Source organism: Molothrus ater, chromosome Z, assembly GCF_012460135.2.
Source record: "Molothrus ater isolate BHLD 08-10-18 breed brown headed cowbird chromosome Z, BPBGC_Mater_1.1, whole genome shotgun sequence".
In the NCBI taxonomy this organism is placed as follows: domain Eukaryota; kingdom Metazoa; phylum Chordata; class Aves; order Passeriformes; family Icteridae; genus Molothrus; species Molothrus ater.
The window spans coordinates 65,367,323-65,510,583 of NC_050511.2; the positions used below are offsets into that span (position 1 = coordinate 65,367,323).

Here is a 143,261-nt window from a genome sequence, read left to right on the forward strand (position 1 = left end):
AGAGCTTTAAAACTGCAAATTTTGAAAGTGGTGTCTTTCAAAGAGAAATTTTTTTTTAATTTTCAAAAGTTTCAAGTTTTTTTTTTTTCAAATTTTGAAAGTGATGTTTTTCAAAGAGAGCAGCACCACCTTGTCAAGCCTTCCATTTTTACTTCAGCTCAGATTTTCATCTCTGGCCCGGTGTGGACACCACCACCTCCACAAACCCTCCTCCAAAACGGGTTTAATTGGGAATGAAATGGAGCACACACCTAAAATAACAGGAGGAAAATCCACCAGGCTGCTGCCTGAGCAGTGGAAGCTCTAAAAGCACAGAGGAATCTGAGGGAGTTAACACCATGGGGATGACAGTCACGGTGCTACTATTGGTCAACCCTGCAAACTATTTGGCCAAAATAGAACAGGCAATTCCTTCGTTTCTGTGGGACAATCCTCACTGTACTGAGCTTGGATTGAGGGGCCTGAAGCTTGCCAAAACTTTGGCTTTATCAAATGCTCTGCAGCAGCTCAGCCAAAATCAACTCGCTTTGCACTGGCTGAAGAAGCTTTCTGTTCTTTTCTGCTTGGGGTTGGTGCTGTGAGCATCACCTGGGTCTCCGAGCATTTCCAGAGGGGCTGAGCAAGCCAGCTGAGCTCTGTGGTGCTCCTGTGGCTCTCTTGCCCTTTTCCAGAAGGTTGTTTGGGCTCACAGGTGTCCTGCTCACATAGTTCTGTGTGTTTTATGCATTCAGCCTCCACATACACATATTGCTTGTGTGTTTGCACAAGCCAGGGCAATTTCAAAGGAGCCCATTTTCCTTTTCAAATAGTGGTGCAGTTTGCAATTGTCTGTACACAGCTATTTTTTAGCGTGGCCCTAAGCCCTGACAAGATGCTCTGTTCTGTTCACAAAGTGTGCAGGGTTGGAGGATCCACTGTACTCTCCAGCCATGAAGGACACTTGTTACCTTGGGAAACAAAGGCAAAGCTGATTGGGGCCCCATGGGATATTGTTCCCCTCCTTAAAATCCTTTCTGAGCTGAAGGATTGACCGATCCTTCCATAAAAGAACAAAGTGCAAGTACACCTAGATGGAAAAACTATTTTTTTTTCTCTATTTGTTTAGATGTGTGGCAGGAAGGGGCTAATCTCTTGAAAAGGACCATCTGAAGATGGAAAAAAAAAAAAAAAAGCCTGGCAAATGAGTGCAACAGGCTGCTTCTTGTGCCACAGCATGGCCTCGCTAGGTGAGACCAGAAGCAGAGTTTTGGAGGAGGAGCAAGGGGAAGCATCCTTCCCCTGCCTGTAAAGTGGAGGCCACACTGAAAACCAAGGATGCACGGGCGCTCCTCCTTCTCCACTCTGCTCCTGTGCTTGCAGAGAGAAAAAAGCCTGAGTGCCTGAGCTGAGGAAGAGGTGGCAGAAGGATGAGGATGCTGGGAATACATCCAGAGGGAAACTCCACTCGGAGCAAGGAAGACGAGATGCCCTCAAGCCCTGTTGTGGGTTGGTGGGGAGGTTTGCATTAATTTGAGTGGAGAACATTAATGAGTGGTGGCACACCTTGTTTGTATGGCAGCGAGCAGTGCAGCTCCCCAGCTGCAGGAGTGAATCAGAAAGGTGCAAAGCTCATCACGCATATGAAATCATTTTTAGATACCGATCACGCTACAGGAAGTCTTTGATCTTCAAGGAAAACCTCACTTTGCCTTCAGCAACGAGGAATACACACACAGTGAGGCAGAAATGTCCTCCTCGAGCAATATTTGCCGTTGTTTCACCTCCCCAGTGAAACGGGGGTGAGAAAGTGACAGGGCCGAAAAAACTCTGAGTAGGAAACAGGACCAGGCTGCAGTTCAGGACACTTGGCCATTTAGGAAACGTGGCTTCCAGGCTGATCAAACCTGACTAGCAGTCATTTTCCCACAAGTTGTTTCCTATTATTTGGCAATCCCATTTCCAGCACGCCGCCTGTGCCCAGCCCCGCCAGTTGCTGAAGGGCAGGAGCTGGGTGTGAGGCACTCGTGCAGAAATCAGTGCAGTGTGGTTTGTGCCCCTCTTTGCCACAGGAGGTGCCTGTGGATGCCAGGGTTAGAATAATTCCTGGTTATTCCTTTCCTTCTTTGCTCAGCCAAACCCCCCTGTGCCTTAAACTGAGCATGGGGACTGGTTTTTTCCCCTGTAAACTGGATATTTTCTGCAGGCAACGCTGGCATTGAAAGCCCTTGTGTGTTGCTCCACCTTTGTTACAGATCTACCATGGTCTTTCAAAATATGGTTTGTTCACCCTCTTCTCAATGTTTTGAATGCACTGGTAATATATTGGTGCTGTTTTGATAACACTTGCCCGAAAAACTTTAGTTCAGCATTAGTCTTTATTGTCTGCCATTCCTACCCAACATTTTTAAAGATGCTTGCTCCACTTTTATGCTGAACACTGTTTATAAGACTGGAATGCAAACACGAATTCTACAAAATTTGCCAAGATGAATGGATTACAACTTCCACTTAAATTTTTCTGCAAATCTCAATGACTGCGGTTATAATTTTCCCAAATTCTTAGACTATGGAATGGATCTGTTCAGTCTAGGATGCAAATAACTTCTAAAGTGTGGTGATAAAAGTGTTGTGAAAATATGAAATTCCTGTTTTAAAAGTCTTCAAATTACTTTCACTGTATTCACAAAAAAAAAATTATAAAATATTAATATATTTCAGTACAACTGCTCTTTCATTCAAGCCTCTGTAAGAGAAGACTATTTTTTTAAACCTTTCCAGCTATCAATAAGTTATTGGGAAACCATTTATATATTGCCAATTAATTATTTTAAAAATTGGCTCAATTGGAATTCATTTAGCACTTACTGCTAGAAAAATGCATGGAAGCACAAAAGAATTTTTAAGATTTACTTTTGAGATACCAATTTTCTGTATACAGTTATACAGAAAGTTATACACAAAGTTATAACTTTACAACTGGAGTTATACAGTTTTGCCAAAATGCTACTGTTATGCCTTTGGTAATTTTTAATCAGAAAATGAGTCATTAAATTAAAATACAGTGAAATAGTCATGAGAGTTTTTTACTTCCTCTTCTGAATAGAACAAAAAGAAAATTCAAAATATCGAACCTCTCTTGAATTTAAAAGTTTGTTTTCTTGACAACTTTACTTCATGGCCATTAAAAATTACACACTGATTAACAAAAAGAAACCTGAAATAAGAAGTGCCTGGATTAATTGGTGGCCTTCTGTGGTGTGTTTTTTAATTTTTCAGAATAAGTTTAATTGTGTTCCGTTGCGTGGCTGAGGTGACCCAATACACCCATGCTTCTTAGGAAGATCAATTAAAAGCCATTGCATCTTCTTCTCTTATGTTCCAGAGAAAAGGAGAGAATAGGAAATGATTAATGCTCCCAAGACTTCAGGGAAAAGCATCACTAGTGGCAGGGAATGGGATTAATTTGATTTTTGTCCTCACTTGCAAGAGCATTTCTTAATGAACCGAAGAACAAGATCAACAGCATTCACATTTCAAAATCTGAGCTCTTTTTTCACCTTTCACAAACACTTTTTTTTTTTTGAGACAGGAAAAAGTTAGATGGCCCTCCAGACCCACATTCCCTCATCTGCACAGCATTTGGTTCCAACACTTTGTTCCAGGTCACATCTTTGGTCTCCAAGGCCCTTCCCAGCCCTGATTTCAACCTCGAGTGCCCAGTGCAAGAGAAATGTGCTGGTGGAGCAGGATGAAAGGAGTGGCTGGATGTAGGGAGACATCTCAGTGGAGATAAATGTGTCCCTCTGGTATTGCAGATATTTTTGGTTTTTGAATATATTTTATTTTAAATATTATAGATTTTTTTTTTTATGATGCAGAGGAATGATGAGGAGGATTTTATTTTATTTTATTAGAAGGTAAATTATTATATTATATTATATTTAATATTTAATATACACAATATAAACGATATATATTATATTATATTATATTATATTATATTATATTATATTATATTATATTATATTATATTATATTATATTATATTATATTATATTATATTATATTATATTATATTATATTATATTATATTATATTATATTATATTATATTATATTTATTATATTTATTATATTTGAATTTGTTAAGTATTTAATTGTACTTTACTGTATAGTCCTTTGTGACTGTCAGTTGACAGTCTTGATATACATATATGGATTTAATTGATTAGTGAATTAAAATATTTATATTAGAATTTAATTATTAATCTTAGGTAAATAATTTTTATCATGTATTAAAAATCATATTATAGTTAATATATTATATACAACTATAGATAATAATATAATAATATAATATATAATAATATAATAATATATAATAATATAATAAAACAATACCTATAATATATAATTAATATATAATATATTAATATAATTAAATATTTGAAATTTTTATTTGTGAATAAATATAGGTGCAGTAAATTAGATAAGAATTGGGGGGTTTTTTGGGCTTTTTTTGAGGTTTAGAGAATACAAATTTTAGAAATTTCTCGGGAAGTTGTGCTTTGCTTTTCTCTGTGAAGAGAAACGTGGTGACTCTCTGGGGCCCTGGGGACAGCCAGCCCCGCTGGAGAGCAGATCCTTGGGAAGGACAGGGGAATGCTGCTCCTCAGCCTGGTCCCCAAGGGACGGGACAAATGAGGGAGGACAGACCTGGCTGACAGGCACTGGGGATATTTTAGATTTTAGAGGATTTTAGGTGAGCAGAAGGCCCTGACAAAACTTGGCAGAAGCGAGGTCGAAATTGTGAGGAAAACAGCCAGGACTGTGATCTTTATTATTTTTTTTTCCCCTCCAGAAAAGGGATGAGCAGGAGTTACTGCACTTCCTACCTGAGAGCATTCAAGCAGTGGGATTCTTCTGTACTGTTGAATTTTACACAGCAAGAAGAAGAATTACTGCTATACAGTGAAACTTTTGTGTCTGCTGCAATCTTCTTTTTATGGTGCATTTCCCAGTGCTAAAAACTCCATATAAACTTGTTTTTGCTGGTCTGGCTTGGAATCTAATTAAAAAAAAAAAAAAAAAAAAAGAATATTAGGAATAGTGTGTGAGACTTATTAAAACTGAAAACTACAAAATGCAAATAAACCTATTCAGCCTGTGGTGTGTACTTACACTTAAGTGTCTTCATAGGATACATCTATCTGTATCACTGCAAATCTCTCAGGTGTTCTGGTGTTTTGGGGTTTTTTCATATAATTTAATAATATGTAAAATAACTTAAAGCAAGAATAATGGGATATAGAAAACCATGAAACAAAGACTGCAGAAGAAAAAAACGTCATCTTTGCCTGCTATTCCCACAGAGGTAAGCTGATGAAAAAAAAAAACAGTGTTTGATGGTTAAACTATGAAAAGGATTGAATAGGAAAAATGGAATTTCTTGATTTTGCAAGGCAACATTGGAGACAGTGGAGGATATTGATGCATTTAGACCACAGAACTCTCCAGGAGCAGTTGCCTCTGTATCCATTCGTGAAAATTAACAATGAGGAAAAATCATAAACCTCCAAACCTTTTTTCTGGCCTCAAAATCTCCACTGCTCAAGTCGTTAGTGTCTGAACAAGGTTAGATATCCATGGGCAGAAGAACTGAGGAGGATTTTGAGCTTGGCACAGTGGGAGCATCCTGGTGGCAGGATGTGTGTGGCTTGGCTGGAACTCCTTGGCTGGTGGGCAAAAGATCTGGAATCAGATGGGCTCCAATGCTGACATGGCAGGAAGCCTCGAACAAAATGAAAAGGTCTGGCAGGCTTCATAATCTAGGAGTGAAATGAGAACTCCCAAAACGTGTTCCAAGGCTTCTGCAACTGGGGTTGTGTGTCAGGCAAGGAGATTAGTCCTAAGGGCTTGTCTACCCAGGAAATGGGCTGGTTACACTGAAATGATGAGACCTCAAGAGCGTGGCTGGTCCATTTCCTGATGCAGATGAGACCTTAGCAAGGCAAAGAAACCCTTGGGAGAGAGGGAAAGAACAAAGCTGGCTGGGCTCACCCATCAGGCTAAAAACTGTGGCTATCCCAGAGCTTGGTCTGAGGGTGGATTTCAGTCCTGCTTGCTGGGGAGGACGAAGGTAAAACAGCTCATGGCAGATGAAGAGGTCAGCTGGGAAACTGGGCTCCTTCTGGTGCTGAACACTGAGGCAGGAGCTGCACACTGCCCAGGAATGCCAAGTGTCCACCTCCCCTGATTCACACCTCCTCTGCTGTCCTTCCATCCCAAGGGGCAAAGAGCAATTGCTTTAAATAAACTCGTGGAGCACCAAACTGCTGTGATTTGATCAGCACATCAGGTTTGGTGGAACAAAACTGGTGAACACCAGCCCTCCAACCCCAGGAGTGCAAGATGAAGAGCGAAAAGACCTTTTGAGCTCCTCACCAGCAAACCACCCCTGAGCTGGTGTGCCAAGGGGTTCTTGTTGCTGTGAAATCACATGGCAGCTTGATTTTACACTGAGGACATTGAAACCCGTGAGTAACTGGCTATGAAGGCAATTAATCACTCAGTACATTAATCCCAGGGACAATTAAGTAGGTAGGGAAACCAATTAATTTGTTGGAGTCCGATGTTTTTTTTTTTTTTCTAGTATGCCATGGGTTCTTGTACTGGAAATTCCCATTTGCAGCTTGAAAGTTGTCAAGAGGGAAAACAGATATCACTGTAGCTCTGGATTTTCTCACCTGGAAGGCACAAGAAACACTTTGAAATTAGGGAATAAAAAAAAAACTTCAGAGGGCTTCTATGAAATGATCAAAAGGGAAACAGTTAAACATGTGAGCCCAGCTCTAAAGCTGATGTTTAAGTTAGAAGAATGTGAAGAATGACAACTTAAGAACATACTGAGATGAATGAGAAGGTCCAAACCTCTTGGAGCTGTTGCTCCAGGCTCTCTGCAGACTCAGAAGTACCTGCATCAGCTGTGTTTGAGGCACATTTATCAGAATTTAATTTGCACTCACAATGACTGGAAACACGTTGTGCAACATGCACACTTGGACCTTGGAGAATGACCAGGCACCAGGGAGAAGCTTCCACAAGCAGCAGCACCTGCAGTAAAAAACAAACAAACAAACAAAAAAACCAAACAAACAAACAAAAAAAAAAACCAAAAAACCCAAAACAATAAAAAATTACTGAGAACAGAGCAGGCAAGCAGCAACAGGTCTGATAATCCAGTCTAGAGACAGGGAGCAATTTTCAGTGCACATTCAATGGAACTGGAGCTAACTGGCTGCAGAATAAACCTGACTATATCCCCAGCATATGTAATTGACCTAGTTTTCCTTCTGAAGAGCTGCAAACTTGATATTGTTCTCACCTTTTCTATCCAAAATGTGAACCCTAAGTGTTTCCATGAAGCTACTAATTTCTTTGTGGCTGTTCTGAAAAAACTTGGCCTTTGCTGGTGCATTTCCTAATACCCACTATGTCCCTTTCAATCTGTCCCAGATACCACCACTGAGCATCAGCAGATGATTCCAGCTACACTCAGCCTTCCCCTGAATCCCTTTCTCTGGTTACTACTGCAATCAAGTCAAATTCGAACCTTTCTTTTTCTTTTCCCTTTTTTGACCCTTCCCTGTTCTTCCCTTCCCCATTCTTCCCTTCCCTGTTCTTCCTTGTTCTTCTTCCCTTCCCTTCCCTTCCCTTCCCTTCCCTTCCCTTCCCTTCCCTTCCCTTCCCTTCCCTGACCCAGAGCAGAAATCACTCTCACAATAACATAACTAATAACATATCTGCTAAATCTCTGCTCAATTATATCACTTCTCATTACATTCCATGTCAAGTTTTGATGCTCGGCATGTTTTACTATTAGAATAATAAGTACCAGCTTGATTGCAGCTATATCTTTTGAAAGACTACACCAAAAGGAGTACCACCCACTTGCAGTTGTCAGATTTTCAGATAAATTAGTTCATTACTGAGGAAATGATGGCTTTTTTTTTTCTGCCATCTTCTTTTGAAATTAATTCAAATATTAATATATTGATTGGACAGGTGGCATTTACATAGAGACTGATATGTATAAATAATTGTTACCTTTCTGAAGACAGAATGGGATGCTGAAATATTTTTGCAGTTGTAGGTGAGGATTTTTTTTTCCAACTGTGCTGCTACTATTTATGGACTTTCTTTTGTGTTCTTTTCTGCATCTTTCTTTTGTCCTACCTTCTCCCTGTTAATGGGATCCACCCAGTCACCTCAAAAGCCTGGGCTTCCATAAAAGATCTGGAAAATCCTCATATTTTTTGTGCTGGAAAAAAGGAAACAAAATGTTCCCAGCTGTTTCCACATGTTAGTGTAAAAAACATTACTATGTGCAGTCACAAGACAGGTAAGGATGTCCATAAATTATGAAATACACTTGAATTTTTGGGGCTTTTTAGTTGGTTGGGTTTTTTTTGTTTTGTTTGTTGTTGTTGTTGTTGTTGTTGTTTTTATTTTTTTTTTAATATGCATTATAGCACCAGTCTCCTTAAAGATGAGGTTACATTTCATGACAACAGGATTGGCTATCCCTGACTAGATCAGTCTGCAATGCTATCACTGGAAATATGAACTCACATCACAAATGGTGCATCTTCAGTTATTCTAGAGAACAGAACAGCTGTGAAGATAAAAACTGGGAAAAAATGCCTTCTACATAATTGTCACAACACAAGTATAGGTGATATGTTGCAGAAGAAGGGCTCCTTTGAAATACAGCATATTAAATTAAATTAATGCACAGAGAAACTCAGCAAAAAGTGTGGTTTAAAATAAAGGAGGTCAGGGTGGGCATTAGGAGACAATAACTCTGGAGAGATCAGAAAGGGGAGCAGAAAAGAAATGTAATTTTTAAAACAGACTAAGACTTTAAGAGGTATCACTGAATCATAGATAAAACACCAATGGAGAGAAGCACATAATTGCAATACATAACACCTACAAGAAAAAAAGAGAAATCTCTAAATTACTGAAAGGAATTGGTAAAGATTATTAACCCAATTAGATGCAAGAATGAGCCAAGCAGAAGGGTTAAATTAGCAGTTTATCCATTGGAGTCAATGAAGCCAGCCAAATTGCATCAGCTGAGGATTTGGCTGATCATTTGGAGATGTGGAATAGGGAAAAAAAAAATTAAAAGTGCCATAAATACATGGGATTAGAGAAAATTCAATGTTTTAACAGAGATGAATGGCCAGCAAATGGATGAGGAAGACCTTGGTTTTCTGCTGGCCATAGATTCAAAATCCTGAGCAAAATCTGCAGAGGGATTTTGTCAAAACCCCTCCAGAGCAGCAGCAGCAGCAGTGACAAGCTCAGAGAGAGGAAAGGTGTGCCCAAAACAAATGACATTATTAGAAGAATAGAGCTTTGGCAGGCACTTCAGCAATGTTCCACTTTCTGCAGTGTGCATCCCTCTGCTCCCAGGGAAAATGAACTGGAATTGACCCACGGGCACCACTGGGACTTCAGCAAAAGCTGACGAAGAAACAACTTCATTAGGAAATAAACTATAAACTGGAGTATTTCAAAAAGCAGAAGATAAAATACATTGTTTCCTTTTTATATCTTCAAAGGCATGCAAGATGGGAAATCAACTACGCCTGAAATCCTTCCACAGGCAACGAAAATACCTGCTGGAGTTGCTTCAAAAGAAGAAACTTGGGCTAACTTTGTAATGTATCAATAAAAATGTCATCAAACTGCATATACCAGACAGATTATTCTGTGGTAGCAGGTACTTCCCTACAAAGCCAGAGATGGCCTTGATCAATTTTATGGTGTGTCTAGAAAAATTAGGTATCAGAAAAACCGGCTAGGAAGGGGAGCTCAAGCCTTTTGGAGGCTGTATATTATACAGGTTGGTTAGGACACACAGAATAAAAATTATTGGCTGGTATTTGAGGGCTTAAGTTTTAAAAATACTGAGGTGTTAGCGAGACGTATCAAGAGATGTAAGGGTTCTATTTAGGTCTTGGGGAAAAAAAAAAAAAAAGAAATGCTTTTCTCAAGGTGTACAAGCACAAGCAAAAATAGATTTGTATTGAATTGCATACATCTAGTAAAATACACGAGGAGGGGGGAGCACACTCTGAAAAATGACCAGTAAATATAGCCAGAAACCATTTGTATCTAACCCATAAATTCAAAATCATTTCACAAATCACTCAATACCTCTCTCCTCTGAAGACAAAATCAAAATGTTTCTCTCCTGAAGTCTTCTTAGCAGTGAGCATAATGCAATATTGGGATACCTTATCCCAACCAGCAAACTGTTGTCATCGTCCAGAGGTCAGATGATGTAAAATGACTGCAGTTTCAATCTCATTGACTCCATCTAAAGCCATGCTGAAGGTAAATGAAATCCAGCTGTGTCTTTTGAAGGACTGAATTTCATAAAACTTAATTTGCACCTACAGCAAAGAATATTTTGCTTCTAAAGATTTCAAAAGTGAAAAAAAAAAGTGAATTTGATTAAGCTTCGTGGTCACTGCTTTTTAGCAGTAAGTGAAGTCAGGATGTGCCTTTAGCTGCTTAGAAATCCTTGTTATGGTAATTGCAGATTTTTTTGCAAAGTCGGCTTGTTGCTTGTATTCTAGTGCTGGATAAAACTTCCTTTCGACTAGACGGCATTCTATTATTTTATTAAATCAAAACTTATCACTGAAGAGTGGATGCACGCCGACAAATTACTTAATGAAGATCTAGGGCCATTTGTGGTTCACGTTTTAGCGACCAACGGATGTGTTTAGTTTGGTTCCAACCCAGTTAATTTTAACACTGGAGGAATTCTTTTTCATTAACTCCACTGCAAGTTTCACTGGTCTCTCCAAATACAAGTTTTTTTTTGTTTTTTGTTTTTTTCCTGCTGCCTTCACTTCCAGGCATGTTCTGAGGCTGGGGAAGTGTGACCTGTGGTACCCACCAAACCCACCTTGCGGTCTACCACAGCCTGCCAGCACCACACACATCCATTATTCCTGTCTCACGCCTCAGTTAAAAGGTTTTGGAGAAGGACTGGTTGTCTGGTTCTCTTTGCAAAGTGATTTCTTGAGTCCTGGTCCTAGTGAAGAGTTTTTGAGGAACGCTGGGGGCAAGTATAAAAACCCAACTGTGAGTTTACTCAAGCATTTCGACTGTTAAAGATTCAGCTTCCTCAAGGGAGCAAAACCTCTATTTCTAATAATTGCCACTTGTGCATCTGTCAGAGAAGGAAGTTACTTCCAACATCCAGCATGGTCCTCACCAGTGCACTTCTCTTGAGCATTCTCAGCAACATAAAAATACATCTTTCTGTGGGTTTTTAACATTCTAGGGCGCGCCTGCAGACAAAAGTGATCTCACCGTGAAGAGCTTGCTCTTGGAGATCCCAGTCTGAGCTCTGCCAGGTTGAAAGAAAAGCATTTCAAATTTTGTTAGCAGGTTAAAAGTTTTGTGTTTTAATGGGAGAATTTTCTGAAGAGTTCTTAAGAGCCTAGATCTGCACTATTTACAGGTAAACCTTCTTGAATACACTGCCGTCTATAAGAGTACTTGCGTAAAGGAAATTTTCTTGATGAGATTATGTCCCTTGTCTTTCATAGATCAGCACTTCCAGACAACCAGCTTCTCCTCAAAGTCCTCTCCCAAAAAGGAAACTCGTAGAGGTTAAAAAAATATAAGACCTACCAGGGTAAAAGTCAGATCAACACATTACTAATCTTTTTTAGACAGGAAAGTGAAATTCTCTCAAAAGCTGGAGAACATAATATTCTACAGACAGACTGGTATTTAGTTGTTCAGGGAGCTGACACAATACTTACTTGCCCCTTGCATAAGAACTCTGAAGCCTAGCTCCAGTAGGACAAAACAGCTGTGAAGAAGAGGAGAATAAATACAAGTTCATACAAACTTGTTGTAGGAAAATGAAGAATTTCTTCCAAATCTGGGGGGGGGGGGGGAAAGAGAAGCCACCTCCAGTTCTGTGAGGGGACATTAACAACAGTGCTTCATTGCTGACTGTGTACACAGATTTTGCTTTCAGCATCTTTATTTTCCACGTTGCTTTCCTGATGTCTCGTGCTCACTATGGCTGTGTTCACTTTCCATGTTAAACGCACCAATTTGCCATCCTGAGAAGATAATTAGACGCCGTGGAGAAACAGGTTTGGCTGGGGGGGAATGGGCTAGGAGGAAAGGAAATTCAGGACAGCATCATCTTGATCTTTCCACACCATCTTCTGTCCCCTCTGCCTGTGGTCTTGCTACCCTGGGGCTCACAGGAACAGGACACAGGTGTCAGCCACGGCCACGCAAACCTGACTCACTGCACCACAGCCAAGCCCAAACTGAGGGATTTTGAGGGATTTTCCATTTGCAAATTGAGGGATGAAATGCTTGGGATCAGGCTCAGGCTGGTCACATTCTCCGGGTGAGGAAAGATACAGTCAGTCCCAGAGGCTGGAAAGATGCTTGTGTTTGGTTCTTCTTTTTCTACTGTTGGTTGAAAAACCAACAGTTGTTTGGTTGGTTTTGGGGTTTTTTTTGTGGTTTTTTTCGCCTCACCCATGTTTTTTTCTTCCCGTGGCTACATGGTGGAACATCAACCAGATAAACGAGCAAAGGCTTAATTTCTTAAATTTAAAACCAAAGATCTTCTGCTGTGGCTTCCAACCACCACGGCGGTGGGACACCACCTTTGCTGGGAAGACAGGAAGGAGCTGAAATCCCCCTGAAATCCCCCTGAAATCCCGGAGCGGGGCTGCCGAGTGCTCCGGAGCCCCGGGACATCCCCCGGCACCCCGAGAGGAGCCAACCATCCCCATCTCCCTTAATGGGACACTTAACCCGCCGAGCTAATTAACACCAGGGGGCTGTCAGCGAGATTAACCCCTTTATTGCCGGGGCTCTCCAGGAGGGTCCCCCCGCTCTCCCACCAGCCTCGCAGGGTCCTGCGCCCCCCGGGCTCGCCCCTCTCCTCTCGTTAGCCACAGATCCCCCTTCCTGAGCGAAACCAGCGCTCCGAGGGGCTCGGGGGGTCTCCGGGGTGGCTCCCGCTTTGCTTTTCCCCCGCTTCTTGAGAGCCCAGCGTGCCCACCTCGCTCGGAGCGCCCTGGGGACGGCAGCAAGCCCGCGGGAGGAAGTTATGGACCACCGGAGCCCTGGGGAGCATCTCCCCGCCCCGAGCCCCCCGCGCTGCCCCGCGGAGCCCCCGGTTCCTCCGGGGGTCCCCCCGGGGCTCGGGGGGCTCCTCCGGGACCGGCGAGCGAGGGATTCCCCCCTCCCCCGCCTCCCAAAGAGCGGGGGGATAGGGCGGGAAAACACTTCCAGAGTATCTCCATGAAGATCCAGTTTCTTTCTTTCTGGTCAGAGGCAACGTGTTTTGTGGTTGTGGGTTGGTCTTTGTCGCTCGCTTTTAATTTATTTTAATTTTTTTTTTTTTATTTGTTTAGGTTTGTTTTTGGTGGGGCGTTTTTTTTTCTCTTTTTTTTCCCGTTTGTTTCTGTTTGTTTGTTTGTTTGCCTGGGTTTTAAATTTAAAACGCTGAGAGACAAAGAGGTGAATTATCTGTCTCGGCGTTGATGGTACGTCAAGGATTGCAAAGCCCAGGCGCTCTGTTCCTGCGATGAGGATGATTTATAGAAAATTGCAGGCAGAACACATGCACATTCTGGCAGCCGTAAAGACAGTCCCTCCCTTTTCCTTAATGTTCTTTTATCAGCTTCTTAGGAGGTGTCCGCTCCGTTTGTCTGCATGAAACCAGGAGTCTTAGTAGGAATCCTCAGTTTTGGTGGTTTTTTTCCCTTTTTCCTTAAGAAGAATTCTCTAAATCCAACAGTGCTCCTTCTGCCCAGATATTATCCTTCCTCCCATTCCTCACAGCACTTGTTTGGGGTGGAGGGGGGGGGAGCGGAAAGAGGGGAGAGGAGGAGGAGGAGGAGGGAGAAGATCTTTCTCCTGTTTAGTCATTAACTTGCACGGCTCAAAGAAAAGGAAGATTTAATGGGAGAGATCCTGCATGTGTGCTTTGTCCTCACGGCATTCTTGCGGATGGGAAGATCGGAGGATGCATGGGTTTAATATTTGACCACCACCTGGGCGACCGATTTTCGTTTATTTTTATTTTATTTCATTGCTGTGCTCAGTGCTCCTGCGTTTGGTCTTCAGCTGAGCTGAGAGAGACACAATGAAGTTCTAACACGCCTGACTTCTCAACAGAGTCAGTAAAACCTAAAAAATTTCCAGGAGATCACCTCAGGTTCACCACTCACGTTGTTAACTTTCCTCGGGAGCAGGGGAGCATCTCCCCCCTCCATCCGAACCGGAGCTCCGTGGTTCTAGTCCCTCTCCCAGCCATGCAAAGCTGCAGAGCTGGAGAAACCCCACTGATGTTCCAACACCCAGCCATGCCCTTGCGCTCAAATTGATTTTGCCTCACTCCCCGCGTATTGATTTACTGAGTCTGCACGTAAAACCCTAATTCCTCCCGCCCCTCCACCCCCATCCCCCTTTCCCTCGCTAGACATAACCCCAGAAAGAATCTGACCTGGTGCTGTGGGAGGGGAGGGGGGGGCTTGGTTTTGAGCTGAGGTGGGGGTGCCGAGCAAAAAAAGAAGTAGCTCAGGACAATGCTTAATAGAAACGAGACTAAATAAAAATGCAGGCTACAGCCGCTTTGTCTTTGTCTGCTTGCCTTCATCACCCAGATACCTTTCTTTGTGAGCCTTGATCGTTAGTTTCCACGGTTTTAAATAATCAGTCACAAAAGAGGCAGACAACTAGGTGTTGGGAGGCATAAAAGTTGTTTTAAGTGGAATTATTTATTTTATTTTGCGGGCGGAAAAAAAAAACAAACAAAAACAAGGTTTCACCAACGTAGAAGTGTTTTTGGTGATAGTAGTGCAAGCTCTCTTTTCTCCCAAACGCTTGTGAGAAATAAAAAACCTGGAGATGACTGTCTTTATTTCCAGGAGTAGACTTCAAAATACGTGCCAGAAATGGACAATTCGAGTGTCCTTTCTCCACATCAAATGCGAGCTGGAAGGGGGATTAAAAACCAACCACGTGGTAGATCTGGTTTTATACTTTGCAACCTCCAGCTCCATTTATGTTCTTTACCCTGCTCAGGGAAGATTAGCCTCTAGATGGATGTGTCTGAGGGATCACCTCGGGGGCAGATCTGCATGCAGAAACCGGTTTTTGTCATGGCTGGAAGAGAGCTATGACCCAGCAGAGCGCTCCATCCCAGCGGCTCCCCCAGCATCGCAGGAGCTGCTGAGCGCTCCTGCACAGCAAGCTTTGTGAAGGCAACAGCTTGGGAAGGGGAAGATCTTCAGATCTTTCCCCCTTCTTCTCCTCCTCCCTGGCCTGTGAGTGATTCAGTGTCCCAAACCTTAACTTTTTGTTACCACCTTCCTCCTCTTAATCTCCTTCATCTTCAACACCTCCTCCTCTATCACTACCATCTTCTCCTCCATCTGTCTGCCTGCTGGATCTCTCTCGCTTGCTTGCTTTCCCCCCTCCTCTTCCACCTCCCTCCTCTTTCTTCTTGCCTTTTCCTCCTCTCTTTTCTTCTCTCTTCTTTCTCTTTTTCCTCCTCTTCCCCTACACGTTGTTGTTGTTGTTAGAAAGGATTCTTGCACCCCCTGGTGCTCTTGCGTTTTGTGTGGTAGGAGAGGAGATTGTCTTCTTTCTCTCTCTCCCTCTGGTTGCTCATTATTCAGAGAGAGACACAGAGGGTGAGAGAGAGAGAGAGAGAGAGACGGATATCTCAGGTCATCTGCAGCTGCAGCAAACCAGTGAAGGAGAGAGAGAGAGAGGGAGAGGGAGAGGGAGAGAGGGGGGGAAAAGCAGGGAAAGATGGCGATCCTCCATTGCTGAGACCTGGCAAGGAGCACATGAGACTCACAAAACAACTTCCACAACAATAACAAGAAGAGCTAGGCAGAGAGGAAGAGGAGAGGAGAGGAGGCAGCAGCAAGAGCAGCAGTGCCGGGACGCTCCTGTAAGTTCTTGCAATTAAAACCCATCTCTGGTTTGGCATTGGAGAGATCATCTCTCGTTTGTGTTGTGTGCGTGTGTGTGTGGTGTGTGTGTGTGTGTGTGTCTCTCTCTGTTGTGTGTGCGTGTGTTATTTTGTTTGGTCTTTTACGTCTGTCTTTCTTTCCACCACCTTCCTCTGAAATCCATTCATTCGGTCAACGGAGGAAGGAGGAAGAAAGAAAGGAAGGGAAAAAAAAAAAAAAGAGAGAGAGAAGAGAGGGGAGCGAGAGCGGGGTGTTTTGTTTGAGAGAGAAGTCTCTTGCATGGAGGAGGAGAAGAGGAGGAGGTGCTGGTGGTGGTGGTGGTGGTGGTGGGAGGAGGAGGAAGGCGGTTAATTAATTTTTTGTTGTTGCATTACGGGGGGGGTGGTGGGGGGGGAGAGGTGGGGGGAAATATGGGGAGATAAGTGAGATACCAGCCGAGCTTTCGGGGTGGGGGGTGCCTGAGAGGATATGTGTGTGTGTGCGAGGTCTGGATGGTGCTGTGCGTGTGGACTTGGATCAGAGACGGGAGACACACGGAGGAGAGAAAAGCTCCGTGCTGGCACGACCCAGGCAATCGGGTGACCTCTTTCTTCCTTCCTTCCTTTCTTCCTTTCTTTCTCTCTCTCTCTTTCCTTCTTGCTTTCTTTCCTTCTTTCTTTCTTCCTTTCTCCCAGCCACTCTTCCCCCTCCTCCTCTTTCCTCCTGGTCCCCTCTTCTCGCTGCCCTCCTCACCCCGGCGGTGGTGCCCCCTCCGCGGCTCTCCTGGAGTTGGGATGCGGGGGTCCCCGGCGGCTGGAGCCGGGGCTGGGGGGCTGCTGGTGCCCGCAGGAGGTGGCTTGGAGGAGAGGACAGCGTTCAGCTGGAGAGCAGGAGCCATTACACACGCTTGTGCTCTCCTTTGAGAGAAAGGAGAGCGAGAAGGAAAGAAAGGAAGGGGAAGGAGCCCACTTCTACTCGCTCAGTTCCCCGATGTCCCTACCTTTAAACCAGGCAAGGGAGAAGGCGCTTTCTCCCCTTTGCCCCTTTCTCAACCCACCCGGAGCAGGTTTCTCTCTATCTCTCCCCCTCTTTCCCTTTCTTTATCTCCCTGTCCTCCATTTGCAAGCTGTCTGCTTTGGTTCCAGTCCAGGCTCCACAACACAAAGCTTCTCCTCGCTCTCGCACACACGCACACACACAGTCCATAGGCTCTTTATGTCTTCTGGAGAAACCTTCTCCTTCCTTCTCCCCCCTCTCCGTGCCCCCCGGCTCCCCTCAGCACTGTGGTTTCTATTCTCCTCACAGAGAGAATCCTCCTGGAGCTTCATGTGGTTGTGATCTGATAGGATTCCTCCCCTCCCTTTCCCCTTCACCTCCCTCTCTTTTTTTTTTTTTTTTTTTTGGGGGGGGGGGGGAGAAAAAGGCAAAAAGTTTCATTTGTTTCTCTGGTGTTTGGAATGGGAGAGACCTCCCAAGTTTTTTGAGTGCTTTCTTGCTCCTGCTTTGTGTGTGCGTCTGTGGGGGTCTGTTTGTCTCATGAAGGCTGCTTGCATGTCTAAGAGGAAGTGACTAGTTTGGCAGAGAGCTGTGATCTGAGTCAGGTAAGCCATGTCATGTTCTCTAGCTCCACCAGAAAATGGAGGAGAGAGAGAGAGAGAGAGAGAGTAGACAAAGCTGAGATGGGAAGTGCTCCTAACATTGTGGATGTCTCTCCATGTTTCGAGGCTTTGCTGGGCAGAGGAGCTGGCTTAATCATGATTTTTTCCCCCTAAGGTTTTCCCCTTCAGATTTTTTCAATGCACAACATTGTGATGGGTCTTCTCTCGCTGTCTTCATGCTATCAGGAAATGAGGATTGGAGGAAATTGCTCAGATTCTCCTTCACACAGAGAAACACATCCTCAGGCTTTTTTTCTCTGATGCTTTCATGCGGAGGTCACCTTTCTAGATATTTTTCCTTGGTTAAAGACCACAGGATTTTGGAGGTTGATCAGTTGGCCAAGTAAATAGTGTATATAAGCATATATTTTTAGATTTCTGAAAGCATTTGGAGGTAAGTGCGTGCAGCTTGAGGCTGCTCAGGTTCTTCCAGAGGGTATCATGAAATGTCTCTTTTTTTCCTAGGTGATGATGCCTAATTTTTGGGATTTTTAACATCTCATTTTCAAGAGCATTCCATCTTTTGGATGCGTTTTAAATTAAGATGGAATATTTCTCCCCACTCAGTAGGTTGCATTAAAGTGATACTGGCAAGCTTTTAGTAGGTTCCTCAGAGCATCATAACATACATAATTTCTCTTGGAAAAAGCAAAACAGTTTTCACAGCTGTCCTTTTGGTGTCATAAAATACTGTTTTTTCCTGAAAACTTACAGCAACATTCTTGCTGTGATTTTAATGTCATTATGGAAACCTGAGATCTTTAAAGTGAGATAGCAGTTGAGCAGGAATCCGTGTGCTTTGTTTTTAACCCACCTTTTAATCTGAAGCAATTTTGAGTAGACCCAAAGCAGGCCTCGGATCTTTTCCCACCCACTGAAATATGCACAGTAAATGCAATTCCTCAAAAAGTTCAAAATCCATCCTGAAATGCAGGAGAGGGACACTGGGGTGGGGTGCTGCTGAGCTTGAAGGCACAGCTCCATGGAAAGGTGTCGGTGATGTCCATACATTGATTATTCTAAGGTGTTTAAGGACAAATATGGGAAGATGTTAAGTGGTAGGATGGGCGACCAGTGAATTTGAATCAGAACACCCTCCCAGATGTGCAAAAAACCAGAAGGATTTGAGGATTGCAGTGACGGGGTGTTGGAACTCGAGATCCGTCTTAGAGGTTAAAAATCAATGCCCTTGTTTTATTTTTGCTGTGGAAGAAATGTTTTAATGTGCAATCTAATATACCTCGGAAGGATATTGCTTTATCAACTGTGCATTTCTTAAGTTCTGGTTGCTGATGTGTCACCCAAATTATTGAGGTTCTCTGGTTGTCTCCATCTTTCAGAAGAAGGCCATGGAACATACCATTTCAGAGGTATGTTTAATCTTATATTTTGACAAAAATAGAGGCTAACTGCTTTTGGTTTTGGGGTTTCGTTTGTTTGTTTGTTTGTTTGTTTTTGCTGCTGTTGTGGTGTTTTGGGTTTCTTTCCACCCCCCCCCCCCTCCCCGAGGTGATCTTTTTTGATGGATTTTTTCAGACCTCTGCACAGGTCTAAGTCAGCCATTGAAGAAAAATTGAAAAGATTTCCCACTGAACCTTTGCTTATTTGGGTCGGATCCCAAATATCCATCCCCTACATGGACTGTATGCAGAGTGCTCATGGTTCAGAGCTGTGAATTCTCCTCTGACTTCTGGGGAGGTCAGCCCAGTGCTGGCAGTGCCCTGCAGACACACTGCCCTTGAGCGTGGCATGTGCAATCCAAGAACGGCTCTGAGATTTAAGATCAGGATCTTTTTGGGAGGGCCTCTTAACGCCCTAGAAAACCAAACAACCTTGCAGTAGTCGTAATGGGGTTTTTTTGGTTGGTTTTTTTTTTGGGGGTTTTTTTTTTTTCCTGGGTTTCCTCACTATGAGATTGAAACCTCTTCAGAGAATTGTACTCTTGTTAATGGTGCTTCTTGCTGTGGTTCCAGGCAGACTGAAGTTCACCTTGCTGTTAAAATTCTAGCTGAAAAACTTTGATTAAAAAAAAAAAAATCCCAAAACAACACAAAACAGTTCTACCCAGTAAAAAAAAAAAAAAAAAAAAAATCCCAAACAAACAAAATCCCCAAAACCCATTGGTTTTTTAAAGAAGCTCCAGAAAGATGATCTTAATTCATGCCATGGTGGTGACATGAATGTTTCTCCTAATCGGGCGTAAATTTCTTCATTCAGACACTGGCTTTCAATTGCTTTTGGTTTGGAGCACACAGAATCTTTTATTGGTCCAATCTCTAATAGAAAGAGTAAGCATTGGTAGCTTATTCTCCAGTATTTAAATATGCTTTCCTTAATCACTTTTCTCACACCTACTAGACATAGCCTATGAACCACTGCTTTAAAAATATTTAAAGGATTATTTGATTTCCTTTTACATTTTCACTATCTTCACACCAGGTTATGTTGTTGAGGAACTTGATATGTCATGTTTAGAATTTCCTTTCATAATTAAAAATATTATTTTTTTGCAAGAAGAAAACTAAAAATACAATAATGTGTATGCTTGGAGTGTGAAGAATATGAGTACATAATGGGGTGCTGGAAAGGGAAAGCAGGGCAACTGCAAGTGGAAATGGAAAATAATGTGATCATCCAGTGACCTTTATAAGAAAATTCATTAGCATTGTGCACTTTGACTTAAAAGAGGAATTGACTTTTATGAAGACCGATAAAAGGATGATTAAAAAGAGAGTTGACAAGTAGATGACTATTGTTCAACATAGATGTCTGGACATCTGGCAGATGTTCCTCTGGGCCCCAAGGAATGGGCAAGTTTAATTTTAGCCTTAAAAAGGAAATGGGAAGAACTTAAGTCTTATAATAGTACAACTTGCAGTTTGAGGAAGATTACTTCAGAAGAGCTCAAAAGATGTCTCTTGAAATCTGGAACTCCCAGAAACCCAGTGTGAATTAGCATTTCCTATTGGGTTTTCCCATTATTCCAAACAACATGTGTGGAGTTACAATATAAATTGAGATTACTTCAGTTTACTGAAACACTTTCTCTGCGTGGTGTTGTGGATAATTTCCTTAAACGGGCAGAACAACACTGCTTTGAAGTAAGAAACTCCATAAAAAGGACCTGAAAGTGTAAAACTGGTGAATAGCTGTGTACTACTCATTAACTAATATTGTCCCATGATGAAGCTTCACCAGGCAAACTTAGGGACAAATGCAGAAGTCCCCAGTGAAACAGGGATTGGAAGAAGCTGCTGATGGAGGAATGGGGTCCTGTTTTCCACAGATCAGGAAAGGTCTACAAAGGCCAAGATGTCTGTATTATTTTGTTTCCTTACATTTTGCTACACTTCCAATCTATTGTGGAAGAAAAATAACGGAAATACTCCTTTAGCATTGTGTATTTCTCTTATTTTGACTCTTAACAGATACTTTTCTACCTTGAAGTAGAAGATTATATATTTTATGGACTTGTTCTGGATGAACATGGTCTGCTACCAGTGCCACAACTGTGTGATTGGCTTAACTTGCATGCTTGATCCAAGCTGTGTTCAAGTATGAACTTCCAATTGCTGGCTTCAGCAGAGATGTTGAACTTCATCAGCCCAAATGCCTGCTTGCTTTTCCATCAGTTGGGTATTAAACAATCAAGAAATCTCTGGGCCCACAGGAGGTGAGCAGGAGGTCTGCTGAGAATTAATTGAGGAGAGAATGAGAAATTCCATCTCCACTCTTCAGAGAGTGAGAATAATTTTTGAGGGGGGGGGGGAAAGAAAAGGAGCATGATGAGAGTGAAGGTTGCTTAAACATCAGCTAAGTTCTCAGAGAGAGGAACTCAAAAATTGTTTAATCAAGAGGTGCTTGGAGGAGAAGGTGGTGTGATGCAAGTCCTCAGCTGCTGGCAGAGACACAGTTAACACTGTACACGGTTGAACTTCAGCATGGCACTTCTCCAAATGAGTTGACTGTTGAAAATAAAATGTTCCAGAAGAACTGGGAGAACAGGAAAGAAGTTAAAATAGCATGGTTTGTATGCCAGTGCTGAAAGAAGAAAAGGGGGGAGGAAGGGAGATAGATCGACTTATGATAATTATCTTGTTGGTTGTAGCAAAAATGAAAGGAAAAAAAAAAAGTCTTTAGTAGAAGTTTCCAAACTTAATGGACCAGGTTTAATAGATGTGGTCTTTATTTGCATCCTGAGTTTTGGAAGTGTTCTTCTGCTTTCAGCTTGTGTTTGGGAAGTTCAACACATAGGTAAATAGAAAGTTGTGTGAGTTCTCTTGTTTTTGGGTTCTGTTCCGTTTTGTTCTTTCAACGTTAAAAACAATACCAAAGATCTAAAAAGTCTGCCCCTCATCTCTTGAGCTTTATTAAGCTGTGCCAGAGGTTGCAGCACAAACATGTCTCTGAAGGGATTTGAGGAAGAGGAGAGAGTTTAAGGTAGGGAAAGGGGAGCCGTTGTGTTTGGTGTCTAACAGTTGAACACAATCTTAAATACAATGTAATTTTTTTTTTTTTCCCTCTGGGCTCTTTTCACCTGTCTGGTAGTTGAAGTCTTGGTGCAGTTGCTTTGGTCAGCTTGAGGCAACAAATGTTACTGCAGTAACTCAAAATCTCCCTGCCTAATCACAACTTGAAGGAACATTTCCTTGAGCAGCGTTTGGCAAAGAGCTTTCCCACATCATTGGTTTTGACTGCTTTGTAGCCATTTTTGAGATACACTTGCTATCAGAAGATAACTCCCAGACCTAGCAGCAGTGCTATACATTGTACTTTAGCTTGATCAAAAGTCTCATCGTTTTCGGCTGGTTTTTGTGGTCTGTAATTATAATTATGGACCTCCACAGCTGCTGTCTAGGGGGAATACAGTGGGGTTTTGGCTTGGGCTAAAAGCACCTTCTTAGGTAGAAGATGTTAAGATCCATCAGGAGAGGCAATTAATTAAGTTGAGTTTAGCAAGTAATTGAAAGAAGATGGAAATAGGAGACCTCAGGATGTTCAGGAGTTGTTCTTGAGTGGAGTCAAAGGCAGTCTCTTAAAGAATACTTGTTTAATAGTGTCAGCATAGAGAGCTGTAGGCGCAGCATCAATGTCATGAGTGATTAGAAAGGACTTATTTAGAGCTTATTAGGGTAGCAATCATTGCAAGGCCAGTGTGTGTTGAGGACAAATAATTCTGGGAAAGCACTTGTATCACTGTGTTACTTCTGTTAGTTTTGAACCAGTTAAATTAAGGATTCAGTTCTTGACGTGTGTCACTTGTTACTTCCTGGTGGAAAATAAGACCTTCTAATTGGGATTATGTGTGAAGAAGCTAAGTGCTTGCATTATGTGACAGTGTTTTTCCTTCTCCTTCCAGTTCCAGGAATATGCAATTAATAACTTGAAGTCATTTAGATAATGGGTGCTCAGCAGCCCGGGATGTTGTATTTGCAGCACTTGTTACAGATGCAGGCTTTGTGCTGACCTGAAGATTAGGAAGTGGGATGTTCATCAGAATGGCATTACAGTTGCTATTAAAATGGTCTGGAAAGGGGCCTGAGAACCCCAGCTGCTGTCATGGTGTGGAGGAAGTCAGGCCTTCAAAGGATACAAGGATTAGAGTGTCAGGAAAAGTAAATGGTAGCATCAGCACAAGTAGAAAATAGGCAGAGCTGTTCAGCAAACAGAAAAAAAGTAGGCTAAGGCATGCCATAATTATGTGCAGTGGAAACTTGCTGCTAATGGAGCAGTGGCATGGGGTAGAGAGGCAGGAGAACGATTTTTCAAGACAAAACAAAGCAGACATTGCAGAGAATGATATAGGAGGACTGAGGATTCAGTGTGCTCGTGATAATGTGAAAGAGAAGACTTTGTTTTGAAAGATGCTAAAAATGGAATCTTCTGATGCACATGTGGTCAGTGTTTCCGTGGCCTCGTAGGACAATGGGGGCTTCTTTTGCATTGCTGGGATGAGCAAACCCTTCCTTTCCGCCTGCAGCCCTTGGGTTCAAGCAGTGGCTTGAGATGGTATCTCGGTGGCTGTGGAAAGAAGGCATCACAGGATATTCCTTTTGGGAAGAAGATGGGTCATCCTGGGCTGGACTGTTGTCATGCAAATGCTTCAAAACACAATGGCCACTTCTCACAGGGGCCAGGCAGGCACATTCCTCCCACACGCTGTCCCCAGACCCCTCCAAAGAAAAGGGCAGAATGGGAGGGAATGTAACACTTGGAACCTGTGCTCCAGCAAGCACACAACATTTTCTTGAATTTCTCTTAATTTTTCTCTTTAATTTCTTAAATTTTCTCCCCCTGCTTGTCAAATAAACAGCAAAGATAAGGGAAAGACTACTTGTGCTGGAAGATTTTGGTCCATCATGATGGTGATGTGGAGGGTGGTGCATTTACCTTCTAATGACTGAGTTGCTGGAGAATTTGATTGAGTGTGTAGCTGGGAGAGGGATCATTAATAAAGGCCTTGCTGCGGTCCAAAAGTCAGAATTCAGCTGGCTGATGATGCTTTAAAATGGTTGGGGTTTTCTTTGTTGTTTTTGTTTGTTTGTTTGTTTGTTTTTGTGGTTTTTTTTTGTGTGGGGGGGGGTTTTTTGGTGGTGGTGGGTTCTTTTTGTTTGTGTTTTTTTGTTTTGTTTTGGTTTTTTTGGTAGGTTTTTTTTCTTTCTTAGGGGTTTGTTTTTGGGTTTTTTTTTTCATTTCTGCCTCCCTCTTATTGCTAGTAAATGGACAGCTAAAATAGATCCTAGGTCAGAAATTCAGAGGGATTGGTGAAGGTGGTTTATGTCAGTGGTGATTGTTTAACAACTTCTTTGTCATTTCCTTTTTTTCCTGTTCTAATTTTTGATTTTCACGGTTTTATTAAACAAAGTGAAAACTACTGTCTGGGCTAAACTTGGAATAGCTTGAGGAGTGCTGGTCTTGAGGGGGATGCAGTGAGTCAAGGATGAGTACTCAGCTCTAGTTGAGCAAACTGCTGCTGAAGAGAACTTAAGAGGCCCATGGATATTTATTTATTTTAACTCAGGCTTGGATTCTTCAGTCATAGTCAGACCCAGCTAGATTTGTGGGCATGTGGCTCTTTGTTAAGGGTATTTGGGTCTCTCTGACCAAAAAGAAAGGAGACTGAAGAATGCTGTCCAGTCCTTGAAATATTGCTCTTTTCTTTTTTCTTAATTCTTTCAACCGTCTATCCCTCTACCCAGTAAAATAGGCATAATTAGGATTTAACATGGATGTTGGAAATTACCACCCTGGTGCTGGATTCTGCTGCTGTGTGTGTTAAAATAAACCAAGATAAGGAAAGAAAGAGCCTCCTTTTGTGAGTGGTTCTGGTGTGTGAGACTGGAGCAGAGCTGGCCTTCTCTGGGCGAGCACTTGAGAGATGAGATGTGGTTACCTGCCACCTTGCTTTTGTGTCCCTGCTGTCATTCTGACTGAGCCTGTCTTCCCAAGTGTGTTGTTGCTTGCGGTGAGTATGGATGAATATATTTATACATGCACAGAACCTACTTAGTTGGTGATGCAGCAGAGTTTGGAAGGCAGTGGCCAACGGAGTCGTCTTCTTGTTTTCCTCTGTCTTGTGAGACAAGTGGCGCCCTGAAGACAAATAAATAAATAAATAAAACGTCAATGTGAACGAATTTGGAATTATTTCTCTCTGTACTTGATTGGAAGCTCTGATTTTGCATTCCAGTTTTGTCTACAGCTGGGTGGCTCGGGCTGCAGGATGTGGGACCTCCGAAGCCTTGCTTCCATCGTGCTCAGCTAAATAGCTTGACAAGTGTAAAAAAATGTAACAAATGGCTGATGGAAAATCGAGAGCAGCCAGACAGCTCTCAGCCTGGTTAATTAGCTCCTTGACTGCTGAATTGTTCCTGCCCCGTCATATGGCTGTGGCTTGCAGCCCTGCGAGAAAGGGTTTGGCTTCCTGGCCAGGAGCGTGCATCCCAAAAGTTGAATTAATGTAACCTGAAGTCAGTGTGGACAGGTTCCTTTTGGTCTAAATGACCTTTTATCTTTGCTGGGGGTGGGCAGTGGGGAGAAAGCATATCGGCTTTCAGCTGTGTCAGGTCATGCAGAGGCCAAGTTCTCTTGTCTGTGATCAAGCATATGGTGTGAAACAGCCCAGTGTGCAACAGCACCGGGGCAGAGGAGCACTCCAGCAGCCCTTCTGTAGGTAAATGTGACCCAGGCCCATGTCCTGCCATGCAGGATGGGCGTGTTTAACCCTTCAGTGGCTCCTGGTGTGTTTCCATCCTGGTAGGTCGGGAAGGAAGGTGTTGTCGCTCAAGCGCGCGCGGGTTTCTCCTGCCAGAGCACCCGTGCTTGTGTGAGACCTGACATCTCTGGCTCCAAGGGCTTCACTGTATTACTCACTGGGGCTGCTGAGAGAGTGACTCAGTGTGTTTGGGTCTTTGTGTGAAAAAATGTGTAAACCTGAATTATTTTAAAAGTGATCAGATTGCAGAGGTGATAAGAAACATACAGTGAACTTTCCATTCCACCTCCTCTACCAGTGTTCTGCTCTCCTTCCACCGTGGGTCAGGGGGGAAGACAGAGATTTTCAGTGTGTTGTTCTCTCAAGGAGCCACATGAAAAAACCCTGCTGAGGCTGTAGTGTAGTCAGAAAATGTCTTTCAGACAGTCAGAAGTTGCTTGGCAAGATGTCAGGCAGGTTGACCAAAGGTTGCACGAGTTGTGCTCCTGCAAAATGAACATGGAATGCTTGTTGCCCTCCATGGTTCTCCGGTGCTTCCACAGGTTCTCCAGTTGGTGTACAGGAATATAGTTTGCTTGCTGGTATTCTGGTCTTATCTCTGAAGATATTTATTTTAAGAATTCATGTCTACATAGGTTTGTTAATACTGTACTGTAATATCAGATGGGCTGCTGAGACCTCAAGGGGGTGAGGAATCTATTTTTAGTGTGTTTGAAGGGTAGATGATGTTTCAGGTTGTGGAATGACTTTCTAGGGGGCCTGTCACCATATACTGAAGTTTTGTATGTCATGGCAGTGGAGGCCAGTCATATGATGATGAGTTAGTAACTTAAATGGGACATTAAAAAAAAAATCCTGCTCTTTGGGGAAATTTTAAAGATAGATGGAGCTAAAATGTCACACCGCCTGTTCTCATGCTTTTTTCCTTGATGTGCTGAAGACATCTAATCCTCTTTACAGGTGAATTAAGCAGTCTGCTTATGAGCTGAAGGCAATACCTGCTGATCTGTTGACATCCAGATTGGAGGGTTATTCATGTCTCAGTAAGACTTTTAGTAATGGATGACCACAAGAACATTTTAGCTGCCCGGGTGGTGTGAAGAAGACGGTCTGTGATCTCCTTCCACATCAGAAGTCAGTCACATGTAGGAAGTTGGATAGTAGCAGTGCCATCCTCTTTGAGCGTGTTTGACACCCCAGCCTGCAGAGGTTTGGAGCTTTAGGTTGAAAAGATCCAGCCTCAGACAAATGCATGTGTGCAGCAATCTGAGCAGTGAACCCAGTTGCGCCTTTGAAGCACTGCACTGTGGTGGCAGCCACGGAGAACAGATTTTAATCATTTATCGTAGTTAGATTTTATGTGGCTTTGCTTCCTATTTCCTTTGGAAGACAGCAAAACTGCAACTTTTTACAGGATTCCTCTTACATTCCTGGGATTTTGTTTAGTGTGCAGGCATGTGCGCTTTATTTATTTATTTTGTAACTGCTCACTGCCACTGCTAGGAATGTTAACAAAGGCTTTTTAGTAGGTCAGACCTCACCACTGTTGCATTTTCATAGTTTCCATAGTGCATTTGGTAGATAATAGATGGTGGGGAGGTAAAGCCCTTTATGCTCTGAGAGCTCATTCATGTGAACAGTCGCTGTGCCCTGATTCTGAATTTTCATTGCAGCTACTTGTGTGAGTAAACATTGAAGATCAGAACCTTAGCTGCATGGAGTAATTCTTGTGGAGCTTTTCAGGGAGGCGTTTTGAAAATTACATCCTGAATTGAGGATGCCCTTAACTTTCAACAGCTTCCACCTACATACATGAGATGCTCATTTGTGGTTGCATGTGAGGGCATGGCTGTAGCAGATTTGCAGGATTCAGCGGAAGCATATGCATTAGATAATTCTTTCACTTTCGTTCGTGTGCTCCTTCTTTCGTTCTCACTCTTTGTATTTTGACAGCAGGAGCATGTATGTTATAAATACTCAACTTTGACTTCAATTAGTGCTGGCATGTCCCTGAAGTACTGTTTCATGTGACTTTGCAGATGTTCTGGTGAGAACATCCCTGTTGCTGTGTTGTCTGTGGATGATGCTCACGTGTTCTGGAGCCCCATCACTAACTGTGGTGGTTTTGGAAGCTGTTTCTCCCCCTCAATTTTCCTCTTAATTAAGGGATTGGCTTGAATAGATACTAGTATGGTAATGGCTTGTTGAAGACAAATGTTTTGGATCAGGAAAAATGCAACCTGGGTCCTTTTACAATGGCAGAAGTGTGTACCTTTGTGTGTGTGTACATAATACAAGTTCCTATCCATGTGGTTCATGCTGCTGTGGTGCTTCATCTGGCAGATCATTTAAATATTTACTCCAAAAGAGCTTGTTCTCTGTTGGTGTGAAGCAGCATTTCCAGTTATTTTTAGGTCATTTTCATTTTAGCAACCCTGTTGGAGATAAACCAGATACGAGGGCTCCAGACCGTCCCTGCGTTTTGGTAGAGATTAATAAAATAAAACTTAATGGTTTGATCCCAAGGGGAGAGAACAGGCCATCTGGTTAACAGAAGGTTAGGCAAAGCAGTGCAGCACTGAGAGTGCCATAAACCAACCCAGAATATCTGGTAGTGTGTCCAGTGGCTGTGTGTGTGAAGCTGAAATGGTGCTCTGGGATCTGCAGAGCCAGCAGTTCTGTTACCACTGCTGTGACGCAGGAGATAATTCTGTTGGGCAAGCATCAGCATGGGGGTGGATCTACAGCACAGGATGTGTAATGTCAACATGAAGCATGGGAGCTGGCAGTAAGAAGGAAAGCAGCCATTTCATGCCAGTGCAGGAAGCCCAGATAGATTTTTTTTTTCCTTCCCCCCCTCTGCATCTTGTCCTTTTGTGCTGCTTTCATACTTCGTATTAAACAATTACCTTCTCTGCTTTGTCACCTGGAAACTTCAGCCCAATAGGGTTTCATTTCTTCCTCTCATCCTGAACCTGTGGGATTTTTTTTTCTTGTTTTTATTTTGTTTTGTTTTGGATGCATATTTCTTTCTAAAAAACCCACACGAAGCAAATAGCAATGAAGTGCGCTCCAAAAGCACGTCTGATGGATTATAAAAGGGGCTGGGGGGAAGCTGAAGGGCTGCGCAGATCTGGAGAAAGAGAAGAGCTCAGTCATGTGCAAGTCCTGAGCTTCAGATGAAGCTCCACTGTAGATCCTGTTGGCTTTGCTGCAGACACAGTTCGTTCAAAAGCTGTAACCATTTGAGAACATTGAACTGCAGCTGGGAAATGCAGAAGGTATGAAATGCTGGGATACTGTGTAGACCTTGAAACTCTGAAATTGCTAAGAAGCTGTAGAAAGCTACTCTTCCTGCTTTCTTTTTACCAGAAATGCACTTTTAGAACACCTTTGTCCTATGTGGCTAATGCGTGACACCCTTCTGGGTTGTTTTTTGTTTTTTTTTTTTTTTTTTTCAAGAGCCAAATATTGTTACTACTCTCTCTAAATCTGGAGAACAAAGATTTCTAAATAAGTTTTCTAGGCATTCAGTGGACTTTAAAAATTTGGTGGTATGGCTTCTGTCAGCTCAGTCACACACTTGGCCAACTGGTTTTGGGTTTTTTCCCCACCCATAACATTTGGAGATATCTTCCTGCAGCTTCAGGGAAACTCTGGGATACCAAAGCTTGCTCCTTGATGAGCACAGCAGAGCTGAACTTCATAATCAGAGCTCTCATGGTTTCCATTGCCTGTTCAGCAGGACCTTCAGACAATGTATTACAGATCCCCTTGAATGAATCCTTGTCTTGGATGCCGTTCTGTGGCAGCCCTGCAAAAGCATGACTTTCTTCATGTGTTCCTAAGAGCTGGAGTGGGAGTAGTCAACCCACAGGTATGTTTTCCCAGTTGCAGTTTGGTGATGGGAGGAGGGGATGCATATAAAACATGGCTTGTGTGTGAAGACTGTTTGTTCTGTTCTGCAGTAACTCCATCCTTAAAACTGCTCCACTGGCCCCGTTCGGGTTTTTTGATTGGAGCTGTGGGACTCTGGCACTTCTGCATAGGGCACATGCAAATAAATGGCACCGAGGAGTTACATGGGACTGGAACATCATCTCTCAGGGCAGAGCTCCTTCTTGGTCCCATAGATATGCCATGGTGTGGCTGTTTCCATCATCAGAAGTATTAAGGATGCAGGCGAATCAAAATATTTTTTTTAAAAGTAAAGTATGGGCACCTTGTTCTGTCCACCGATGTAATTTCCACTGCAGGTTGTATTTTGTAGTGGCTGGTAATTTTGTGCTTTTCCTGGTGGTGTTGGAACAGTTTTCAGAGCACGCTGGAGGAATGTTCATCAGAAGTGAACAAATGAACAATGCCACCAGAGATTGCCTGCACGTTTTCTTGTAGACCATCTCTGCACTGCGAAGAAAATGCATTGTCCTTGACTTTTTTCCTACTGAAAAAGGTGCTACTTGCTGAAGATAGTTTATTATAAATAACTACTAAGATGATAATCTCACCACAGCATGCTTGGCAGTCTTCCACTGAGTTAGCCTGTTTCAGCAAGGAGCTGTCGCTTAAGATACAAAGCAATCTGCAGGGACATATGATCACACACACTGACTGTTTTCTCAGTCATCATGGATGCCTTATCGTTTCCTGTGCCTGTAATTAGGAGCTGGAATTATTATCTGGTGAACCAGCAGGATCCACCTCCAGAAAGATGGACCTGAGTTCCCACCTCACAAACATTTTGGTTGCAGAGAAGCTCTCAGTTGTGGAGGCTCTAGCAGATGAATGTCTGTTAGACATGGGCTTTTTTTGCCTTTTATTTTTGTCACAAGGATGGATGTGAACCACTGGGGAAACTCTTGATATATACATATATATATGTGTGTATATATGCTTACAGCAGTCAATCCTATTAGAAATTATGGAGAAATGCAAGCCTACCCTTGGCAGTGGTGTAGAGAGGTTTTTTTCCTTTTTATTGTTAGCTTTGTTTAGGTAAATAATGACTTCAGGATCTCTGAATGTTTTGTTTTGTCGGGATGCTGTCCAGAAGAAAGATTAGGATATAGAGATAAGAGACGATATCCACTTTTTATGAGAGTATCAGAAAACTAATATTAGTATCTGTATACACCTAGTGTCAAGATTTGGCTGTAGTCACATAGCTGGATGGTGGCTTTTTTTTGAATTTGAAAAGTTTACACTGCTTTGTGGTACATGACTGTTGAGTTATCATGTTATTGCAACAGTTATGTGATGGATATCAGTGGCAAACTTCCTTTCAATTAGAGTGCTGGCAAGTGTTTGCCTTTTATTTGTTTGAAAACAACTTGATCAGGCCATCTTTACTGCTTTGTTGACGGTATAATATGAATCAGAACTTTTTCTAACTTCCATGTTACTCATGGATTTTGTTCTGTGGTGCTTGATGCTTCTCAGTCATAAAAACTTCTCTTTAAAGCTTGGGCATCTGTGGTTGCTTTGAAGAGTGGAGTGTGATATTTAGTGGAAGAAATTGGTGGGATTGAGGTGGAACAAATGAAGATACCAGCAATGATGATGGACTTTTTTTTCTACTGGATTTGGCAGATGATGTTAAATCCATGTATCTCAACAAGATCAATGAGAAAGCAGGAGACGTGAAGAATTTAGGCAGACACTGACTTGCAAGGCTTAACAACAGCCCTTTTTTTTTCTCCCCAAACATTGCAAAAGCATGTAATTGACTCATCCAGACAGAGAGATTCCAAATCTTTATCTAGTGATGGGATCCTTCCCTAGAAACTCTACAAAGGCTGTGGTCTTTTCCTGTGAGGTTGTGGGAGCAGATCAATGGTGGAATGGGCTCTGCTCACATCTAAGATGAGGAAATTCTTGGAGCAGGTTCCTGGTATTCAGCGTCTCACGTGTGACTGTGGATTGCTCTTCGTCTCAACAACTGACCCAGATGCTTTTGCACTCTGGGATGGCTCTTCAGAGTCTGTCATGTCCATAAATCACCTGCCTTGGATGTCCTTGTGTCTTTAAGGAAAATCCTGTGGAACTGTCAGCTCCAACCTTACTGAAGGACACACTCTGAAGAGCCAGCTCATTAAGCGAGCTTTGAAGGGTGTGCTCTGCAGAGCAGCTTCCTGTTATTTGGTTAATGGTTGACCTAGTTCTACTGCCATATGCCTCCTGGAACGCATTCTAATATAAAATATGTGCTAAAGCAAGACTGGGATAATAGATGGAACATCAGAGCCTCTGTGGAGCAGAAATCATATAATGCTGTTGCGTTCTGGAGGGTTATCATAGTTACTAAAAATGGCAATATCTTCATGGAACTGTGCTGATTCTGATGGCAAGCTCAGGAATGTTAAGCACAGCCATCCATGTTGGGTTTTTTTTTTCAGGCTGGCCTTGTACAAAAGGTTTGTATCAGTAATTCCCCCGTGCTCGGTGTGTGAAGCTAAAGTTAGGTAGTGAAGCATTCAGAGTGATATTACAGCTGTGAGAAAAGATTAGATTAGATTTGGCTAAAGGCAGGAGGATTTTTTCCCTGTGGTAGGTGTTTTTTCCATTGCAACCATGGATTAGCAATTTTTTTTTTTTTCCTTTTTAAATGCTGGCTAGAAGCCAGAAATTGGTATTTGAGCTTTTTACCTGATAGCAGAGACTGCATATTTATGTACATACTTACACTTAGGCACAAATATGAGAAATTTGGAGGTGCTGGGTAAAGTTCAACGTCCAGCCTGGATGTGTGTGCTGAAGTTCTGAAGAACTTGACCGTCTATGGTTTCTGGTTGATTTGGTTTTATGCCCTAGGAAGAGGAAGGATGTATGATAACAACTGTTTTCATAAGCAAGTGTATATTACGGCAGAACAAGGGGAAGGGAAAATTAAAGCCATGTTTTGTAACCTCTCAAGAGCTCGGGCCTCTCTATCAGTAGAGGCTGGCGATTTATTTTTCTTCTGGCAGTGTGGGAAACTGATCTGCTCAGCAGACAGCACCACGGTTGTGTGTTCACACAACCTGGCAGTGGCCAGCCTTTGTCTCTTGGGCTGCAGATGGCTTGCAAGCAGCCCAGGTGTGAATTCTGGGCAGAGGTATGTCACCACAGCGGTGGGGGTGGCTGGGGCCAGCCCAATTTGTCTGTGTGGGAAGCAGAAAGCTGTCAGGACACGCAGAGGCAGCTGCTGCTGATGAGCATGAGGAGTGCCCAACCTTCAGAGAAGTGGTGGGAAGTCTTGGGAGTCACAGTAATCTTGTGTCTCTCTAACTCCTTCAAGCCTGTTCAGGTGCTTCTGGTGGCTCTGTGACCTTTCGTGTGAGGCTGGGAGTATTTTGGCACATTTGTGTGGGACACATGCAGCAACAGCCTTGTGCAGTTTCCACTTCTGCCTTAGCATTTAAGGCTGAACTGAGCTTTTTTGTAGGAGAGCTGCCTGGTGGAAAACAAAACTGCAACATTTTTAGCAGGACACGGTGCGTTGTGTGAGCCGTAAATCATATTGGTCATGAAAAAAAAAAAGAAAAAAGAAAAAAAAAGAAAGAAAAATCTCTGCGACTGACACAAGCACACAAGCACAGCTATTTGTGCAACCTGATCAGAGCAAAGGATAATGCTTCTGCTGCAAGATCAGACAGATCTGACGTTTCAGCAGGCTGGGCAAATGAATGGCGGAAGTGGTCCGCCTCCTCTTATCCATTGTCTCAAAGATGCAGGCTCATAGAGAAGAAAGGGAGTTTGAATAGGCTTTCTGAAGGAATATGCTGCTTTGTGTTCTGTGGGAAGAGAGCAAGGAGGAGTTCTAGAAGTTCTCTGCATTGGCAGGCTGACAAGCTCGCAATGGGAAAATGTGGCAGTGGACTACTGGTGTTGGAGGAGCACTTTCCCTTCTGCAGCCTGCCTAGAAAATCTGATCTGTAATTAGGGAAGTGGTGAAATGTTCCAGGCCTGGAATATGGGACCAAGCCTATCCTGAAGGAAGGTCAGTGGGTCTTTAAATCCAGTGAACTCTGACCTCCTGCTTGAGACTTCTTCTATACTTCTTTTTTTTTTTTTCTTTTCTTTCTTCCTGTGTCCCCTGAATAGTATGTGTGTTCTGGGATACCTCTCAGTTGTGTTCCTGATGGGATTTTTGCATAGGAAGGGCTGGACTGATCAAATTACTGGGACAGCCAGGACCTTCTACTTGGGAGATTCTTGTGGTTTTTGGTGTTCCAGCTGTCAAATTAACCCAACTGGGATTTTAGTAGCAATCTCCCTTTTTAAAAGCATAATGAAGCCAAAGAAATGTGAGAAGGGAGAGAGCAGGACAGGGATTTTTGATAAGCTGGATAGAATTGTTGGTTACTTCACATTTCAGAACTACAATATATGACTTCCAGCCTCAAGGGGTATTAAATCTGAGAAATGAATCCTTTGGAGGGTGGGGTGTAGAATTTATATCAGTGACCTGGCTGGTTAGATTTCTGTATATTACCTTTTTGCATGGTCACTGGGACTAGAAGATGCTGGCAGTTATAGGTGCACCATGATCAGAAAGCTTTCATATGGAACCAGTTTTCTGTAAAATCGAGCATTCCTTGGCTCGGGGATCAACAGTTGTATTTTTTTTAGCAAACACGCTATTTTTCTTTAAGTTAATGGAGAATAGATTTGTTTCTGTGATAACAGAACCAGTCTTGGTCGTCCATGAGATCCCTTCTGCCCTTTGTTTTCCCACGTACAGCCTAGACGATGCTGTCAATCCAAAAGGGACATAAATTAATTCCACAGGATGATGACAGTCCATCATCAGCATGCACTGGGAACAAAGCTTGCTGCTTTACAATCCCACTTTAAAAAAGCACATCCGAAAGTCATCAGACTCTCCTGATTGGAAGCTTCTGTTGAAAATTTTAAATGTGTGATGCTTGGGCTGCCATGATTGGCATGTTCAATGTCCCAAAGCAATTGTGAAAATTCACAGAATCACAGCAAGGGTCAGCTTGGGAAGTGACCATTTGAGGTTTTTTTGGTCCAACCTCCTCTTGTCTCTTTTCAAGAGGCAGCCCCAGCTCCCCCAGCCTTTCCTGGTGAGGGAGATGCCCCAGGCCCTTCCTCACCCCCACAGTCTTGGCTGGCCCCTCTCTAGGAGCTCTGTGTCCCTCCTGTCCTGAGGATCCAGAGCTGGACACAGCCCTCCAGAGGTGCCTCCAGGGCTGGGCAGAGGGGCAGGATCCCTCCCTGACCTGCTGGCAATGCCCTCCAAGGGCACTCCAGGATGCCCTTGGCCTCCTTGTCCCCAGGACACTCTGCTGGCTCAGGGACAGCTCTTTGTCCCCCAGGACCTGCAGAGCTGTTTGTGCTGGTGCTTGGGGTTATTTCTGCCCAGCTGGACCCTGCATTTTTGCATTTCAAAAGATTCTGCTGTGCCCATACCCTTGAGAAGGGCAGCAGAGCACTCCCAGTTTTGTATCATCAGTGAACTTGCTCAGGGGACATCCTCTCCCAAGCCACTAAACAATACTGGACCCAGTACCAAACCTTGGGGACACCACAAATTAGAGGACTCTGTGCCACTGGTGACATCCTCTGAGACCTGCCCTTCAGCCAGTTCTCAGTCCACCTCACTGTTCCCTCTGTTTATTCTCAGCAGGGGCTAAAAAGCCATCCCAGAGGATGTGCCATGCTGGATTTGACCCAAAAACCACCAGCATGTGTTTCCAGCTTCTTTGACCTAAGGGGAATAATATTGGGGCTGGGAAATAATACCACTAGTGTTGCTCCTTTATTCAACCATGGCTGCAAACTGTGTCTAAACTAAGTCAGTGTTATTTGGATAGAGTGATCAAAAATGTTTATATTCCAAAAATGTCTAGTGGAAGGAGTTCACTGAGCTTTCAATCCATGCCTGAGTTTGAGGACAAGGAGAAAAATCTCATGGTTGAACATAAATCTCTCAAAAAAAAAAAAAAAAAGAGAGAAAAGGAGTATGAGTGTTCTCTAAAGTTATAAAGTTTTGGGTCTAAAAGTGAAAGAACAGTATCAGCCTGGCACAGAGATTGAAAGGTCAACTGTGTATCAGTAAAGGGTGCAAAATGATTTCTTACAATCCTCTACTCACCTCTTCAGGAAATAGGAGGGACAGCAGAAGATCCTGGCTAGGTTCGGAGATCTTGAGAAAAGTATCCTTTGAAGCTGTTAAATTCGCAAATTTATATTAGGCAGATCTTATCTTTGTGGGATATTTTTATTATTTTCTTAGTAATATGACTCCTAGATATATAAGGCAGCTGGACCAATCCCTGCATTCTGAAAATTCAGAGCACTGTGCCAGTCATAAAGCTGATCATTTTTCTTGCCAAAAAAAAAAAAAAAGAAAAAAAAAAGAGAAAAAAATGCTATATTGTGGCCTGAATCAAAGAGGAAGCAGGAGAAGCATGGAGGATTGGCTTGCATGAAACTTTGAATGACAGCAGTGTGCTTGGCATCTATTAGGTCAAGCAAAGTGGATGTCTGAAGTTCCTGTGGACAAAACCTGAATTTTGGAATTTATCAATTACACTTAAAAGACTCCAACAGAATTTTGGGCTGCCATTGGATGTTCTCAGTGGAGCTGAGCTGAAGGAGACAAATGACCAAAACATGTATTTGTACCATCTTTAGATCTACGTCTGACATATTTTGTGGTTTGGTTTTGGTTGGTTTTTGGTCTTTTTTCCCCTCCACCAAATAAAAGGGATTGAGAATGGGTCAGTGCCTCAGGGATCATCCAGATGGAGGCACCTGTTTTTTGCAGCTCTAGGAGAAAGGGACCATGCAGAAAGTGCTGGAGAGTCATAGATCTCCTTGGCCATTGGCTTTTCTGGTGTATCAGAAGACTTTTGGATCTTTCCAAGACTGAAATAAGTAATGACCTTGCTTTGATGTATCAAACAAATAACAGCAGTGTTGTGCCTTTGAGAGCCCTGATCCCAAAGAGATAAGCAAGGGTTTTCCTTTGTATCTTGGACCCATTCCATTCAAAACAAAAGCATCCCACAGGTCAGGCAAGAAGGGTATCTGACAGGATTTAAAGAGACTTTTCCTTTTTTTCTGTCTGTTTTCTATGCCAGTAATTTATATTTTTTTTAATGTGTCGGGTCTAAAAGCTCGTCATTCAGTCTCTATGTGTAAAAGACAGAAAATGTGGAACAGAAAATGGTCTATGACTCACTCAAGCCACTGTGTTGGCTTTGCAGCCTGTATGGACTTGAAGGAAGACTCCTGTCTTCCTTTTAATTAAAAAAAAATATTAAAGAAAAAGTGATCCTGCAAAGTAGTAGATATTTGAAATTGTTAGAATAGCTAAGTGGACTAGGCTGGAAATGCTTGTGCTGGTAAAGGTTTGAAGCCTGGAAAGTTGTGCTTCACCATGAGAGCTCTCAGGTAGTCCATTCTTCCCTTTCAGAGGTTTTCAGGAGTGACATTAGGAGGACTAAAAGCAGCCAATTTGCCTGCCTGTGTACAGTACTACAGGAATCTGGAGTCTGTATGAAGCTCTAAAAAGATGCAGTGGCTGGAACCTGAGACTAGAAAGATGCCCATTATGTAAGCAATTCCTAATTTCCAACTGAATTGCAGAAAAAAAAATTAGGAGCTATTGGAATTTCTGATGGACTGTCAAAAGTTGTAAGGGGTCAAGTGTAGATTCTCTTCAGATGCTGTGGTGGGTAAAAGGCTTGATTGATTTGTTTGTGGACAAATTGTGCAGCTGTAAAAGCTGAACCTTCAGCAGGAGGACTCTCCCAGTGCTGCTATCTCAATTTAGGGATTAAAGCCCCTCTGATGAGAATCCTGCCATGTGGAGCTGCAGGGAGTCCAGGGAGGTGGTTGGGTTCTACCAGAATGTGCAAGATTCTTCCTCGCCTGGCAAAGGAATGGGAAGCAAATAAACCAAATTAGGTGAGGTGATGAGGCTGACTGTGGGTTTGTAGTTATCAGTTAAGGCTTGATTATCTGTGCTGGGCATTCCTCCATATCTCCATTTTAGGCTTAAAACTATGGACAAGTGATATGCATTAGGGTTCTCCAAGTGTGATCTGTGCAGGAGGTTGGTGGAAGCTGCTTTCCTCTTCACATTTTTCTGTTGTCTCTACCACAGAGGGGAAAAAAAGGAAATAGACTTTTTTTTTTTTTCCGAGTCCTGACAGCGCTACTGTAGATTTTCACACAGTAATTTCTAAAGGATAAATAAATCCCCCAGAAGGAACATCTCTGATTTCCTCTGGAATTTAGCAGCACTTTAGTCACCCCGAACTTTAGTCCTGGTTTTACAGATGGGAACCAGAGGCTTTTGTCCTGTAGTTACCGTGGAGGAGGTTGTTGCACAAAAACCCAATCATAATTTGTCAACATGTCAGTTTCCTGGGGTGACCTAACGTTCTACTATAGATAGCCCAACCAAGCCATCTGAAATTATTATGAGCAGTAGAATTATCATTGTAAACGCTGTTCAGTAGATTTGAGGGTCTCGGCAATTTCAGTAGTAATTTGGTTTCATTTTTTTGTTAGTCATCTCTCAAAATCTCAGGCTTTGGTCTGTCAAGGGTGATAAATCTAGGAAACCTAGAGATTAGGCCATTTTGTCTTCTGTGCTTATAAAAGACTTCAACAGTTAGCACTGTCATTAGATCCTCTTTTTTGATAACTGATGCAAAAACAAGTCAGTTTCAGGGGAAAAATAGTTCATTAGCTTGGTTTTGAAGGTCAGCAGTAGAGGCCTCACTGTAAATGCATTTTTTTTCCCTCTCTAAACCAATTACTACAGCAGGATGAAGGAGAATTTTGATTCCCTAATTGACAGGTTTTTTCAATTCTTAATTTATAGTTTCAGTTTTGGAAGGGTTCTTTTAAAATTCAGAACTCTGTATGGCAGCAGTCTGACTGAGAGAGATAGAAGCCAATGGGAGAAGGAAGGAGATCAGGAATAAAGAAGGAGAAAGATGTTGAAGCTGTTCCCCTTGTTTTTGGGATGAGTGACTCTTTTAACCTGTAAATAACACTCTTAATTAGTGGTGTTCCATCATGAAATGAAAGTAAAGATAAGATATAAAAAGATTGCTTCCTCTTGACAAACCACTTTTTCTCCATTTCTCTCCCATGTTCTGTGTCAGATCTTTTCTCCCAGGCATGGGTTGCAAATCCTTTTGTCTTCAGCTTGAACATTTCCTTTCTTCTAGCAATCAAGCCTACAGATATAGGCCCTGTGTGCTCAGCTGAAAAGGAAACAATTTTATTTTCCTTTTTTGACAGTGAACCTTCACTGCTGAAATGATCCTGTAGTGCAGGTGGCTTAGAGGTACATGATATCAGTTATTTTGTCAGCTTTTGCAACACATCTGAAGGCTCTCCAGGAAGGGTGAACAATAGCACCAGTCCCTGATTAGCATGTCTGGGTTCTGCCTCCTTCAGCTTCTGAGACCTGGGAGATCCATTTGCAGGTTCTGCTTTCAGGTGAGCAGAAACTCACTCCTGTTTCAACCCTCCACTTCATCATAAAAGGCTGTGGTGAGCACTGATCCACACAAAGGTCTGGTTCTCAGCTGGGGAAAACTGGCAGAGCTCCAGCAAATTTCTAGAAATAAAAAACCTAGAGAAGTCTCTAAAACCACAGCAGTTGCTGGGGCTTGCACAATATTCTACAGCTTGCAGCAATACAGCAGCATGAAGCTGGGATGACAGTGATGGCTTAATATTTTTTTGTGATCTCCTGGGGTGTTTTTCTTTTTTTGTGAGAATGAAAATCCTAAGGCGAGAACTTTGCTCCTGTTCTCTTGGTGGCACTGGCTTGCGTGGCTTTGTTTTTCTTTGAAAACTGATAGCAGAAGACTATCCAACCTTCAGGAGTGGAGCCATTATATGTGGGGCTGTGCAACAGGAGCCAGAGTTTAAAAATAAAATACCAGGCTGCCTTCCTGAGGATCCAGACATAGCAAACACACACGCACACACATACGCAGGACCTCGGCTGGCCACGGTTGTATCAGTTACAGAGCCCAGGGCAGCAGACAATGAGAACCAAAAAGGGAGCCTTGTTCCTCAAAAAGAAAGAGGAAGAAATACAAGGCTTTTGTAGCCTCAGATGCCAGTTTCTGGTGTGCACAGGAGGCCTCTCAGCAGCAGAAGGCTGAGGGACGGACAAGTGCCAAGTCATTCCTGGTGATGTTTGCTGTAGGTCCTTCCCTGCCTTCTCTCTCCCACATTTTCTCTGCCCTGCTGAGTAAGGGGGTCTGAGCTGAGCAGTCCTGTTTCGAGAATGTGCTCCTTTCTTAAGAGAGAAAAGCAGTGGCTTTTATGTCATACTGTGGGCTGAGTGACCGGGATGGCAAACACCTTCAGAAGAAAGGAAGGACCAACTATTTTGGCTTCAGAGCCGTGCTGCTCACGTGTTTATCTATTGGATTGCAGAAATAGCAGATGCTCAGATCATCTTTCTAGAAGATCTGGAGGCATACAAGGGAGATAGTGGATAGACCACGAAGAATAAATTGTGGCAGGAAAGCAGAAAGGTATGGCTTAGTGCCAGAAATACAGCCTGGAAAGCGAGGCAAGTTATGTTAGAAAGGAATGGTCTTTTGAAAGAAAAGGTGACTCGACTCAGACAAACAAGTCTAGGAACCTAGGAAGATGCAATTCTTCATTAATTATGAATGTGGGGAGGGATGAAGAAGGTGAAAGATTTAACCCTTTTTTGGCTGCTTCGAAGTGCTGATGTGATCTCACACCAACTCCTGGCCAGGGTGGGAAGCCAGGGTTCCTCCGGGGTCTGGGTGTGGAGCAGCTGGGATTGTTCTTCTCTCTGGTGACCCTGACAGAAACTGTGTGCAGGAGGCAGCTGTGTACTGCCTTAGCTGTAGCCTGTGTGCCACCCCAGGTGTGCTGAAAAATTGGAGCCCATGCTTGACTGCGTGGTGTGCCCAGATGCACCTCGTAGTAATTGCAAGCTGAGTTTTCAGCCAGGTGTCTTCCAACCGCACCAAGAATGTTTGTGTATCTCAGCTGACAGCTACGGGCAGGAAAAGAAAAAGAAAACACCCAAAGGAGAGGTGTTTTTCCTCATCTCTGCCCAGGCAAAGTCGCAGTCACAGCTGCCCATGACACACTTGGCTTTCAGCAGAGCTCAGGCTGGTTCTGCTCTGCAGACATAGGATGAAGCATGCTCAGTGTGCTTCCTTTCAGCAGGAATGCCAGCAGTATCTTGGATTACTACAGAGGCTGCTCTGTGTCTGTAAGCTCCTTTCGCAGAGTTTGGGTTCACATGAAATGGGATCAGGAGTCCTTGGTAGGCTGTGCATGGCTCTGAGCACAGAGCCTTTTGGAAAGATGTGTTTTCTCAGACATCCAGACTCTCAGTAGGGAACACTTATTTTATTGAAAAACCTTATTTTCAGAAAAACCATAGTAGCTTCACATACTGGTTGAACATAGGCTGAAGGTGATGTGTAGCCTAAAGGTTCTGTAGGACGTGATTCTCCTACAATCTAAACATTAAAAAAAAAAATCTATAAAATACCTTTGTCTTGCTTGTGGTGATATACAAACAATGAAGGATAGGTGCAACTGTCAGCATGTGAAAACTAATTGCTTGGTTTGCTGCTGTCATAAATTTTGTCAGCCAGAGTGGAGTGGAAGTGTGCACATGCTTTTGTGGCTCCAGCCAGCATGTGTGAAAAAGAGGTCTGATTAAATCAAACTTCCTCTTCTATGGCCTTGAATATCTCCTGCTTAAAAAAAAAAGACACTAAGGAAGACCCAGAGAGTTCCTCTTGCAGGTATCTTTATGAAGGTGTTCTAAAGGAGACTCTCTTTGATGACTGCTAGTGAGTGTTGATGGGGTTTGGTCCAGATTCTTTGATAAAACAGAATTATTATTATGTTTCTGATTATTTAGAAGAGTTTGGGAATAAAGACTCAGCAGTCTGGACAAGGTCCTCTTTAAGAGAAAAGCCTCTCAGATCATCCAAGAATTTCAGTTTTTCTAGCTGCCAGCCCTGCAAAACAAATATTCTTCCTCACCCTGATAAAAAGCTTCTCTAAAAAACCAGGTTTTTTTACCATGTGCATCCTCCACTGCCATGTCAAGTAATATGAGGGTTAGACCATGTTCACCAACCCCAAACCCCATCTCTCCACTGGTATTCTTCTCTGCAGCTCTGCAGACATTTTGCCGAGTTGACCTAAATTCTTCAGCAAAAGGCCTGGATTCTGTGCAGAAGGGTGGAAATGGCAACTCCAGCTAGAAAATAAATACAGAGATAAATAAAGAGCATCAGTTGCATCCTTGTGTGTGGTGTTTTGATTTACCCTTCCTTCTGGAATTACAACTTCTGCCGTGCTGGAGAGCATTTTTTAATTTCTTCTTCTGGTGGAAAGTTAGTACTGGGATTCCAGGGGCACAGGAAGGTAGCGTGGCACCACAGGGAATGGCTGGGGTCTGGAAAGCCACTTTGTGCTGCTGGCTGTGCCACAGACCAGCTGTGTGACCTGGAGCCAGGCTGCTTCACTTCTTTGTGGTTCTCCACTGCCAGGGAAAGGAGGAAGGCTTTTTTTTTTGTGGTGCAGACCCACCCGACTTGCTTTTCACACAGACAGAGCCCACCAACAAGTGTGGCCTGAACTTAGTGAGCCAAATGAACAGGTTGTGATTGGATGGAGTAGACTGTCAGTATTGCTGCCGTCTGATTTGTTTGTTTCTTATCTGCAACTTGAAATCGCGAGCCTTCAGATTTCATTTTGAATTTGCAGCCATTTGAAAACCAGGGAGATACTTCAGCCTCTGCTGTCTCTGAGAGCACAAGTCACTTCCGCTGGCCTTAATGACTTGTCTGTGATAAATGAATGGAAACCTGAAACATATGATCCTGTCTTTTGTCATGCTCCAGTGTTCCATAAACAGCAGAAGGGAAAATGAAATTGGCGCAGAACTGATTGTACACTTCTCCCATAGACACTTTGTCAATGAGGTCATAAATTAATGTGGAACTTTGACTCTGCCTGCATTCCTGCAAACAAGAACCCACGCCTGAATGAATGCTTGTTGCTTGAAGTGAATTAAAAAAAAAGCGCAAATGCCTCTTATTCAAATGACTTTTAAAAGGGAAAAAAGTCTAAAGTGGACTGCAAACCGCATTATGTTCTTCTATTTTTTTTTTTTTTCCCTTCCATACCGTTCAAGGACGTTGCCTAAAAACAAATCAAATGTCTCAGAACACTCTTTGTATGAATTCTGGTGTCATGTATGCCTCTTTTCGGATGAAAGAAACAGGGAGGACATCCACCTGGCTGGCAAGTGGTGTTGCTGAATGCTGTGTCTGAAGAGCTGTTCACTTAGCTGGACTCTCCATGCAAGGAGAATATGTTGTTTATATATGTGATTGTTCTTGTCTCCTCTCCATTTGTAAATGAAAAGATGCACCCTGTCCTTTTCAACCACCATAAATCTATTTTTTTTTTTTAACAGTTGAGTCTAACATAGGTCTTCGCACTTTAGGTTTTGCTTTCTGATTTTCTTTGCTTGTTTGTTTCCTTTTTTTCCTTTTGCTTGTTTCCATCTTTATTCCTTTAGTAGGAACGAGATAGAATTCTTTACGTGGTTCTGCTTTGAACTTAATCCTGCTTTATTTTAAAATTTGCTTGAGCTGGAGGATTCAAAGACACTTGATCTACTGAAAGTACTTAGATGTACATCTTGGAAAGCAGCAGGTTGGGAAGGTTTTAAGTGCCTTCCCTTTCAGTCAAACTTGGTTTGTTTTTTGGGTTTTTTTAATGGTTATACAATAATCAGTAAAGATAATAGGAATTATGTACCCATTTGCTTTGGAACTGTGGAATGCAGCACAAGTGCCTTTGTCATTATCATAGGTGAATTTACTTTGTTGAAATCACTGAGAGCCAGAAAACCCTTCCTTTGCTTTCAGAACATTACTTCTGAACTTCCCCAGATTAAAAGGCAAGCTAAATTCCATAATTCTGTTTGTATCTCATCAGGCTGAAGGTTCTGTTTGGTTTATAGATGGATTTTAAACCACCACGGGGCTTCACTCTTCTGGGTTTCTTTTGCATCTTTTGAATTTTTTTTTCCCATCTTTCTTAGCTTAAAAACATCTAACCCACTCCTGTGCACTTTTGCATGCAGAGTAAATGTCAAGGTTTGCCTAGCCATGGAGTTATTTAGACAGAGGCACTGCAGTTCCAAACAGCCTTTTTGGGTCCCAAAGCACGTAGCCAAAAGCAGAATACCTGTCCTGAAGAGCCACTGTCTCACCAATTTTCAATAATGAAACAAAATAAGGGGTTTTTTTCTAAGGCCAGGTCTTATTAGAAGACCATTTATTGGCCATTTATTTAACAGTTCTCCTGAGGCGTGTCTTTATTGCTTCTTATTATACACAAAACCAAAATCCTGACAAACCCTGAGTTGCCACTGGGCTGCCTTTCCTTGAATTTGTCTAAGAATCTTGCTGGGGTTTTAAGTGCATTTTGTTTTCTCCTAACTGGAGACGGTTCAAATTTTTAATAGGTACACATGTAAGTGTTTTTTTTTTTTAATTAATTTCCCCAAGAATTCTCTTCTTTTAGACCAGGAAAACTGAAAATCTCTTGCAATCTCCTCTGTTACAAAAATAAAGATTTGGGTGCAGATTTGGGTGCAGATTCCAGGTTACTCAGTTGTTGGATAATTTAGTTTTGTTTTTTTGTTTTTTTTACCTCGAGAGATATTTATCTTAACAGCCTAGTCTTGAACAGAACTTTCCTTGTGGCAATAGACACTGGGGGTTAAATATGCAGTTTGGCAATTGTTTACATATTATGGAGTGAAGCTTTTGCTTCACTTTTTCTTTTATCAGGTGTCATCCTGTATCTTTTAGGCCACGTGACAATGGTTCTTAAGAAATTAGGGTCATATTATGACAATGGAGACTGATTATTTTGTTCTAAAATTAGATTTTGTCACCTTCCTAGATAAATTTAAATGCCTGAAGATTGCTGAGTTTTAAATCATTAAGAGCGTCTGCAACAGCTGAAAAAAAAAATAAAGTGTTGTGTAATGGACTTGCAGAAGAGAAAAAAACTCTTAAGAGTTCTGCAATGTCCACATATTTGCAAGGATTGTAGCTTTTGAAGGATGCAGTTGCTTATAATCTAAGCCCTTATTACAAAGAAAATCAGGGGGTTGTTTTTATTCTTTATGATCCATTTCCTGTTTGAGTATTTCTTAGGAGAAAGAAAAAGAAATTGGATGTCAGTGGCTGACCCTCAAACAGCTTATTTAAAGCAAAAAGAATTAAACTAGGACAGAAGAACTCCATTAGGACCTTCAATTTCTTACCACTTGAGCTTCAATTTCTTACCATTTTTGATACAACTGAGCTATAGTACTAGATTTCTCCTTAATTTGAATGCATTCCTAGTAGTGAGGGACACAAGATGTTTATTACTGGAAAGACATGAAATGAGGTTAACAAAAGGTTGGTTGTAGTTTCTTTTTTTTTTTTTTCTTTTTTTTTTGTGGGAGATTGTTCTTAATTATTACCTGCATAATTAAGTATAATTTTTTTTTACAGACAGGGACAAACAGCTTTTTCCCTGTTTTAATGCAATAGTTTCTAATTCCTCTTTGATTAAACCACTTTCTGGCTGGAGAACTTTCATTAACCCTGGTCGATTTGCACATGTTGTGATCCATAATTGCAGGATCACTCGGAATTCCCTTTCCTCCAACCCTGAAGTGCACTGTAGATGTTCCACCTGGTTTCTTCTAGAGCCTGTCTGCCATCTATGTATCACATTAATGAATATGATTATGAGCCAGAGTGCTATTTTAAGACTTGAGCTTTGTATTATTACACCAACTGCAAAAATCTGATTCCTGGAAGGAGTAAGTGAGTGAAAATGGGGAGGAAAAGGAGCAAGGTTCTCATTGGGACCCAGGATACTGCACTCCATAGTGCACCTCAACATGCAATCCGAAGGATTAAATCTGTATCTGAAGTTGTTTGGGACAAATAAGTTGTTATTTTGGGCAATGTGTTATCAGCAACTTGCTCCTCCTTTTCTGCAGCATCCCTTCTCAGCTGGCAGGACCAGCATCTTGGTGCCACCACCACAAAACAGACAGGGGACCTTCACTTGCCCAGGTGGAAAAGAACTCTTGGGAGGGGTTGTCAAGGAGAAAAGGTGTCGGCCTAATGGTAATCACTGGTCTGAGATCTGTCAAGTGCTGGAAAAGTATATGTTCTTTCACCTGGGGCAGAGATGCTGGCTGCCATGCTGCGTGTGAGTCAGTGGGCAAATAAAACTGTGTATTCTGTCTGGTATTATAAATGGGTCAGTGATGGATTTGTATTACCTGAGGAAATGAACTGGCGGACACAGAAGCTTCTGCTTGCTGCCCTGCAAATGTCAAATATAGCAGAAAGCTTGGGGGAAGGGGAGGGATAGCTGGAGACAAAGGCAGTGTTAAAATAGCCAGGGTGTCAGTGGAGCTCCTCAAACAAACATGTGCTTCTGAGGGGTGGGCTGGGAGAGCTGAACAATCTTTAGGCTTCGTTAATCAGCATTTTTTCACCCTCCAGCAGGGTTTCAGCAGTGGATCTTGCTTTATAATTGGAGTCATGCATGAGGTGGGCTTGCATGAGGTGGTGTGCTGCTGCACTCAGCTTTGCTGGCTGGCACAGAACATGAATTCTGGTCCTTTGGTTTTGTAGGGTTAAAAACATTCCTCTGAAAGTCCTTTTCCATCCTCTTCACAAGCTCTCTTGTACTTTTAAAGTACTTCTGGAGCACATAAGATCTCTAGATGGACTGAGGGAGAGGGCTTCTTACTCCCCAGGGTCCTTAGGAAGCTGAGCTCTTATGGGTGTGACAGACAGGCAGAGGGCTATGGCTCACTTGGATCTGATCCAGGCAATGTTCCTTTGGTTCCCAGCTGCCCTGTGAACTTCTCTTAGCGAGTCCTGAGTGACCAAACAGGGTAACGTGGTGCCAAATTAGGGAAGTGATCTCTGGCTGGAAGATTACTCCTCTCACCAGCCAAGTTCAATCTTTGTCACCACGGCTACAAGAGGTCCAGTTCAGTTTCTGCACCTAAAGGAGGAACATGAGTCCAGAAAAACAACTTTTGACATACATCTTTCAAGCTAGTGATATTCTGGCTTTATTTGGCATCACATTTTTTTAGCTGGAGGCCCAAAGCAGAGCCTTGCTCTTTTGCATTTGTGGTTTCTAAGCGCTAGTGACTTGGTTTTCACCTCTGTGACTATACTCAGACTGCCTGCATGTGTTTTAAACCAGCTGTGTTGGCTGGTCTAATCTCAGATCTCTTAAGATTAAAATTCTGTGGCCCCTAAAATAATCCAACAGTTTCTGTGTTCCCATGGTTTAGCCCTGTCACCAGTTCATAAAGCTGTATTTAGCCTCTGTAAAAATACTGTGCTTCTTGCAAACTGAGATTTGGTCCTCTTTAAAGCTCGCAGCACTGCCAGTGATCATGGAACGGAGCACGGGAGTTCAGGGTGAATGGCAAGATTACCTCTGAAGGCACTGGAGGGTGTTTTAAGGGCAGATGGCCATCAGGAGATAATCTCTTCTCTCTTCAGACTTTCTGACTGTTCTTTCAGTCCACGGTCCTGCATGGAGTTTGTCATACCTGCTTTGCCACTGGCAGGACCCCCTTTTAAACAGCTTTTCCTGGCAAGGACGAGGTCTTTGCTGGGGTTGTGCCAAGCTGAGGAGCCTGCTCCTCCCCTGCTCCTTCCAGGGTGAGGCTGGTAATGCATCCTTTGTGCGAAAGCTCCTGGAAGGTATTTGCAAATGCATGAGAAGGAATTAGGTTGTTTTCTGGAGTACCCAGGCACCGGTGCTGCCGTGTTCTTCAGCACCACCTACTGACATCTTCTTCCTCTCCCTCTCAAACTCAGCACACACCGGGGTTTGCACCTCTTTCTTACTCGAGGTAATTACCAATACACTCTTGGCTGGAAATTAGAAACCCCAGACCCCAGTGCTTTCAGTTCCATTGTGCCATATGGGGAGCACTAATGAGCAGGGTACAAAAGCCGAGCTGCTTGGCTCTGGTGTCTGTTTTCCTCGCCTGGGCCAGCCCTCTTGCCCCTTGTGTCTGTGGAGAAGAGCACTGAGGGGCTGTGGGTTGTGCGGGGGAGGTGAGTGACTTGGCTCATGTCCTGTTAGCACGGGAACCCAGTGGCAAAAACCACATTTCTGCCCTGAATTTTTGCCCCATCCTGCTTCACCTCCCTCTTAAACTAGTTCTGTGCATCAAATTAAGTGTCATACTTAATAAAGTCCTACTCTGACCATCCGGTTGTTCAGATTCTCATATATATATTTAGTGTCTTTCTGAATTCTGTAGGGATTAATAACTTGCCATGAAAGTAATTCAGAAGATCAGAAGAACCCATCCTAGCCTTGCTTGGAGCAAGAGCATTTAATGTTTGAGAGCCTTTCTCATCAGGGAAGTTCTTTATCCTCAGACTCTGTTGCCTGTGCTCTGTATCGTGTACTGCCTCACAGCTAACCCAAAGGAAAGGGACAAAAAAGGCCAGAATTGTAATTTGTATAACAGTCTATGTTTGTCATTTGATAAGACTGTGGCATTTTATTTGCAATCTGCTCTTATTTCAAAAGTTTGAAGTTTGAAAGTACCCTTCAGGCATTTGGATGGCCTCTTAATGTATTTTTTTTTTAACCGATCAGGTATATATGTAGATCCCAGGTCAGAAAGAAAGAAAAGAAACATTATTTGTGAGAAAAGAAGGAGTCATCAGCACTTAGGTAGCTTGAATCAGTAAATCTCTAGCAGAAGCAGACAGATAAGTGCCACTATCTGTGATTCTCCTTTCACACCTTCTTCTAAAATCCATGGTGTGCCTTTATTCTGCCATGGTCTTACAGTGAGATGACTAATAGGTATTAATACTCAATAACTATGTTTTTCTGGGGTTTTGGATATTTTGTTTACTTGTTTTGCCTTTTTTCCACCCCCATTTTGAGAAGTCATAGTCGTGGGGAGCTGGTGTAGTTGATACCAGTGTATCAATCATTTGGACCCATTTAAACTCATTCATGTGAGAGGTTCTGTGAATCCTTGTTTTCTTAAAGTGAAAAATAAATAAAACCCAACCGTTCTTCAGGCAGCAGTGAGAATCATCTCTTCCATGAGCTTTAAGAATAATGTGGTTTAGGTACTTTTTAATGTAGAAGATTTTGCAAGCTGTGCCAGATTTAGTGTGGTCTTGGTGTCTGTATTCGGGAACATAAATAAATATCAACTGTATGGGAGTTAGCCCTCCTATTTTCCAAGACAGGGAGATTTCTGAAAAGTTTGGAAGATAATCTACAAAGCATGTAGAAGAAGAAAAAGAAGACTTCGTTTTGTGAAATCAGATCTGAAACCCACTTCAGGTTCAAACAGTCTTTCAGGTAGCCGGATAAGGACATTTTGGGAAGAAAATGAGTTTGTGTCTTCTCAGTTTAGATTGTTTTTATTATTGATTTGTACCGAATCTTCAATAGTAAAGTTAAGCCTGAAAATACCTTACATTTTGATATACGTTTCCATGTAAGTCAAGAGAAATTTTTACTTGAAGAATGGAATCACAAGCATCAGCTCTCTTATGTCCTTAGCTGTTCAGTTTCAGAACGGAACAAACAACCCAAAACTGGATGTATGGAGATATTGATAATTAAAGCTGTAACCAGTGATATAGTTTTATCATTAATTCCTTCACAAGAAAAGATGAACCACAAAGTATGTATAGTATGGAGTTGCAACCCAACCCATGGAGTTCTCTCAAAATCTGGTTGTATCAAATAAAAAAGAAAAAAATAGTGAAGAAAGACATGGCATTTCAGTTTAGTTTATGTTGTTACCAGCTCAGAGAAGTAACTCCAAAGACCGTCCTCAGAAGACCAAGAATTCCAATACCTTGACTTTTCCAATGACTTTTTCAGTCATTGAAAAAGACCCATGAGTTTAGTATGTTTACCTGACTGTAGTTGAGAGTTGAATTTATTCCCTGAATTCTTAATTAATTATGGGGTTTCCTTTCATAAATGAAAGGAGAGGTTGGCATCCTCCAGTTGGAATAGCCTTCAGGTTTCCAGTTTCTCAAATGTGTCAGTTTTTGCATTACTCCTATGATTTTCTTTGTTTAGTCCTGATTTTTGCTGTCGTGATCTTACGTTATAAAAAGTGTTTAAGAAGAAAAAAATCAGGGGCAAAAAAAGCCCAAAACCAAAGATGAGAGCTGCAGCTCCACTGTACATGGGCTGGACCTGGCCAGGAGCCCAGGCAGCAGGGCTGGAAGGTCCTCAGCACAGCTGTAGGCGCTGGTATAAAACCCAGGCTTCTCTAGCAGGAGAAAAATGCCTGAGGTGTTACTCATGGGAATTTTGAAAACTTGTCTTATCTGTAATTATATGCCAGCAAATTTTGTTTCTGTGGTGTTTGGTAGTTAAATTCTGGATGGGTGGGGAAGACTGGAAAAACCTCGAGGACCATGGAGTCCTCATGTTCACCCACTAAATGGTGCCCCCAAGGTACATATGCACACATCTTTTAAATACCTCCAAGGAGGGTGACTCAACCACTTCCCTGCTCCAAGCTCGGGGGAAGAGATTTTCTCTTCAGCTCCACCTTTTTGCTGAGTAAAATGAGCGCTCTGAGTGCAACCTGCAGTTGTAGGGATGAAGAGGGCTCTGATCATCTGACCAGAGGAAGGGCTGGAGATGCCTTTGTTTCACATGCAGTGTTACTAATGCTGAGCTGGAAGCTGGTGGAGTGTTGTGTGGTCTGACCTTTTTAGTTGCGGTTGTGCATGTGCATATTCCTAACTTGGAGAAGCTCTGCTGACTCCATCTCAAAATATAACGGATGGGTAGTCAAACCACAGAAGCTCAGTTTTGAGGTCAGTGCCTTGGGCTTCACAATTAATTTTGTATTTTGAAGCTTTAAAACCAAACTTAAACATAATGATTTGTACTACTTTGGCTGCTGCCAAATTCTGTAATTACTGTTGTTCAACAAGCACAATTATCTTTTGTTTTGGATTTTTAAAAACCTCAAAATCTAATACAACTGTTCTCAGATGTTCTCAGGCGTTTATGAGTGTAGAGAGGATGCTGTAGACGATTTGAGACCACCTTGTGTCTTTAAAACGGTGGCTTTGAGAATCTCTGCTGCCCAATGTTTTGAAAGCTTTTTGCTCGTAAGAAAAATGAGAATACCTCCATATTTAAGAAGACGTTGTAAATGCAAATTAGCCAGACAATGGCATTTTAATAATGTTTTGTGAGGTTAGCATTGCATTAGTAAGGGTATTTTAGAAGTCACATATTATTTATACACAATGTGGTCTCAAGAGATTGCCTGTGAATATGTTCAAGGGCTTCTGGGATTTATGGATTCATTTAATGGTGATTTTGTTTGGTTGCTTCAGGTTTTTCTTCCCACGCTTCTGCTGCTGACTTACTAGATTTGGTAACTCCTGTCTCACTCCACCTCCATTTTCCCTCTAATTTTTTTTACTGAAAATGTAAAGGGTTATGGAATGAGTTAGCTTAGCTGACCATGATGGAGACATGTGAACTTTGCTTTGTCTACGTGGCTTGGGATGTGGCTTGAGTGTTTTAACATCTGCTCTTGAAAATGCTCTTTGCTCTTTTCACCGGGTGAGTCTCTCCTGGTGTCATCTCCCGTGTGGACAAAAAAAGAAGAAAGATGCACAGTGTGAGTTTTTAGCTCTCAGCAGGTGATGGGTGGTGGAAACATCACACTGAAGTCCACTCAGCTCTAGAGCTTGTTCCTCACGGGAAGAGCAGTAAGATTAACCTTTCTTGGGCTTGGTGCTACCTTTGTGGTGCAGACCTTGCTGAGATTGGAGCTGGAACCCATTGGAGAGTCTCCATCAGTTCTGTAATCAGCAGCTATTAATGATATCTCTCAACATGGTTGGTTCAAGCTTGTGTAGAGGGCAACCAGCATCCTCAAGGATGCATTCTCCAAGCATCCACTGCGTGCTGGAGATGAATGAAGATGGTGGTGGCTTTCACCTCTTGGAGCTGCCAGGATTGTCCTTTTTTTTTTCCATATCCTCAGCATTGGTCTCCCTTCGGGTTTTCTATTTCATAAGCTGGCCTGAAGTTTTCCAAGAGAGAAAGAGCTTAGTTTTCCAAGAGAGAAAGAGCAAAACTTAGAGTTTTGCAGTGATGTTCTCAAGGGTCTGAAGTTTTCGGGGGGCTGAGGAGGGCGAGGTCTGAGGGGAGGGGGGGGGAAGAGTGAGATTTTTGTGTGTGTGCGCGCCGTTGTTTTTCATCTCTTCCACACAATGGAGCTTTCAGAGAACCTCTCTTAAAAGGCATAGCTACAGCCTTTGTGTGAAGGGTGTGTCTGCTGGCAGGGTTTGCTGATGCAGACAGGCTGGGTGGTGATTAACAAAGGTCATTAGACTTTGGAATCTGGCAGGGCAGTGGGGTGGTGTGTCTTCTGCGCCAAGCAGGAGAGCTCCCCAGGGACAGGCCCGGCTGGAGCCTTCCCGCCTGCTGTCCCCCCTCACTCCCCCGCGCCGCCTCCTCCTCCTCCTCCTCCTCCTCCTCCTGCTGCTCCTAGGAGGCTCAGCTGCGTGTCGCCTCTGCCTGTGGGACAGCTTGGACCAGTGTCTTGACGCTGTGAATGCAGCGTTTTGTGGAGCCACGTTTTGTCATCCATGGGACAGGGGAACCCAACCCTGAGAAGATGTTTTGGGGAAACCTTCTGCTGAAGGAGAGAAGGTGCAGCTCTGAGAGAAAGGCACAGGGAGAGGAGAGCAGGGACACGACTTTGGAGGGCAAGCCATGCAGGAGAAATGTGAAGGAGATGTGATTTCTGAGGTGTGGTGATTTTTAAAGCATCACCTTGAGGAGGAGGAGTTCAAAAAGGGAGGGGGGAAAAAAAGAGGAAAAAACATAGAAAGAAAATAAAAAGCTGGTGTGCTTGAGCTGAAGCTGAGATAAGTGAGGCCATGTTGTGCACAGGCAAGGAGCTCCGAGGCTCTGAGTGCAGGAGTTGTCTGAGCTAAAATGGCTGCTCCCAAAGCTCAGAGGACTAGGGCAGCTTAGTGAGTCTTAAAGCTTCAGTGACGCAGGGGCTCATATCTCTTGAAAGTGTGATAAACACATTCAGTGGAGCTGTGGCTTGTTTGGCTGAGATGAAAGGACTAAGCTTGGGGGATGGGTAGTGAAAACTGGATGATCTGCTTTTCTGTGAAGTGCTCTAAATGCAGGAGTCGTCTGCTCCATGGAAAAATTTGTTTTCAGGTCTAATGGACTGTGCTAAAGGAGACGTGGGGTGGGGCTTCACTCACTGCTGTAATTTGATCCAGAGCAGATAGCAACCTCTTCCACACAATTTGGTCTGGTGCTTGCACATAAAAGCTTGAGTATCTCGATTATTGTAACTTTGTTAGCTGAAAAGAAGCTGGTGCAGCGTTCATTTTCTTTATTGGTGGTGAGAGGCAGTGGGGGGAGAGAAAGGACACCGTGCAGCCTGCAAAGTAGAGAAGGTAAATGTGAGGAGAGCCTCTGTGCTCAGGCTGTCCGGAATTTGACCAGCTAGAAGTTTATTTTAGCAGGCTCTCAGGAGAAGCATTCTTTCATCTAAAATCCTGGTGCAGTACCCTCTCTTGTTTCTGTGCCTTAATGTTTTGGAGCTTTCTCCTCACTTTGTTAGGTTGCTTCCTTCATACTCCACATACAACAAACACATGAGATTTAAGTTGTTGTGGGCTCCTGTTGTATCTTGGACCTCTGAAATGCTCCATTTATCATCCTTTTCCAGCAGATGCATGGAAGTTTAAAGAGGCAATTGCTGTATTAGCATAGGAAGGTGGCTCTTGTGCATGAGCACTGCTCAGGGTAGGAGGGTCTAAGTCTTTTGTTTGGCTTGTGCTTTGTGTCTCCTGTCCTTCATGGCAGTGCAGCCCTCTGTCGCAGGATTAATTGTCACAACTGAACCACTGTTCTTCACTGTGTCTTGTGTTGCTTTCCACTTGAAGGCATGCAGGGTTTTTGGATAAATCAGGGAAGTCCTAATGACTCTTGAGTCTCATGTTTCCATTGTATTTTTTCAGTGTGGTTATCCCCGTTGCTGTCCTTTTCTTCCTCCGGCTGTCTCCATCCCCCAGACTGCTAAAGGCACAAAGGTCTTGTCCCTAGAATAGACAGAAATGAAACTAAACATTTTAACAAAGACTGGAGGTGCCCTTAAAAGCTGGGTGGAAGTAGGGCAGAGCAAAGTATTCTGCCTTGGGTTTGTGTAAGTGTATCTAACCTTGCTGTTAGGTCTAGGTTTTCAATATCAGGACAGATAGTAGTATGCTGTGAAGAAAGACAGATTTCTCCCTGTGGAAGATTTTGATGCATGGTACTGAGTGAGGCAGGAATTGGCAACTTCCAGGAAGCTTAGAGTGTGGCTCCTGAAGGCAGAAGCTGCTGTATTCTGATAGTAAATTCCAGTGTATGACTGGGAGTAATGTGCCATTGCTCTGCACATGGGCTGTGGTCTTTGAACAAGACCAAATTCTGAAAAAACAGCCCGATGGAAAAGCCAAGAGGACAAGGTCCACTGGATCAGTAGTCACTTGTCAGAGAGTTGAGTCAGCAGCTTGTGAGCTACCTAGATAGGACTTCTTCTGAATCTGAGCAGACGCTTCTTAATAGGGTTAGGAAAGGTTGAGTTCCACGCCGCTGTGTTTGTGGAATCTCTGCAAGTGACTGAGTCATCAAAAGCTTGGCGTTACCTTGCTGTTCCCAGGATTTGTTCCAAAAGCTGCTGTAAACTCATACCGTTCTTCTTCTTCTCCTGTTTTCTCTTGCAGATTTTTCTAATGTAAAAGATCATCCTGAACCATGGAGGTCCTGCAGTGTGATGGCTGCGATTTTCGAGCTCCATCCTACGAAGACCTAAAAGCTCACATACAGGATGTTCACACTGCTTTCCTGCAGCCAACTGATGTCTCTGAGGAGAGCCCTACCCAGCCAAGGTCTGGTTCCATCAATGCCAGCAACCAGACTGAGGTTGAATTTTCTTCTGTAAAGGATGAATTCGCAATTGCAGATGACATAGCAGGTAAATCTCAACTCCAAGACTGATCTCAGCTCTTAAGATCTCAGCTCTTACCCCCCTATTTTACATGTGTCTTATTTCAGTGTGTTTTGGTTTCTGCCTTAATTGTGGCTTAAAAATCTGCATTATCTTTATGGCTGGCTCAGCAAAGCAGATATCTAGCATCAGCCATACTGGCTCTGACCATGGCTTTTATTTTTTTCCCTGCAAATGCAAGCATGGAGGATGGTTTTATTTCCCAGCTTCTTTTCATAGGGTTCTTCACACAGATTTTTCATTTTCAGCTTTTTCAAGGTTGTTCTTCACTACCATGAACCACCTCAAAATTACAACTTTTGTTAGTTTTCAAACTGAAACTAGTTTTATTTTTTCCCCCCAAGAAGGTCATTTTGGAAACTATCCACCCAAAACTGTACACCACAGTCATTTATATGTAGAAATTATGCATAATGGTCACTTTTCTGACCATTGCCAGGTCTGTAGATATTACCATAAGCAAGTGAGGGAATCCTGTAATGGTTGTTGTCAGTTCAGGGTGTGGTTACATTCTTAAGCATACAGGGTGGGTGAAGGAAAAGCCTTTTTTAATTTTATTTTATTTACAAATTTACATATACGCCTTAATTCTCATTTTAGGGCAAAATGCAACAAGTCAGATGGGGACTGGAAGTTACTATAGCCAGAGCCAGACTTTCTATGGCCAGCATATGGCTCCAAACCCTAAACCAACCAGCAAGTTTTTCCAGTGCAAGTTCTGTGTGCGTTACTTCCGTTCCAAAAACCTCCTCATAGAGCACACACGGAAGGTTCATGGAGCACAGGCTGGGGGGAGCTCAGTGGGGCCACCGGCTTCTAGTTCCCTAAATTACAACATCATGATGCATGAAGGGTTTGGTAAAGTTTTCAGTTGCCAGTTCTGCACCTACAAGTCACCCAGGCGTGCGAGGATTATTAAGCACCAGAAAATGTATCACAAAAACAACCTGAAAGAGAGTTCAGCTCCTGCTGCTGCTGCTGCTGCTGCTGCTGCTGCTGCTGCTGCTGCTGTGTCTGAATCAACGTCTGCTTCTGTGCCAGTGCAGGAACCCTGCAAGGAGCTGCCGGCAGAGGTGGTGGAGCGGAGCATTTTGGAGTCGATGGTCAAGCCCCTGACCAAGTCTAGGGGCAACTTTTGCTGTGAGTGGTGCAGCTACCAGACACCTCGGAGGGAGCGCTGGTGTGACCACATGATGAAGAAGCACCGCAGCATGGTGAAAATCCTGTCGAGCCTGAGGCAGCAGCAGGATGGAACCAGCACACCCGAGGTGCAGAGTAAGAGTGCCCAGAGTGCCTCTCCAAACTCGAATTACATGTCCATGAACACTACAGGACGTGAGATGTCGAGTGCTAACGTCTCAAACTTCAGGGGATCTATGGGCAATTCACTCATCAGGCCCAACTCTTCTACATCTTCGAAGTTTTCTTCTGTGTCTTACCCTCAAATGAAGCCTAAGTCACCTCACAACTCGGGCATGGTTAATTTGTCTGACAGATCCCGCTATGGAATTGCTGATATGACGAATTCTTCTGCTGACCTGGAAACAAGCAGTATGCTAAATGACTCCAGCTCAGATGAAGAGCTAAATGAAATGGACAGCGAGAATGGCTTAAACTCTATGGATCACCAGACCTCAGGAATGTCTGCAGAGCAGCTGATGGGATCTGATGGCAACAAACTATTGGAAACAAAGGGGATTCCTTTCAGGAGATACATGAACAGGTTCCAGTGTCCTTTCTGCCCTTTCCTGACGATGCACCGCCGAAGTATTTCCCGTCACATTGAGAACATCCACCTGTCTGGGAAGACGGCTGTCTACAAGTGTGACGAGTGCCCCTTCACCTGCAAGAGTTCCCTGAAGCTCGGTGCCCACAAGCAGTGCCACACGGGAGCAACATCCGACTGGGACACCATGAACTCCCAGGCTGAGAGCATTGCCTCGTCCCTGAACGACAGCACGGTGTCCTATGAAAGCGGGAATATCAACGGCAGGAAATCAGCCGGGATGATGGAACCCGTGCAGCCACAGCCGCCGCAGCCACAACCGCAGCAGCAGCAGCAGCAGCAGCAGCAGCAGTCGCCCCAGCCCCATTCACAGCATCCATACAAGTGCACGTTGTGCAACTATTCCACCACCACTTTGAAGGGCCTCCGAGTTCATCAGCAGCACAAGCATTCCTTCTGTGACAACTTGCCAAAATACGATGGACCGCCGTCAAACGCACCGCAGGAGAGCGAGGCAGATGCTCACCCCTCTGCCAGCACGGTGAAGAAGAGCCAGACCTCCATCCTTGGGCTCTCATCTAAAAATAACTTTGTTGCAAAAGCCCCCAGGAAGGTCTCAAACGACTTCCCTTTGGATCTGTCTCCCGTAAAAAAGAGAACTAGGATTGACGAAATAGCGAGCAACCTGCAGAGCAAGATCAGCCAAAACAAACAGCAGGAGGATGCTGTGATTAATGTAGAGGATGATGAGGAAGAGGAGGAGGACAATGAGGTGGAGATAGAGGTGGAGTTGGACAGAGAGGAAGAGCAAACAGAACCAATGATAGAGGTTTCCAGTTCTTACGCACCCCAGCAAATGTGGGGCAGGGAGGCTAATGATTCCCAGAAGGAGGCGAGCTTCAGGAGCATGCAGCACGACTACAATTCCACCAATGGGGCGGAGATTGAGCTCACTTTGTCTGAGGATGAGGAGGACTACTACTCTGCTGTCAGCATGAAGGACCATCAGAGCCCTAATGCCTCTGTTCTGGGCAGCCAGTCCAACATGTACGGTACCGACCAGAACAACGAGAATTCGGAGTTCAGCGACTCTGGCAGGCTTTACTATTGCAAACACTGTGATTTCAGCAACAAATCTGCCAGGAGTGTTAGCACTCACTACCAGCGCATGCATCCCTACATCAAATTCAGCTTTAGGTACATCCTGGATCCCAATGATCACAGCGCAGTGTACCGGTGTCTCGAGTGCTACATTGACTACACGAATTTTGAAGACCTGCAGCAGCATTATGGGGAGCATCATCCTGAAGCTATGAATGTACTGAACTTTGATCATTCTGATCTGATTTACCGCTGCCGCTTCTGCTCTTACACAAGCCCAAATGTTAGAAGCCTGATGCCACATTACCAAAGAATGCATCCCACAGTGAAAATTAACAATGCAATGATATTTTCGAGCTATGTTGTTGAGCAGCAAGAAGGGCTGAACACAGAGTCTCAGACGCTGAGAGAGATCTTGAATTCTGCTCCAAAAACTATGGCAACCTCCACCCCCGTGGCTCGCGGGACTGGTGTGCCAGCTGGTTTTAACAAAAGTGCCACCAAGAGTTTCAGTCCTGAATGTGAAAATCAGAAGGAACCTTCAGTCAACACTGTGGTTGTTTATGACTGTGACGTGTGCTCATTTGCAAGCCCTAACATGCATTCAGTTCTGGTGCACTACCAGAAAAAACACCCCGAAGAAAAGGCCTCATATTTCAGGATCCAGAAGACCATGCGTGTAGTCTCTGTCGACAGGGGCTCTGCCCTCGCCCAGATGTCCTTTGAGCTGGGGGCTCCCATCTCCCCGAAACTCTCCAGCTTGGGTTCTCAGCCTCCACCACCCCCTCCACCACCCCCAGACCTCTCTACAGAGCTCTACTACTGCAAGCACTGCTCCTACAGCAACCGCTCTGTCGTGGGGGTGCTCGTCCACTACCAGAAGAGGCACCCGGAGATCAAGGTCACGGCCAAGTACATCAGGCAGGCCCCGCCGACCGCAGCCATGATGAGGGCAGGGGAGCTGCCCCCCGGCATCCAGAGGCCGCCGGTGTCCATGCAGCAGCTGGGCCGCGAGGGCTCCGTGAACCCTCCGGAGAACGAGATGTTCTTCTGCCAGCACTGCGACTACGGGAACAGGACAGTGAAGGGCGTGCTCATCCACTACCAGAAGAAGCACCGCGACTTCAAAGCCAACGCGGACGTGATCAGGCAGCACACGGCCACCATCAGGAGCCTCTGTGACCGTGGGCAGAAGAAATCGGCTGGCAGCCTGCCCGCCCACGCCTCCGGCGCCGAGCGGGACAAGTCCAAGCTGAGAGCCCTCAAGTGCAGGCAGTGCAGCTACACCTCCCCTTACTTCTATGCATTGAGGAAGCATATCAAGAAGGACCACCCGAATCTGAAGGCCACGGTGACATCCATACTGAGGTGGGCGTTTCTGGATGGCTTGATAGAAGCTGGTTATCACTGTGAATGGTGCATTTATTCACACACAGAGCCGAGTGGCTTGCTTGTGCATTACCAAAGGAGGCATCCCGAGCATTATGTTGATTATACCTACATGGCCACCAAACTCTGGGCGGGTCCCGATCCTTCCCCTCCCGCCCTAGTGATGCCAACAGAGATGAAGACCTACAAATGCAGAGACTGCATTTTTGAAGCATCTTCTATTTGGGATATTACGAATCACTACCAAGCATTTCACCCTTGGGCCATGAATGGAGATGAATCTGTGTTGTTAGATATCATTAAGGAGAAAGATACTGCTGAGAAAACCATGCCACAGCCTGATGAAGGTGGGGTCAGGATGGAATCTGAAGACCAGATAGCAACACCACAGATGGATCAGGATGCAGAGTGTGCAGAGGATCCCAGCCTTTCCCATGAGAAAACTGTCCAGCTGGCTTCTGCAAATCCTGCCATCTCCTCCACTCCATACCAGTGTACAGTGTGCCAGTCTGAGTACAACAACCTGCACGGCCTCCTGACACATTACGGCAAAAAGCATCCTGGCATGAAAGTGAAGGCAGCAGACTTTGCTCAGGATATCGACATTAACCCAGGGGCTGTGTACAAGTGCAGACACTGCCCCTACATTAACACACGCATTCATGGCGTCCTCACACACTACCAGAAGCGTCACCCATCAGTAAAAGTCACTGCTGAGGACTTTGTGCACGACGTGGAGCAGTCGACTGACATAGCTCAGAACGACGTGGAAGAGACAAGCAGGATTTTCAAGCAAGGCTACGGTGCTTACCGCTGCAAACTCTGCCCCTACACCCACGGAACCCTCGAGAAGCTGAAAATCCACTATGAGAAGTACCACAACCAGCCCGAGTTCGACGTTTTTGCCCAGTCACCGCCAAAGGTGTCTGCCTCAGTGGAGCCAGACATGGTGACCGAAATCAAGGCCTCCCCAGAAATTGCTGCTGAGGACGTTGGGGAGGTCTCCATGCCGGCGCCTCATTTCTCCAGTTCTCACCTAGTGTCTCACACAGTTTTCCGGTGTCAGCTCTGTAAATATTTCTGCTCCACCCGGAAGGGGATAGCAAGACACTACCGCATCAAACACAACAACGTCCGGGCACAGCCGGAGGGCAAGAACAACCTCTTCAAGTGTGCCCTGTGCTCCTACACCAACCCCATCCGCAAAGGGCTCGCGGCACACTACCAGAAAAGACATGACATTGATGCTTACTACACTCACTGCCTGGCAGCCTCCAGGACAGTAAGCGACAAGCCCAATAAAGTGATCATTCCATCTCCTCCCAAGGACGACACTCCTCAGCTCAGCGAGGAGCTGAGGAGGGCTGTGGAGAAGAAGAAGTGCTCACTCTGTTCCTTTCAGTCCTTCAGCAAGAAGGGCATCGTGTCCCACTACATGAAGCGTCACCCCGGTGTTTTCCCCAAGAAGCAGCACGCCAGCAAGCTGGGGGGATATTTCACTGCCGTGTACGCTGATGAGCATGAAAAACCAGCCCCAGCCGAGGAGAGGAACGACTTTGAAAAGCCTGAGGTGGAGGCTGAGGCTCAGGAAATGGAGTGGCTTCCCTTCAGGTGCATTAAATGTTTCAAGCTGTCCTTCAGCACAGCAGAGCTGCTGTGCATGCATTACACTGACCACCACAGCAAGGATTTGAAGAGGGACTTTTCCATACTTGGAAGCGGCACCCGCTCTCAGAGCCCTGTCTACCAGTGCAAGCACTGTGATACAAAATTGCATAGCACGGCAGAGCTGACTGCACACTTGAATGGTCACAATGAGGAATTCCAGAAGCGTGCCAAACGTCAGGAGAGGAGGAAGCAGCTTTTGAGCAAGCAGAAATATGCAGATGGTGCTTTTGCAGATTTCAAACAAGAGAGGGTAAGGATTTGTGTGTCTGGTCTCTTTCTCTGCCCCCTGCTCCCCACCAGGGAGCCCACCAATGCCCACTTGCATGTTCTCTTTGACAGCCAAATGACCACAGGCTAATGAATGACTCAGAGTGCCAGTGAGCCCCATAAGTCAATTACACATCCTGCTTTAATTTCCTCATCCATCCTCCCTAGGTTCTGTAGGAAACCTTGTTCCTTCCTACCACTTCCTTCAGTATTTTCTTTATCTTCTTTCCTCCCTCCCACGCTTCTGGAGGGCCATCTGTGTCTGACACTTGCTTGTTCTTTTGTGGCAAGGCTGCCATGTACTTTCAGATTCTCTACAAAATGTCCCATCCCCTTCTTCCATGTCCCTCTGAATAACACATCAGTTTTCTTCTCAACCTTCTCTCTCTCAGTCCTTTGTCTCATTGAGCACTCGGGGTTAGCATGACACGGATCTGTCTGGTGATAGGAGCTTTGGGCAGGTGCCTCATAAGGAGAGGACCAAATTGTTTTTCCATTTCTTGCCCACTTACCCCCTTCCTTCTGCTTCAGTTTGAAAAAAATGCACTTGCGCAGGAAAAGCTTTGCACAGAAGTTGGGGAAGTTCTGGGGTCGTGGAGGAGGAGGAGGAGGAGGCACAGTTTCAGGCCAAACCAAAATGGTCTTCTAGAGGACCACTGTTAGCCATAAAATGAATGTTTCTTCTGCACAGATGTCTTGTCCATGTACTTTGTAGGAATTCATGATCTCAGCAGAAATTGACCTTGCAGTTCTGCAAGACTGGACATCAAGTGTAACATCAGGTCTAAAGTCTGGTCTGTGCTCCTAAAAAACGAGGTGGCAAAACCTGCCTTCAGTGGTTTGTGCTTGTGTGCTCAAACAGGCTTTTGGACACTTGGAGGATGTTTCAAAACTCAAGGAGAGGAAGGTGGTTGGCTACAAGTGCAAGTTTTGCGTGGAAGTGCATCCAACACTCAGAGCCATCTGTAATCACCTCCGCAAGCATGTCCAGTACGGGAACGTCTCTTCCGTGTCGGCCACTGTAAAGGTGAGAATTCCTGAAAGGTGACCGAAAGGGACTGAAACTACTTGCATTGTTTAAAATAAAGGCCTCGTTGATAACCTGTGGAGGGCTCTCGTGAAGCTCTGGATGGGTTTTCAACTGGGCATTCCAGTTCAGCATGATGTTTTAATCTAACACTGAGTTTCTGAAGTGCATTTGGTTCGTTTCAAGATGTTTTTTAACTTCTTTTCACTCTCGATCCAGGGGCACGAAGACTCTTTAATCCTCATTTCTTCCCAGCCACAAAGGAGTTGGTGTCGTTGATGACCAAAAGATGGTTTATGAGCGGGAAACTTTATCTCAGCTGCTTTATGGGCTACATTTCTACTTAGTTAAGCTCAAAAAGAGTAGTTTGTTTCCTTTTTTTTTTTTCCCTGTATGTATATGATTTTTATTTTAGGAAGAGGAAATGTGCACATACGAATGTGTGAAGCTGCTTGTGGTGCACCTTTCCACATGGAATTTGCACACTGGCTCCAGACAAAGCATTCAGTGGCCACCTGAGCCAGTGATCCCCTCCAGGTGATGAGGTGCAAACGTTCTTCCTTTCTCCCTGTGGAAAAGGGGGTGCCTCCTATGACATCTCCAAGGACAAGTGGTGTTCCAAAGTCCGATTTCCAGGATGTTTATTGGCGGGGGAAGTGAAAGTGAAGCAAGGCTGTGGGAATTAGCTCTTGTCAGAGGCTCCGGCTGCATGAGTGACAGGCCTTTTGTGGTGACATAATCTGCTTTTTGTGATGAAGCCCTGTCCTCCACAGCCCAACTCTCCCCACCTAAGAGAGCTTTCATTGCCCTACCACTGACCTTTCCTTGCCTTCTCACCTGGTACTCCTGACAGATTCAGATGCTTCTCTCCTAAGAGTCCTTTCCCTCTTCTCAATTCTCAAGTGATGCTTGTGTAGGGTCAGTGCTTTCTTTTGAGTAAATAAAATCTTGCATCAGGGAACAAAAGCTGAAAGCCACGGCCTAAAGAATGTGCTGGAAATGCCTCTTACAGGGTATTTAAGCAGCTGCACAAATGCATGCTCTAGTTAGAAATGGGAAAGGAAGGTTATGAAAGAAAGTTAAAAAAAGGACTTTTTCTGTTTGCTCTATATTTTTAGAGGATTCTAGGGTCTTAGTCTACCAGTTTGTTTCTTGAGAGTTTGATGCTGATGAACAAAGTCTGCTGAAGAGTAGACAGCTGTATTAGTCTTCAGGGTAGCTACAGTCAGCTAGAGCAAAATAAACTAAAATTAACTTCTCTGTAATTTACTAATTATTATGTGATCAAATTTAGAAGATTCACACCAAGACCATGGAAAGATAGGTTTCTTGGCTTTTTGCATGATCTGACACAAACTTGCTCAAGGAGTGAGACCTTTTTTTTGTTTTGACATATGCATGCATGTACATAATAGATGTAATTATGTTTTTCTCTCCCAAGAATAGGTAATTTTTTTTTTTTCAGAAAGCCATTGATGTGGAGCTTGTGTAGGGATATGTTTAGAGGAATAAAGCAGTGGGAAGCCTGGACGTTCTGGTGAACACAGGGGAAAGACTGAGGGGCAGAAGGGAGAGAGAGAATTGATGGCTTTGGGGGGATATGTCTTTTTTAGCAGGAAGCTGAAGATCCTTCAAACACAACTTTGATGGAGGGTTTTGAGGGAGCCAAAGACCCTGGCATTGTGGAATTTACAGAAGCTGAATATGGAGCATCCCTGGAAGATGAAGCCAGGCCTGGGGGCTACCACTGCAGCCAGTGTGACCGGGTTTTGATGTCTATGCAGGGTCTGCGGTCCCACGAGAGGAGTCACTTGGCTCTGGCCATGTTTGCCCGGGAAGACAAGTACAGCTGCCAGTATTGCTCCTTTGTCTCTGCTTTCAGGCACAAGTAAGTTGTGGCTTTTGCTTTTTTTTTTTTGCCTTTTTTTTTTTTTGCTTTTTTTAAAAAAAAATTAAATTATTTTGGGTTTCCTAAAGAATTGCCAGCTAGCGGTGCTGGTTTGTGGGCTGACACTGAAGGAGAGCTCGCCTGAATTGATGTTGAGCCACACTTTTCTCATGGTGTTTACATTGTTTTCCACTCTGCAAAGTCTTTGGCCATTATGATTGGCTGTTTGTAAAAGATTGCACCTCTATGTGTTCCTGAATTCGTGTCAGCCTTCTTTGCATGCAAGCCAAAGAATAAGGATTATTGCAGTATGCAAACAGTGCAGCCCCACCACTTATGCACCTTTGTCAAATTAACAAAGAGAGTTAACAAGCCAAAAAGAGAAGAGTTAATCTTGCATATTTAAGAAACTTCTGCTCCATATAGTTACCTTGTTTGTAATGAGTACTTTTTTTGTGGGCTGATTTTTCATTTCTGATGTTAAAACAGTGTCATAAATTTACCTTAAATCAGACTTTTTTTCTTAATTATGGCATGCAATTTCAGTCAAATATTTCAAATTCATAACAGTATATTGAATGAGTGACTCCCTCACCCTGCTTCCTTGTCTGATACATGGTCATAATAACAGTCACATTTCTTATCATTTGTTTCCCTGAGATTTGACTTAGCTTAAAGTCTGATAGTTTTAAAAATTATTTTAATAATAAAAATGTATATTTCCCCCAAAAGATGGGGTTTATGGTATATTTTCCAGTGGCACCCTGGACCTGATTCACAGGTCTGTGTTTCCTCTTAATTTCTGGGGAGAGAGCTGCTTGTTCACTGTTTTAACAAAAGGAGACAGATCCAGGTGCTCATTTGATGCAGGCACTCTTAAATTTGGTGATGATGTCGCCGTTTTGCAGTCAAATGCAGGTGGAAGAGAAGACATTTTTTGGTTCCTTGTGTTAAAAAGCAAAGTTTCTGCTGGTGTCACAGCATTGTAAATTGATGTCACAGTTGGAAAGGTCCCCGGAGTTGAGCAGCCAAGGGTAGGAGAGGGACTTGCGGGAAGGATGTGCACTGCTGGGTGTATCCCACCCTGCTTTGGCAAGGCTGGCAAATGAGGGGAGCCCCTGCAGGGCTTGCTGTTTGCCTGGTAAACCTGCTTCAACAAAAAGACTTCTGTTGAGTTTGGTGCCTCTGTTTCCTACTGAGGATAAGTCATGTCCCAGAAGTTGCAGCATGGTTGAATCAAAAAGTGGTGGATGGCAGGGAAGAACTCACCACCTAACTTGATGATAGGTGTGGTTTCTGTTGTTGAAGTTGTTTGCTTCTTTTATTTTTGTTTCTGATGCAATTATTCCCCTGGGAGATTAGGTCGGTGAAGGAACCCAAGCCAAATGTTTAAACAGCCCACTATTCTCCCAAATCTGACCAAAACTATAAAACCTCCTTCTGCAAGAGTGCAGCTGGCAAACTGTGTGGTTGTGAATACAGTTTTAATTACTGCCATGTTGAGTACCTTAAGGTATGTATATTTATAATAGCTTAATATGTATTACATACCTCTTTGGCAGTCTGCTTTAATTGTTAAGTAATCTCATGCCCTGGAGGCTGTTTAAAACAAGTTTTGTTTTATGAAGTATTCACTGCGAGTCTTCAAAGCCTTGCTCATTTAGGAGATGTTTTCCCCCATTTCTCTGGAAAAGCTGTGCGTTTTTTCTTGTCCCAAACTCCATCCTGGATTTCTGCTAAGTTGTATTTGTATGAAGTGACCCTAAGAGGAGATACAAGTTCATTTTCTATTTTTTTGCTGTTATCAGATGTTTGAATACACAGGCTTCAGTGTTAGCTCTCGTAAACAGGGATTTTCTGGCTCAGGCTCTTGTCAGTGTGGGACTGAAGATCACGTGAAATCTTGTGTAGTGTGACAGGGCTGGAACAACTGCTATTTGAGCTACATGTTGATACTCTGTAAAAGAGCAGGACAATTTGGGACGAATGAAAAGAGCTACGCCTGAAATACTTCTAGAACTGAGGTGGGGGTGGAGGGCAGTTTTGGCAAATTGCAACTCCTGCAGTGTCTCTGCCCCATTGTTGTTCGATCGCTGTGCATGAGATGACTCAAGCTAAGACCAGATCACAAAGCATAAATGTGTCCTAAGTGGAGGGCTGTACTGGAAATATTTACAGCTTGGGCTCAGACTACCTGCCTGCCACCCAGTGAATTCATGTCTGTCAGCCACAGCACAGGAACTGCAGAGCTCTGCAGGATTCACTCAGTTAGAATGAATTTGATCTTCTGTTAGAAAATGTGGGAAGCATCCTTTTTTCTCCTCCAAACTTTACTGAGCTGCTAGGACAAATTGTGTTGAGAGCAGGTTTTGATCACTTCAGAGTATTCAGGCTGTTGGTACTTCCATTTTCCCTGAAGAAAGTAGAGGCTGGTCTTTGCCACTCCTTCTTCTCCTGCTGAGCTTCATGTAGAATCTCCTACACTGCTGCTTCTGAAACTCTGCTGCCTTTTAATCCTGGAACTCATCAACTGTAGCCTGCTGGCACCCTCCCCAGAGCAGGATCTCTAATCTGCTTTTCCTGCTGTAACCAAAAGAAGGCTTCCTCAGTAAAGCTGGTCAACAAAAAAATTTTTTTTTTTTTTTTTTTTTTTTTTTACTCTTGATCACCAGGAAAAGAGGGGACATACATATTTTCACAAAAAATGTTTGGCAGGAGAAAAATTGTGTAACGACAATTTTATAAGAAAATAATTTCTTGCCTGTTTCATGTTTCTTCAGCTGGTCCTCTCAGTCTGGATCATGCATAACTTAATTTATACTAATCTTGCCCTATAAGTTTATTTAGGTGGCTTGCTCTCTGCATATACAGAATTGGTGCCAGCTCTGCTCCTTTCTTTGACACTCGATTTGACTTCATTGTGTGAGCAGACCTGTTGAATTTATTGAAGAGAGAGTGTGAGAAAGGACCTTTACTTGCTCTGCTGCTGCTGTAAAGTGCTTTGCTCTGCCTCTGAAGGCACAGCTGAAACAAAATTGACCCTTTTCTGTCTCCCTTTTTCTGTCTCCCCTCAAGCCTGGACCGCCACATGCAGACCCACCACGGGCACCACAAGCCATTCCGCTGCAAGCTCTGCCCCTTCAAGTCCTCCTACAACAGCCGCCTGAAAACCCATATCCTCAAGGCTCACGCTGGTAAGTTCTGCCCTCTCAGTCTTGCAGCTGAAATGGCCCACTGTGTTCTTGTGGCTGGTCACAGATGCTGGGGTGAACCGCGTGTTTTGTCACCAGAGCTGGGTAAGGTTTTTCCGAGGGCCGCCTTTGTGGCTGGACAGCCGACGGAATCTGTTGGGCTAAGTGGGAGTTTGGGTAGTGGGAAGGGCGAGGATTTAAACTGATGGGTACTTCAAGAAGCTTTTTTCTTCTCTTTTCTCTTACACGAATGATATTTTTTCCCTTATTTCTGCTTTTCTCCAAGTGGATTTCATCGCTTGTACCGTAGATGCCATAACGAAACTGGCAGTGAGCATTGCTCTGCTCTTTGCATTTTTGTTTGTGCTTTAGGTGACTCTGGGAAAAAGACTGTGAACAGCACCTTGGTTTTTGGTAGGGTCTTATGCTGGCTTTCCTGTTAAAACCTACCCCTGCAAGCACTGGGAGTCGGGTCTGTGTGCAACAGGCTCAGAATGTCAAAATTGCATTACCAAACATGGAAATTTGTCTTGCAAATTTCAGTATGGAATCCATACCAGCAAGCGAGCAAGACACGCTTCTGAGGAACAGGAATTGGGAAGGTGATGTGTCACACAGAGTAGGTCACCTGAAGTTGTTGCACCTTTGATTATTAAAAAGTGAGACTCAGGATTTCCTCGTCTTTATTCCTTGGCCATAGACTCTTGGCACCGTCACACATCCTTCCTTGAAAGGTTATCTTTTGGTTTGCAATCCAAACATGCACTCTGGTGCAGATAGTAGGATAGTGACCAGTCTGAAAATCTGAGAACTAGCCCAGCTGTTTAAAAGTTGTGAGTAGAAACTCTTTGAACAGGAGTTTCTGATAAAAAGGACCCACAAGTATGTTCCTTCTTTTATTATTTGGTTACTCAAAGTCATATACTCTGGGGTGGAGGAGGAAGGTGGAAAAATGGGGGAGAAAAGGCATAAGAAATTTGTAGCTGTCTGCTGATACAAAAAAAAAAATATCATTGTTGCCATTGATCCAAAGGCATTTTTCATCTACACAAATACAGGAGGAATTGATGGTCTTGTGTACTTTGTTTCCTGTCTTTTTTTTTTTTTTTTGGATTTCACAGAGCTTGTGCCAGTTTCTGTACTTGGATGGATAAAATAGATTAGCTTCACTTTTGCCACCTTTCTTTTGTATGGGAGGAGCGTGGCATTCTGTCCCTTCTAGGAAATCCAACTGTACGCAGCAGTTCCAGTTCACAGAATCCCACGTCCTGTGTGGAGGAGCCATGGTTCTTTATTTTCACCAACCATTAAGTAATGTTTTCTTTATGCTGTTAGACAGCTGGGCTTCTTGCTTGAACCTGCCAGATTTTCAGACCCAAAGTTACCATGCAACTAATATTTACTTCACACTTCTCTTCATGTAATTCATTGATTTATTTATTAGGAATTCATGCTTCTGAGCTTTGTTTAGTGGACAGACACCCCATGAAGGGCCATGTTTTGCATTCTACAAGAAACACGATTTCATGGTTGCCTAGATAGTGCTTGCACAGTGACTTGGGTAATAGAGTTTCCAAAGGCTTATGGATGTTTCTGCCTCAGTCCCATTTCTACCAAGTGGATGGTCATGTCACAGAAAAGTTGCTTGTATGTTTTTCAGTCAGAACTTTGCTTTGGTGTGTTTTGACTCAGTCATTCAGAAATATGTATTACTGAACAAGCATGTCTGGCTTCCTCAGACTCCCCAGTTTTTCAATGGCATGGTGGTTCTCTGAACCTCTCTTATGTTACCTTTTGTTGTTTTTTTTTTTTCAATTGTCAATCATCTCATTATGCATTTCTTCAGAATTTAAAACTTCAGTCCTCCTGAATTTTCCCTGAACTCTCCTGGAGATCTTTAAAAGTCCATAAAATCCTGAATCCTGAAGTGTTTTACTCAGTCTGCCTCTCTGCCTCATTTTCTGGGTACGGATCAAAATTCAGTGAACTACAAAATCCGTTCTTGTGTGACAGCTGGTACCAGTGTTTCTGGCATTTGTTTTTCATCCAGTGTGTGTGCCATCTCCTTTGGCATGGAGCAAAACAGTTTACAGTTACTCTAAACGGGCTCTCTGTTGTTTTCATCTGAACTTTTTCACCTGTTCTTTATCTTTTTTTCCTTTTTTTTTTTTTTTGCTTGTGTTTTTGAGGAATCCTTGTTACCAATTTCTTAATCAGCAATTACTCTGGAAATGCAGAAATGGGTGATTGTAAGATAAGAGCATTGGTCCTGTTCAGTTTCTATGTATTCTGGAACACAGTGCTTTGAGTACATATCAAGTGTTGAGACCCACTACATAAATGCTTGCATTTATTTATTTGCATGTGTATTAATATGATCACTTGGTGAGACGCAAAACTAGCAGTCAAAAAAAGTGCAGAAGACTTCTGTTGAGCCAAACTGTAGCTTTTCCTCTGCAATCAGGCACATCCTTTCATGCTTTGATGTCCATTGGAAACGAATAGTGGGCATATTTATTAATGTGTCCAGGCTGCTTGGTATGTAATCATCTTTTTTTTTGCTTTAATGTCTTGTGGTGCTTTTAAGTTCATGCTTGGTGCACATTGTCATCCAGGAATCTCTTTACACTGACAGAACCATGAAGGTCTATATCTGTATCCCACTGGTGGTATTATTTTGTAACCTTGGAATATCTTTTGTCCTTAAATTATTGTGTTTCATTGAGCAACTCGTTGTGTGTGCCACTCAAGAAATGTTGTATTTCTGTTTGCAAAAAGGAAATATGTAACTCGTACAATGCACAGGTGAGGAATGTCACTTGAAAAAAACACAAAGGGGAGCTTTTTGTTTCACCACTTCAGACTCTTTGAGTGATCTCTTCTTTTTCAGATGCACCAAAAAAGGGCATTCTAAGAGTTTGTATTTTGTCCTGATGATTAGCATGATTTTGCTGGAGGACAGGGGTGGGAGTTTTGTGGAGGATGGTTGCTAATCATTTCAGGTGTGCTTACTCTGAATGGCTGCTGTGTTTTTATATTCTCTTTTGGTTCACTTATTTCTGGTGTGGGAAACAGTGCTGCTTTGAGAACCTTCTTTGCTGGATTTGTCGAGAGGTGGAAAACATTTTCTGCTTCATCCATTACCAAAACTCTCGTTCTTCTGTTGCTGTTCATGAATATTTTGCTTCTGTATTAGTTTTGGCACCTTTTGTACAACTCATATGTGGCCAGTGTTAATCTTGTACCTGGAAGTGGCACTTCCAAAACAATAATTTGGCACCTGTATATAATATCACATTATTTATGTTGGGACAGTTTCACTTTGTGTTCCAGTTGCCTTCATGCCTCCGTGCAAAACAAATCTTGTATCAGGATTTGTTTCCCCTTGTTTGCTGTCTCTATGGCTTGGAATGTATTCAAAATTAAATCCACTACTGTGCATTGCTTCTGTTCTTTCACTTCTTTTAGTGGTTTCTCATAACACACTTCCACACAGCCTGGTAGATCCACCCTTTTGTACTTGGCATTGCCGTGTTCACCAGCCTTGACTTGGTTGCCACTTCTTTGAAGATTGATGCTGCCTTATGGCAGGTTTTTCTTAAGGAAAACTCTAACCTTTCCCAAATGTAATTACACCACACACTTTTTTTTTTTTTTTTTTTTCTTTCTTTCTTTTTTGTTTGTGGAGGGCCTTTTGTTAGAGTTTTGTAGTGTCCTTCTTGCTTCATTAATAATGACGCTGGATGTGCTGCATGCAGAAACAAACGACTTCACCATCTCTAGTTGCTGTGCTCCCAAACAAATTTGGAAGTGCTGTGGTTAAGTTGCTCCATTTTCATCCCAGAGTCTGTTTTCTTCCCATACCATGCAACACAGGCATGCTGAAAGTCTGGTCTCTGTTTTTCTTGACATCAGCCGCTGTACAAGGATCTGCAGTTGACAGAAAGTGATACTTTGGTCCAAGGCAGGTGTCTACACCCACAGACTCCAGACTGCTCCAACAAGGAGGCATGCATAGCTTGTTTCCTTTGGGATCAGTCTTTTTCTCTGAAGAGTCCATGGGAATTTTACTGCCAAGTTCAGTAAGAGAAGTGTGAGGGCCCCATTTTGTTTCTTTTGTGAGCTGATGACTTGCCTGTATTTCGCTCACCCAGGTGAACATGCCTACAAATGTTCCTCCTGCTCATTTTCCACCATGACAATCAGCCAGCTGAAAGAGCACTCCTTGAAAGTGCATGGGAAAGCACTGACACTACCAAGACCCCGCATTGTCAACCTTGCAGCCTCACACGCCCACCACACCTCCAAGAACCACACTCCTGCTGAAGAAGTGGAGGACTCTAATGGTAAGAGGTGCCTCAGAGCAAGAATTTAATTGTCTAAGGTGCCGCTTAATGTTTGTATTGCAAACCAAATGGCAGCAGGCAGCTTTGCACCAAAAGCATCTTCGTTTGGTCATTAAGAGGAAACCAGAAGTTGCATCAGAACCCGAGAGTTAAACGTGGTGTTGTAGGAGGTGATCTGCTTTAGGTCCTCACCAGCTCATACTACAATTATTTGTCCCCTCACTGCACCAGATGACTTTCGCTGCTGGCTTTGCTAGCAGAGATTTACATTGTAGAAAATATTTCAGACTCATAATTTCCATTCGTAGCCAGTGGGAAAGGGGTCTTCAAATTCCATCCATGCTCCTGATTTTCTTTTATAGTCATAGGATCATAGAGTGGTTTGGGTTGGAAGGGGCACCTTGATGATCATCTCCTTTCACCCCTCTGCCATGGCCAGGGACACCTTCCACAATCCCAGGTTGCTCCAAGCCCCATCCAACCTCGCCTTGGACTCTTCCAGGGATGGGGCAGCCACAGTTTCTCTGGGAAACCTCTGCCAGGGCCTCACCATGCTCACAGGGAACAATTTTTTCCTAATGCCTGATCTCATGAACAGAGCACTTTGATGGAACCACATGATTAAGCTTAAAATGTGAACCTGTAATAGTAGGAAGAGTAATTGCTGCTGTTGTCTGCTGTACAGAGGGTACCAAAAGTGCCTTCAGATACTCAGCTGCAGGAAGGAGAACCTGAGCAGTGTTTCCTTTTCCTTTTGAAAGCTGTTGATCCCCTTGTGCTGGAGGGATGTGTAGAAGATGCTTGGAAAGCAGCAGAGGGAGGGCCAATGTTTAAACAGAGAAAATAGAAGAGGTGGTGTGGGGTATCACAGCAAGCTTTGAGGCTTTTTGAGTAGTAGCTTATGAGGCGTCTTCTGGTGTCACTTCCTACCAGTTAAGAGGAGAGCTCTTTGGAAAAAACAAACCTTAATTCCTGGATGAGTTTCATTCACATGGAAGGAGAATATTTGCAGATGTTCAAAGAACTGGAATGTATGGAAGGTGTGTCAGAAGAGGGGAATATAATTTTTTATTTTCCAGAAGCTTGAGTGGTTGTAGCTACTAAACAGCAGGAGTTTTGTTGTTTGCTGTTTTGCTTGGGATACTGGTGAACTAAGGATGGGAGGTAGATACTATCTGTAATTGTTTTGTAGCATTTTTGGTCTCCTATTTTCCTCTGTTTCTCACCAAACAAAAACAACAAAAAAACTGAAAGTAAAATCAGAAAGAGTGGAAGTTCAGAAAATGGCTAAAAAGAATTGAAATAAGTAAATCAGCATAAAAATACCTCATTGAAGGAAAAAAAAAAAACAAGGCAAGATATTTTTGTGATTTAGCAAGTCACTTTTTGGGTCAGAGTCAGAATCTTAACAAGAGATTTTGACCAGCTGCTCCCAGACACCCTGTTTGTCAATGGGTTGTCTGGAACAGTGCAACTACTGAGATTTTTGGTAATGCTAGCTTAAGCTAATCCAGCAAGCTGAGTACATCTTGAGATGTGTTCTACTGCTTTATTTTTTTTTCTGCTTTTAAAATAAAATGTTCCACTACTGACTTAAGAAGTGGAGAATAATTTTCAGTAGCTGTCCAAGCCTTTCCTGTGTGTTAGCAGTCTTTTGTTATTGGTGTGTGGACAATACTCAGTTTTGGGAAGGATGGTTCAGTTACCTTTTTTTTTTTTTATTTTCCTTATCCCAGGAGCTCAAACTCTCAATTAGTGGAGTTAAAATTCAGGATACCTGCTGTAACCTGTAGAGGATGATTTTGCAGCCTTTAAGAACTCTTCCTAGAAATAGTTAAAACGATGTCTCTGTTAACAACAGCATTTCACTGGGTTGACTTTGTTACCGAGACCTGTATTACAGCCTGAGACCAAGGCCAAATTTGTCCCAATTACCTAGATCATCTTTAAATGGGGTTAATGGTTAAGTCACTTTGACAATAATAGAAGCCACCCACTGGGGAGCTCATCAGACAAGTACAGGTGTTACAATAATAGTGTTAGCATTTTCAGCATTGCTTGAGGAAGGAATAACCTGCTTTAAGTAGTTTTTTCACATTCTACAGTTGGCTGCAGATGAGGTTAATGGTGGCTGCTCTTGTGGCATCACATGTTTTTTTTGGGTTTTTAGAAGGCAATAAATCATTGCCTCCATGGCCCAGGCCTGTGAGTCACAGGTGGTGTGCAAGACCAGATGAAATAACTGGTCAATACTAATAGGAATAATAGGAAGTAATAGGAAATGCAGGCACTGTTATGTCCAGCTGGAGTATTAGGAAGGGCTCACGTAGTGTGGAGAAGCTGGATTTTTGTTTGTTGGTGTGTGTGAATAACCTGCAGTGTGAGCCATGATCAAAGCCAATTCACCAGGGAGGCAGCACTGAACTTGGGCTGGGGTGAGAGGCAGACAAAAAGCTGCATCCCATTGTTAGGGAGCTTGTTTTGTAGGTTGATGGGTGTGCAGCAGGCTTGTGTAATTGAAGTGGTTGCAGAAAGGAGCTGCTCCTGCCTGTGAATGGATGCTGTGGTTGGAGTAGGAAATACATCAGGGTGGTTTGGGGAGCTGGCAGGACTCATCTTGTGGATTGTTAAGCTCTGTAAAAATGTGGAAGAGGGAGAAGGGTGCTGGATTGCAACAGCAAAGTGCATGAACAGAGCTGCTCTGCAACAGCAACCCAGTGGAACTTCTGTGATGCTTCTTTTCCCTGCAAAAATTGTTCCCTGACGGGCCTTCCTTAGATCATTCCTTTTGTTCTTTTGGATCCATCCATCCATTGAAAGAGGTGAATGTATTCATATGTCTCTGGCTCATCTCTTTCAGCTCTGTGTTGGTAGCAGCAGACCTAATCTGGAGTACTCAGCTGCACATCCCAGAGGTGTTTTTGGGGTGCCTGGTTGTCATGGAACTGAAGCTGAAGTGGAGTAGGTGCTGAATGTTTTGGGTAGACCATCCCTTGCCAACTGTAATTCTGGTGTCATTAGAAAGCCTCTTCAGTCCAGTTAATAACAATCACTCAGAGCATGTGTGCTTCTCTCAGGGCAGTAGTGTAAGAAGGTGCTGGTGTCACTCTGGATTGGTCAGCAGAGGAGGCTTTTTTTACAGATGCATCATTCAAAGATCCTGCCTTTTTTATCCTACCCCTCTTTGCCTGCTGGGCAGTATTTTAATACATAAAGAAACTGTTTTCACTGTGTCCTTTTCTAACCAAAAGTAAAGCACTCTGTGGGTTTTCTGGAGGGCGTGTGGCGTGATGATATTTTGGTTTGTGGGTGTTCTTCTTACAGATAAGACACAAAAAATTCCCAGAAAATACTGGTCATGAGTGCTATTTTTCTGGTTTTCATGGTATAGGGGCACTCTGTGGTTTGTAGTGCCCAGCTCTTGTTGACACAATGAGGTTGCCATTGTGGTAAAATGTTCTTTGGCTCTCCTGATAGTTCACAGGTATTTTTTTTTTCTTGCAAGAAGGAAATGGTGAGGGTTTGCTATATATTTGCATGAGTGTTTGGCTTGTTTGTTTGAATTTACTTATTTTCAATTTACACTAAAATGTTCATTAATAGTTCTGAGCGCATGAGCAGCAAAAGTTAATTGTAAATGGAAATACTGCAAACTGCTGGGAGGACTGGATGAATCTCCTTACAGGATCTGCTTCCAAGTTCCTTCAGCCTTTGTGAGAACAAGAGCTTGCATTCATGTTAATCTCCGGCCAGAAAGGGTTTTCTGGGGTTTTTTTTGATGGTGGTGTCATCCTGTGGGGCTATGTGTGTCACAGGTAAGTGTTCCCAGCTTTGCTCCTATTGAGGGCAAGGCAATGTAATCCAAAAAAAAAAAAAAAAAAAAAAAAAAAAAAAAATTAAAAAAAAAAAAATCTGCATTTCCAAGGCACTGGGATGGAATGCTCCCATCTCTTTCCATAAGAAAGAGCTGCAGAGACACAGAGCAGACACACAGAAATTGTGTGGCTGAGCGTGAGAAAACACGGCGCAGCAGCAGGAGCTGTGTGTGCAGAGGGATCATCAGCTGAGGGCAGAGCACGTGGCCACAGACACTGCCTGTGTGAGTGGGGTTATGAATTTAAAATCACCGTGTTTGTGGTCAGGGGCTGGTGATCTGCCCTCCTCTCACAAACTGCAGACACATGAGCTCAACCCCTTGCCATAAAGTAAAGCAGAGTGACTTAACAGGCTGATGAACAGTTTCATCTTGTGCCTTCAAACACAGCAAAGGCTTCTTGAGAGCACGTGAAATACCTGTCCTAAATTGCTCTGGCTGCTGTTACTGATTTTTGGAGTAGCCCTTTATTTTTTGAAAATAACCCCTTGGGCCTAGGCATCTTGTAGAGCAAAGCACTGCTCTTTGTTCATAAGGCTGGCAGATTTGGAGCCTCATAAATTTCCTTGTGCCAAGGCTGTGTGCAGTAATTCAAAATTACAGCTTTTAAAAATTTTAGTGTTTAAGAATATTGAGTTGTCGAAATTAAACAGCAAAGTGCCAGGCTAAACAGACCTGGAAGTGGTTTCTAATGTCTCCTCAGTCATGCTGCTGTGGTATAAGTCCATTTCTTTTTACTGGCCTCCAGTTCTTGATGTATAGAAAGTAGCACACTATTTGTGTGCCCTTGAAGTTCAATAATTGTACAGGATTTATCATTAATACCAGCACACATCACAAAACACATGCAAGTAAGGTCAGAACTAGAAGATTTCTTGAGTCTCCCAGTACATGGTATGTCAACATCTTAATTAAATTTAATTAATTGCAGCAGCAAATGCATTGAAAACTGCTAAGTGAAACATCCAGTGCCCTGTTCCAGATTTTTTTTCCTGAACTTTAGCCTTTGCCAGTGGAAAATAACTTTGCCTCATGTAGAGGCTGAAATATAAATACATCTGCTTGCTTTGCCAGGGCTAGGCTGGGCACAAAACTGCTTGACTAAGTCTTGTTTCTTGGACTGTCGTTCCAGAACTGTAAATCCCTTCCCATTTCTGCACACTTCTCCAAAGCAGATAGTGCATAATCAGACTGGATGTCTTCTTCTGTGCTGCCTCACAGATGAACTCCTGAAGGATGCAGAGGGCCTTGGGCAGGTTTTGCTGAAGCAATTTCATGCAATACCAGAACGAGGGGAGAGCTATGGGCAGCAAGGCACCATTTCAAGAAAAATCCACAAATCTGGTGCCAGTGAGTCATGATTCTGCCTTCCACCTTTCAGATGAGAGTGGCAGGCTTCCCGTGTGGCCAGACATAACTACTACCCTGATTTTTGGGTTCTCCTGTTTTTCATTGTTGTTGTTGTTGAGTCTTTTAAATCCATATCATGGATTGTGGCTGACTTGTTTATTTTTATTCACGTGCACTGTTACTCTTGATAAGGGATATTTTTCTAACCTTGCAATCAGGGCAGAAAGTTCCTAAGGTGGTCCTTTCCCCTTTGGTGCTGTTTCTCTGGTATTGTTGCTTATGTGTCTTTGTGTTTTATGGCTGCTGCTGTCTGGGGAAAATCACAATGGGTCAGTCGTCACAGCCAGAAAACTTGGTGTTAGAGCAGAATGTGGTTTAGTTCTGGGTTTGGGGTGGTTTTTTTTGGGAGGAGGGCTTGGACAAAGACTCTTTTGAAGTTTCAGGCCCTTTTGTTTCACTGCAGTTTGGCTGGAAGGGCAGAGAGCCAGTAGTTACTGCAGGGCAAATCCAGGCAGAGCTACAACAGCTAATTGCCTTAATTGCCAGGTGAGATGGAAGGATTGCATCCCCGTTAAGGATGCAAGGTGGTGATCTGCATACTGCAGAATAGAAGATGGTTTTGCTTTTGTAGTTACACTTGGGCTGCAAGGAGCTGTCTGCTTGTTCTGCTTGTTTCCCTGCTTTTGTGCCCCACAGGAATGATGCCTCATGCTCACTCTGAACTATCAGATTAACCTGTGTTACCTGCAGGCTGCTTTTTTTTTTCATTTTCCCCAGCTGTGTTCTTTCTTTCTCTAACCTAGAGCAAGTTCCTGCTTTCCCCTCAGCCTTTGCTCTTCTTCCCACAGTGGCCACGCTGCCTCACAGTACTTTTAAAACTCTGTGGTAATTGTTGGTTTGTCTTACTCCTTGTGGTCAGTGTTAAGCTAAACATCAGATGCTGGATCAGATAGGACTTTTCTCCATCAGATTGGCAGGGACTGGTGGAACAAGCACAGGGCTTGTTCACCTCCACTTTTACTGAACAAACTCCTCGCTGTTCCAAGGTCCTGAGGCACTAGGGGGATGACCTTGTTCTCTGAAGCTCTCTTCCACTGGGGTATAGTTGTTTGGCTTCTGGCCTTTTCCTGCAGCATGTTGAGAACTGTTTTGTGGCTGGTGGAACAGAGGGAGATGTCATTGGCTGTGCTGAGGGGAGTGTCAGCTCGCTGTTCATTGTGCTTTTTTTTTTCTTTTTTTTTTCCTTCTGGTGCTGTTTTTTGTGCTTGAGCTGAATGGGCAAAGGCAAAGCTGAGATTGAGCAGGACACAGGCTGGAGAAGGTCGGTGTCAGCCTGGTGTGGAGTTGGCCACACTGCTGTGGTGGGATTGCTGTGGCCCTGGAAGGCTTGCCTGGGCTTGGGAGAAGACAAAATGTTTGGGCAGGTCAAGAAATTAATGAAGGAAGAAACATCTGATGCAGAAAGAAGTTACCTGATAGCACCCACAGAGAAAGAAAGAAGCATATCCTGCCTCCTGTTGTGGGTCGGGATTTTGTTGGTGGTGGGTTATTCTTTTTTTTTGGTTTGGTTTTTCTTTTTTCCTGAGGTTTTTGGTTTCTTTTGGCTCTGGTTTTCGTGTTCAGGATAAAGGACAAAGTGGTAGATGCTGATCTCTTGCGTGCCTGGGGCATTTGTGATCACTCAACACAGAGTGAAAAGGATGCTTGAAAGGGGTACAGGGTGTGCAAGAGGGCACTTCTGCAGAGCATCATACCTACATATCACAGCCTTCTCTGTCAGCCTCACTGATATCCTCCCTGTCACCTGAGACTCCAGTTTATCCCATTGATTTAAAACGCGCTGGAGGGATCTGGTGCTTGGCAGAGAGGTAAAACTTCTTTGCTCATTTTAGCTCTGTTGAAATGGATGTGTGTTATCATCATAGTTGACAGCCCAAGATTTGACATTGAAGTTGCTGGTTTTATTTCTTCTTTAAGGAACATTGTTACTACAAGTGCTTGAAAACACTGCCCGGAGTGTTCTGGGCTCAGAGCTGGTGATAGAGATGAGGACTTTCTGTTGGCAATAAAAATAATGTCAAGGTGTGTGCTGGAGGTCTCCAGAACAAATTAACACAAGTTCAGGTTCCTGAGCTCTGTGGTTAGAATGAATCCTTGGTGCCCACATACTGCCACTGTAATTTTTAGGGCCAGTTTTAAAGCAGAATGCCAATAAGAATTGCTTGATAAATTGATTTCCCACCCACCTGCTCCTCTTCATTTCAAGCCTTAGAGGAGAGTGAGAATTTAGGTGACAGAAACGTGTGTGTGTGGCACTGTGTTTGTATTAATACAAATATGTAGAGGATCACATAGGGAAGGAAATGTGAAAATTACCTTATGAATTGTCCTTAAAAATGAGAAGGAACTCATGGAACACAACAGCATGAGGCTCAAATGGCTACTGATGAAAAAGAAAAAAGTTGATTGGTAGATTATTGTCTTGAGTGAAGAATCAGTTGAAGTAGAACTTTCTAAATTCCAAAAAGAGCCTGTTACCAGTAAGTCCTTTTAATAGGTTGGTTAAATCAGTGTCTTGCTAAAGCTATTTCCATTTCTGTTTGTGTCCCCCTCTTCTGTAAATGCACTTCCATTTATGAAGGTTGAATTTGGTTCAACGAATAGCTAGGTAAACTTTTCATTTTATGCATTTTATGGAAATAGGTAACATCATGGAGGTCCCAGTGTTTGATATGTAGCAGAAATCCTGATTTTAAGTGCAATCCTGTATTTAGGCAATGGAATTTGATTCTGTTGACAGTGAGAGGGTTGTGTGCAGCCTAAATGTGACCAGTAAGCAGCCAAGTCACCTAAAGAACAGGAAAGTTAGATTGATTAGAGGGCAGGAAAGAAATATTGTTGTGGGGAGAAGAGATGAAAACAAGGGATAACTGGAAGTTATGGTGAAGCATTTCCTGAGCACTAAACTGATCCTTCCAAATCACAGCGTCAGCAGAGCCAGGGTGGTGCCTGCCTTGAAAGCTCATGAAAATGGGAAATTCTGGTGGTGTTGAATACTCTAAAACAGAGGAGCATGGGGATCTCCTGGACTGATCTTTTTCTTCTTACAGAAGGACTGTGGTATAACTTTTTTCATCAATTATATTGCTCCTCCTGAGATCTTAATTAGCTCCTGCCGCTTTCAAATGCATCATCTTTTGCAGACTATTGTAGGCACTCTTGATCTCAACTGGGAAACTCCAAAACTCTTGTACAGGCAGCAGGGTGAGAGTCCCTCTGTGGAAGTGATTCAGATGGTAAAAATTATTTATTATTTTTGTCTTAAGAGGTGAAATTTATGTCCCTTGGAAGTTTCTTGGACATTAGCACAAGAAGCTGCATAGCTTCTGTGCTGTCTCTGTCCCAGTCAGGGCTATGGTATGCACACAAATTCAGAGGAAATTCAAAGTTATAGAGAAGTGTGGATATAGCTTCTCTCACTTCTTCTGAATAAACAAGATTGCATAGTTTATGTGCCTTTCTCATTGCTCTCTTCTGAAATACATGTAATATCTTTCTCACAAAAGCTGGTCTGTCATGATCCAAGAAGTGGTCTTTAGAGATAAAGCTGAAATAAATGCCACCAACAAGGCTTGGTTTTGTTTTGTTTGGGGGCTTTTTTGTTTTTATTGTTTTGTTTTGGGGTTGATGTTGTTTTTTGTGGAGTTTTTTTGGGGGGTAGTAGTGGTGTACAAATTGTCTAAATGGTGATTTTATTCCAGGGCTTTATTTTCTTTACTTTGTGGTTAGTCTTTGCTTTTTTCTTTGGGAGCGTGCAAGTGAGGGCACAAATTTTGTGTCTGTTACCTCTCACTCATAGCATTCTGGCAATGTAAAGGTTCTTAAGCAGAAATCAGAATTTAGGTAGAGGACTAGGCTCACACTCTGTTTTTAGGCACTCAGTGAACAAGACTTGCACTGTCTGTTTCCCTGAGCTTCTTCACGAGTGTTTAGTTGCATCTCTCTGAGTCTGTGTCTCTTCTGTCTTCCCCTCCCCTCAGCTTAATTTATTGCCAGAACATTTCACCCTCCCACATACTCTCCCTTCCAGGTCAGTGCTGTGTGGCATAAAGTGAACAAATGTGTGCAGTCTTCACAATCTTTGTATGGCACCCTGCTTCGCCACCTTCCCACTTTTCAAGCTGTTGCCATTCATGGCTATGTGCAATCCTGCCACTCAGTCAGCTGGTGGTTTTGAGCCCCGTTGAATTTTGGAAGGGATTGTGTTCCTAAATCTCCTAAATTCCACCCTTACTCTTATTCCTTAAGCATTTTAAAATAGCAATTTGCCTTATGTTGTCTGTTGGTGTTCTTTGGTGCAGCATTGCATCTTTACTCGGTTCTACAAATTTTTCATCCAGAGGAGACTGCTGCTTTTCTGAAACCCTTAGATTTTTTTTTTTTGTTGCTCTTCACAGAAATTTTCTTTTTATGAATGAATTCAGATAAAATTAAATAGCACTCCAAATATTTTCTTCTTAGTCTCTCTAGAACATTTCCTCGCAGATCCAGAATGTCCTAGGCCTATATTAATATTTAATTTCCATTTTTTCCCTCCCAAAGTCTTACTAAGCACTTTCTTTTATTTATACATTCCCTTTGGGTTTTTTCCTTATCTCATGAGCCAAACATCTCTGTCCCTAATTTCTGTTCTTACAAACACTGGTCTCTTTTGACTGGTTGATGTTTCTGTGTGAATATACCAGGAGGGCATGGTGTCTTCACTTTTATCTCCCAGTGACTCCTCCTGGTCATTGAGCTATTAAATTATTAAAATTCTGTAAAATCAACAGCGTCGCTTTCCAGTGCACTCCAACAGCTGCTTTTCCTGAGCAGGGTTCCTCCCTCCACCCCTATCCATCACTCTGCAGGCATCAAAGTGTTTATGTTACATATGTCTGGTTCTGTCCACCCTGAAAGGATAGAGCAGTGCTTTAATTTCCTCCCTCTGAAAAGTCCTTTTCCCACTTGTTTCTCAGCTGTTGCTCAGTGTCTCTTTACTTTGACGTGTCTGGGTGAATATCTGGCCTCTTGTTGTTGGGTTTAGGAGTCTTGTGGAAGTGTTTTGCTGTTGCATATGGTGTTCATTGATACCTCTGAAAATACCTGCCAACAGCTGAAACACCGCCGAATTTCTGTGTAAATTTATGTTTTCAGTTCGGGATCTGAAACTGCATTTTTTTTTCCTCCTGGAAGGGATCCCAAAGTTTTGTTTTCGTTTAGGTGTCTGAAACATGTTATATGCTACACAGGATCCAGTGAAACTTTGGATTTTCATTTTGCTTCTGTGGTGGGTTTTCATTGTGTATTTTCTTTGTACATTTTTTCCCCAGCGTGTGACCCCGGAGTATGCAGGGAATCAAGCTGAATTTTCATTACTTGCTCTTTTGGCTGAGGTAGTAACTTCCAGATTTGTTGGCAGGCTCAGATTTGTCCCAGTCCTTGGGACTGTACTCTGGATGAAGTTTTTGGAGTGACAGCATTCCTGAGCAGGGATTTTAGTGTTCTAAGCATTCTGGAAATGCCCCTGGAGGGACACAGTGAGACTTGCTTGTGTGTTCTTACCAGAATCCAGCAGTAATTCAGATACAGTTGTGTTGATAAATCACCCCATGGACAATTATTTCTCCTGCTTTCCTTTCAACTTCTGGAATATGGGGTATAAAAATGCTCTTGTGTACTAAGGAGAGATAATGCCTTTTAGATGCAGAGGTGCTGGCAGGGATTACATTATTTGTTGGCCTTGTTATTTGTCCTGTGCAGGTAATTTGTAGGTAGATGCCATATGTAAAATCTCAAAATTGGGATTCGCGGCATTGCCACTGTTTTTTCCATTTCTAACTGCAGCAATCACTGTTAATTTTTGCCTCTTGACATGACTGTAGGTGTCCTTCATTTTATCTCAGATCATCCTATGCTGTTATCTTGCTTTTGGAGTTGCACAGTGAAGTCCTTCCATTCGTTTTGAATAAAATTGGTCTTTAAAAAGGAGTCTCAGTGTTTTGGGTGTGGGCTTTTTTTGTTTGTTTGGTTGTTTCAAATGAGTCAGGGCTAAGTGTTCCATTTTCTTCCCTTTCATTGCATATATGAATGTGCTTTATTTTCTTCTGCTGCCTTAAGGCTGTCGAGTGAAAAAAAAAAGTGCCTTTTTTCCTTAAAATGTAAATGGTACTTCCTGGTGTTTGATTTTTCTTAATTTCCCTTCCATTCGTGTTTATTTGCTGCTGCTGTGTTTTACATGTACTTAATACAAATTTTCTTAAATCTTCCTTTTGCTTATTTTAAATGTTTTCTGCTTTCTGATTTTGTAGGCTTTTAGGGCTTTTCTTTTTTACTTTTTTCAGACCTGGATGGCTAAACCCCCTTCCTGCTCTAGGCCAAGGCTGTTAACACTTTATCAGAGTGCACCCAGCCCTTTTTGCTTGGGGGTGCAGGAATAAAAAGAGGTGGAACTTGCATTGTGTATGTCCATGACTCAGTTTTTGGGTCAGTTCTGGAGGAAAAGCTCTGCTCCTTTGTTGGGGCAGCACCTCCAAAAGGTGTCTGGAACATCAGCTCACTCTTCCAGCAGGAGTAGAGCAAGGAAAAATGCAGTTTTTAAAGCAGTGCTCTGTGACTGTGGATACGCATCCCCTGGCCCTTCTCTAAGACACTGCTTTTGAAAAAATAAATTTAAAAAAAAAATATATCCCAAAGCTCACCCCCCTCCACTGTTCCTCATTTGCTGGCAGTTTGCATTCTGTGTGCCAGAATGCATCTTTGGAGGCAGGCTCTGGTCAGCTGCTGCTGGTTTTGGAGCGGCGTAATGAAGGCGGGGCTCACTGAAACCCAGTGGAAAACTTCCTCCTGTGCCTTCAGTCAGCTTTGGCCTCTGTCCAGGGTGTTCCTGGTGGAGCTGGGCTGCCCCTTCATGCCAGGGGAGCTGTCTGGTAAGCTGGTTCTCAGACACCATCAGAAGCCCTGTGCACATGTGTTAATCCTGAGTGTTTTCCTTCAGGAAGTGCTAAATCTTGCGCTGCAGCAAGTGTAATGAAGGAATTTGGCAAGGGAAAAAGGCAAGGAGTACACTAGGTCCTGCGTGCTGCCATTGTTCAAGGGTGCAACTCACTGGAAAAACTCTTCAGATGGCTTTTTCAAATTTCTTTAAATGTCATGACTCTTTCAAGTGTAATGAAGCAACATACTAAAAACCGTGGGGTGGCCTGTGTGAAAGGTAGAATTTTCTTCTGGCTGTTGATGATGACAGGGAGAAAAAGCTACTTGATGTGCCTTTTTTTTAATTTCATTTTATTTTATTTTTTTGGTTTTGTGTGTGGGAATTGACATGGAACTGTCTGCTTCTGCAGTTTTCACATACCAGATTCCACAGGGCTGTGTAAATAACCGATGGAAAGTCCGAAATCTGGAATAATAGACACCAGATGATAGGGGGAGTGAAAACATCTGAAGCACAGTAGATCTTGTGGACAACAGCAGAACTTCCTTCTCCTGGAAAGAATGGTTTTTTAGACCTGTAGCTTTCTTAGCCATGGATATCTCTGGGACTGTGACCAGGAACATTGGTGATGTGGTGGAAATTTTTGATCTTTTCTTCCTCAGGAGGGGAACAAGTAAGCCACAAAGTAGACTTCAATACCCTAAGAGTAGTTTGACTAGAACACATTAAAAAAAAAAAAAAAGAAAAAAAAAGAGAAAAAAGAAACAACAACAACAAAAAAAACCCATGTTTCAAATGCAATGAACTTTCTTTTCAGGCTGCCTTACCCTTGCCAAGAGATCTGTCTAACAGTTGTTTTGAGCTTTTAGAATCACTGAACTTGGTAGCCCAGAGAAGTGAGTCAGCAAATCCCATCTGAGCCCTCAAGGTCCTGTTCCAAAAGAGGGGTGAGCCCACAGTTGCTGCCTTTGAGAGAAGAGAGGCTTCTGCAGAGGGTTTACAGCTCCTCAGGGCTGTCCTGTGCCAAAGTAAAGGATGTGGGGAGCCTGCTTCAAACACAGGGGAAGGAAAGCCTTGACATTTAAACAGGTGGAGCTCACTGTGAGCCCTCCTGGTGAACAAACGTGCTGTGGAAGTGGTGGAAGCAAGGGATGATAAATGCTGCCTTGTAATCCAGCCTCACTCAGCTGATGGGGCTTGGATAAGAAAAACAAACCCATTTTGCCAGAATCTTTCATGTCTCTGCCTTCCTCTCTGCTATGTACACCTGGTGGTGAAGCCAGGGGAGCCTGGAGACATTTACCTGCTGTGCCTGTTTTGTTTCATGGTCTGGTTTGGTTTTTTTCCTTGTCATTATTTGTTACTCATTTCTTGGGCATGTGTAACCCCCTGCCTGTGGCAGTGGGAAAAGAAAGCAAGCATTTTGCTCTTTTGAAGACAGGTGGAGAAGTCCCCACATTCAGTGTTGTATAGGCCTGTTTGCCTTTTGTTTCCCCATACTAATTGGTTGGATTGGATGGTGTTAAGTTCCCACAAATGTGTGTCTGTGAGGGAATTCTTATATATCTAGCCTTGGGGAATTCAGCTTTGGAAAATGAAGAACACATCAAAGCAGGAGGTGGCTGGTACAGTTTGTGTCCTGACTTCCCTCCCACCTCCCCCTTCCCCTAGCTTTTCTTCCCCCTTCTAGAAAGCTTAGGAAAAGAGCCTTTTGTCTTCTATTCAGGAAAATTGCACTGAAGTTCATCTGTGCTTTATTCCTCTGCTTTGATTTGTGCCATTCATGGGCAGCTGTGGGTTATGTAGAACAAAGCAGATGAATTCCTAACCTCCACATTCAAGCAGTGTGTTGGGAAAGGTTCAACACCACCCTCCTTCCCCCCACACTCCTTTTTGGGGGTATCTAACCAGCATATTACAGCTTTCAGTTTCAGTACTGAGACATCTTTGGACTTTGTTTCCTCCACATGCCATTAAAATGGTGTGGCAGAGTTCTGCTGGCTTGTAGAAGGGATGTGTCTTTGGAGATCTCTTTTCTCAGTATGGCAAAGCAGCAGTTTGAAAGTTTGCTTTACTGGAATTTATGATTAAGCATCTTTATTTTCCAATGATGATTTTATTTCTAATATCATCAGCATGAGTAGGGAAGAGTATCCATTTTTTTTCTTCTTTTTTTCTTCTTTTTTTTTTCCATATAGATAATTTACATGTACCCTGTTCCAGACCCTCGCCTTGTGTGAACTGGCATAAGAAAGAAAATAGATTACATTTTTTCTTCATTTTTTTTCCCATATAGACAGATTATTTACATGTACCCTGTTCCAGACCTTCACCTTGTGTGAACTGGCATAAGAAAGAAAATAGATTACATTTTTTCTTCATTTTTTTTCCATATAGACAGATTATTTACATGTACCCCGTTCCAGATCTTCACCTTGTGTGAACTGGCATAAGATATTTGAGAGGATCTGCTCTGATTTTATGTGCCAAACACATAAAACATTTGGCAGTATGATTAAAGGGCTTTACCTTCAAAAATTAAGTGTCTTAAAATCAGGCTTCTTTTTTAGATTACTTTAATTTAAATGTGTCACTCATTTTCTCCCCAAATCAGATCTAAAAAAGCGTCATTTATATTTCTCACCTTATAAATTGTAGAATACACATTAAATTAGATTAAGAAGTGCTGCACCTCTTAATCCCTTCAGAAAGCAGGATTAGTTTCATAACCCACAGCCTGGTCAACCCCCTCCAAAAGCCAGTAGGTTCTGGAGCAGGCATCATCAAACTTTTTTTAGATTTGTTGATCCACCTGGAATAACAGCTCCGCTCTGTTTCCCTGCAGACTCTTCATACTCGGAGCCTCCTGATGTTCAGCAGCAGTTGAACCACTACCAGTCCGCAGCTTTGGCAAGGAACAACAACAACATCAGCCCAATCCCACTTTCTGGGAGTGCTGCAGGAGTGGAAAAAGCAGAAGCCATCCTTAACTGTGAATTTTGCGAGTTCTCTTCGGGTTACATTCAGAGCATCCGGCGCCACTACCGCGACAAGCACGGAGGGAAGAAGCTCTTCAAGTGCAAAGATTGTTCCTTTTACACAGGCTTTAAGTAAGTACTCTGCTGAACAGATGAACTGAACTGGTGAGGGGTTTTTTTTTTCAGCGCTTGAAAAGACTTCTGAGGTCTTTGATGGGCAACAGGAACATGGGCACTGCTGACCAGGGAGAGGAGCGTAGGAAATGCCATGCCAGATCACAGCAGCATCCATGTAATCCATTTTCTCCTCTCCTGCAACAGCCGGGACCATCTGCTGCAGACAGGGTTTCAGAATCATGGAATTGTTTAGGATGGGAAAGACCCTTCAGATCATCGAGTTAACCATTAACCCAGCACTGCCAAGCCCAGTGTTAAATCTTAGTGACACGTCTGCACATCTTCTAAATCCCTCCAGGGGTGGTGACTCAGCCGCTGCTCTGGGCAGCTTGTTCCCATGCCTGACAACCCTTCCTGGGAAGAAATTTTTCCTTACATCCAATCCAAATCTCCTCTGGTGCAACTTGAGGCCGACAGGTTCACAACATCCCCGTTGTCCGCTTGGCACAATCCTTCTTGCAAAAGTCATAAAATCTCAATTTTTCCCTGAGTTCCAGACACATCCCTCTGTCCAGCCGTGCCAGTCTCATCTTTTGGCACATGGAGTCAGTGTGCTCTTGCACCTTAAGGATTTTCTACTTGGAGAACATCCAGTGATCCTGGATTCCTTTGTCCTCCAGGATGCCCTCCCAGGGGACTGTCTCAGCCAGTCCCTTAACCATGCCAAAGTCTGCCCTCTGGAAGTCTAATGTGGCAGTCTGCTGCACCTCTCATTACTTCTCTGAGATTGTCTGAGAATCAGGAGCTATCATTTCATAATCCCTTTGTCCTTAAGTGTGAAAATTTTCTCTGCAGAAATAATGTAATTTCCACATGCAACCAGCATGAAACGTGGGACAATCAAGTGTCCAGCAGTGGCAGGGGAATTTATTTCACCTTACTGAAGAAACCCTTCTCCTGTTATTTTATTTTCCCCCCTAGTCTTTCTAGCTTAAATTATAGAAAGATGCTATTCTCTAGCATATCTGATAGCATACAGAGACATTTCAGAAAATCCAATTATTTAAATGTAAAGGCTCGGGTGCCTTGTGCGTTTGTTTGTGTGTGTGTTTTTAGCTGCTCTTCTGTAAGAAAAGAGAAAAAGGCACATGTGCAGTTCATCATTTGAACTGATGAACTGCACATCATCAGTTGTGTGGTGGGCCCTTAAGCATAACACCCTGAGCTGACATTTGAGGTCTTAAACTTGTTAAGAGTGACAGTAAACAGTAGGACTGGATCAAGGGAAGGAGTTCTGTTGAAGAAAATGTTGAGCACAAACCTGAGAGAATCCACTGGATCTTCTCTTTGTTGCTTCATCTTTGCTCTCCCCATGTTAAAATTTCCTGCTTATGTTTAGTATCCTGATTGCTCTCTTAAATACTACCAGAAATTTACAGATCCAATCTGTCTGTGTCTTTCAAGTGCAATTTTCTTTCGCCTTGATATTATGAAATAAATCAGGCAGCATTTAAACACGTTCATAGCAGCGTATTTTCTGCCTTAAAAAAGGGAAGAGGGAAAAAAAAAAAACCCAAAAGCATGCCAATCCCCTCTTCAAGCCATCCTAAAAACTTAAAAGCATGAGAGCAGTTACCAAAGTTGACAGAAATATACCTGCTGAATTCAGTGATTGCTGGATTGGGTCCAAAGCCACTTTTTACTCTAGTTCAATGTGTCAAGCCCCTTAGCTTTTGCAAGGTTTATCACTGCTTTAGGAAAAAATGACCAAGTGCCCCAAGTCTAGAGACAGCTCTTGATTTCAGTAGCTGGGCTTGTTGTTAAATGGATGTACAGTTAATTTCTTCTGTTAAGTGTATCTCTTGCAACTTCTAAGTATGCAGCCAGTGTAATGCCAGCATGAAATTTTTGGTTCAGAAGTACTGTGAAGTATCCATTCATTCTTCCACACTAATAAGTACAGTATTCTAAGTCTTGGGTTTTCAGATCATTACAGCTGATGCTTTGAAAGTTAAACAACTCAGTGCCAAACTCGCTGTGAACACAAATCCCTTTGGTACCCACAATCTAAACCGTGTAGCTGGTTAGATCAAGATGGTTAAGGATGTGTTCTGCCTGAACTAAGTTTGTCCTCCCCTCTGCAAGTCCAGAACAGCTGACCGATTTTGTCCAACTTGCTAAAAATTCAACCTTCGCCGGAGAAGGCGCACGGAACATTTCAGCCTGAAGACAGATAGTGAGCATGAAGGGATGGGAATTCTTTTGCTATCTTGACTATAGCAGTGTGACTGTACGGAGCAGCCCATGCAGCAGAATATCTTGTCACCAGGAGTGTTTGCTGCTTTGAGGGCAGGAGCCTGCAGATTCCTCCTCTCATGTGTCGCTCATGTGAGCAGCCCCTCTGCGGGGCCGCGCGGACAGCGCTGAGTGGCATCTGCACCTTTTTACACCACACATCCCTTATAGAGAGCCGTGGCGCCTCGCTGCTGCCCTTCTGACTGCTGCCATTGTCTCCCTCCTCTCTCACAGATCTGCTTTTACTATGCACGTGGAGGCCGGGCATTCGGCAGTCCCCGAGGAAGGACCCAAAGACCTTCGCTGCCCTCTCTGTCTCTACCACACCAAATACAAACGCAACATGATCGACCACATAGTTCTGCACAGAGGTAAAGACATCCATGTCCATGTCTGTGTCCAGTGAGGGGAATGCTGGACAGGACCCTGGTTCTGGTTTCATTCAATATTTCAGTCTGGTTTCCTTAAATTTTTCCTCTCTCTGTACATGAGGACAAATAGGTCAAAGGAGTCACTAGCCCTTGATTGTCTTTTTGTTTCATTTCTGTAAGATGTGTCTGATTTATTTCCTGTGAAATTCAAAGTTTGACAGTGCTGAAACAGGGCAGGTTTGGGATAGTTTTTAAGGTTTTTTCCTCAGGGGAGGTGAAAAACCATCAAACACCTGTTTAGAAAGAGTTGCCCTAATTTACAACTTTGATCTAGGACAGAGTTGTGCCCTGACCGTGTCCTTGTTGTCTTAAAGGCCTTGCTATCATAAAGTCACCCAAAAGGTTTATCAGCAAACCATAGAGGCCTCAAAATATCCCTTGATAAATTCCTTGAGTATTTTCTCCTCCGTGTTCCTAGGGACAAAATAATTATCTCATTTTTCGCTTGACTGTAAGGCTCCTTTTCTGTCTACACCTCTCCATTTTTAAATATTTTTTTTTTCAGCCTGCTAAAAGTGGGAGTAGGGATTTCTATATTTTATTAACTGTGGGCTTGGTATCTCAGAAGAGACAGCAGTTTGGGCTCTCTGGGCTGGGATTCCTGCCCACAGCTATCACACTTGATGCTTGTGGATGGTCTGTTGGCTGCCGAAACCCAAACCCATGTGTTGGGATGGCACTCTGCCTGCGTGCAGGTTGGGCAGAGATTCACAGTGGGGTACTGGTGGTGAGCAAACACAGGTTTTGCATGCCATCTTTTTCCTGGAGGAGATTCTGGTGTGACAAGTGCTGTCGTAATTCCATGTAGTATACCACTTCTCAGTGCCGGTAGCTTGAAGTCCTTCTTGTACCAGCTCAGTGAGCTTGGCAGAATTCAGATTTCTTTCTAGCAGGGCTAGAAAGAAATCTGGCAGGTGTAGCAGGGCTTCTGTGAGGGAACATCTGGAGGAATGACCTGAAAGCACATTACAAAGCTGACATATTTGGTTGCAAGGGTTTGGCCGATGCTTTGGCTTTTACTTCCTCCCCTTGGAGGTGTTGCTGTGTCAGATTTTGCCTGGTTTTCTCCATTTTGTGGCCATGCCAGGTCTCCAGCAGACAATGCCAGGCCTTTAAAACAGAGGGAACTGGGTGGGTTTAGGGTATTTTCCATCTTGACATAGGTTTGGTGTTGGGAATGTCCAGTTGCAGAAGTGGAAGAGCTCAACCAGCTCTACTGCTTGTGCAGAGCTGTTTCTGACCAGCTCTGTCACCTCCTGGATGAGTGAAACTGTGGATCTTTTCTTCTGTAGGACTTCCTTCAGTTGCACAAACCAACCTCAAAGAGTTTTTGCTGCTGGAGCAAGCCTTATGGCAAAAGGACATAATGATGATCTACACACCACAGTGCTGGGGGGAGGAAAAAACAGAGTAAAAGAAGTTTCAATGCAAATGGGATTATAGCTGATGAAGAGTCTCAGAGGCCACAAAAGGGTTTTCTTTGACATCATGTATCCAGGGTTCATACTTAGAGTGATTTCTTGTGCACACATCCAGCTAAAAAACAGCCCTCTACTGTTGTGCTTAATTGTGTGGCAGCTGAAGCAGATGGTTTTGACAAGATTTAATGTGCGCTGGAAAAGAGACTGAGGGGTAGTCAATGTAGTCTGAGATAGCCTTCCTGTTTTATGGCCATTGCATTGGCAAAGCAAGGGCATAACCCTGAGCTGCAGCCCAAGAAAATTAGTTTTGAGGTAGATGGAGTGGTGCAGTATGTAAAATCAGGAGTGAAGGATTCGATCCACTCACAGTTAATGTCCCTTTTGTGCAAAAGGCATGTTTACAGATGCATGACTCTTACATTACTTCCAAGTTGCTGCACCCCTAATCCTTGGTGAACCAGCATGTGCTTGAAATGGAGAATATATTTGCCTTCTAATGAGTGGCTACAGAGGCTGAATTTCACAGGGTGAAAGCAGTATCAGCTAGAAGATTGAATGCCTAGTGAGAAAAAAAAATATATATTAGGCAAGGAATTTGCTTCCCATGAAGAATAAGAGGTTTCAAGAGCTTCTCTCATGTTCCACCTGCCCCTGAGCAGTGCCAGGGCAGTTCAGCCTCCCTCCTGTGGGTACAGAGGGTGCTGCAGGCCAGTGGGGAGAAGTTTGGCTCTCTAGTTCTTCCTGGTCTTTATGACAGGCAAGGGGAGGCAGGGAATTCCTGATCTAGCAGCATGTTAGCCTTTAATTTATGCTGCACAACACAATTAGTGTGTCACAGAATCAGCAAGGTTGGAAAAGAGCTCTGAGACCACCGAGTCCAACCTGTGGCCAATCCCCGCCTTGCCCTCAGCCCAGAGCTCTGAGTGCCACCTCCAGGTGCCCCTGGGACACCTCCGGGGATGGGGACTCCAAACCTCCCTGGGCAGCCCCTGCCAATGCCTGGCCACCTTTTCTCCTGTTGTTACCCTTTCCAGTAGCATTCCCCTTGCTGATTTTGAATACTGGTGTTTTTCCAGGGCTGAATCCAACTTACCAAGTTCACTGTTGGCTAGACTTTTAAATCCTTGGGAATTTTTATGCTTTATCCTTCCTGTAAAGAACCTAGTGATTTTCTTCTTCCATATAAGGGAATAACACCTATATGTTTTGAATAGTAACCTTTAAGGTAAATTTTCAAATTTACCCACCTCCCCAAAGGCTTCCTTGCTACAGATCCTAGTTCCTTGTACATGCTTTTTTTATGGCATTTTCCACTGTACATACAGCTTCACAGATATATGCAAAACCCTTGTGCAGTGCTTGCTTTTGACTACTGGAATCCAAATACTCCTTGTTCTGTGGGTGCAGCTTGGATTTCCAGGCAAAAATGTGTATTTTCAAAACCCAGGATGACCAAGTAATTGGTCTGTGTCTGGATAGTAGGACTGCTTTTTTAATGTTTTTTTTTTTTTACCTTTGAGGGAAGGAATTGAGTTATATTTGCTTTGATGTGCTGCTGAACAAAGATCTCTCCTTACAACTAAGGACTAATAGAATCCTGAGCCTTGAGCCAAAAAATGTATGTCTGCTTTGAGTTACAGTACTGAGAATAATTAGTCATTAATGTCCTTTCAGTTCACTCCCTGATACAATTAGCCTGAATATTCCAGCCTAGTGGAAGGATTGGACGTCTTGAACCAAGATGATGACTTTGTTAGGTGTTTATTTTGTTGTTAATTTTTTAATTACCACTCTTGCAAAATTGTTCCACGTTGTTGGGACGTCTTTTTGTGAAGTTTCTGCAGTAGTCTTTGATTAGACACAGATGGAACTTAGAAGTCTCACGGGGGTAAGGAAGCTACCTGTTCAATTTTTGTGTGGGGATTTATGGTTTGCTGTAATTTGTTGGTTGTCCAGACATGATAAGTGCATTCTAAATGAGTAATTAAATAAACAGAGCTTTGCAGGGGCAAGCTGGAGGTGAGACCATCATCTTAAGAAATGTAACATTCCAGGTCCAGCTAGCCCTACAAGTTCCAAAATCATAGCTTGGAGGACGCTCACTGACATGAGCACATCATGTAAAAGTTAAAAATCATTCCCTGAAATTGAAATCTTTCAATCTAGAGTTCATATTTGTGTCTATTTTGCCCTGCTCTTACTGTGCTGCCTTTGATTTGGGGGCTCTGTGTGTGTGGTTGTGAGGTAATAGATTCTGTTCATGTGAATAAGAAAATGCTGCTTTACTTCAGGCTGGTAGCTTTCAAGTTTTATACCACGGCATGTTTTAGCCTTTTTAATCCGTGCCAGTTGTTAGAGGAAAGGTGAAGGTTAAAATATTTTAATCAGTATTTCTGTTTTTGAAAACTTCCCTTGGCTTTTTCACCTCTGAAACCAGCTGTATCACTTATTTCTGAGAGCCCAAAAGCACGCAGCTGCAACAACCTTGTAAAAAGTTTCTCCAGTGATCTCTGCTGCACAGCTTTGAATTCTGCTGTGTCTTAAGCCCTATTCTCCCCTCCCCTGTTTCCACCCTGAATGGCCACTGTTTGGTTTCTTTATACTTAGAGAAGCTGCTGTTGGTGTAGAAAATAATTGTAAGTCTTTGGGTGTTTGTTTTTTTGGTTTTTTTGGGGGGTTAAGGCATAGCCTTGGGGAAAACTTCAAAAAGAGGAAGTTAGGAGATAGATAAGTTTTGTGCTCAGGGAGAAGCTAGGCAGGATGGAATATTTTGTTGAGCTGTAGAAAAAAAAAGGTCCTGCTGTAAAGCGAGTGTGTGTTTCTGTAGTTGTCTTTGGATGTAATTTTACCCTCCTCACTAGAAGAAAGGGCCCTTTGGCTCAGATCCATGTGTGCACTGCCACGTCTCACATTCCTTCAGCCTTCATGTCTACCATAAGAGATTCAGGCCTCTTTTTTTTTTTTTTTTTTTTTTTTTTTTCACTCCTGTCCTTGGGGATGAGCCTGGATGAGGAGAATCAAAAAAACCCCTCCTTTAGTGTGCAGTGCATACGGAGGAGCAGCGCTAAGTTTCAAGCGTTCTAGCTCAAAACGCTCAGTTTGGGTAACAAAAGCCTTAATGAGGATCTGCTGGTGACCCTCAGCTGAAGGGTGAGATTTGGGGTTTCTCTGGTGTGCACAGCATGGAGGGAACCACAGTAGATGAGTGTTGAGGCACATCAGATTCTGGCTGTGTCAAATGACCGAAATTAATTGCTGCTCTGTTAAACATCACTGCTTTGTTAGAGGGAGTGCAGAGTTTAAAAACTCAGCAAGGGCATTTTCAGTACATCATGCGTGCAGAGGCTGGGCTTTGGGTAAATCAGGAAGTTCTGCTGCTGGCTGAACTTGCACAGCCTTTTTCCAGGGAGAAGTGCTGCCTTGCTCACCTTCTCAATCCCCAGAGGGCAGGTTTGGGTGTGGTGATGAGGACACCAGCTCCAATTTGTGCAGAGCCAGCAGTGTATATGATGCTTTGGGAAGCACACCCTGCAGCTCCCCTGTTTATTTCTTTTATAGAAGCAGTTCCCAGCTGCTGTCAAGTACTGAACAAAAACAAACTTTTGGTCTGGACTGATTTATGGCTGAGTTTTGTGTTCCTAGGCTCTGCTCCTCTGACTCATAGATGGGAGTCTCGCTTGGCCCAAAACCTTTTCATTCCCATCCTCTTCACCCCATCACCAGTCACAGAGGACGCCTGCATTTGTGGCTCTTGGAGATTAAGAGGGGCAGGATGGTTTTCCTGGTGTTGTTGAGTGAGTGTTGTGCTGTCCCCACAGAGGAGAGGGTGGTTCCCATCGAGGTCTGCCGTTCCAAGCTGTCCAAGTACCTGCAGGGAGTCGTTTTCCGCTGTGACAAGTGTACCTTCACCTGCTCCAGTGACGAGAGCTTGCAGCAGCACATAGAGAAGCACAATGAACTGAAACCTTACAAATGCCAACTCTGCTACTATGAGACCAAACACACAGAGGAGCTGGATGCTCACCTTCGAGATGAGCACAAGGTAGGACCCAGTAGCTTTAATTTGTGGCGATCTAGTCTTTGCAAATGCTGAATTGGTTTATTTGCATGTCTGGCTAGCCAGCTTGACACCGGGGTTATTTTTTTTTATCCCTCCCCAAATCTGAAAGCTAATCCCACGTGGTGCTCCCCTTTCTCATTTTTCTCTTTATTTATCTTTTTGTTGTTGTCGTTTCTTCAGAAACTGAAAAATAATCCTTTCTGAAGCTGTTCAGATTGATCAGAATTAGCAAACTGCTGCTGCCTGCAGAGTGTGATTGTCTGGAGAAGGCTCTTGTGTATGCTGGGTTTATCTAAAGGGGGGGTGGGGAAAGAGTTGTGGAACAATACCAAGGCAGTGTGATTCAGCCCCTGTGAAAGGCAGGAGATTCCAAACACAGGATTGCTCTGGTAACTTCAACAGCATGACATGCCACGCATATTTTAATAACAAAGAGGTCTATACATCCCCTTTTACCTTTAACAAGGGAAAGACAAACAGCAAGTCTAACCAGGTCCTCAGCTAAGACTGCTTTGGAGTTTTTGTGGATTACCTGAGAGCATATCAGGTCCAGCCTTTGAGAAGTCATTAAAGGTTCTCCACAGACTGCTAGCTTTGAATTTCTGTAGCTGAGAAATGTGTAAGTTCTAGAACTGAGATGTGTTTTGGAATATTTCCTAGAGTGCTTCCTTGGCAGGTTTCCAGGGGAGGCAGCTATATGCCTTCCCCTCTTGGAGCTTAGCTGCCCACTAAAGGTCCTCACTAAAAGCTTCATTGACTGAATGACTTTTCCTTAAAGCCAAATATATATGGAAGGTATTAGCAGCAGAATCCCAGGAAAAAAAAAACCCAACAGTTTTCATGCTCAAAAAATATTTGGCCATCTTATAAAACCAAACCTTGTTAATTTATGTTGGCATGCTAGACTCTCTGCCATCTTTATTACTTCTGGAGAATCTTCTGTGATTCAAATGGTACAGAAGGAGTTCTACACCTCCTGGTGCCTGCTGTGTCCAAGAGGAACTATTGCTTGGGGTTTTTTGACAAAGTTCATCATTCTGGGATAATTATTCCCTTAACTTAGCTCTCCCTTCTGATCTGGACCTGCAGTGGTGGTGCTGGTAGTTTAAGGTATCATTTCCCCGGTTTTGGGGGTTAAATTATACCTCTGCAATTTGTGTCTTAAGTTCTGGGCCCAGATACTACCCAGGTTGTACAGTGCACCTTAAAAAGAGTTTCCTTCACATGAGCTGAGTTGAATCAAGTGCCTTGCACTGTTTGTTTGTTTAAACCTCTGTGGGTGATGTGTTAAGTTCGAGAACCTGATCACAACTGTCTGTAGCCCAGTACTAGGAATCCTCACACCTCCATATTCAGGATCCTTTGCTGTTTGGGTGTACCCTGCAGCCTGCTCCACATCCTCCTTGGGCTCATTCACGTTTCCTTTCCCACAGAGGGGTAAGGAGCAGCCAGTGGGTGTTGCTGTTTCATTCAGCCCCTTGCGGGATGCGCTCGCTGCTCCCTCTCCATCCCCTCTGCCCGCCTGGCTCAGTGCCTGTGCTGCTGCTGGAGGGCTGTCTCTCTGCATGAAGGATGAATCCAAAACCCTTCCCAGCAGTGATCAATGAGCTCGGGGGGCGCTTGTCATGCAGCAAGTATTAGCCTCGGTGTCCTGGTCACGCTCCACGCTCTCCGCCTCCGCTGTAAATCTGGGCTGCTGCTCCTCTTGGATGTGGAGCAGTTCCTGACTCCTGTGCCCTGAGCTGCTCCTTTCATACATACTGCTGTGAGCTGTTAAGTAGCTGGGTGCATTTCACCCCAGGGTTAGCTGAATTTGACTGCTGGGTGAAGTGTTCCCATTATAGGCTGCTGTATCAGTTTGCAAAGCACTTCGCAGCCCCGGCGTAATGAAAATTAATCTGTTATTAATGAGTGAGAGTGTATGTGCCACACAGCAGCCATGTGCTCAGTGGAAAAAAAAAAAAAGAACCATCCTTTCATGAATAAAGCTGAATGAACCCGTCACAGAGAGTTCCCCTTCAGCGTGGATGTGTGGTAGCAGTGTTTGATCACAGCAGCTGAATAATGCCATAAAAATGAGGATACGACTTGATGTTTTACATTTCTTGGATGAAGAAATGAGCGGGGTTTACCCAATCTCATTAATTACCAAAAAGAAACCAGAAATGAGAAATGCAGAATAAACAGCAATGGAAGAATCACTGCCCCTGGAAATAAAAGAGTGTTGATTTGATTATGGGGACTGCATGTCACCTCGAGCTGAGCAGGCTTTGGGGTGTACCTGGTTTTGTTCTGCATTTGTGGCCACTTTTCTGGCTGGTTGGTGACTGTGCTGAGTGCTAACAGAAGTGTTTCTTTCAAAGGTGAGTCGTAATTTTGAGCTGGTTGGACGGGTTAACTTGGACCAGCTGGAGCAAATGAAAGGGAAAACAGAGAGCTCTAGCAGTGATGAAGAAGAAAAAGAAGAGGAGTTAAGCCCCAAGGCTCAAGAGAGAGGTCAGTGCAGCTCTTTGATGTGCTGGGGGGGGGGGTTTTGTTGGATTTTTTTGGGCACTGCAACCTGCCTCACCACTCCAACCATGCCAGGTCAGCTGTTGAGTGGACAGCACATATTCTGCAGAAATAGTAACAGAATCCTACTGAATTTCCTGAAGACACAGCTCCTGTGGGAATCTTGTGTTTCTAATCCTCCTTACAAGTTTTTTGTCTGTTCAGAAAGAATACATGCTATGAGATAGCATCTGTGACTAATCTGCCTGTTCAGATACCATCTATAAGGGCTTGGAAAACTATGTAAGTGTATTTTAGGGGCCTGTCAGATTTTCTGTTTTGGTAACCAGTTTCCAGCTTTCACTTGGCATTGCCCAAGTGGGGGATGAAGGGCTGCTTTATGGGCTGTTATCTATCTCTCTGCCCAGCATTCTTTGTCAGACAGTCAGCCCTGTTTGCATTTGCTCCAGTTGGCAGCTCCAGAGCCAGGGTACATCCATGCCCACCTGTCTGTACCATTTTATATTTAAATACGTGCCTAGGTTTGTATTGAGGAGTAATCCCACTGATTTCAACAAAGCTAGGCCATATAATTTTGGTTTGGTTGAATTTAGATCAGCAGAAAAAAAAGAATTCTCTGATAATTAAATGAAGGGTTTCCTTTCCAACAACCTTCTCCCATGAAAGGCAAGTTATTCCAATATCTGGTGTAACTGTGTTTTGTTCTGGTGCAACAATGCATCCTATAATGCAACAACCGTTTAATATCTTTAGTCCCCTCATGGTTTGAAGGACAGGCCACCCAATTCTTGATGCTGACAGCTCCACTTAGCCAAGTTCTGTGTACTTCAGCTAAAGGTACACCACCATGTTCGGTGAACATTTTCCTCCTGATTTTTAGCTTTCAAACTCACTCAAGAGCTTTTCACAAAAAAAAAAAAAAAAAAAAAAAAACAAAAAAAACCCAAAAAAAAAAAAACAAAAAAAAAAAAACCAAAAAAGGAAAAAAAAGGCATCTCTGTACGTGTTTTCAGGCATTGAAAAATTCCCATTTTTGGATTCACAGGTATTTTATAGAACTAGGGGGGTTCAGATCATGCTTCTTACCTTATAACAGCAAGACCCCAGCATCCTGGATTTTATTTGGTGTCCCTGCAGCATGAATTCAGTTTGTGCTTATCAGCAGTGCTTCAGGAGCACTTAGTGATGGCTTTTAACTTAAATGAGAATGCAAGCCAATTGGATAGGAAACCATTTCTGTTTTAGAGAAAAATACCCTGCACAAGGTCTTAGAAGGCAGAAAAATCATAGGAGAGATGCCAGTTCCACGTGTGCATCTCAGAGTTCAGCATTCCTCAGGGACAGCTCCGGCCCTCTTGGCTTCCTCTGGAGCAGCGATTGTGCCATGATTTGACTAAAGCACCAGCTCACCTCAGCTGCAGATGCAGCAGGCTGATTAATGTCCTGTGTGGGCCCACAGCTAGCAGGGGGTGAGGAGTCAAGCTGTCCTTGTGAGGATTGCCTGAGCATTACACACAGGCACAGGTGCTGAGGTCACCTTGGAGGCTGTGGTGCCCGCACCAAGGAGGAGAAAGTGCTCTCTGCCAAGCCCCACAAATCCTTGTGCGTGTGCCACATGTGCAGCAGGGGCAGCCCAAGGTGAAGTTCATTGTTTAAATTGGCTTTAGGTTACACCCTGGAAGTATAAAAACCATCACCTTCCATGCTGGAGTATTACATGGCCAAGGGTTAATAGATGTGCTGTCCTCATGTTTCAGAGTTAAGCAAGGCAGCATTTTGATGATGCTGTACTCTTTTTTTCACCTCTGTCTATGTTTTCTTTAATCTGTGGCTGGCTAAAATGATTTCTGCGTGCTTGTTTGGATGACCAGCCTAAGAAATTCAGGTGTGTTTTCAGGTTTGCTTTGCAGCATTTCTTTTTACTCTGGCCTGTAGGGTTGATGTTTCACCATTGTTTTTTTCAAGTTTCTTTTTTGTCCTTTTCAACCTCTTAAACGTTTGTAATAGATATAGTAAAATAGGTAGACAATGCAGAAAACACTGCAAGAAGGATATTAGAAAAGATCCATTTGTATTGATTGTATTTTTCTAGGTAAGCTGTGTGAATTTCCACTCTTAATGTGCAAGATTTCTGAAAAATGTCCCAGTGAGACAGGAACTGAAGGATGCATGCTGGCATCTCCCTAGGCATTTTCAGGAGATCCTTCTGACCCAGAAATGGTTTGCCCTGGTAGCAGAAAGCCAGACCTTTGGTTTCAAACAGAGCCTGTCACAGTGGCTGATGCTGTCACAGCTTCCAAACCACATCAAGCTGTGCAATCCTGGGTGCTGCTGGGGTGCATTTGGCAATTCCAGCCTTTGTGGTGTTAGCAGGAAGTGGGATTTGCTGAGAGTGCTCCAGGTATCTGTCTGAGGTCTGTGACCTTGGGAGAATCAGGATTTCTTCCCTGGATTCACCACTTTGACTCAAGCTGCTCTGTGCAGTACTGAAGGTGCAGATAAGAACTTGTGGCTTCTCCAGATGGGCTGCTGGACCAAGCAAAGGCCATTGTCCATGTGGACAGGCAGAGGTGGGCAGCACTCTTGGATGGGAAAGGAAGGGGTGGTAAGGGATATAGAATGAAAGGAGAATAAAAGACCATGTCAAGAGCAGCTTTTCCAGGTAGAACTGTGCCTCAGAGACGTTGTTACTGATCTTTATGTCTTGGTCTCAGCAGATCAAGAAGTGTTTTTCCATAATGGGCAAAACTTAAGTGTCAGTGAGTGTTTGTATGTGTGACAGAGCAAAACCACAGAGAGGTCAGGCGTGTGTGCAATGTGTTGCTTCCCCTCTGCAGGACCCAAAGAGCAGCTTCTGATAATTCTCCAGGGAAGCAGCCCAAATTCACATCCCTAGAGGCAAAAGTTACTGGGGAGTAGGATGAGCAAGATGGTGTTGTCTGAAGGGATGGTGGATTTACTAGAGTAACACTTGCTAAACTTAATGGGATTTGCAGGTATAAATTATAAGCCAGGGCTGGCTTGGGTTGGAAGAGCCCTTTAAAGAGCATCCAGTCCCACCCCTGCCATGGCCAGGGTCACCTTCCACCATCCCAGGTTGCTCCAAGCTCCATCCGTAGCTATACTCTTAAACAGAACATCAGCAGCATTTGCTTCCAAAACTATTAACCACCAAAAATATTTTTCCCTGTGTCATGACTAGTCTGTGTGTTGCAGTGTGTTTAAACATTTGTGCCATGCTTAAGGTGTTAAAAATCCAGATGTAAAAAAACTGAGCTGATGGCATTTGCTGCTTGCATTCTGGTGTTCCCCAACACAGCAGCTTTATGGTATTTAACCACATAATAAATGAGCCCCCCAACAATAAGAAATACAAAATGGATTTTTTTTTTCCTTTCATGGGAAGAGGTCAAAAAATCGTGTCAACAACCATTCCATATAAAACTGAAGTAAAGGTTAACTAGTGAGAAGTGTGTCACAAAAATGCATTTGCAGGACTTAGGTGTGGGTAATAGGATATGTGTGAGCAATTTTGAGTTCACAGGCTGGTCCTGAACAGAGTAAGTCTGAGAGTGAAGAAATCAAGTGAGCAGAGATCAGAACCAAAATTAAGCAAAATCCCTTTTCTTTTATTATGTAGTTCAGGAGGAGTCAGAAAGACATTCTGTTGATTTCTTGCTTAAGATAATCCCTGCTAAGGAATTAATGCTCTGAGCAGATGGTGCTGTCTCATTTCCAGCAAAAGAATCAAGTGAGATAGTTCATGCAATTATTTTCAATGGCTTGTGCGGTGATCTTCTTAATTTGTGAGAAAATGTTTCATCTTTTGTCAGAGCAGGCTGTGTTCACATGGAGCTTGGCTTTCTGGAATGTCATTCCCTGAGCTGCCAGTGACTTCACTCATATTACAAGGTGCTTGACGCTTCTGCAAATGAGGCCCCAAGCACTTTGTGTGAAACATTAGGATGAGCATGAAACACCTATGCAGTTAAGATGCAGCAGCATCTTAAAGTCTCACTTAATCCATGAGACTTTAAGATCTATTACAGGAATCACATGTTAAATGTACCAAATCCGTGTGTTTCCTGAAATTTGTACTACTGGTTCCAGAATTATGGGTGGACTTGAGTCGGGATTTTTGATTTTGCTTTCCTAAGTTGCAGTTTTTGGTTCAGAATTTAAATTCCACAGTCTCCTCATTTGTTGAAATAGAGGAGCAGGGTCTAGTAACTTGTTAACCTTACTTGCAGAGATGCTTTAAGACCTAGGGTGGGATTTGTCACTTGCACTGTCACTTTTCTTTTCGGCAGCTGCACTTTCCCAGTTATTTGACAAGAAAGTCCTTTTGCTTCTCTGGAGTGAGAGGTGCAGCAGAGAGGATCCGGAGCAGGATCACTGTGGTGGCAATTCCTTTCTTGCCCTGGCATTTCTGAGCTCATGGGCTGTGCTGTCTTTTTCCCAGATCCCATGATGTTTCCTGACAGCAGTGCTCCAGAGAAACGCTTCCCGTGCGAGTTCTGTGGCCGATCCTTCACCGAGGGCTCCGAGTGGGAGCGGCACGTGCTGAGGCATGGCATGTGAGTTGCTTTCTGTTCCCTTGCCAAGCAGCCAAAGGTGGCAGTACATCTCTGTATGTTCCCCCCACCCCATCCCTGCCCTCCCAGAAACCTGCAGTAAATGCCAACACATTTCTGTGAAGACCAAATTTGTTGTTGGATAGTCATCGAATGTCTCTGCGTCCTTTTTAACTCTGCTGCCCAGGGTTTAACTGTGGCTCTAAAACTTAAGATTGTCCCTAGGTTAATGCCTCTTGGCCAGGATTAACTTCCCCTAAGTGTGCTGTTGATTTTTTTAAAAAAAATTTTCCTCTCTAGGGCAGTTTGCACACTGTGGGATGATACACATCACAGATAGGAATCTCTGGAGCAATCTGTTTCCTTCTTTTGATGTAGATCTCACTGGTAGCAGAGACCTCTTTTCTAGCCAGAGTTTGTTCAAAGAGTAGATTTCATTCAAGGCTGCTGACATGTGGGAAGCATCTGAATACAATATTGTGGGTTAACTGCGATGGAATGAGAAACAATAACTTCTCTTAGCCTTAAGAGAATGTGAGTCTGAGCATAAGTACTGGAAATGCTGTAACCTATGAAAAGTTTTATTTGATTTCATTAACTCTTTGGGAAAAGCACTTCTTTCCTGTACTTTTGGTGCCTGCTAAGTCTTGTTTACAAGGGACCTGGAAAATGGGAATAAACTTCAGGTGTCACAGTTGGAGCTCTTCCTTCTGACCCCAAACCTGTCCCAGCACAGAACAAAGATTCCGTTTCAGGGCTAGAATGTCCCACCAGCAAGTTCATCCCTCCTCCTCCTCCTTTCCTTTGGAACCAGTGGCATGGCTGCCTTTTTGGAGAGTGATCTGCTGCTGTCCCTCCTGTGACGGGCACGGGCTGGCTTTGCTGTGTGCCCTGACTGTTTCCTCTGTTTCCTGCAGGGCGCTGAACGAGAGCAAGCACAGGAGCGGCGAGGACAGCCAGCCCAAGGAGGACGTGGAGGACACGGCCAGCACGCTGCCAGAAGAGAAGGAAAGCATCGAGGCCATGGTGCTGGACTACTCCCACACTGGGGAAACAGCTGTCAGCATGGTGGCTGCTGACCAACCTCTCCTAGACACCCCGGAGGCCAAAAACGAATAAGGAAAAAAGCGAGTTTGGTGTGGTTCTAATCGACAGTACTTGAACAGTGATGAGCGGGGCGGGGCAGGGCGGGCAGAAGGAAGAAATAAAGCTGCTTTTAGGACTGAATGATCTATTTTCAAAGCACTGGTACCTGTGTGAGTGTGTGTATATTAAAGTTATTTAAGTGATGGAATAAGTGGCTCCATTACATCACTGCATCTTTGTTTTCCTCCCGGATCTGACGATGGGAAGTTTACGCTCATCTTTGGACTAATGAAGCAAAACTCCCCGTGTTTTTCCTACATTTCACATCGTGCTTTGCAGTGGAGACTTCGATTGTTTTATGAGTGGAAGCGTCGTGAGCGTGGAAGAAGTGGTAGGGGGACAACTTTTAGACGCACAAGTTTGTGTGCGTTTTTCTAGTTTTAATACATAACGCTTTTCCAGACTGAAAGCAATTGCTTTAGAAAAGAAAATTAAAAAAAAAAAAAAAAAAAAAAGAAAAAAAAAAGGAAAATTAAAAAAAAAAAACCACCACAGGGAAAACAAAAAAAAAAAAAAAGGAAAACAGAAAAAAATAAAAAAACAAAACAGAAACTGCTTTGCTTAAAACAGTCACCTGTTTCCTAGTACCTCAGAATTAACCAAGGGAGATCTCTGCATTTGTCAGTACTACCTGTTGTTGTTGTGGTTAAATGTAGAGAGACTGCTGGGCAAGGTGGTGAATGGAGGAAGAAAAAAAAAAGTTTTAAAGAAAGGAAAAACAAATTGTGCTTAAAATCCCAGTGTGGGTTTTATTTCTTAAAATACTGTGATTTTTTTAATTATTTTAGTAAAAAAAAAAAACAAAAAAAAGAGAGAGATACTTTAATTCCTAGATAACTGTTTGTGAATTGTCATCCTTTATTCCAGGTAAGCTGTTTGTTAGTATTCAGTTATAATTTTAGTATTTGGTAGATTTCATGTGACTGATTGTGCGGTTTTGTTTGCCACACGTTTTGTTTTCTATCAGCCTGAGGTGTTACAAATACAGCACAATTAAGTTTCTCATGTAAAAATGAGTATTTCTTTTTGAGTGGGGGACAGGGAAAGGAGACTAGATCTTGTGAATAGAACCTTTTTTTGTTGTCGCTGTCGTCGTCGTCGTCGTTGTCCTCGTTAATTTTAAACATAATGGAGATAACAAAGAAGTTTTAACTTTAAAAATAAAAAAAACTAAAGAACCAAACTTACAGCACAGCTATGCAGCTCATGGGCCAAACACATGGGTCCTCATAACCGTTCTGTTGCTTGTCATATTAACATCTATCAGTCTCACAACTGTAAATTTTCGTTGAGATTGGCTGCCTTTTTTTTTTTCTCTTTTTTTTTTTTTTTTTTAATTCCGTCTGTGGTTTGTGCGTGGGTTTTTGGTTGTTTCTCTTTTTTTTTTTTTTTTTTTGTTCGTATTTCTGTTTTGTTTTTCTTTTCGTTTTGTTTTGGTGTGGTGGGAGGGAGGGGTGTCTGTTGTTAACACATCTTTTTGCAAGCGGAGGTGAGTTGGTTACACACGACATTGAGCCTGGAGAACTACTTTTAACTCGATTCAGTGGATGGAGTTGCTGAGTTTTTTTTCCCCTCCTCCTTAGCTTTTTAGCATGAGGGGAGCAGTGTAGAATGGATAGGAACCTTCATACCTTAAGTGGCTGATCCTGCAACTACCCCCTGGGTAGAAAGCCTATTTAAACTCAAATTTGGGGATTTTGCCTGAGCGGCCAACACAGGATCTGGTGCCCACGGTATGTTCCGATTGTGAACAAAAAAAAAAAAAAAAAAAAAAAAGAGGAGAAAAAAAAGAAAAAAAAAAAAAAAGAATTAATTTCAGAAAAAAAAAATTAAAAAAAGAGAAAAACGAGAAAAGAAAAAAAAAACTGAAAAAAAAGTTTCTTTCCAAAAAGTAGAAAGTACTTGACTGAAACCTAGTTTTAGAAATGCATGTGTCTTCGTTTGTTTTTTTTGTTTTTTGGGGGGGATCTGGGGGAGGGGGAGGGGGGAAAATAGGAAGCTCTCCAGGAAATTGTGTCCTGGAGAGCTTTACTTAAAAGCGATGGCAAAAATGTTGCATTTGTGGAATAAGTGCTACTTGAGAAGCATGGTGTTTTGCTTTTGGGGATTCATCAATTGTGTGTTAGGGGGATTCTTTCAATTTTTCTGTTGTTTTGTTTTTGGTTTTTTCTTTTTTTTTTTTTTGTTTTGGTTTCTTTTTTTTTTTTTAATAGGGAGGGAACATCATAGAAAAAGACACATTGGAGGGACAAGTATAAGTACACATTTTGTGTCTGTATTTGTTTTTTTAATTGGCCTCATTTCAAATATATTTAAACAGTTCCATACCTGGATTGGGTGTTTGTAATGGTTACCAAAAAGGAAAAAGAAAAAAAAAAAAAAAAAAAGAAACAATGATTGTGACATGCTTTTATCACTACTTAATTTTTCAAATAACATGTAAATATTGTAATCCATTGGATTTTGTTTTGCTAACCTGTAATAAAAAATATGGGACCATTATCCTTTTAACAAGCTTAGAATGTCATATTTTTTTCCTTTTTTTCTTTTCCCAAAAATGTATACCTGATATATTGTGGACACACATTTTAGGTGCATTATTATGATTCTGTTGACTGTAATGACATAGAATTGAAAATAACATTTTTTTCATTGTTTAATTTATACAGAGGACTTTTTCAGAGTTTGACAGAAGGAAATAATAGCAAAATGCTAACCCATTGGCTTCAGCACTCGGTATTTCCTGATTTTAAAATTACTGCTTACTGATGGGGGATAGGAAGGGGATACTGAACTGTTGCACTGACGGGTTTGTTTTTTTTAAAAAAAAAAAAACAATGAAAATTAATAAAAACTTTTTAAGAGTGCCTGCTCGTCTTGTGTGGTTTTTATATTTATGTTACTCTGGAGGTGGGTCCCTAGAAGTTACTGGTTCTGCAGCTCTTGGGGGGAGTAAAATCCTCTTTTTTTCCCTCCTGCAGCCTTTCCTCCAGTGCCTCACTGGGAATTTGTGATCTGCAGGTTATGGAGAATGGCTTGCCCTAGCTCACACAGGTCTAGGGTCTACAGCATCCCCCAAAAATGCCTTGAATGTGCCCCAGCCCAACGTCCATTAGAGGTCAGGGGCTCCCTGCCAAGCTCTGCTGGCTCCTCCTGAACCCAAACAGAGAAATGAGGAAACTTTGCAGGGAACTTTGTATGGGAAGATCAAAATAGATGGAGACAGGCTGGTGTTTGGATTACCAACTCAGCCCTGTCATGAGCTGCTGCAATATTGCATTCCCCAGTATCTGATGACCTGCTGGATCCAGCACTGAGGCTGTTCTTGGTCTAGAGCTGGATATTCACCCAAAAAATCTGGAGCTGGGTGTATTTCCTCATTCTCCTCCAAAAACCCAAAGTGATGCTCATGGTGTTGTCACAGAATCTTCCTTTGCTAAATACAGGTTTTTAAGTGCATGGTGGTAAGATTTCAGAAGGTTGTTGGCCTCTATCCGGTTGTGTTTTAATCAGATCCTGTCCCCAGTTTAAGCAGCTTTTTGGTTGTTCTGGAGTTGGATCTCAAAGGAATGTGTATGCTGTGAAACAGCATGAAACCTTTGATCTTGCTTTACTTGCTCATGCCTTTTTCCCTAGGAGTCAAAAAATAGAGAAATACTTTATTTCCCTGTTAAGATGCTTATTTCTTTAACCTGTGTTTACAGGAAAAGGGTAGGCATGATAGACACTACATTTTTCAAGGATCTCTAGAAACATTTATTCAGAAAGGCCTACAAGTAATTTGCACATTATATGTTCTACCCCAGAGCCTACCTGCACTTTCACTAAATTGAAAGAGGAGAGGGCTGCCCAGTGATATATCACTAATAATAATTACACCACTGATGTGACAATGGAAGACCTCGGGGTGAGTTCTAGATCCCTGCAACTGCATTTTCCCACCCAGCTTAGTGTCAGGATTGTGTGAGTTTGAAACAAAAGCATTTGATATCCCCATCTTTAGGTATCAGGCTGTGAATGGATGACAAAATCACAGAATGGTTTTGGTGGGAAGGAACCCTAAAAGATGATCTTGTTCCAACCCCCTGCCATGGTCAGGGACACTTTCCACTATCCCAGGTTGCTCCAAGCCCTCTCCAACCTGGCCTTGAGGGATGGGGCAGCCACAGCTTTCTCTGGGAATCCTGTGCCTCACCACCCTCACAGCCAAGAACTTTTTCCTAAAATCTCATTTCCTAAAATCTCTTCTAAACCCATTCTTCTTTGATTTTAACCCTCTCCCCCTTGTCCTGTCACTGCAGGGACAGTCTCACCCTGTCTTTCCTTGAGTTCCCTTCATGATCACCTATGTTGGCTGAGCTGAAATCACAGCAGTGGGAGGGAAGAAGCAAAGGGAATGGTTACCAAAAATGATCCTTTACCCACATTATTACCCCTCTGCCTCCACGGGCAAGTCCCTTTCTTTGGGCTGAGAGCCCAGGGGACGCTTGTGCCGTGGGACAAGTGGGATTTTGCACACACTCTGCTCCCAGGCTCATTGTCCTCCCTTTGCTTATGGAGCCTGGGTAAATGTTTGCCTCATTATTGCTATCTTGACTGCTGGCATTTCCCTCCAGCCTGGAAGAACAGTGGCTGAATGCTCCCCATGCAGAGCTCTTGCCTTTGTATTCCACCCCAGAGCAAAGGCTCTGCAGGAGTTGCTATGGGAATAGGAATATCAGGCTGATATCTCCCTCCCTTCCAAACATCCAGCCTCCCTGGAGAAGAGTTCAGCCTTTGAGGCTGCCCTGTGACTCAGGGACAGCACTGAAGCTTGGCAGAGTCACTCACAAGGCTGGATCTGTGGGGTTTCCAGAGGAAAATCCACTCTTTGGGAAGTGGGTGTGATATTTTGGTGCTCCTGGCCCGTTTATCTTCACGTGAACCTGCACAGCAAAAGTCCCCAGGCTAGGAGGAAACTTCTCAGCACAACTGCTGGTGGTCAGTTCAGTGCAAGCTGGCCCGAGTTTCTGCTCTCTTCCTCACCCTGGAGTCTTCCTTCAGTGTTTTTCTGAGAACACACAGGACTTTTGCTCCATGAGAGTCAGCTGTCTGGCCCCAAAGCAAAGAGATCACAAACACCACTGGCCTGGTCTGGTGTCAGCAATAATCCTTCTTTTGGCAGGAGGCTGAAACTCTTGATCTCCAGATCTCCCTCCTGAGCCTGTTTCCCAATTCCTGTTTATTTGGTGTTCTCTAAACCCTTGACTTCTCTAAACCCTTGGCTTCTCCAGCTTTGTCTCTTTTTGCAAGCCCATGTCTGCTTTGAGGATGTGCTCACTGACTCTTCTCTGAACAGCATTTCTGCCTGTCCTATGTCACATCATTCCTGACCAAAAGGCAAATCTAAAGGTAGGAGCAAAAAAATGGGCATCTAAATGTGTGCTCAGTGGCACAGCATGTAACTGAGACAGTGATTTCTTACCAGAATCAAAGTGGATTTTATCAGATTTTCTCTTTAGGTTTGTAGGCATCACTGCCAAGGGACAGCACACAAGAGCCTTTAACACATAGAAAATTATCATCATAGAGGAGAAGATATCAAATTCTATTTCAGATTTAATTCATTCCATCTTGGGTTCTCCAATCCTTTCTCCTCACCACCCACACAATATGCTGCAAATCAAGCAGAACACCCAAGATAATGCCTGTATGGGGAGATTTTGGGTTTGCTTTGCTCTTGTGGTTGAGCTGATGTTCTCCCTCTTTATAGCTGGAGCAAAGTTCTGTCAGCTCACAAAAAAAAAGGGGAAAAAGGCTCAAAAAATAAGCAAAATAAAATAAATTTTCATGTAATCCACTGTATTGTCCACAACAGACAGAGTGTGCAGCTAAGACTCAGGTAGCACAATTGACTTTCCTTTTGCTGCATTTGAGATCTGTTCTCTTCCAGCTGAATGTGGGAATTGATCAGATCAGGTGTGTTTCCTCTCTGGCTCAATGTCTTGACTTCTGAAGGAGAAAAAAAGAAAATCCCATGGTGAGCAGGAAGGGAATAATCTGTCCCTAATGAAAGTCTCACCTTCATCTATTCTGACAAAAGTTTTACCCATGGAAGTAGAAGTCCTGCCTCTTTCACATTCATTTTGTGTTCTGATAATATAAGTTACAGTACTTTTGCTACCAATTCAATTTTAGATTTGACTGAACACCTAGTTTTTCTGATGAGAACTGAGAGGTAAAATACTTTTGTGTTAAAAATTTTTGCTATTTCAATATCCCAGAAAAGAAATGTTTCCTAAAAGTTTGTTGTGCGAGCTGCATTACTCTGACATTATTCATAAAATGCATTTTTCATAAAATAATCAGTCAGGAATTGCAACTGATTAATTTTAGCGAGGATGCTTTGGGAAGAGATGAAGTCAGGTGCTGGAATGAGAAGAGACACGCTTTCCTTCTCAAGTAATTTCTCTCTTTGAATATTTGGTGCAGCAGCAGCAAACACGCCTCAGCTCGATTCTTGAATTCTCTGTGGAGTTTACACTCCTGTTAATGAAGAGCTTAGCTCAGTCTAGCCAACTGCACATGCATGACTTCCAAATCTAAGTGAAATCTGTCTCCCTGCAGCTGTTCTGTTGTGCTCTCAGCAGCATTTAGGGAGAGGCGGGTATTCACCAGCAATGCCTCAAATTAATTTAGCTCGTGCTGAAAATGCTGGAATGAAATTTAAAGTTTTCTCTGCCACTGAAGAAAACCGTATTTAGCTGCTGTGCCAAGTATTGCTTCAAGTATTCCTTGTGGAATCATTTAGACCAAAGCCACTGCAGGCTTCTAGCAGAGATGCTGCAGTTAGAGGAATTTTAAACTGTTGCAGGTAGTTTTTGTCTGTAAGAACCAACAGAAAATTAGCAGGCAAGCTCTGTAGAGCACTAGGCTTTTGATGTGTTTTCTCCAGGAAAAAAACCCCATATTTTCCTCTTCTTAGACTCCTTAGGACTTCAGGCACATGATTGTTGAAGCCACATGATCTGAGTAAAAATAGTAATTCAGAAGTGGAAAGGGTTTGGTTTCTCATAGGTAAATAAATATCCAGCACCCAAAACATGCTGCCTGCAGAAAGGCATCAGTCCTTTGAGATGCTCTGCTGCAGCTGCAGAGTATTTCTTGCTAATACTACAGGAATACCCTCCTGGAAAACAGGTTAGGAAATTCTGTTTGTTCCCCCTGTTCCTCAGCTGCTCCTTTAAGCTCCTCTTCCTCCTTCCCTCATGGGATTACTCTGGAAGCCAAGTGGGAAACGCTGGCCAGGATGGGGCTGGTAGGAGTTGGTTTGTTCAAGGAGACATTATTATGGTTGTTGGTTGGGGTGCTGCCAACAGGATTTGTGTTTCTTCATCCCAGTGGCAGAAAAAAAGATTTTTGGGGGTCAACAGCTTTGAATACGACTGATCCCTCCTTGAGGAGCTGGTTGTGCTTCTGTCCTCTTAACCAAACGAAGGACAGGTGGTCAGGTGTTGGTATCATATCCCATGTAAATGAGTCAATGAACAGCAGAAAAAAAGAGTATATATTATATTCTTAACACCAGATTAAATGTGTGTGGTTGTTTAATCCATTTAAAAGTTCATGTTTAGCAATTAGGACCTCATTCTGCAGAGTCTCATGCTGTAACCTAGATTTCTTTCCATTTAATTTAATTGGGAAGCTGACAAGGAGATGTTGTATTTCCCTCCTATTAATTTATATCAAAAGGGATGCTGAGTCAGTGGGCTGTTCCTGGGGGCATTCTGCATTCTGGGAGAGCATTAAAAGGAGAGAATTCACCTGTTTTTTTCCTGTAGAAAAAAAAAAAAACAAAACAGGTAGACTTTCTCCTCAGTGTCATCCTTGAGAGCACACTTTGTGATGATACACTGTGAATTCAAATAGAGGCATGATCAGCCAGCAGTGGAAAAGTGCTGTGCCAACAGGTGGTTAAAGTGCTCAGGGAAGAGGTGATCACTTCATTTTCTGTGCAAAACTGGAACCTTGAGCAAGACAGGTTTCCAAGATTTCTCAGTTAAAAATGTCCAGAGGAAGTTTCAGAGAGCTCCCATCCTGGAATGCACAGCAGCAAATGCTGTAAATGAAATATCGAGGGTGCAACGCAGCTGGGCTGTTCTCCAGCACCCAGGTGAGTTTCTGCTTTTTGACAGCTTACTGATTCTGTGTTCATTCACATTTTCTGCACATACCAGGAACTCCATCCCGTGGCTGGTTCTTCTGCACACAAATGTGGTTCGCCTTTTTATCAAGCTAAAGTATCTCAAACCTTGCCATTATACTTCTTTTTTTTTTTTTTTTCCTTTTTTGCTCCTTTTTGGTTTTTTTAGATAACTAATCTGAAAGCTAAAGATGGAAAAGGAAAAATAAAAGCAGAAAGTGATGATACAAGCCTCCTTCCTGGTTTGTTTCTCCCTTTGGGGTTATCTGTAGGTCCTGCCCATGCTGACACAGTGGTTTTCCACACAAACCTCAAAGCAAAGGATGAGTCTGAGATTTGGGAGCTTGAGCTGGGCGTGAGTTGAACCCTCTCAAGTCCAAATTTTGCAGGGAGTTTGGAGACATCAGGATGTGAGCACTGCCCCAGTCCCATGGTAGGTCACCTGTAGCCTGTCTGAATCCTGATCACAATTTTGTGGCTCAGATCCACGTCTAGAAAATTAGAAAATCTAAACTGATTTCTCTGCAACCTGCCTGCACAGCTGTTTCATTGCTGGACTGCTTTGCTCTGCTCCAAGTTTTCCAGATTGCCTTCAGCTGACTCTGAGCAGTGGGAAATCTTGTTTTCCTCCTCAACAGCAGGTTTCCAGCACAGCTCTGGTTAGTCCAGGTTGTCTCCAGTTTCAGGCTGGGATATTTTTCTTTTAAAGGTAGTGATAGTCCCCTCTTGACTAACTTTACTGTGTCAGGAATAGCACTCACCAAACCTATAATATTAAACTTTGAGCCTCTCAAAGCAGGAAGAGTTGTACAAACTTTTGCATTCAAAATCCCCAAACTTTAATTCCTGTTTACAGTCCAGTAAGAGACAAGGGCTTATAACTATGTATAAATATCTCCTGTCACCATTTCAAGGTCCCTTTCAAGGAGGATCAGTTGCACTAGAGAGGCTTTTGTTGTCCATGAAGTATTTCAGTTATTTTAAATCTAATGTTTCTTTTCACCAGCAGTAGATAGAGTTTGAGCAGAAGTCTGTTGGTATTTCATCCTCTGCCACTAATGCTCTTTCAAAGACAGCAATTAGAGGATGGAATGAGAAAAATGGAATAAGACAATAATCTATTTTGCATGACAATGGCATAAAGAAATCATGCCACACAAATATTTCTGTAGTGTTTCCTGTAGTAGGAAGAGAGCAGAAACCTTTCACCAAAAAATCTTACTATGTAAAGGACAAACAAGTTGTGTCTTGCTGTTGGGGCAGTAAAGGGGTTTAACATCCCTTTTTGCCAGATGGGGAACTGGTAGAAGAGGGAATGTGGTTTTGAGGAATTCTATCATAACCCAAAAATTAATTCTGGTGAGTTGGGTCCTTGTCCATGACCTAAGCCTGAAGATGTTTAGAAAATGAAAGGAAATATTTTAAATTAAAATATGTAACAATAATTAATATTTTCTATTAAACTAAATATTTAAATTAATTAAAAAGTTTTTATTTAGATATTTAATTAAATATTTTCTCCAAGTTATACCTCTGTGCATGAAAGACACACAGTTTTCTTATTACTATTTTTATTTTTTAATACTTTTTTTTCTTTTTTTTCCCTTTTTTTTCTTTTAATCTTTCGGGGTACCATATATTAGGATTTAGATGAGTAATGACTAAAATGTTGTCAAATATTATCAAATCAAATACCGTCAAATAAACAAATTTAGTGAGAGCATACCCTTTTTCCGAGGGGCAACAAATTTCCACACCTCCTTGCGGCCCGTTAAAAAACACTTTTGAGGAAAGAAAGGCTTTTCTACCCATTTTAGGGAGAAGCAACCAACCATCTGTGTGTCTGGAGCACAGGAGAAGACCCTCTCCTGTTGGACCAAGCACTTCCAGAACTACCCCATGGAATCAGGGGCCTGTTTTGGGTGTCCCATCCTTGCAAACCTCTTTGTGGAAGCAGAGAAACCCCACAAGTCTCACTTGGCTTGGAAAATGGGAGTTTCGTGCTCCCAAACCTGGTTGTGATGGGGAGGATGGGTAACATTAGCTTGGCCAGCAGCAGATGGCTTTTTCAGGAAGATGTTCTGGGAACATGCGCAGGTTTTGCCTTTCATGTGGTGTGTGTGTGTGTGCAGGCTGGCAGCTGACTTAGACTAAACAAAGGGTAATTCTGCCTTGTGGTTTCCTTCTGTCAACACACTGCGTGGTTGGGTGGCGTTCCCAGTGGCAATACACATCAGGTATTATTTTCCTCCCTCTGGGATCCCTAGCAAGAATCCATCCTGGCTGCAGGTCCAGGTTGCAGCCCTGTCCCCTGCTCTGCCAACCCTCACCTTGTTTTTCCTGCTTTTCCCTATTTCCCAGGGTAATATCCAGTCCCATCACTTCCCTCCTGGTGATGCTGGGGGCCTCCAGCCCTCCAGTTTTGGCTCCCCTCTCCCCTGGCCTCTGCCAAAAACCCTCCTGTTGGCATCATCCACCACTGAACTCCTCTTCCACCACGAGGACCTTGTGCAGGACCCTTTTCTCTGTCCTGGTGGAGGCCAGCACAGTGTAAATTGCTGTTCACACCTCATTTTCAGGCCAGATTTTTAAAGCACAGCCTCATGGAGGTGAGGGCTGCAGGCCTTGATGTCCTGGTTCAGAGCAAATTTGGGAGAGAATCCCCAAAGGGGCTCTTCTAGGAAAGCAGATTCAATCGGCTCCTCCCCGCAGCCGGTGCGGGAGAAACTACCTCCTTGGAGCAAAGTGGAAAAAACCTGTTTATTAAACAATAAAACCCAAACAATATTAAACAAAAAACCCCTTGCTGCTCCAAAAGAGAGACAAACTGAGAAATCCCCCTCCCCGGGTTGCAGCGGAGCTCACTCAGTCTCTTATCAGTCCTGTGGTGCTGGAAATGCCGCAGGCCAGGCCCGGCCTGGTGGGCCTCAGGTGTGAGCTGCCAGTGCTCTTCTGGTGTTCAGTCCAGAGCAGGTTTCAAGAGGTCCAAAGAAAAGGGGAAAAAAACACAGTCCAGGGAACTTCTTTGCCTCAGTGAGCTAAACTAACTAAAAGCAAAGGAGAGCTCTGTCCTGCTGTCTGTCCATCCGCAGACATCACAGTCCAGGAGCAGGAATGTGGAGCAGTGAGTGCAGTTTCTGAAAAGAAACTCCGTGCTTCTTCTCTCCCCCCTTCACTCTTGGAACAAGTCTTAAAGGTGCAAAACTTATTATTCAGCAGAAACAGAACAAGACAGTTGGGGAAAAAAGCATCATATAGTCAACCCAGGACACTTGCTCAGGACCATCTCTTCCCTCTGCCCCTCCCCTGCCCTCTGGCTCCCTCAGGAATATCCAGGAATATTCTGGAGCCAGGGGAAATGGGCAGTGCATCATTGTCCCCGGTCTAAAATCACTGAGAAGTAACAGAAATCACCCAATTCCCAGGACAATTCCAGCCCTGCATGCTTTCACATGGCTAATGAAGACCTCAACAATATTATAGTGATAAATTGGTGCTTAACTTTTAGCCCGTTATGTACGTGTTAATTAAATGTTTTAACATGCTGTACATGTTTTATGTATTAATAAGCAATAAGTGTACAAGTTACACTTTTTTTTAAATGTGATTTAGAACTAATTGCAGGGTGGTGAGATTTCCTCCTTTATATACCTATTAAACCCACATAACTGCTGTTTTTACAGTTGATGTGTGTTCAGTTAACATATAGTAATTGCTCTTTAAGGGCTTCAGTAAGTGCATGTTTGAGACAATTTACAATGCTGGCAATTTCCTGGTGCAATTCCTCAGAGGTGCAGGGAAGTTAATCACACCCAGCTCTGGATTTCACTGGGACTCCCTCTCTGTGCACCTTGCTGTGCACGCAGCCACAAGGGATTCCACTTTCAAGGATGATAAACACACAGAGGAACATTCTATTCGCTATCACACAGCTGTTTGGGCTGAAAAAAAAACCAACCTTGATATCATCAAACCGAACCACTAACCCAGCTCTGCCAAGCCTGAGGTGCCACATCTACATGTCCTGTAAATCCCTCCAAGGATGGTGACTCCACCACCTCCCTGGATAGCCTGTTCCAGTGGTTAATAGCCCTTTAAATGAAGAAATCCTTCCTAATATCCAAACTAACCCTCCCCTGGATTAGTGAGGAGCTTTCTGAGGCTTTTCTTCTCCTCAGAATGTGGAATTTCTGTGATGGTGTGGTGGGAATGCTAAAGGCTGGTTTAGACTGAGAAACAAGGTGTATAATGTTAGTATATTCTCCAAATTGCATCTTTCAGTGCACACAGCAGCTGGGAGAAATCCCTGCCTGGCTAACTTCTTTATATTTAATTGCAATTCCTGGGCTATCAAGGACTCTGTGACTAAAAGTCACTAGGTTCAGGACTTACGTGAATTCATGAGAAATTTCAGGGAATCATAGAATCATTTAAGTTGGAAAAGACCTTTGAGATCAGTGAATCCAACCATTAAGTGCAGTGGTGCAGCAGTGAGAGCACTGGGCATAGAAAGGAGATGTCACCATAGTAAATGATCTCCGGGCAGTGCCACGTGTGACACAGAAACACAAGAAGTCTCAACTGTGGTTCCAGGGGAAGCCTATGGTACAAGAAAGACTCCTCTCTCCTTGATTAACTGAAAACTGATTATCTAAAGAGTAGTGATGGACTGAGAGTTAGTGATCTGAGAGGTAGATGTATTAGAAATTTAGTAGGGGAGGAGGAATGTTTTTAGAAAGTTTTCATTCTGAGTTCTCTGTGTGTTTCTTTCTATATATAGTTGTAAGTTAATAAAGTTTTTCTTCTTCATTCCTAAGTTAGAGCCTGCTTTGCTCTTTTCCTAGTCACATCTCACAGCAGACACCGGACAAAATATATTTTCATAGACTCACTGACATTGTGCCAGCATCAAACCGTGACACCCAGCACTAAACCATGTCCCCAGCAGGAGCCACATCTACACATCTTTTAAATCCCTCCAGGGATGCTGACTCCACACCTCCCTGGACAGCCTGTTCCAATGCTTTTCACCATTCCTGTGGAAAAAATTCTTCCTAATATCCAAATTAACCCCCCAGCCCAGCCCAGCCTGAGGCCGTTCCCTCTGCTCCTGTCCCTGTTCCCTGGGAGCACAGCCCGACCCCCCCCCCCCCCCGTTGTGCTGTTGTGAGGATCTCCAGGATGAGGTGAGAGATGAGAACTGACTCCAAGTTCTCAGTAGGTTAATTTGTTATATAATGATATTATATTATGTTAAAAGAAAATTATACACTAAAACTATACTAAAGAAAGAGAAAGGAGACATCAGAAAGCTGAGAAAGAATAAATAATAAAAACCCATGACAGATTCAGAGTCTGACACAGTTGGCTGTGATTGGCCATTAATTAAAAAAATTCACATGCTGGGTAAACAATTCTCCAAATCACATTCCAGAGCAGCAAAACATGGAGAAGCTGAAGCTTCCCAGCTTCTCAGGAGATAAAATCCTGGTGAGGGGATTTTTCAGAAAATATCACAGTGACACCCCCCGGCTGTGCCCTCCTGGCAGGAGCCGTGCAGAGCCACAAGGGCCCCCTGAGCCTCCTTTGCTCCAGGCTGAGCCCCTGCCCAGCTCCCTCAGCTGCTCCTGATGAGCTCTGAGCTCCAGCTCTCCATTGCTCAGCATCCCAAGAGCAGCTGGGATGCAGGGACGTGTTGTTGGAAAAACAAATCAGGAGGGGCATCACTCCGTGTTTCCTGGTTTATCCTGCAAAGCCACAGAGGAAAACAACCATCTGTCCCCTTTTCTCTCGGTGGATCAGGCAGTCCCTTCTCTGTCTGCTTCCAGAATGAAGCCAGGGATGCTGTGAGCCCTGGTCCCTGCTCCTGAGCTCGGTCTCACCTCGGGCAGATCCCTCTGTGCCCCTCCTGCCCCTCTGGGGGTGTGTGACAACTCTGCCTGCCTTCAGTCCCGGGGAATATTGTTCATTCCAGGCTGCAGGCTCCGGCAGTAAGCTGTTCAAATGCTTATTTAAGGCAGATTTAAAACCAGACAAACAGCACCACCCTTCTGCCCCATTAATTTAGACATTTTGTGGGCAGGAGGAAACTGCTTCCTGAGGCAGCAAGGTGCTCTTGCTGCTTAATTGACACAGTCATCTGAAATCCAATCTACTAGACAAAGCAAAGGAGGAATGAAATAATTTGAAGACTGTATGCCAGTGAGACAGAGCATGTGGAAAAGAAAGCAAATTTTTTTTTTTGTTCCACTTCATTCCTTTTGCATAATGTTGTATCCTTTTGACAAGGCAGCATAATAAAGCTTAACTCCCTCTCTGCTGTCCACCCTCCAAATGCTGACTTAAAAGAAAACAGCAAAGCTCTATCTTTAGTGTCAAATGAACAATGGGCTCTCTTCCAACAAGAAGAAATGAGCTGATTTTGAAAGAGTTCTGGAGAAAAGTGCAAAATGTTCTTACTCCTCATGAAATAAATATTTGAATGATAGTCACTTGGCTCATCCTGTAACGTGTCAGCTCAGACTCTGCACTCCAGGTTTATATAAAATATTGGTTGGGATGGAGAGAAGGGCCAGAAAGCCCATATTGCAGATAAGAAGAGACAGAGGCACCATAACATCTAATCCACTTCAGAAACAGTAACTAATTAATATTTCCACCACAAGATAGTATATTTCATCCTATCTCACTGACAGAGCTTGGCCAAAGCTTTCCAAGCAGGCTGCAGGATGCTGAAGCTCAGTGCCTCAGGCAGCGCTGTGCATTTCACCAGAGGCTACAGGGAGCTGCAGGGACTCACTCAGCACAAAAAGCAGGAAAAGTGCTTTATCCTACAGAGTGATGGAGACCCAACAGAGCACCAGGGGCTGAGATCAGCCAAGAGCCTGCCTGGCAAAGCTCAAGGCTTGAGACAGAGGTTTTGCCAAAGCTACAAGGCAACTCAGGGCTGTCCCCACAGAGACAGGGACAGCCTTGATATCCCACAGCTTTTCTGATTTTGTCTCTTTTTTTTCCTCGCTTTTCTTCTTTATTAAGCTGTTCAGCTTGGAAGAGACACTTTGCTGACAGTGTTTAGGCTGCTGTTATTTTTGTTGAGAGCTTTCGGAAAAGTTTGGAAAAGCTGATTTAAAATATGTTCTGGCAGGCTAAGGAGTTGTAGATTTAGCATTTTTGAAGGAATGCCTTCATTTAACCTACTTCAGGGTATTTGGGAGGGACACCACCAGTCTTGTCCCCCATTCCAGAAAACAGCCACTGGGTGAAATGGACCTTTCGATACTCCCTTCACAACGTGGCAATAATGAAAAACCCCTCATGTGTTTGTGCTTGCCCAGAGCAAAACACAAATCAAAATGATAATTTACCTGGATGTGCATAATGCCAGGCCTCAGCAGCTGTCAGAGATCTGGCAGCTCTGCATTGTCTCAGTTGCTCACGTCTCCCAGTTATTTTCCTCCTCCAGTGCAGTGTTCCCCTCTGATGATGATATATCGAGACTTGGCACTCGCAGCTGGGAGAGGGAAAACAATCTTAAAGGTCAGGCTTGGGGGTAAGGTTGGGATGAATCCTCCTCAGTTTTCTCCTCCATGGAGTGACTCCTGCCTCAGTCAGCTGTGACAGTGCTGTCCTACTCCTACAGGCAGCAGGAATGTGGGGAAAGTGAATCCCACAGGAGGTTCAAGGTGGGCAAAGAGGGTGTGAAATGTTCCCTGTGAACCTGGTTCACAACGTGGACTGGTGTCTTAGATCATTTTTACTTTTACTTTTACCTGCCTTCTGATGCAACAGTGGCTGTGGAAAGACACCTGAAAGAGCAAAGAGCAACAAAATAGGTGTTCAAAGCAAGTTGCTTGGAGGCATGTGATATTCTGGCTTTTTCACAAGGCTTAGAATTTAGGATTCTTGCCTGTTGAAGCAGAGTGATAGTTAAATGTAGCCACATATCCTGTTTGCTCTTGGTGCTTCTGAAATTGCTGCCTGTGAGTAGCTAGCATCACCTAGAAGCTCCTGTGGTGGTGAGAGTGATAATGTTAATTTGGCAGAGAGCAGCAATGTAAACACTTCTAACAATGCTCATTGCCCTGGGAAGAACTGGAAGTGGCAAAAGGATTTTTTTTTTTTTTTAATTAAGGGTGTGGTAAAAAAAAAAAAATAAAGCTTGCTCTGGAAACCCTGTAGGCTTCTATCTGCATCTGAGGTATGATTCAGTGTTGATGTGGCAGTGTGATTTGCCCTAAGCGCTGTTTCCAAAGCAATGATGGCTGGAAACTTTCCACAGGCGAGGCTGAGGTTTTCTGCTGGGAGGTGCTGATTCCATGAACGCAAAACCTGCCGTGCAGGAGCTTTGCTGTGCCTTGAATTTCCTGGAAAATCAAAGCCAGTGGGTGCCACTTGCTCGAAGTCCTAGCAATTGCCTTTGTTTAGGGACAATGTGCTGCTAGGAGAGGGAAGGGTTCAGTTTTGATTGGAACCTGCAGCACCCCTGTTCCACCAAGACCCACAAACCCACCCCTGAGGACTTCAACACCTGGGCACTTTATTAAACAGACGCTCTGAAGCAAGAATCCATGCTCTCCAATTCCTCTTAAACCAAGTGCTGAAGGCTGGGCTGTCAAATGAGGGCACAGCGACCAAAGAGGGATTAAAGTTGAGTTATCTCATCCCTGTGGAGCAGAGATGCAGAGGGAAGGTCTCCGGTTGCTGTTGTTAGTTGCTGCCCCGAGATGTGCAGGGTGTCTCTGCTTCGGCCCACGCCACTCAAGAACGAGTCTGGACTCTTCACTTTTCAGTCTTGATGTTGTTTATCAATTCTTACCTATAAAATTTTCTCTCTGCCCAGCCAAGATCTGCTCAGCAGGGCAGCCACAGGCACTCTGACCGCCCCCGAGGCGGTGTTGTCCTTTTATACTACAAACTACGTGTAGCATATTTACACTCAATTCCCAATACCTATCACCCGTGTTAGACAGTGCACTTCTACTCTAAACCAATCCCAAAGTGCCAACAGCACTGCAGAAAATGGAGAACAAGAAGAAGTAGAAGAAAGGCTGGACATGCCCAAGTTCCTCCATCTTGTCCCCATAACCCCCATACCAAAAATCCTAAAATCTACATTTTCACCCTGTGATCATTTTATTATTACACCATTCAAACCTCTGTGACTTTCAGGTCCTCATACAAAGTTGGCAACCTGCTCCAGGGGTCACAATCAAATCCCCAGGTGCTCTGGGCTGCATTCCAGGGTCTCTGAGCCCCCCAGCAGGGTCCTCAGCAACTCTGGACACCCGGAGGGATGCACTGAGTTCCGACAGGAAGGGGGCTCTGCAGAGTGGTGGCATCTCAGCCAGGCAGCAGAAGTGCCAGGGAGTCAATGCTTTTAGTGACAGCTTCTATGGAGCTTGGTAAAGAGTCAGGCAACTGAGAGGAGAAGCTCCAGTTACCGTCCCTGAATCCAGGCTGGACACTGGAGAAAAGGATGAGGTCAGGATTACAGAAACAGCACAGGCTGAGGAAAGGCAGAGCATGTCAGCCAGCGTTGCCCTGGTGTTTTTCCATGACCTCACCAGGCTTGGTTTCTCACCTCCTGAAGCCCAGGGAGTCTCACTGAGGATCCTAAAGAAGGGCATGCACTTCTCACACTCCTGGTGAAAAATTCCCCTGTGCCAGGGAGCTGGATCATGCCTTTAGACTTGCAAGCATCCCACAGTAGCTGTTTTGTTTCCCTGTTTTATCCTACCACCAGCTGCTGCCTGAAAACTGGAGTATTTTCCCCTCTCAATTTTTCTTTTTCCCCTTCTCAATTTTTATCTCTCCAGAGATATTTCCACAGCAAAAAAAAAAAAAAAAAAAAAAAAAAAAAAGAGTTTTCAACTGTCAGTGGACTTGCACTGGTTCAATATTCTTTCTTGTTGCACAAAGTCTTGTTACAGGTTTTCCTGAACCTCAGTTTAGAAAAGGTTGAGTCTCACATGATGCCCAGAGCTGTAATGCTCTCTTTCTTACAAAAACACCTATTTTGCACAACTGCACATCTGTGGCTTGTTGCTCTCTGTCAAGGGGACTGCAAAAAAAAAAAAACCACAGAAGCTTTGTCAGCTTCTCCTTCCTCACCCACACTGGTCAGCCCTTGTTTCCTCCAGCACTTCATGCTGCTGCAGAAAAAGAAGATTATTCATAACGTTCATAATTTGACAGAGTTCACTCTGTCAAATTACCCCCAGAAAGATTTAATAAATACAATAAGACTCTGCATACTATTAAAAATATTTTTCATAAAGAGAAAAACATAACACAATGGAAGGTGACCTCCTGAGTATTTCCTAAACCATGGCAGTGACAGCAAAGGTGTTGATCCCTTGTGGGGGCAGCTGTGGCTCTAAATTTTGTTTTCATTGCCAGGGCAAGTGCTGCCTGAGAGTTGTGGCAGGAAGGTGGTGCAGGACACAAAGTTGTTGGGATGCACTGGGCAAGAAGTGGGAAAGGTGGTGGCCCTGCAAGGAGAGGCTTGGTGGGGACCATGAACATGGAAAGATGGGAACACCATGGAACTAGAAGGTGTGTGAAGATCTGGTGTTTGGGTAGCTGCCACAGAGTTCCATAAAGAGTTTGGATGAAGCTGTTCCCACCCAGTTGCAGAGAGAAAAAAAAAAAAAATGAAGAGGGAAATCTTGCTGGCTTCACACATGCACACACATGCATCTCTGCAAGAGCAACTTCCTGCTGAACTGGAACTTAAGTGTTTGTGAGGTTTCCCCCAAGGCAGCAGCTCTTCCACTGGCACACATCACCACCCCTCCCCTGGTTAATGGATTTACCTCCTTTTGTACCCCCCAAAAATCTGACCAGAGGCTCTGGCCACAGTTCCTTGCTGCCCTGTCAAGTACTCAGAGGTGCAGATTTACACGACTAGGTCCTTTGAAATCCCATCTTTTGGTTCCAGTGACAAAACAAGCCAGCCTGGAGCACTTCCAGTGATTTGGAAGGTCCCTCTATAAATAGCCAGCTGGATCCAGCTCCTCAATGTTTCTAACCATGGTTGCAGTGACGTTGAGCTGTGCCTCATAAATTTGTGAGAATTTATGGGAGTTATTCCTGCTACTGCCTGAAGAGCAAAAAAAACCCCTGAAGAACCTCCAGGATCTCAGTGCATACATGATTTCAGAAGCCTGGCTGACCACTGGAGCTCAGCTGAGTGGCCTCACCTGGCAGGGATGAGAGGAGCAGGATGAGCACCGTGGGATCCTCTGTGCCCCAGCTCTGCCTCCTGCTTGGCCCAAGGGATTCAGCACAAAGCAGGACAATGCAAGTATCTTGGTTTGGAGAGACAGGAGTCTGCTAAGGAAGGCAGGAGCCTGCCTTGAAATGGAGAATGTAAACCCTCCCCACCCTTCCAAATTGCTATGACATTTAAATTAAAGGGCTCTCAGGCAAAAATATCGGAGCAGGAAATAACAGTTCTTTAATAGGGAAGAAAAAAAGGATAAAATAAACAATGCAGTACACTAGAAGAACACTGACAGAGTCAGAACTTAACCTGACACCCTGTGGGTCAGGGTGTTGGTAGCAGTCCCATTGGAAATGTGGCTGCAGTCCTCTGGAGTGTCAGGGGTGGTTCTGTTGGAGCAGGGATCCTGTAGAGAAGGATGTATTCATTCTTCCTCTGAAGATCCAGTGGAAGAAGAGGCAGCTGCTGTTCCTCTGGGGAATCCAGTGGAGAACCATGCTGGTGTTTCAGAACCTCTGGATTATATTCAGGTAGGAATGCTTGGCTCCTCCCTCTGGGCTCACATCTCCCAATGGGATGTTCTAGTTCTTATCAGCCATGCAGTGGCATTCAATAGTCTGTTATCAGCAGATGTCCCCTCCTGAGGGAGGAGTGAGTGTGGTCACTCAAAGAGAGAGATAAGGCAAACTGCCCACTCGACAAAAGACAACTGCCATACAGATGGTAATAGAAAACATCTTGCCTTGCAACCTGGAACAGCAAGGTGTCCTCTTTCAGGAAAAAAACGTGTATTTCTCGACAAAGAGCTGCCCCTGAGCGAGGCTGAAGTGCCTGGAGAGGTGCAGGCTCAGTTTGCTGGTGACATCCCCACCCTCCGTGCCTCAGTGTACCATCCTCTACTGTTGGGGAAGATGAAGCAGGAAAGCCCTGTAAATATGATTGTCTGGCAAAAGATTTTGAGAATATGGAAACTATAAGCGAGATTGAAATGAAAGCAAGCTTTGAGATCCCTCAGTTACTGAACAACTGGAAAACAATGGTGTGGCTGGACTGAAGATAATCCTCTTTTGATGGAACAACACCCTCTGCTTGCAGACAGGTCCAAGGGGCAGAGCAGACCCTACTAGCTTGGCAGAAGGGGTTCAAAGAGGAGTTTTTAGGGTTTAAAATGTAACACAGTATGGTAATGTAATGATTCTTATATGCTGTATGTAAATGCTGTAGCATTTGTATATTGTACTAGATTGGTTAGTGAGAATCAGAATATTCAACACAGAAGATGATTTATTGTATTGTAACGGGAACTGCGCCCTCTTAGTTCATACCCCTTCTACTCTCTTATGCTTTTACTCCCTTAGCTCTTACCCCTCTTGTCTCTTACCTCTTGTCTTTTACTCTCTTATCCCTTTTACTCTGTAGTATATGGTAGAGATAATTCATGCTGTTAATGTATAAAATATTGTACGATCCAAACTATGTCTTTTGACCACCCTGGCCGGGAGCAGCATCTTATTCATATACATCTACTTCCCGGACTACGTTTAGATAACATCGGGGTTTTTAAGGTGAGAATAGAAGCTTCCAGGGTGATTATCACCGGCTTCCCGGGGTAGCTGGGACCACTCAAGAGTGATTATCGCCTCCATGATTACATCTATAACGATGATTACCCTGTTACATGTGAATGCTGACTTCCCCGAAGTTCTCTGACAACATCTCGACACCTGGACTGAGTCTTTGTCTACCTCTGCGCATGTAAAGCCTCGGTTATGCATGGTGAAGAGACACGAAGAACATTCGAAGAACATTCGGTCATCTCTGCCTTGCGCAGAATAAACTGTAAAAGAACTCGCTGCGCGAAGCAGCATTTGTGAAGAGGGGGAGACTCCGACACTCGGAGGTCAGATCCGTGTGTTCACCCAGGGCCGATCCCGGGCTCGATGCTGCCCTTGGCTGCGGTGGCTTTTGACGACCGAAATTTGATCTCGCGGACAAATTAATAAATCTTTGCTAAATTTTCTTATAAGTTTGGCTCTCAATTTGATCATTTATAACACTCTCTTACCCCTTTTACTCTCTTATGCTTTTACGCTCTTACCCTCTCATCCTCTCTACCCCTCTCTGCTCTCGGGCCTGCTGCAGCTGGCAGCTCCCGGCAGGGCCCCGCACCCCGGCCCTTTGCAATAAACCCCAAGTTCCACGCCCTGGCTGCAGAGATCTCTCGTCTCCGTCCATCCTGACCGTGCTGCCCCCCACCACTCCTACACTCTACCCCTTCTTTCCCACCTGCCAGGCTCCTGAGCTCTGCCTCAAGTGCTGAGAGCCCATGGGGAGTGCTCACCCTCCTCTGAGAGCAGCAGGAGTGGAAGGGCCTGAGAGGAAAGCTCTGCTTTTCATTCTGCTCACATTAATCCTTGCAGGGTGGTGACAGGAGCTCAGGAAACAATTTAGTGATGATCCACGGACCAAACCCGTCTCCTGCTGCCTCGGGGATGTCATCTCCAGGGTGTCTAGGGAAGGGAGAGGCTGTGGAGTGCTCCTGTAATTACTGGGGTCACCAAAGCAGTTGTGCGCTCGCAGAGGATCCCCTGCTCTGCAGCATCTGCCTGGCAGATGGAGATTAAATGCAAACATCAGAACTGGTGAAATAATAACAACAGCCGCAATAATTACAGTAACAACCGTAATAATGGGGTTGTGGAGGTGGAGGGAAGCTGCTCATAGGAATTTCTGATTTGGGTTTCTCAGCAGATTTGTCTGTTGAGGCCACGCTTCAGCTTTGCCTATTCAGTGCATGCATAACACCTCAAAAATCAGCTTTTTCTACCAAGCCCTGCACATAAAACCCGTGCAGGTTGCTGCTGCTGTCCCAGGATCGCTGGCTGGCCTGTGTTGGCCAATGTCTCTGTTGTTTCTGTACGCTCTCCTGTCTACAATGCCTCTGCTCTGTTGCACTGATATTGATCCTTGCTGCAGGACAGGCTATCTGCAACCCTGCCACAAAACCCTGGATCCTGGTTGGATCCAGGACCCTGAAGCAGGTGCCCAACACTAAACATGGTACCATTTCCAGTGTTTAAGGATTTTACCAAAATTTTCAGGATCATTGAGTCTGTCTTCTAGAAACGAAAGCTGTGTTACAGACTGAGGGAGTGAAAAATCCAAAGCCAGTTTTTTTATGCCTGAGTATTTTGCTTTCTGCAGTTTCAAGCCTCTATCATTATAACCTGGTGAGAAATGGAGGTTGAACAGATTTATAAAAAAAAAAAAATTGTGTTTCCTTTAATTAACATCTTGTAAAATACATCTCTGCTTTAAATATGGTCCTAAATGGCTCCTGACACCATTGCTGATACATCCCACCCAGATCTTCCTGTTGGTGGGCAGCTGGGGTGGCTTTTGAGAGTTTCACTCTCATTTTCTCAGCATGGAAGAATACTCCTGAAGACACACCAAAAAAAAAAAAAAACATATATATATATATATATAAAATTGAGGAGCACCATACATTCCACTTCTAGGGACTGCTGAGTTTGAAATCATTGTTCTCTGGATTGCATTGGCTTTTACCTGGATGCTATTTAATCTCATCATCCAACTGACAGCATTGTGTCAGGATGTATGGGATGGCTCTCAGGAGATTACCAGGCAGGCTGGGAAGGATCTTTTGGTCTGAACCTGCTGTATTATATTACTCTGGAAAATAAGAAAAGCCCAAGATTTGCCCTGATTTCACAGAGGTGTTGAATGATTGCAGGTGCTTTTGATTTTTTGGAATTGTGTGCTCTTAGGGAAAAAAATGAGGTCAACCTGAAGTTTCTGTGAACTAGATTTCTTCCTTTTTTTTTTTTTTCTCTTTTCTTTCTTTTTTTTTTTTTCCCATGAAAAAAAGAAAACTTCCTTCCTTCCCAAAATTAATTTCCATGCAGACCTTATGACCCTCAGCACCTTGCTATCTTGTTAACTTGCTCGTTGCAGCACTTTTTGCTGCGCAGGTTGGTGAGCACACAAAGTCCCCCCATGGGAACTTCTGCAGTGCTTTCATCACCCTGGAACTGGGTGGGAGAGAAAACACCAAGCTCTCCTCCTAGAAACTGCCAGTGTGTGGTTCCAGAGTTATTCCTCTGGCACTATAAGGGATTTTACCTGCACTGGGGGGTAAGCAAGGTGAGAATTTGGCTGCATGTCTCACAAAGTCTGATGGATTGAACATAACCTGGGGACTCCCAAGATGCTGTCAGTCAAGTCCTTTATCTATAAATTTTTCAGCTCCCTTGATTGTTACAGCTTGTTATGACACAGGTGAGGTTAGGCTTTCTTTTCCGCCCCCCCACTTCTTTTTAAAATCAGAAATACTTCCCACTCCTTTCAGGAATGAGTGGTGTTAAACTAAAGGTTGCTGAGGGCTCTACAGCTTTACATTGTCACCCTGCATAGCCTTGTTTCCAAAACCCAAATGTCTCCTCTACTGTGCCTCTGAAGGGCAGGAGTAGCTGTTCCTTGAGGCTTAGATAATTTATTTTCCTTCATGTTTGCTGATATTGATGGTTACATTGCACAGAAGGAGCTGCCTTTTCTGAAGGAATGCAATGTTTGGCCAGGATTCGATTTTAAGACTGAGCAGCCAGGAGAGCATCAAAAACTCAGGGCAATGATGAAGCCAATAGCCTTGGAAAAACGTCCTCAGAATTTGGAAGGAAGTGGCAGGAGTCAGGAAAGCTTCTTTCCCTGAGAATGGGACTGAAGGAATGCAGAATGTTCCTTGTGATGGAGCTAAATTTAGGGCAGACAGTTACTTACAGTGCAACAGAAAAGCTCAGGAGGGAAATGAAGGTTTCTAATCATGCTGGTGAGGAAAACACTGAGGAAATGCAATCCATTTGTCTGAATTTAAGACCCAAGCATTGTGTGCATCTTTCCTAACCCACCCTGCACGAGGAGCTGAATCTCAGCCCAAAATTTGTGCCTGGGCATCTCTGCTGGCACTGGTGGGCTCCTTCTGCATCCTCCTGTGTGTAGGTGAGAACTGGACCTCCTGGTACTGCTCAGAAACACTCACTGGCATGTGATAGCTGCAGGCTCCTGGCAGGATGCTCCCTCTCCAAGGCACATTCCTGAAGGTTCACTCAGTGCTGCTAGGGCAGCCTTGTGTGTGTGTGTGTAGCAACTGCTTGGTATTAAGTACCTAAACCCTTGGTGAGCTGCTTTGGGGTGGCATAAACAATGTCATCTGGAGATGACTGTTCCTCTCCTCCTTTCAGCCCAGAACAATTGGGGTAATAGATGAGGTTTCCTGGACAGATGAGAGTGACTCACCCAGCTTGATGGACAGAAGGGAGGGGAAATGAAGTAAGGGGCCCAAAATAGTCTTAGAGACATTGGCTTGGAAGGGAGGACAAAACAGGGCACAGGCTAGAAAATAAAAGGCCCACAGTGATGTGACATTAAGACCATCTGGACAATGTTTGGCAGCAGTTGAAAAGCAAACAAAGCCCTGAGAAGGGTTTCTAAAAGTGAGGGGAATATAAACGACAAGCTGATGGGCAAGTGCTCAGAAAGAGCTGAGCTCTCCTCATCTCTCTGCCTTGGTGCCTCCACTTTTGAAAAGGGGTAAAAACAAAACAAAACGAAACAAAACCAACCCAACACTCTCTCAGGGAATGTGACAGTTTGGAGAGAGAGATTCCACCAAGTATTGGCTTGCTTGCACTTGGAGGAGCTCTCTGAGAGATCTGGCTGAGACAAGGGTGCTGGAAAGGCAGGTAGCACAGTAACCCTTCACCAGCAATGCAAATAAATCCCAGCAATAACAGGAGAGCTCAGGGGCTGACATGCAGGAGGGAGCAAATGGACCTGTGTGTTTGCACAACATCTGCCAAAATGATTGAGGTTGCTGGGTGCTGCTGCCAGAGCAGTGAAGTAACAGTGATGGCGTCAAAAGTGGTGCAAGGAAAACCTCAAAGACTTGAAATCCTTAGGGGGGCAACAATAAAAAAAAAATAACACTTTTGGGGTCGTCCTTGGTAGCTGCTTTGGCCATGAGAAACGCTGTGGTGGAAGGGGAAGCAGGAGCTGCTGCCTGCTTTGCTGAATTGAGTAAGGTGGCTTCCTGAAAACCTTTTATTTGTTTTTTTCTTTTTTTCCTGAAGAAAACGCCAAAGCAGAAGGTTTGCTGTGCTTGCCATGCTGTGGGGTTTTTTCGGTTTTTTGGGGTTTTTTTTGTGGGGGTTTTTTGTTTGTTTGTTTGGTTGGTTGGTTGGTTTTTTTTTGTGTGTGTGTGTGTTTTGTTTTTTGGGGGTTTTTTTTGTGGGGTTTTTTTTTGGGATTTTTTTTTGGTTTTGTTTTTGTTGTTTTGGTTTTTTTTTGTTTTTTTTTTTTTTGTTTGTTTGTTTGGTTTTTTTTTTTTTTTTTCCCACTGCCTATCTTTTTATTAAAAAATCCCAAACCATACCAAACCCCAAAGATATTCTAACTACAACTTTTTCAGGCTGTGAGTCAGAGAGATAAGGAAAAGAAGAAACGCCAGGGGAAAAAAAAAAATCCCTGTTTAATTCCTTGTTCCACTCCCCCTGATAACATTGATTTTGATCCAAGTGCCACAGCAACATTGTTGGGAATGTTTCTCCTATCTCCAGTCCAAAATTAGAGTGAAGGAACTTTGCTGGCAGGCATCTAAGCTTTGTTTTGGGGAAGCATATCTGTGTGGGCAATCATGGCTTTGGGCAGCAGCTGAGGATGTGGGCCCTTATCCACCCAGACTGATGGGTGGAACAGAAGTTTTCCTACCCAACAATTCCAATAAATTCCTTAAAAACACCACTGCTGCTGAAGTGGACAGGTGTCATTCTGCTAACAGCAGACAGAGGGATGGTTTGCCATCCTTCCCTGTGATGTGTCTGTGCCTCCTCCTGCTGCTCAAAGATCAGGAAAAGTGATTATCAGCTTTGGGGTAAGACACAGGGTTTTCGTGCTGCTTTGTTCTGTGTGTGTAAAAGAGGAAATTCCCCCCTTTCCCCTCCTTCTTCTGGCTCTGCTCTTGCCTCCCCAGCCCTGGTTTCTGGATCCTTTTATCACAACTGCTGCAAAGTTCCTTCTTATCTAAATTGGCTTTTGTGGTCTTGCATCTGAGGAAACAATCCACTGCAGGAGCACAAACCACAGGGCTCCAAACTCCTGATTTCACACTGATTTCCCTGCAGCTGGCCAGCAAACCCCTGATTTCCAACTTGGCCACTCCCAGTTACTAAATTCACAAGAACTGGGAGTAAGAGTTGAATGATGTGAGGGTATTTAGTGAGGGAAGTAAGATTTCATTAATTAGAAATTAATATAAGTGTAATTAAGCGTTCTGCTTCCATGTAGACCTTCAACACCAAGGGGTTGGGAGGAGTGTGATCTTGCCAAAAAAAAAAGTATTTTCCCCAAGGTTTTCAGGCTCTTTATCAGTGAGCAGAGCTGGGGAGGATGGCTGGAGGAGACACCAGGCTCCTGTGGTAACTCAGGGACAGACAAGGGAGGTGCTCACAGTGGTCAGACAGCGAGGAAAACCCTGCCCTGGGGCTCTCTGCCATGCCAGATCCACAAAGGAGCCCGAGGAAAACTGAGGCAGTGAATTGGAGCATCAGCAACCCATTCAAGCAAAATAACCCTCTGGTGGAGGTGCTTTATTTAAAAAGTCAAACAGGAAACCAGAGAACAGGTCTGGAAGGGATGCCAGCTCCATGGCCATGCCCCAAGGCTGGTTTGAGCTATGGATGTTTGTGTAATCTCTTCCTCAACCCCTCCAGAGGTGGAGGCTGACACCATGCCCTGGGGCTGGATGTTTTTTTTCCTGAAGCTGGAGATAATGACATTTTCCATATTTTTGTGTCCCATCTGCAATGGAAATGGGAGGCAGGTTGTTCCATTCTCCCTCAGAGCAGCCGAGGACACCTCCCACACCTCCCTTTGCTGTCCTCTGAGCTGGACAACCACCAAAGGTTTTTTCTGTCCTTGCAGGTCAGGATTTCCAGGCTCTCCATCTCACTGTTGCCCTCCTTTGCATTTGCTGCAATGGGCCCTCATCTTCCTTGGAATCTGATGCCCACAAAATGACCAAATAGGTACATTACATGCAAAACCTTTGTGTGAAGAAGCAGAGGGATGACTTCAGATGTGTTAGACATAACTGCTGTATTCCTGCATCCAGACAAAACTTGTCTGCATCACTCTTGGCTTACATGTAATTTGTGACCACCCAAAAACCCCAGATATTTTTATACTGCATTTGCACAATTGATTATTCCTTCCAGCTTTTTGGGGTTGTTTTTTTTTTTTTTTTTGGTTTTTTGTTTTTTTTTTTTTTTTGAGTCCGTTAATTTACTTTCTTCATCCTTTTCCCAGGTTAATTTCCTACTCTGTCAGGATCAGATTGAATTCCTCAGCCTGTTTTTCAAAGCCCACAGGCCCTCTCACTCACAACCTGCAGACTAATGAACAGACTTTCAAGTCCCTCAAATCAATAAAAATATTGAATAAAAAAAATGTTGAACGCAGCCTTTATCTGAATATTGTTGCAAATTGACTTTTTATTATGCCCAGGTAATCTCTGCTTCACTGAGCAGTGTCTCCCTGAAAGGAGGCACACAGAGGAAGCCTCATGCAGGAAAATGCAATTTGAGGCATCAGAGATATGTGTGGGGAAAGGAGGCAGAGTTTGGAGGCAGAATTTGGAGGCAGAGTTTGGAGGCAGACCTGGTTTATGGCCGAGGTTTCGCGCTGGCTTTGGGTCTCACCAAACTTGGGAATGACATCAGGAATCTGTTCCTCACCAAGCAATATAACCAGGAATGTGACTTTCAGAGGCTGCCAGACTGCACTGACTCACTCCTGGGCATTGAAAAGGGACAAAACTCCTAAGAGTATCATTCCTTCACTTGCTTTTACTGCCTGACAGCGGTCCAAAACTTCCTATAACACTCACCAGCAATTACACAGACTGCCCAAAGCTATCTGTTTCTCTGTTTCCACGGGTATTTCATATGAAAAATGCAGGGCTCTGTGCTCCCAGCAGCTCCTGTGAATTCCTCTGATTCCTGAATCCATTCTCGTTGCAACAGCCAGGGGTGGAAGGGCTCATATAAAAAGAGAAAAGGTGATAATGGATGTGTCTGCGTGTTCTACCAGCCAAAGATATGGGCTAAGACACCTATTTATTACTGATTCTTCCAGCTGCTGCTTTGTTATATAAGAAAACTCCAACTTTTTCGGGACTTGAAATGAGTTTGCTCAGGTTCAGAACTACTTCAGCCGTGGTACCAATGTTTTAGATCACCTTTTTAACAGAATGCACCAAGCTGTAAACACAGCTTGCCCTGCCAATCTGAAATTGTGCGGCTGATTCAGCTCCAAAGTATATATTGCATTTTAGAATTTTCTTCCTCATGCAACAGAATTTAAGCCCCTGGAGCAATTAAGTGATTTCCAAAGGGATACTGACTCAATTAATTGAATTTTGCATGCATTCAGGTGTGTTTCAAGATTTGGTGTATTTTGGAATTTGTCTCCTCTGGGCTTGTAAATCACTCCCCCTTTGGAAAGGCAGGATTTCTGTCCTTTATGGCAATCCAGGCTGGAAAAACTGCAGCTGTGTTGTTTCCTGGGAACCTGTGTGATGCCAGCACCACTAAATCTGCACAATTTCCTCATGCCACACCCAGTGCAGCTGGAAGAAGTGGCTAGAGAGCACAGGAAGGAACAAAATAGACCCTATCTAAAGTTTTGTTTGCAGTAACCCAAAGCTTTCTCGAGGACTGAGACGGGATGTGCTGCTCCTCAGGGGGAAAGCTGCCTGGGATTCAGTGAGGGGAAGCTGCCCAGCAGGAAAATCCAGCCCTGTCCACACCTCTGGCTGCTCTCCTGCTACCGAGGCAGGTGCCAGGAGACACCAGGCAGCCAAAATCAGCAGGTTCTGAGTGAAGTTTTGCCTCTTTCCAGTGGTTTCTGACACAGCCTGCCGCTGTCCCACCACACCAGTGTGGATCCAGGTCATTTTCCTGCTAGGGAGAGGATGTCAAAGAGGGAGGGATTTCTTTGGAAATATTTTTTTTTTGCTCAAGCAACAGGAAGCCTACTAGGGGTATACTACTGCCTAAATATCACATTTCTCATTTCAATCTGACGTCTCTTACCAAAACTCCTCCTTCTTATGTGTGTACTTTTAAAACTCAAGGCTCATCTGGAGGTAAATGTTTCTGTTCAAACCTAAAGATTTGCTTCACTCTAAAGGAGCTACTTTTCCCCCACTACTTTTTTTTTTTTTTTTGTATTGTAAGGGAAAAATAAAAAAATAAAATAAAATTTTTAAAAAGCTGTAAAAAAAAAAGCTGTAACAAATTGTCACATGGCCAGTAGAACTAAGATAAGTGTAAAGACCTATTTTTTGCAAAGTTCCGGGATTATTAATCCGTAATATAAGCAATTTTTCTGCCCATCGTGGCCACAATGATTTCTCCAGGTGTGGTCAGCTCATCCTGTACTTCTCAGAGCGTGCTGGTTTCACTGTCCAGCCCAGTGCTTGCTGTGGGATTTGGGGTTTTGTTCTGTTGTTGGTTCTCTTGCAGGGGTCTTGATGGTGTTGCCCTATTTTGGATAACCCCCAGGCCCCAAAACAATCCCGCTCTTAACTCCAAGAGGTCCAAACACAGCTGGGAGGTTTTTAAGACCAGTATTTGTCACTCTACAGCCTTGCTTTAGCACTGCCTCTGCACCATCTCCCAGCTACAGGAGGTTTTCATTGGACCTCCTTCCCATTCCTCCAGGATATACTCAGTCCTCAAACAAATTATTCTCGGCCTCTTGGAGACCTTATTTACCATATTCTTACTGCATTTTTACAATGGAGTTTGTGCACATTATGAGCTTTCTTTCCATTTTTCTTTACTTTTTAAAATTTTTTTAAAGACCTCAGGAACTGATTGGAAGAGGGAAGTGCTTTGCCTTCCAGTTCACAAGTAAGAAGATGAGACAGATACTGCCCCAGCTCTGGATTTCATGGCCATCTCACTTTACAGGCAGTGCAGAGGCAGCCAGGGGATCCAGCCCTAAACTGGAGGGATGCCTGTTTAGGCAGAGCAGAGGAGATGAAATGGGTTCTCCCCCAGAAGAGCAGGTTAATCCCCAGGCTATTCCTCCTGCCAGGTTTTTGTTTTTTTTTGGAGACAACTTTTGGCCAAGGCAGAGGGGAGGAAGGCTCAGTGTGTAATCCAGCAGCTGGCTGCCCCCCAGGCATCTTTTGTGCGATCTCCAACACTTCTTGTGTGCTGCCAAACCATCCCCTGCCACCACGTGATGAGCTCTCACTGGTGCTAAATTATTTCATGGGAACACAATCCCACAAAAATAATAATAATAATAAAAAAATACAAACAAAGCCACATAAAGAGGAAGGACAGGGTGGTGTGACCGTGTTCACAGGGGTCTCCCAGGGAGAGGGAAGAGACGAGGATCTGACTCCATGTTTCAGAAGGCTTGATTTATTATTTTATTAGATATGTTATATTAAAACTATACTAAAAGAATAGAAGAAAGGATTTCCTCAGAAGGCTGGCTAAGAATAGAAAAATAAAGAATGAATAACAAAGGCTTGTGGCTCAGACAGAGAGTCCGAGCCAGCTGACTGTGATTGGTCATTAATTAGAAACAACCACACAAGACCAATCCCAGATGCACCTGTTGCATCCCACAGCAGCAGATAATCATTATTTACATTTTGTTCCTGAGGCCTCTCAGCTTCTCAGGAGGAAAAATCCTCAGGAAAAGATTTTCCATAAAAGATGTCTGCGACAGGGTGGTGGCATCCTTGCACCCAGCAAGTGAAGGGTTGCTTTGCCACCTACTTGGGGGTGACAGCATCTGACCACATGAGGAGCTGTGAAGGTGAAAATGAGGCTGTGGAATTGTGTAATTAGGTGGTTTTTCTCCCTGTGATAAAGACTAAATTAAATATAACATTAAATAGTTCAGTTAATTAGGGTGCCACGGTGTAGTCTCTGCTCGTGCTCTAATTTGTGCCATTTTGAAAGTGGCTGCCTCTTCCACCTCTGCCTCCTTACAAATAAACCATATGTTTTCTGGATCAACTCATCCAATTATATCTTAATTGTTTTTAGGAGCACATCTCCCTACTACATTAATTGTCGTACAAGGACTTGTACACACACAGGGTCAGATTCCCACTGGTGATATTTTAATTATTATTACAGTGCAAATATGGTCTTTAATAGCTCATTGACACACCAGAGGGTTCAGAAAACTTCTATCAGCAAACAGACAAGAAACAGGATATTTTTTTCTGTCAGGATTTTGGTGACCTCTTTGATAATTTCCTTATAACATGCCTGAAGAAGGTGGATAGAACAGGGTCAGGCCTCAGATTTGGGTATTGGAATGCACCTGGTGATGTATCTGACACCACCACTCCCACAGGGATGTCTGACATGCCCTGAGCGACACAAACAAGGTGATTCTCTCATTTTGTAACATTCCTGAAGTGTGGAGGGCCACAAAAGATTTACAAATCACATTTGTAAACAGGTAGTTGCAGATTTAAATGGAGCTAAAAAAAAAACAAAAACAAAACCAAAACACCAAAGAAGGGTTTGGTTTCTGAGCTGCCACTGGCACTCGGTGGGGCTTGTCCTCCTACATCACTTTGCTGCTGCTTCTGAATCTGCATCTCCACACCGTGTGCATTTTAGCACCTTCCAATAAGGTGTGTGGTGAGAGACAGGGAGAGGACAGGAGATGCTGGAAGTCTCAGTGTCTTACTTATATTACAGGTTAATAAGCCCGGAACTTTGTGAAAAATAGGTCTTTACACTTATCTTAGTTCTACTGGCCATGTGACAATTTGTTACACCTTTTTTTTTCTTCTTTTTTTTTTTTTTTTTTGACTTCTCCCTTGTAAAACAAAAAAGCAGTGGGGAAAAGTAGCTCCTTTAGAGTGAAGCAAATCTTTAGGCTTGAACAAAAACATTTACCTTTAGATGAGCCTTGAGTTTTAAAAGTATACACATAAGAAGGAGGAGTTTTGGTAAAAGACATCAGATTGAAATGAGAAATGTGATGTTTAGGCAGTAGTATACCCCTACTAGGCTTCCTGTTGCTTGCTCTTCCTCCTAAAAAGATTTATTTCCTAGTGAGTTACATTTTAAGCTGCTTTGGTTGTGTAGGTTTTGTGTTTTCAGTGATGGGGTGGGAGAGATGAGGAAGATGTGGAGCTCTGATGGGGAGCCCCATGCCCCCCTCCCACTTCTTCAGGCTGTGTGAGCAGTGAAAAAGGGCCAAAAAAAGGTCAAGCCACACCTAAGAGAGGAGCAGAATACTGCTGGAGCTGAGCTGGAGTGTTTGCTCTTTGGTCCTGCTCTCTCTGCCCCCAGAATATTCCCTGGGAAGGGACATAAACAGTCAGAACTCAGTGCATCCCTCCGGGTGTCCAGAGTTGCTGAGGACCCCGCTGGGGGGCTCAGAGACCCTGGCATGCAGCCCAGAGCACCTGGGGATTTGATTGTGACCCCTGGAGCAGGTTGCCAACTTTGTATGAGGACCTGAAAGTCACAGAGGTTTGAATGGTGTAATAATAAAATGATCACAGGGTGAAAATGTAGATTTTAGGATTTTTGGTATGGGGGTTATGGGGACAAGATGGAGGAACTTGGGCATGTCCAGCCTTTCTTCTTCTTCTTCTTCTTCTTCTTCTTCTTCTTCTTCTTCTTCTTCTTCTTCTTCTTCTTCTTCTTCTTGTTCTTCTTGTTCTCCATTTTCTGCAGTGCTGTTGGCACTTTGGGATTGGTTTAGAGTAGAAGTGCACTGTCTAACACAGGTGATAGGTATTGGGAATTGAGTGTAAATATGTTACACGTAGTTTGTAGTATAAAAGGACAACACCGCCTCGGGGGCGGTCAGAGTGCCTGTGGCTGCCCTGCTGAGCAGATCTTGGCTGGGCAGAGAGAAAATTTTATAGGTAAGAATTAATAAACAACATCAAGACTGAAAAGTGAAGAGTCCAGAGTCATTCTTGAGTGGCGTGGGCCAAAGCAGAGACACCCTGCACATCTCGGGGCAGCAACTAACAACAGCAACCCGAGAATCAACAAGGAGGACACTTTGAGCTGCAGAGGTGACCTGCAATGAAAATACAGACTGATTTCTCATGTCTGCAGCCAGACAAACTGATCCAACAGCCCTTGGAGGGGTGGAGACTTGCCCATGCTGGACACTTGCCCTTTTCAGTGCTGCTTCCCATGGCCAGAGAGACCCAGCTCAGGCACTTCTGTGCAAGTGGACCGAGGCACCACCATCAAAGCTCCACTCTGCAGGACTGTGTCTGTGATTCAGGCATGCAAATAATGGCTCCAAAAGCCACTCAGAGGCTGGAGGAGCTGTGGTGGTTGTACAATCCTCCTGCAGGAGGAGGTGGTGGCACTGCAGGTGGGTGCCACACATCTGTGTCCTCCAGGGCTGAGGGATGGACAGGGTGGTGGCACTGGGGTGTGGGAACCCAGAACATCCCTCTGGCTGTCCAGGATGGCCAGGACCCCTGTCAGGGGGCTCAGAGACCCTGGCACAGAGCCCAAAACACCTGTGGGTTTGATTATGAGCCATGGAGCAAATTACCAACCTTATATGAAGATCAGCAAGCCACAACAGTTTAGGTATAATAATAGTGAAGTTATCACGGGGTGAAAAAGTAGATTTTGGGGTTTCTGGAATGAGGATTCAAGAGGCAAGATGGAGGGAACTGGGTGTGTCCAGCCTTTCTCCTTCTTCTTCTTGGCCTCCATCTTCTGCTGTGATGTTGACACTTTTAGATTGGTTTAGAGTAGAAGCTCACTGTCTAACATAGGTGATAGGTATTGGAAAGTAATTGTAAACATTGTACATGTAGTTTTTAGTATAAAAAGGTAACACTACCCTGAGGGTGGTCAGTGTGCTCTGACTGTCCTGCTGAATGGACATTGGCAGGGCAGGAGAAAGAATTTTATAGCTAAGAAACAATAAACAACCTTGAGACTGAGAAATGAAGAGCCCTGACTCCTTCTTCAAGCGCCAGGCTGGGAAAAGAGACTTTCTAACTTATCTCAGGGTCACTCTGAGCAGCTAGAGATCCCAACACTGGGGAAGCAGGACAAACCCAACATCTCAGCTCTCTGCTCTGCCTCTGGGTGTTTTCCCTGAGTTTTGTATTTTTTTTTTTTGGTTCTTCGGTCCAGCAGCTCCTCACCTGAAAAGGAATATTGCCCCTTCCCCGTTCCAGTGAAAATTAAAAAAGGAAAGTGTGAAGTTCTCAGGTCCTGCTGGGTTTTCATGCAGAACTGAGCAGCAACAGGACCCCTTGCAACATCTCCTCTCCTCAGCTGGGCCAACCCTCCTCTGGGAGCACAAAGGAGCTTTATTTCAGGCTGGGATCTGGTTTTTGAGGTCAACACCAGAAATAAAACCTCTGACAAGCAAAGACTTTGTAGCCAAAGAGAAGAAGATGCCAGAAACTCAGACAGAGGCCTTGAAGAAGGGAATCTGGAGGAAGAGTGGCTCAAACCTTTCTGTTCTGTTGCTTACAAAGCCCTGGGTACCTCAGTCCCTGTTCCACCCTGCTCAAATTGGCAAAAAATGGCCCAAATTGGCACAAATGGACACTTTTATTTAGGGTATGTGTATGTGTAGATATAGTTGTATTTACATTTCCATTAATTTTTCTTTGTCCATCTTTCCTTTATATTTGGTTCTGATTCTTCCTTCCCTTCCTTGTCCCCACAAACCCAGTGTTTTTTTTAACACTTTTGTTTCTTCTTCTCTGGCAAAATGGTTAATTGTGATGGTTGGAGGTTTAATCAGAAAATCTCAGTAGCCTTGCTGTCATTTTCAAATCTAACTTAACCTCTTGGAAACCTAATGATTTATTGAAAATTAATAGGGATTAGGATATTAAATTTATGATTCTCTTTTGGATAGGACACATAAACTGCATGTCTTTCAGTGGGCCAACCCCATTCCCAATGAGAAGCTCATGGGTAACTGCAATGATAGGCAAGAAAATGAGCTGGAGGAAAAAGTGGTTTAATCTCAATTTTGACCTCAACCTTCCCCCACTGCATTCACCTGAGTTTGTAAAGCACACAATGTCTTTCAGCTGGGCAATTCTGCAGTGCTGTCCCACTGTCATGAATATTATTTGAGTCTTTATTGATCTTCAGCATTGTTCCAGACTCTTTCATATTTCAAAGGTAAGAATTGAGGCTTCAAGAAGAAAAGCTCATCTGAATGCAACTGCAAAAAAATGACCCCAAACAAACAAACACCCCCTAAACCAAAGAAAAACCAAACCAAAAAACCAAACAAACAAAACCCAAACCAAACCAAAAGAGCACACAAAAAACCCAAAACCAAAACCAAAAAACCCAAAACAATCAAATGCATGATTTAGTTTATAAATAATTAGAAATAAATTGCAGCTATGAGGGAGAAAATTTTTATTGTTTTTCATGGTTAATTCACAGATAATTACTATTATTTGCTCTGGCAAAACCAGCAAAGGCCACTGCACAGTTAACAGCACACAGAGATAATTAAGGCCTTGCTATTCACAAGCTAAAATCTTGTGCCTGACCACTCAAGGTTCTTCATTCTGCACTTTGTTCAGGTGTTTTCTATCTACACCACATTCCCTTAACCAAAACTTATTTCTGCTTGACTGGAGATTTTTGCTGTTGCCACTAGAGGTCCATTCACCACTACAAATACAGAAGAAAGAGGCAAGCAGCGCATTTTCTTCTCCAGAATTTATTTATTTAAATCACCGTTCAGTGCTAGCCTTGGGATAATGATCTAAAGGATGATGATTGTGGGCACCTTACAGCAGGAGGGGTGATGAAGTCAGGCAGTGCCTCTGCTGTTTCAGGGTGTACAATTTGATCTGACTGATGTCATCCTTTTGGTTTGGTAATGGGCAAATTACCAAACTGGGTTTTATTTTCTGTTACCTTATGTGCTGCCCAGATTAGCACACCTGCTGTGCGAGCACATTCACCTGTGATAAACAAAGAAACCCCAAAAAACCAAACCAAACCAAACCAAACAAAAACCCAAACAAACAAAAAAAACCCAAACACACGAAAAAAACCAAAAACCAAAAACCAAACCAAAACAAAACAAAAAACCCCACAAAAAAAACCTCAAAAACCCCCAAAACAAAACAAAACAAAAAAAAAACCAAACAAAAAAAGAAAAAAAAAAACAAAAACAAAAAAACCCCACCCAAACAAAAAAAAACCAACCACCCTAAAAAAACGCCAAAACAAAACCAAAAAACCTCCCAAAACACAAACAAAAAAAAACCAAAAAACCCCCCAAAAAACCCTCAAAACAAAAAAACCCCAAAAACCAAAAAACAAAAACGAACCAAAAAACAAAATAAACCCCAAAACCCAAAAACAAACCCCCCCCAAAACCAAACCAAAACAAACAAAAAAACCCCAAAAAATAATTTAAAAAACCCCAAAAAACCAAAAAAAACCCCAAAAAACCCACCCCCCCCAAAAACAAAAAACCAAAAAAAAAAAAAAAACGAACAAAAAACCAAACCAAAACAGAAAAGGCCAAATGTTCCCCTTCTCCCCCAGAGCACCACACTCAGTTGCCACAAACTGCAGCAGCATTTGCCTGGGTAAGAGCAGAGTCCATCCCCTTGTTCCCTGAGCTTCCCTGCTCCCTCTTTCCCTCCCCCTGCCTTTGACAGAGTCCCTGTGAGCGCTGCCTTTGCCCATTTTATCTTTTCATCCCCGGGCTCAGCGCATCCTCCTGCTCTGCGGTGACATCCCAGGGTGTCTGTGATGTTTTCACCACTCTGACATTAAATGCAGGCGTTTTGCTGCTCATCAGGAACGTGCCTCAGCTCAGCTCTGGAGGGAAGGAACAGTGCTGCTCTCAAAGGTGGGGCTGGCTTTATTCACTCCTGGCTTTATTCTGCTCCCCTGGTAATCAGGAGTAAAATTCCTGCTGGATGCAGTGAGGGCAAAGCTCGTGGCTTTTTGATGAATCTCCTCCCTGCATCCTTTGGGTTTTCTGTTTTTCTGAAGGACCAGAATTAGAAGGCATTCACTGAACCCCACCAGTTATTCTCTGGTGGGTTTGGCAGCTGTGCTGCCTGCACCTCCTTTCCCTTTCAGCCTGTGTGGATCATGCCTCTCAGCACAGGACAGGATCATGTCCCACCTCGGGAGGAGTGGTGGGAGGAAACCTCATATGGAAAAGAGAGTCCTGAAGCACTTTTCCTTGCCTCTCTCTGGAATCAACAGCACAGGGCTGGCTCTGTTTGTTACCAGAGCCACTGTCTGGCACGCCTTCCCACCCCACACTGTCCCCATGCCTCAGCCTTTTCCTTCCCTCCTTGATTTTTAGTCTTGTGCACCATAACAGCTTGGAAAAACTCTTTGGAGAGACCACTCACTTCTACTCCAGCTGCCTACCAGGCCCATGGATCTCAGGGAGTTTAACTCTTCAAGCTCACGTAGTCTCCCAATAACTGGGCTGATTGAGCAAAACATCATTTTGTTCAATTCATTCCTTTTGAATGGATCAGTCAGCAACCCACCTGTGGGCGCTTTACAACTGAATGTCCAGGTTTCCTCTTCCCCTGCCAGTGGAGATGGGTAATGAAACTGAGCACTGGTAGGGAGATCACCTCAGGATGAGGTGATAAATCACCCTGTGTCCAAATCAGGAGCAGCTTGGTGCCCTGCATAGACACCTCTCGTTTGCTCAGGCACTTGGCTGGCACAGAAAATGGTGAGATGAACATCCCATTCCTGGCCATGGGTGATCCCTCAGATGTAACTCAAGGCTCCTGGGAAGATGCTGGTGTCTTACATCCCTCTCTGCGTGATTATACACAGCCCTTCCCTTCCCTTCCCTTCCCTTCCCTTCCCTTCCCTTCCCTTCCCTTCCCTTCCCTTCCCTTCCCTTCCCTTCCCTTCCCTTCCCTTCCCTTTTCCCTTTTCCTTTTCCTTTCCTTTTAATTTCCTTTCCTTGAAATTTCCCCTTCCCTTTCCTTTTGCCTTCCCTGAACTTCCCTTTTTCCTCTTTCCTTTTTTATCTTTTGCCTTTCCCCTTTTTCCTTTTCTTTTTCCTCTCCTTTCCCCTTTTTCCTTTTCTTTTTCCTTCCCTTTTCCTTTCCTTTCCCCTTTTTCCTTTTTCTTTTCCCTTTCTTTTCCTTTCCTTCATCATGGGACAGATGACTTGTCACAGCACTGTGGTGGACACACACCTCTAATATTTGAGTCTGCTCCCTATCCTTCTGCAGCACTCCAAAAATTCTTCCTCCTCTCTGTGTTTTTTGGGCCCTGTGACTGCACAGAGAGGATAATCCTGCCCTGAAATGCTGATTTGGGCAATCATTCCTTTAGGATCTAAGTGTTGGCTTTCTTTTCTTTCCCCAAACAATTGACAGGAGGGGGAAACTGCCTCAAACTGCTCCAGGGGCTGGACACCAGCAGGAATTTCTCCATGGAAAGAGTGGTCAGGCACTGGAAGGGGCTGCCCAGGGAGGTGTTGGATTCCCCATCCCTGGAGGTTTATTCCATTCCATTCCATTCCATTCCATTCCATTCCATTCCATTCCATTCCATTCCATCCAAGGAATGACTGGGCATGGCACTCATTGCTGTGGCCTGGGTGGGGACAAGGTGGGGATCAGTCACAGGTTGGAGCTCTTTTTTCCCCAAAGCTCTTTTCCAGCTGTAGTAACTCCATGATTCTGCTCCCAGGCCTGTTCTCCAGCTGTGAATGAGTGGTAACTTCAAATTCCAGCAGAAAAAAATCTGAGCTGCACGCAAGAGCCAAAATTCGGTTACTTGAATGGCAAAAGAAAGCGCACACTCATATACCTGAAATATTTTCTATTTAAATCTGCATCAAAATGGTAGAAGCCTCCACACACAGAGATTTTTAATACTGACACTGGGTTTGTCCAGTTTAAGGACCTTGTTTGCTTTATTTTGGTTTTTTCCATTGTGTATTCCAAGCACCACTTTTTATTCTGCTGGAAGAGAAATTAGCAATGAATGCTTGAAACAGGAGTGTAGCAGAAAGGAAGCACATTTAAGTACAGCAAAGATACAGAGAGCTGCTCTGCAGGAAAGATGAGCAGTTTTAACTTTGCCTTTCATCATCAGAGTTCTTCAGATTTCCAGTGGGGGTTTTGGGGTTTGGTGGGTGTTTTTTGGTTTTTTTTGGCTTTGTTGTTTTTGTTTGGGGTTTTTTTGGGTGGGTGGGTTGGTGTTTTTGGGTTTTTTTTTCTTTTTTTGGGGGGGGCAGTTGTTTGGTTGGTCTTTTGTTGGTTTTTTTTTTTTTTTTGCATTGCTTTTTTTTGGTGTGTCCTTTTTTGTTTGTCTGTTTATTTGTTTGTGGGGTATTTTTGGTTTGG

The 143,261-nt window shown here is 43.6% G+C and overlaps 1 protein-coding gene across 3 annotated transcripts; it reads left to right on the plus strand.

Moving 5' to 3' along the window:
* Window positions 1-15,716: 15,716 nt before the first annotated feature.
* ZNF462 (zinc finger protein 462) lies at window positions 15,717-105,352 on the plus strand. 3 transcript variants are annotated; one of them, XM_036402803.2, is made up of 13 exons: window positions 15,717-16,014; window positions 54,778-55,028; window positions 55,662-61,195; window positions 62,075-62,239; window positions 64,024-64,127; window positions 67,203-67,321; window positions 71,473-71,664; window positions 86,710-86,974; window positions 89,489-89,625; window positions 94,925-95,148; window positions 97,530-97,662; window positions 102,140-102,254; window positions 103,169-104,816. In XM_036402803.2, the coding sequence occupies exons 2-13, from the start codon at window positions 54,809-54,811 to the stop codon at window positions 103,368-103,370; spliced, it is 7,410 nt and encodes a 2,469-aa protein (XP_036258696.1). In that variant the 5' UTR covers window positions 15,717-16,014; window positions 54,778-54,808; the 3' UTR covers window positions 103,371-104,816. The 3 variants fall into 3 exon arrangements, with proteins under 3 accessions (XP_036258696.1, XP_036258698.1, XP_036258697.1); XM_036402805.2 differs by having other exon boundaries at window positions 56,103-61,195; window positions 103,169-104,811; XM_036402804.2 differs by lacking the exon at window positions 71,473-71,664 and having other exon boundaries at window positions 103,169-105,352.
* Window positions 105,353-143,261: the final 37,909 nt, after the last annotated feature.

Bases quoted from the DNA above. Each gene is read 5' to 3' on its own strand.
- ZNF462 (XM_036402803.2), top strand. From the start codon at position 54,809: ATGGAGGTCCTGCAGTGTGATGGCTGCGATTTTCGAGCTCCATCCTAC. The intron at 55,029-55,661 runs GTAAATCTCAAC...TTCTCATTTTAG, and splicing joins AATTGCAGATGACATAGCAG to GGCAAAATGCAACAAGTCAG. The intron at 71,665-86,709 runs GTAAGAGGTGCC...GTTTCCCTGCAG, and splicing joins AGAAGTGGAGGACTCTAATG to ACTCTTCATACTCGGAGCCT.